General features: G+C 45.1%; 3 protein-coding genes, 1 non-coding gene and 1 pseudogene across 4 annotated transcripts; 2 read left to right on the top strand and 3 right to left on the bottom strand.

The window, feature by feature from the left end:
* Nucleotides 1-7,717: 7,717 nt before the first annotated feature.
* LOC127208414 (40S ribosomal protein S10-like) lies at nt 7,718-8,214 on the bottom strand (annotated as a pseudogene).
* A 7,461-nt stretch (nt 8,215-15,675) lies between these two features.
* Nucleotides 15,676-30,728, bottom strand: Hagh (hydroxyacylglutathione hydrolase). The gene is made up of 9 exons (XM_051167634.1): nt 30,562-30,728; nt 28,000-28,175; nt 27,062-27,126; nt 23,562-23,679; nt 22,706-22,814; nt 19,267-19,370; nt 18,872-18,973; nt 16,431-16,510; nt 15,676-15,994 (listed from the first exon to the last, which is right to left on the bottom strand). The coding sequence occupies exons 1-9, from the start codon at nt 30,635-30,637 to the stop codon at nt 15,895-15,897; spliced, it is 930 nt and encodes a 309-aa protein (XP_051023591.1). The 5' UTR covers nt 30,638-30,728; the 3' UTR covers nt 15,676-15,894.
* A 239-nt stretch (nt 30,729-30,967) lies between these two features.
* Fahd1 (fumarylacetoacetate hydrolase domain containing 1) lies at nt 30,968-31,870 on the top strand. The gene has a single exon (XM_051167775.1). It carries the CDS (start codon nt 31,146-31,148, stop codon nt 31,809-31,811), a length of 666 nt encoding a protein of 221 aa, XP_051023732.1. The 5' UTR covers nt 30,968-31,145; the 3' UTR covers nt 31,812-31,870.
* A 10,361-nt stretch (nt 31,871-42,231) lies between these two features.
* Nucleotides 42,232-76,295, bottom strand: Meiob (meiosis specific with OB-fold). Its single transcript, XM_051167745.1, has 14 exons — nt 76,161-76,295; nt 71,564-71,641; nt 67,260-67,317; nt 65,446-65,577; nt 62,998-63,070; nt 59,918-60,113; nt 57,300-57,400; nt 55,942-55,994; nt 55,754-55,849; nt 51,935-52,033; nt 50,259-50,412; nt 47,352-47,535; nt 45,662-45,748; nt 42,232-42,828 (listed from the first exon to the last, which is right to left on the bottom strand). Exons 2-14 carry the CDS (start codon nt 71,630-71,632, stop codon nt 42,718-42,720), a joined length of 1,413 nt encoding a protein of 470 aa, XP_051023702.1. The 5' UTR covers nt 71,633-71,641; nt 76,161-76,295; the 3' UTR covers nt 42,232-42,717.
* Nucleotides 76,296-82,372: 6,077 nt separating this feature from the next.
* Nucleotides 82,373-82,493, top strand: LOC127208876 (U6atac minor spliceosomal RNA). Its single transcript, XR_007833141.1, has one exon. It is a non-coding gene; the product is annotated as a U6atac minor spliceosomal RNA (small nuclear RNA).
* Nucleotides 82,494-105,854: the final 23,361 nt, after the last annotated feature.

Genomic DNA, 105,854 nt, shown 5'->3' with positions numbered 1-105,854 from the left:
TGATCTCCAGAGCATTTTCCAGGTTACTCCCTAGCCTCTTTTCTGAGAAATTATAGATCGCCAGGGAGGAAGTCTCCGCCCAGAGCCACAGAGCAGTTTACACAGCAAAAGTGCGGTCTCAGCAAGCCTGTGGGGCCAGTGGCCAGCCTCTGTTGGGGAACAGGGCCCAGGCAGCCATGCCCATGAGTCCCTGTGGGTCCTTGCTTGACTCTGAGCTGCGGTCCCTTCCTGGCCACTCAAACCCTGCTTTGTGTGGGGTGGGAAGCCTTAGTGGGCTTTGACAGTTCCGTTAGACCCTAGTCAGCCTTGAGTCCCGCAGCCACACAGCACAGGAACCACGCTTAGCCACTGAGGAGTTCCCGGCTGCCCAACAGCCCAGCTGTTCGGTCCAGTTTTGCCTTCTGGTGCCTTACCTGGGGCCTGTGTCTGGCCCAGAATATGCCAGCAGATGGCAGAGCACACTGGTTCTGTTTCTTCAGGTGTTGTCCAAGAGAGATGCATGGTACATCTGTCCTAGCTGAACAGTCAGCTCCTCCCTCCAGGACCACTTCACAGTGAAGCTGCGAGGCCTGAAGGGTGTTTCTGGGGGGCCAGGACTTGAGGGTCCACAGGGACATTTCTGTCTCTGTGTGTTGCCTACTGTAGATGCCTGGCCCATTGTTTTCTGGCCCTCTGGTGAGGCTGAGCACCTTGAAGCTTTCCAGCTGCCAGACAGAGATTTTGTGAGACAGGGTCTCTCTGTGTAGCCTTGGCTGTCCTGGCCTTGAACTCACAGCGATCTGCCTGCCTCTACCTCCTGAATGCTGGGTTTAAAAGGTGTGCGCCACCATGCCCGGCATCACTTGTATAATCTCTTATGTTGCTTGTGACAGCTCCCACTGAATTGTCTGCCCCAATATAAGAGCAGTAGTCTCTTGCTGTATGGGAAATGACTGCTTCAGCCCCAGAGGCAGATGCATGCTGGTCACTGCTCCTCCTACCTGAGTCCTGTGAGCCAGGCCTCTGTCTCCTGTGCAGCTGCCAGTTGCCAGACATTCTGACATCTGGCTGGTGGGGTAAAGATCCCAAGCGAGTAGCCAGTTTGGTGTCTCCATATTCGGAGTCCAGTGTGTGGAATCTTCAGCAATCTTACTGTCAAGGCCTGGATAGTAACCAAGAGTATTTGCAATAGTCTGGAATGCTTGGGTGTCTGTGGGGAGTGTTTCTCTCTCTCTCTCTCTCTCTCTCTCTCTCTCTCTCTCTCTCTCTCTCTCTCTCTCTCTCTCTCTCTCTCCCTCCTCTCTCTCCCTCCTCTCTCTTTCTCTTTTCCTCCCTCCCCCCACCCCACCCCCATTTTATTTTATTTTTCTGAGGCAGGGTTTCTCTGTGTAGCTCTGTCCTGGAATCATTCTGTAGACCAGGCTGGCCTCCATCTTACTGAGATCCGCCTGCTTCTGCCTCCCAAGTGCTGGTCCATGCGATCTTTTGGTCAACTACCCACAAGGAGGCGACCCATCCTTGGTTAAGTGGTGTCTAGTTGGAGTACTGTGCCTCTGTTATAGGACAGCTCCATTAAAACTAATGTTTTGTTTTGTTTTTTGGTTTTTCAAGACAGAGTTTCTCTGTGTAGCCTTGGCTGTCCTGGACTCACTTTGTAGTCCAGGCTGGCCTTGAACTCACAGCGATCTGCCTGCCTCTGTCTCCCAAGTGCTGGGATTAAAGGTGTGCGCCACCACGACCTGGCTTAAAACTAATGTTTTAAATTTATGTGTGAGTGTTTTGCCTGTATGTGTGTCTGTGCATCAGTGTGCATGCCTGGTGCCTTTGGAGGCTAGAAAATAGCAGCCGAGACAGTTGTGAGGTCTGTCATGTGGGTTCTGGGAATCAAACCTCTAGGGAGAAGCCAGTGCTCCAACTGCTAAGCCACCTGCCCCCAGCACTCTTTAGCCATGTAGTTTAGGAATCTTCTGTGGCAGTAGGTTTCCATATGGCTTTACTGTGTATGGTGTCCTGCCTGCATGTACACCTGCAGGCCAGAAGAGGGCACCTGATCTCATTACAGATGGTTGTGAGCCACCATGTGGTTGCTGGGAATCGAACCTTTGAAAGAGGAGTCAGTGCTCTTAACCTCTGAGCCATCTCTCTGGCCCTCCAGGGGGCTTTTTCAAGAGGCCTTTACTATTAGTTATCCTTTCTTGGTTTTGTTTGTTTGTTTTGGGATTTTGTTTTGTTTTGTTTTGTTTTGAGACAGGGTTTCTCTTGTCCTAGCTGTTCTGGATTCCCTTTATAGATCAGGCTGTCCTCAAACTCACAGGGGCTGCCTGCCTCTGCCTCCTGAGTGGCAGCACACCCAGCAAGTTATCGTCTCCTTTTTTTTTTGGTTTTCGAGACAAGGTTTCTCTGTGTAGCCTTAGTTGTCCTGGATTCGCTTCGTAGACTAGGCTGGCCTCAAACTCACAGTCATCCGCCTGCCTCTGCCTCCCGAGTGCTAAGGTTAAAGGCGTGAGCCACCACTCCTGGCTTTATATCCCTTCTTTTTATTTATTTATTTATTTATTTTTGGTTTTTCAAGACAGGGTTTCCCTGTGTAGCCTTGGTTGTCCTAGACTTGATTTGTAGACCAGGCTGGCTTTGAATTCACAGAAATCTGCCTGCCTCTGCCTCCAAAGTACTGGGATTAAAGGCGTGTGCCACCACACCCAGCAAGTTTTCTTTACCTTCCAGTCCCCACCTCAATTTACTCCTTCCTCTTTAACCTTGTGTACTATTTTGTCCCTCTAAGGCCCTTCAGTGGCACCCTGGTGTCTGTGGTACCCTAGTTGCAACACACAGCCCTGAAGATTTAAAGCTAACATCCACAAGTGAGAGAAAACAGGTGAAGTATGTCTTTCTGAATTGGGGTCACCTCACTCAGAATGGTTGTTTGTTTTGGTGATGCAGCCTGTAGCTAGCAGCTAAAAGTCAAAATGGTGATTCCACCCATTTGCCTGTGAATTTCATGATGTTATATTTTTTAAAGATTTATTTATTTATTACATATACAGTGCTCTGTCTGCATGCACACCTGCACACCAGAAGCGGGAACCAGATCTCATGATAGACGGTTGTGAGCCTCCATGTGGTTGCTAGGATTTGAACTCAGGACCCCTGGAAGAGCAGACGGTGCTCTTAACTGCTGAGCCACCTCTCCAGCCCCTCATGATGTCATATTTTAATATTTATTTATTTAATTGCATTGGTGTTGTATGTCTGTGTAAGGTTGTCAGAGCTTGAAGGTACAGACAGTTGTGAACTACAGTGAAGGTGCTGGGAATTGAACCCAGGGCACTGAAAGAGCAGTCAGTGCTCTTAACCACTGAGCCATCTCTCCAGCCCGATGTCAACTTTTTTTAAAAAAGAACTCTTAAAATTTATGTGTGCCAGCTGGGTATGGTGGCGCACACCTGTAATCCCAGCACTCGGGAGGCAGAGGCAGGAGGATCACTGTGAGTTTGAGGCCAGCCTGGTCTACAAAGTGACTCCAGGACAGTCAAGGCTAACACAGAGAGACCCTGTGTCAAAAAACCAAAAAAAAAATTATGTGTGCCAGTGTCCTCAGAGGCCAGATGGTGTCAGATCTTTTTGGAACTATAGTTGCAAGTGGTCATGCCCCACCCGATGTGGGTACCACACTTGCTCATCTGAAAGAGCAGCCAGCGCTGCTGATCTGTTGAGCCATCTCTCCAGCCCCAAGTTCGTTTTTCTTACAAGCTGAATGTGTGTAAACGGCCACGTCTGCATTATCCACCATTGGCTGCTGGCAGGCTGCTTCCGTTTCCCGACTCTTGTGAACAGGACAGCACTGACCATGGATGAGCAAGGCCTCTGCAGGAAGATATAGTATTCTCTGTGTATGTGTCCAAGCATGGTGTGGTGGATCACGGGCTAAAGCTGTTTCTAGCTTCTTGAGAAACCTCGACAGTGAATCCCATCCCTGGTCCTGGGGTTCTTAGCTTATTCCACTGTGGTGGGGTCAGTTTTGGCTCCCACCATTAGTGAGGAAATGCTTCACTTTCCCCGCAGTGATGCAACATCGGTTTGGGGTTGTTTGTTTGTTTGCTTTTAATCTTGGCCCTTTGATTGGGTTAAGATGAAATCTCAAAGTAGTTTTGATTTGCATTTTCTCAGTGTCCAGAGATGAACACCTTTTAACCTGTTTCTCAGCCATATGTATCCTGTTGTTTACGAACTGCTTAGTTCAAAAAAGGAAAAAAAAAAAAAAAAAAAAACCAGGCATGGTGGTGCACGCCTTTAATCCTAGCACTTGGGAGGCAGAGGCAGGAGGATCGCTGTGAGTTCGAGGCCAACCTGGTCTACAAAGTGAGCCCAGGACAGCCAGAGCTACACAGAGAAATCCTGTCTTGAAAAACCAAAAAGAGAAAAAGAAAACTGTCTAGTTCTATGCTCTAATTGGGTTGCTTATTTTCTTGATTTGTTTTGGTTGTTGTTGGTTGTTTTTTTTTTTTTTTTTAATATTTTTAGTTCTTTGTATATTTCAGATACCAACCCTGTCAGATGTATAGGTAAATATCTTTGCCTGTTCTGCAATGTGTCTCTTTACACAAATGATAGTCTTTTTCTGTGCATAAACCTTTTAGTTTTGTGTGGTCCCATTTGTTAGTTGTTGGTCTTAATGCCTGTGCTGCCAGGGCCTGTTCTGAAAATCCTTTGCTGTGCCTGGCAGTTGGAGCATATTCTGTGCTTTCTCCTGTGACTCAGGGAATCAGTTTCTTGCTGAGGTCTTCCATCTCTTTAGAGTTGAGTTTGTGCCGGGTAAGAGCTAAGAATCAAGTTTCATATAACTAGCCAGTTTGACCATCACCACTCACTGATGACGCAGTTTCAGCCTCTAAGAAAAAGAAACCAGGCGACTATAGATGTGTGCACTTAAGTCTGGGTTTTCATTTCTATTCCACTGATCCGTCTGTTTTTATGCCGGTGCCATGTGTTGTTGTTGTTGCTCTGTAATATAACTTAAAACTGGGAGGGTTAATTTTTTAAACTTTGTATGGTGCGTATGCATACGTGTGGCGGCCAGAAGACAGCACCAACTGTCTTCCTCAGTCACTTTCATGACGTTTTTTGATCTCTAACTGAACCTATAGCTCACTGAGTGGCTGGGCTGGCTAGGCCAGAAAGCCCGAGATCAGTCTGTCTCCACCACCATCACCCCAAGTGCTGCTGTTGCAGAAGTGCACCTCCACGCCCAGCTTTGATGTAAGAGGTCCACACTCAGCAAGCCCTGACTGTACCATTTCCCCAACCCATTCTCATGTGCTTTATTGGTCATTCCCTCTCTCTCTCTCTCTCTCTCTCTCTCTCTCTCTCTCTCTCTCTCTCTCTCTCTCTCCGGTTTTGTTTGTTTGTTTGTTTTGTTTTTGTTTTTGTTTTTTAAGACAAGGATTCTCTGTGTAATATCCCTGGCTGTCCTGGTCTCACTTTGTAGACCAGGCTGGCCTCGAACTCAGAAATCTGCCTGCCTCTCCCTCCTGAATGCTGGGATTAAAGGCGTGTGCCACCACCCCTTGGCTCTTTAATCTCTTATTTAAAACGTATAGTCTTTTTCCCTGTTCTTTGGTTGATTTGGGTTTTTTGCAACAGGGTTTCCCTGTGTAGCCCTGGCTGTCCTGGAACTTGCTTAGTAGACCAGGTTGGCTTCAAACTCACAGATACCCACTTGCCTCCATCTCCCAGGTGCTGGGATTAAAGGTCTGTGCCACCGCACCCAGCCTTAATTTGTTTTTTATTATGTATCCAGTGTTTTTGCCTATGAGTACTCCTGCATGCCAGAAGAGGGCACCAGATCTCATTACAGATGATTGTGAACCACCATGTGATTTCTGAGAATTGAACTCAGGACTTATGGAAGAGCAGGCAGTGCTCTTAGCCTCTGAGCCATTTCTCCAGCCCCTAATTTGTTTTGTTTTGTTTTTTGTTTGTTTTTCTTTTATTTATTTTTTATTTTTTAAATTTTTATTAATTTATCCATATTACATCTCAATGGTTATCCCCTCCCTTGTATCCTCCCATTCCTCCCTCCCTCCCATTTTCCCCTTACTCCCCTCCCCTATGACTGTGACTGAGGGGGACCTCCTCCCCCAGTATATGCTCATAGGGTATCAGGTCTCTTCTTGGTAACCTGCTGTCCTTCCCTAATTTGTTTTTTTAAACGATTTCTGTTTATGTGTGTATGAGTGTTTGTTTGCAGGTATTGTGTATGCACCACACACACACCAGGGGCCTGCTGAGAGCAGAAGAGGGCCTGGATCCCAGGGCCTGAGGCAGAGACAGTTGTGAGGCACCGTGTGGTACAGGGATGAACCAAGCTCCTCTGTAACAGCAGCAGTGGGCCTAACCCAGGGCCATCTCTCCAGCCTCTTATTTATGAGCTTTGTTTTTCAAGACTTCACTGTGGACTTGAGACTAGATACCACACATTACCAGATATGAGCTTTGTAAATTTTCAGTGACTGGTCTATTTTTGTTGTTGGGTTTTTTTTTTTTTTTTTTTTTTTTTTTTGAGACAGGGTTTCTCTGTGTAGCCTTAGCTGTTCTGGATTGTAGACCAGGCTGGCCTTGAACTCACAGAGATCCACCTGCCTCTACCTCCCTGAATGCTGGGAATATAGGCATGCGCCACCACACCCAGCAACTTGTCTATTCTTAATGTCTTTTTATTGCAAGTTTCTGATTTAAATGAAGAATATCGATTTGTTTCTCTTCTGGCTCAAGACTTGTGTGCCAAATCCAAGATCCCTGCCTAACCCATGATCCTATGTTTTCTTAAGTCTTTTTAAAATTTTTATTTATGATGTATACAGTGTTTTAATTGCATGTATGCCTGCAGGCCAGTAGAGGGCCAGATCTCATTCTAGATGGTTGTGAGCCACCATGTGGTTGCTGGGAATTGAACTCAGGACCTCTGGAAGAACAAACAATGCTCTTAACCTCTGAGCCATCTCTCCAGCCCAGTCCTATATTTCCTACTAGTCCTTCCTCTAAACTTTAGAGTCTAAAAGCCCTCTGGCTCTGAGTTAGTTTACACGTTATCTGAGTTCATTCATGTTTTCCCTGTGTAAGTCCAAGCCGCGCAGCCTATTTGCTGAGAAGACTGTCCTGGTTTTGTTTTTCTTTGAGACAGGGTTTCTCTGTGTAACAGCCCTAACTGTCCTGGACTTGCTTTGTAGGCCAGGCTGGCCTCAAACCCACAGAGATCTGCCTGCCTCTGCCTCCCGAGTGTTGGGATTAAAGGCGTGCGCCACCACCACCCGGCGAGAAGACTGTTCTTGGTGTCCAACTAAGGAAAATCAAGTGGCCACAAGCACAATGGTTCAGTCTCCACTGCGCCTCACAGCCTGGCGCCCAGCCTTGGCCTCACACCACTCGGAATGCCACGGTTGTGCCTTCCCAGCTTCAGGGGGCCAGAGGCCCTGGAGCCTTGCTCGTTTACAAATGTGTTTTGGCTCATCTATGTTCTTTATGTAAATTTGTGTAAAACCTGCTTATTACTTTCTCAGGCTTACACTGGGGTTTTGCTGGTTGTGCTTTGTCTGTAGACCTGTTTGTGGGGAGCTGGCATGTTGGCAACAGTTGTCTCGTCAGTGAGCACGGCCACCTGCCCATTAGTGTGGCTCATTCCTTTCTTTTTGTTTTGTTTTATCTTCTTTAAAGTTTATCCACCACAACACGTTCTCCAACCTCACTGTGCTACCTGACCACATCCACGACCGCAGCCGCCTCTAAACTGGAACTCCGTCGCTGAGCTGGCCCCAGCCTCGGCTTTCCTGTTGGCACCAGGAGGCACGGCACTCCTTCTGTAGTGTCTCTGTCCGCCTCCCCTCTTGTGAGTCTTGCAGGCTGCTCGCCCTCTGGACCTTTGGGCCGAGGCCTGCCAGTCTCGGGACGGCTGCGGCGCAGGGTGGTGGGCACGATCTCAGGAGGCAGGCGGAGGTAATCTCGGAGACACTGGATGCCCTCGTTGGTGAGGTACCAATAGACATGTCTCCAGGCAACATGCTCCTTCCCGTTGCCTCGAGACCTGAGAGACTGCATGGCCTTCATTACGTGAAGGTTAGGCACAGTCTTGTCTGCCAGCTCGGGGTGTTTGGGCATATGGACATCTTTCTTGGCAACCATAACTCCTTCCTGAAAAAGGAGTTCATAGATGGCAATCCGGTTCTTCTTGGGCATCAACATCGCGGCGGTTGCAGGGTCTGAGGCGGAGGCTGGAAAGGAAGGGGCATGAGCCACTTGCTCATTTCTTTTAGCCACATTTTGCCAGTTTCCCATGTGTAAACCTGACTCTTTGACACAGGGCTTCCTTGGCATTTTATTGGTTTTGATGCTACTGGATTCACTTTTGGATTACTAGTATGCAGAGATACAGTGAGTTTACTAGAACTGCTAATGCTTGTGAGAAATTATATTTTCAGAGCAAAAGAACCAGACACTGACGCTGGATCAGCCCCGACAGGATGCATCCTCCAGCATGCTGAGATGCTGACATCCTGCATCCCTCATGTTCCATCCACAAGTGCTTCAGTTGCTGTTCGTCATCAGAACAGAACAGCTCCCAGGACAGCTTTGGAGAAAGCTCCTGATTCCAGTTGGTCCAGCATTTCAGACCGTCCCACACAGGACTTTTATTAAGCCTGAATTTCTCAATATTTAGAGACTGGACCACAAATGCTATCTCTAGCTTGTTTAATCATTTTCCCATTTTTATTTGGGCCCCTACATAGGTATTATCCATCCCAAATCAGCTGGAAGAAGCATTAAAAAGAGAAAGACATCCTATTTCCCTTAGGGGTAAGGTTTGGGGCTATGGATGTTTCTTTTCTTTCTTTCTTTCTTTCTTTTTTTTAAATTTGTTTATTATGTATACAATGTTTTGCCTGCATATATGCCTGCAGGCCAGTAGAGGGCACCAGATCTCATTGCAGATGGTTGTGAGCAACCATGTGGTTGCTGGGAATTGAACTCAGGACCTTTGGAAGAGCAGTCAGTGCTCTTAACCTCTGGGAATTGGTTATGTTGTTATTGGTCTTATTCAGAGACAGAACAAGATTGGACTATGGGTTTTTCTCTGAGAATATAGAAATATATAGGGATAATAGGACAAAAGGTAGATTATTGAATCTACTCTTCAATTTAAGGCCTTAATTATTATTCACAGGGCTATTTTCAATTCATTGGTATAGAAATGTGTATACTGATGTAAAATAAGGTTATTTTTAGTTCATTATACTATTCAATTTTATCATAAGAATATACGCTGGGCGTGGTGTCGCACACCTTTAATCCCAGCTGTTGAGAGGCAGAGGCAGGCAGATCTCTGTGAGTTCAAGGCCAGCCTGGTCTACAAAGTGAGTCCAGGACAGCCAAGGCTACACAGAGAGACCCTGTCTAAAAAAAAAGAATATACATCCTAGGTTCAATAAATAGATAAGGTAAAATATTTAGATAGGTCATTAAAAACCTCAGAGACCTACAGAATATGGCATTTAAATATTCTTTTAATTTTGAGGATTGTTTGAAAATGAGACAGGATGACTCCTGGCAACACCCAGCCTGCCTCAAAGAAGGTAATGAGCATTGAGGAACCTCCTTATGGAAATAGCTTCAGATGTGCAAACCAGCCACTGGGCAAAAATGTCCTTGTTTTCTGCCACAGACAGAATTCTGCCTGAAATGGGCAAGCTTAGATGCAACTAGGGTTGACAGCCAAACTCTGCCAAGACAGGGTAGGCAAGTCCTCAATAGTCCCTGCTTCACAAATATGTCTGTCAGATATAGTGGACCAGAAGGCTGAAGATGATGTTCCAACATGTTAGAAAGTTTTGAGTGACTATTAAGCAAAGCGTCTCTGCCATTTTTTTTCATTTTGGAAGCTGTTAACCTGCACTTCTTATTTACTCAGGTAATTAATTTTATTCCTTCTCAAGTCTCTGATGGGGTTGAAGACAGCAAAACACTATAACATTAATATAATTTCTGGCTATTTTGGGGTTCTTGCTATAGTTTATTATATATATATATATTTTATATATGCATAATATAAATGTATAGGTAAAGGGGGCTTTTTATTAGACTAAAAGGGGGAATTGTAGAAGAATGCCTTGAGTAGATGTAGCAGTTGTCAATAAAGTGCTGTTTAGCCAATCAGCTGGGCAGAAGAACAGGAAGAGAAGGCGGGACATCCACAGGAGGTGGGAGGAGCCTGGAGGGGTTGATAGTTAAGAGTTGATAGTTGACAGTTGATGGAGAGAGTTGGGAGAGAGAAGCCGCCTGAGGAGGATCAGATTGGCAAATGCTTAGCATATATGTAGGTTATGAGGATTAGAGTAGTTTATTTTAGTTTATTGATAGATTAGTAGCAGTTTAGGTTCTGCCCAGGGTAGTGCTTGCAGCTTTGAATTACGTTTCAGTCTCCTTCTGTCAGTTATTGGCTTCCTAGGCCGAACAGATACAAATAATTAGAACACCCTTGCAGTCCAAGGACTCTGTTCATCTTGTGAATCCCAGTGTCAAACAATGTTTCTTGGGATTTGCTGTGCAGGGCTGTGTTGTTCATCTGCTTTCTCCTTGTTGTTTATAGAGCCATGGTGTGTTTATGATATATTGCACTGCCCTGTGAAATGGCAAGAACGGATGACTTTGCCTTTCATGTGCCATCAACTGTTGCCGGCTGTATGATCCTCACAAATTCTAAAAGGCAGCATGACGTTTGCCAGAGATGGCTGTCATGGTCCCTGCAATCTGTGACCATCATGTGGCAGAGGGAATTGGCCGTAGTGAGATTCCAGGTGAGACAAAGTAAACACAGGGCCCTAGGGAGGAAGGGTGATCGGGAAAGGTGACGTGGCAGGCAGAGTCAGGACGACTCAACCACTGTCTCCAGCTTGGCAGGCAGAGAAAAGGGCTGTGAGATGGAGAATGCCACAGCTTCTAAGAAGCCAGACAGGCCGAGGACATTCCTAGAGCCTTCGAGAACACAGCCCTGCTGACACCTGACAAGAGCCAAGCTACCTGCCAACCCCCAAACTGTAAGATGGCAGACCTGTGTGGTTTGATGGATCTCTCATAGCAAGAGGCAGAAGCACACATTCTTTCAGGCCAAGGAAGCTCCCGACGCTGTTTGTGGAGATATTTTGTGAATTAATCTGGACCTTGCCAAACATTCTTCCGAGATGTTCCCGTGGGCCTTGTTCTCAGTCACATGGCCTGCCACACTGGCTGATGTTTACCATTTATTCCTAAGGTAAGATCCCACATGCTCATGGCATATAACGCAGCATGCTGAACTCGAATCTGGGTTGGTGACATTAAGGATTTTTTCTTTTTCTGTGTATGATCTCTTCCTAGGGCTTTGGTGTCATAGAAACATTAGCTGGGTGACTGAGTTAGAAGCAACCCCTATGTGTGTGTTTGATGGTAGTGACAACACACCAGTGAAGCCATGTGGCCTCTGCTCTCTGTGGAAGACTTCAGCTGGGGTAGGTGACTTCACAGGCCACCTCCAAGATGCTCAGGTGGGTGCAAGAGGATCAACTTGCATCTTGTAGTCTCAGCTAGAGAAACCCAGTGTGAATCAGACACACACAGGCACGCACACGCGCGCGCACACACACACACACACACACACACACAGGTATGTTGCCCAAGATGGCCACAAGCACTGTGCAGCCTCCCAAGCAGCTGACAGGCACATACCAGCCCAGCTAATTATTTTCAGCAAGTTGATTTGTCTTTCTAGGGATCTGTCCATTTCGTTTCCATGTCACCCTCACACAGCCCGCTGACTTCCATACGAGCAAGATTGACTTCCTCCTTCATGACCTTTAGGTCTTTTAATTTTGATCCAGTGTGGTAGGAGTTTGGTTTTTTTTGTTTGTATCTCTTCAAAGAGCTTTTGATTTTCTCTTTTATTCATTTTCGTTCTTTTTTGAGGAGTAGGCTGTATTTTTGAGACAGGCCTTACTCCAGAGCTCAGTGTATCCTTGAATTCACTGTGTACCCCAGGCTGGCCCCAAACCTGAGCGGTGCTTCTGCCTCAGCCTTGTCAGTGCTATGATCATGGGCATGGGCTGCAGGGTGACTCTGACGTCTGATTCACTCTGGGGTCCACAGGGGCCTTGCACATGCTCAGTAAATGCTCTGCCCCAGCCTTTCCTTCTCATCATTTGGGCTTCATCTGTTTTCTTCTTTGGGGTAAAGCCTGCATTTCTGAGACCTTTTATTTTCTCAAATAGGTGTTTAAAGCTATAAACTTGTTAGGACTGAAGAAAAAGCTCAAGGATATAGAGTACTTGCCTGGTGTGTGTGTTCAATCCAGCACCACCCACACATATAGTGTTTATGTTAGTGTGTGTGTGTGTGTGTGTGTGTGTGTGTGTGTGTGTGTGTGTGTGTGTGTGCGCGCGCGCCTGCCCCCAGCACTGTATTTGTCACTTTAGTGTATTTTCCACATCCACCTCGGAGTCATTTAGTATTCAGAGTTGGTGTGCGGCCTGAGACATGACCTGTCCCAGAGAGTGCGCATGGACATCTAAACAAAGTGCTCAATCACATTCAAGTGAGTAACACTAACATCTCCAGTTACTTCGGGGTTAAAGTCTTTGAGCTCCGGGGACTGGGCCTCCTGTTCTACCCACTCACTGCAGTCCTCAGAGGCTGCAGGAAACCAGCGCCTGGTGGTAGCAACCGACAGGGCTGCAGGGCCCAGGCAGCCAGGTGTTTACTGACAGCAAACAGGCTCTGTGCAGTGGAGATGAGGTGAAGACAGCCAGTGCCAGTGGCTCTCGGGTAGCTGCTCACACAGAGGGCTGAGCCTCTAGGACAGACAGAGCTAGCCAGCGGAGCCCTAGGTCAGGTGCTAGTGCTGCCCCCACCCCTGCCCCATTTACTCTTGTCCTGGCTTTTGTTACCCCCGAGACACACATCCACAGTGGTGGGGAGGCCGGAAGCCTCTTGCAGCTGGACAGACAACAGTGATCTGAGGCATGGGAACACAGAACACTGCACACCACGTCCCTTCCAACTGTGGGGACAGAGCTAGGGTCCCAAGCTGCAATTTAAATGTCTACTTGTGTGATTTTTCACTTCAATTAAAAGCAATTTTGTTTTTGTTTTGAGATAGGATCTGTGTAGCCTTAGCTGACCTGGAATTTGCTTTGTAGACCAGGCTGGCTTCGAACTCACAGAGATGCTTCTGGCTTTGCCTCCCGAGTGCTGGGCTTAAAGGTGTGTGCCACCATACATGGACAGTTACAACTGCTAGGTCCTTTGTGGTCTCACAGCTATGGGAGGATTTGTACTGGGACTCACAGATCTCATCCACCTACTGGAATAATGACTTAGGACCAGAACATCTGTTTGTACAATTCACCAGGCACAAGAGGGTCTGGGCCAGGGAGAGGTGGGTTCTGAGAATCAGAACTGGGGCCACGGCAGCCTTCCACCACAGGGGCCGCACCTGCCCCATAGCCTCTTTTCTCCCTTCCTACTAGGCCCCTCCCTGTCACTCTCATTTCTGACTTCTGTGCATATACACACATACTTTTTTCTTTTTTTTGGTTTTCAAGACAGGGTTTCTCTGTGTAGCCCTGGCTGTCCAAGCTCACCTTGTAGATCAGGCTAGCCTCAAACCCAGAGATCCAGCCCGAGTGCTGGGATTAAAAGCATGTGCCATCACAGCCACGGTTATATTATGCATTCTTTTTTTTTTTTTTTTTTTTTTTTTTTTTTTGGTTTTTGGAGACGGGGTCTCTCTGTGTAACCTTGGCTGTCCTGGACTCACTTTGTAGACCAGGCTGACCTCGAACTCAGTGATCCGCCTGCCTCTGCCTCCCGAGTGCTGGAATATATGCATTCTCATTCCTCTCACTTCAACCTCTTTTACCTCCCGCCTACTTCTACAGCGCCCCTCCACCATTTACACAAACATTAGGCGAGGCCCCCTCTGTCAGCATGAGCATGTGCTGCACTTCTCCCTGTTTCTCTGAAGCACTGTCCCCACCGTCTGTTCTATCACACTCTTCCTTGTCCCCATACAGTAAGACTTGCATCCGCTACTAAGTAAGTTCCCCGAGATCTGTGTCAGTTACCCCGCAGGTCAGGTGCCTAGGTCCCCAGAATGACCGTGTGGCTGGGGTGGGCACAGACCTGCAGAGAGGGACAGGAGCTGGAGACTCTCCATTCCAATGGCTAGTGACTCTACCAGCCACCCCACTGCGTCACAATGTACAAACTGAGGCCGGAAAGCCTGGCAGTGGTACAAGGGGCAGCTCTACCCAACTCTGCAGGTGGCACAGCAGCTGAATGCTGGCTTCAGCGACCTCATCAGCCACTCCTCTCCTTCACTTTAGGTTTGGTTTTGAGACAGTGTCTCCCTATATAGCTTTAGCTGTGCTGGGGCTTAGACTAGTCTGGCCCTGAACTTGACTCCCTGCCTCTGCTTCCCAAATGCTGAGGTTAAAGTATGTGCCACCACACTAGCTTTCTGTCTCTTTTATACTAAAGCTCTCCTAAGCACTGCAGTGTGCTAGGACGTTAACAACGGGAAGAAAAACCCCGCGTCAGAAGTATAGGTGGCTTGAGTCCCACACGTGTGGCCAGGGGCCGAGGTGAGGGCACATTTGTGGGAATTGTGTCCTAAATGCTGGAATCTCACTGACCAGGCTGCAGAAGCAGGACTGCACTACAGCAATGCAACGAAACCATGGCTGGTTAACAGTGGGTGCCACACCGCAGTTCCTTCTCCCCGCCTGAGCAGCACCTCAAAATCCAATCCCAGAGCACCCCATTGAAGTTTTACACAAGAGTGAATGAATGCCCAGGACTCAGTTGGAAACGTATGTGCCAATGTCTCTCCCTGGCAGAGAATAAGGTAAATAAAGCTAAAGTAGCAGCATACGGGGCTGGCACAGGACAAGCAGGCTCGCTGTCAGAGCATGGCTACAAGATGGTCTGCTGGTGCAGGCCCCCAAACTCCGGGCATAAAAACACTTCCACAGGAATTACAGCCTTGGTGTGAAAAGGAAAACAAAAGCCTCGAGATTGAAGGCATGAGGGCAGCAGAAGAGGAAAGAATTGTAATGCAAGACAGAGGCAGAGCCATGTCTGCATTGTAGCTTCCCAGGAGAGCCAAGCTGGTTTAACTCAGTAAAGGCAGGGGTCCAGCCTCTCCCAGAAGGAGACAAGACTGGGTGGGAGCCGACAGGGTGCTCAGGGCGGGGGTGCCAGCAGAGCTCTTACTGAGAATTCAAGACATTGAGCTCAGCCCTAAGTCTCCATGGTGGCCAACCCAGAAACTGCCTGCCCTAAAGAAGCCTTGACAAGTGGCTATCATGCACATCAGAGGGCTGCCACACAGCACAGACTTCAGCCCCCACACGGGCCACCCTGAGACACAACCTGATCTCAAGGGCTTAAAGTCAGTTCACCTGACACAGAAGCACTCTTGTGAAAATGTCAACACAGAGACATGCAGGTCCTAATTCCTGGCAGGTGGTTGCTACCCATGAGGCTAGTAGAAAAGGGAGAAAAAGCCAAGAAAAGTGGCAGCCACTTCCTTTCTTCCCAAAGAGCCGGGAAGCCAAGAGTTTGCCCCTCCCAGAACCAGCCCCACTGAGAAACTGGGTGCAAACTCGACACCATGGGACCACAGGACCCTGAAACTATATACCTGTAAAGCCAGAGATAATGTGGAGTCCACAAATAGGGGTTATGGGAATAAATACTTTTAACCTTTCTCGCTTATAAATATGCATTAGAACATTTGATTACACAAGTTAAAGGCTTTGCATTAACTTAAAATTAGCCTAGATCCTGCATGAGCAGCAGGACAGTCACTTAGAAGTCCCTGTCCTGGGTGCCTCAGTCCCGTGGCACCTTGAATTGGTCCTTCTCCCTTCGGATGGCCCTCATGGTGGTCACGGGGTCCGTCTCACCCGCGTGCTGCTGCACAGTCTTCTCCCTACAGAGGCAACGGATGGGAACGGGCTTCAGGCACAGACACAGCCTGTCCCAAGAGCATGCGACATCCTCATGCAGCAAACTGCTAGGGCTAAGCTACACAGGTCCTTCCAGAAACGTGCAGGTGGGAGGCCACTGACTCCATGCTGCCTGCCCAGCCCAGACTCCCAGAGCTTCAAGAATCCTTAAAGATCTTCTTGAAAAGCGCCCCTCCCCACCCACATGGGTCCTGGGTCCCCCACATCCTTGCAAGATGCCAAGAAAAGCACATCATCACAGTGTACCCTCTCAGGTACACTTAATAAAGCTGGGGTGTGGGGGTCAGGCCCACTGACTTTAGGATGGGTTAGCCATGGCTTTGCTGGGGGTGAACTCAGACAAAACAGTAAAGCACGAGCTACCACAGGAAGGTAAGGCCAAAAAAGGGTGTGCCTTACTTCACTCTCATGAAGGGGTTGTAGGTGAACTCTTCAGCCAGGGTGGATGGCACCGTGGGCTCCCCGATGGCATACTTCTCCTGTAAAGGATTCCACAGTCACACAGGGACCAGGGGGCCCCACTTTTCAATTATCTTAGTAATCTAAACACTCAAGTCCATCCTAGAAGACAGAGCAAGAGCAGTCAGTACAGACAAGTAGATTTCTGGCTCCTCGACTGAGGCCAGGCTCATGGGAGGGACTAGCAGTGGTCTCTAACTATGTCCCCAACGGTAAACTGTGGCCCCTAGTATGTCACTCCTGTCTACACGCTGCCACTGAGGAGGGAGGGCAGGTGCTGACTTCATTACTGTGAGCTTTATGTTCCACACAACAAAAGCACAATGCAAAGATAGCAAGTCCCCTCCCCACAAGAAAGCCAGCATGGGGAGCGCTGGGTGAGGCGGCTCGCTCCCCCTGCCAGGAGCTCCCAGGGAGTGCTGGGGAATGGCCCAGAGGTGGAGTGCTGGAGGGCACTGGCTACCACCTCACATGGACACCGTGGCGGAGACAGTGCTAACACAGCTAAGCCAAAGCTGAGATTACAAGCTAAGGCATCTCCATGCAGCTCTTATCCAACTATGTCTGGCTAACACGGAGGCCTCAGGGACATAGTTGGGACGGCAGCTGCAGCCACCCACATGATCCTCCCTCACCACCAGCCAAAGGTTATAAAACAGACCAGCAGCAGTGAGGGTCAGTGAGCATGCAAAGCATCGGGAACTACAGGGGTTGAAAAGGAAGCAAAAAACAGCAGGGTTAAATGTTCAAATTTTGAAAATCAGTTTAGGAGTTAAATGTACATCAGTTCCACTTTTAAACATATTCCCAAGAGCAGGGACAGAAAAAAAAAAAGCATGGACAAAAAGATGTACGCAAGCATTGACACTACCTTTACACATGACTGCAAACAGGAGCGCACACAGGGCTCACCCACACCTATTGGATGAGTTGCTGTAGCGACACAGGATGTACTCAGAATCAAAACCAGCAGGGATGGGCCTCAAAGTGAAGCTGAGCAAGAGTGGGGGAGGACCACAGGAGACCATAGGAGTCTGCTATATAAGCCTTTAGATAAAGATAGCTGACAGCATCAGGAAACAGGACAACTGTCAACGCAAGGTGCTGAAAGGGTCAAGGGTGGGGGGATGAAAGTGCGGGGGTGGGTGGGGTGGGGGTAGGATGGGGGGACGAGGGTGGGGTGGGGGCAGGGGGCGTGTCAGCTGGAGAGATGGCTTGAATAGTGTGGGTGCTCAGTATCAAAAGTTCATCTAAGTACAGAGTTCATTCAGGACATCCTCATGCACTGAAGTTACCCTCAGCGCTGTCTGTCTGGCACTGTGAGGCTCTGGGTTTGACCCCCAGCACCAAGGGAAATAAGGAAACAAAGTGAGTTGCAGAGTGGCATTGCGGTATGGGCAGTGTGCGTACATACTTAAGAGTCAGGCATGGATACGATTAACTAAGGGGAGCTGAACATTTTTCTGAGATGATGGCTTTAATGCGCTGCCCAGGCAGGTCTTGAACTCACAGCATGCCTACCTTAGCCTCTTAAGTAGATTTACACCTCACTCAGCCTCTGAATTCTTTGTTGTTTTGAGATAGTCTCATGTAGCCCAGGCTAGCTAAGTACACACAATGTGGCTGAGCCTGGCCTTGAACTCCTGGCTCCCTTGGCACATGATTACTCAGCCAGCCAAGTACTAAGATACGCCACCATCCCAGGTTGAATGTTTTGGTTTTGTTTGCTTGTTTCTGAAACAAGGTCTTGCTACATAGTCCTGGCTGGCATGGTACTTAGAATGTAAACTTGCAGTTCTCCTGTCTCAGCCTCCCCAGTGCTGAGACTACAGGTGTGCTGAGTTTTCTGGTATTTGAAAACCCCTTCCTGATTTGGAAAAGCTGCTGCATGGAGTATTTACTTTAAACAGCACAGCAGACATACACAAGGAAACACTTCTTCAACTTGGCAGAAGGGAGCTGCCCCTGAACCTCCCAGGTACGCACAGCTCTGGGTCTAACGAAGCTCTCAGCCACTGCCCTGGGCTGTGCTGTGGTAGCTCACCGGTGCCATATGGAGATAAAACCCTTCAGAAGAGGACCCTCCACTGTCTGGATGACAGCAGAAGCAGGCTCCTCAAATAGGGTCCAGCTGGATCACTGCTTAGCATGTGGGGGACAAGGCTGCATCCTATAGAGCTGGAGTCTGATGCTAAGACGCGGCGTAGGGCTACACTGTGCCCTCTAGTCTCACGGATTTAACCGTGGGAGCCAGCACTGAGCTTGTGACACCTGGCTTTCACCTCTCTGAGGTAGTGCTCTGTGTCAGCCTCCAGGCCCTTGGGAAGTCACTGCACCATGACAGGCCCCTAGGACATGCTCCAGGATTGGGTCCCACTCACCTTGGCCCAGGCCAGTTTCTCCTGAATGGCAGCATTGTTGGGTTCCACATGGCGTGCAAACTTAAGGTTGTTTATGGTGTATTCATGGCCACAGTAGACTTTCTGAAGGAAGAGCCAACACAGGGCCAGGTCATGTCTCAGCCTGACTTGGCACCCTACACAGTGTGTGCAACTAGGATGCTATGGGGCCACACAGATTAAATACTAATAAAAACTGTTCAGTGGATGGCTCTGCCCACTTCTCCCCTCAGCTCAGAGGCCAGCAGGAGGATCCACCACACATAGACCAGCTGTGAGAGCAGAGACAGTTCTTGGGCCTGAAGGGTGGGTCCAGCATGCAACAGATCTGCTGCCTGGAGCTTGTGGGGCCTTTGGGAAAGGGAGGCACCACCTACTGTGTCTGGAGGAAGCCGGCCCAAGACTTCAAGCAGTGCCTTGTACATCTCATCTGCAGTTCCTTCATAGAACTTCCCACAGCCAGCAACAAACAATGTGTCACCTGAAAAACACAAGAGTGGTGCTCAGGGCCAGCGCCCCTGCACGTGGGCTAAGCCCCAAGCTTATGAAAAGGTACCCAACGCCACCCACCATCACACCCACCCATGCACCAAAGGCATCTTCACACAAAACAGCACAAGGCCGCCCATAGCTCTCCATCCTGCCAGCTTCAACCACAGCCATTAACTCACTGTTTGGGCCTGAAACCCATGGCACCCTGAGCCACTCTAGTGCCCCAGTCCCCCCATAGCCGAAATCATCACAAACCCAGCTCACGTGCCACCTCTCATCAGCCCTTACCAGGCCCCTCCTGGACCCTTGGGTGCCCCCTTACTCCTGGCACCCACATTTCTAACACTTTCCCTTTGTTGCTGAGAATACCTGAGGCATCCCCTCCCCTGATCCCCAGACTAGCATTGCTCCTGGCCTCACCTCAGCATCGGTAAGACAAGCTGGCTGCTTCTGTCCCGCACCCCCCCAGCCCTGGATTGTCCACCGTGGCCAGCCCAGTTCAGTGGACACTCATGGTGCCATTGCGGACCTTGATTGCTCCTCCCCAGGGAACCTGCACTGCCCCTGGCACGAGGAGGGATCCCAAGCCTGAAGTCCTAAACTCCCTCCTGAACACTTTCTGCCATCTGTCACCTGTTGCCTCTCAGTGTCCAGTCTGCCTATCTCAGCCTAGACAGGCCTTATCCCACACTACAGCTGCAGAAAACGTCTGGCCCTCCCACCACACCCTTCTCTCAGCTATACCCGCCTACAGCTCCCACTCCTGTCCCCCTCAGGTCAGCAATGAGTGGCAGCTGACTCAAATTTCCCAGGCTACCAGTACATTTTTCATCACTGGCCCTTGTTGCTGATGCCAGAGCTTGCCCCAGCATGCAGTTATAAAACGTCCTGATGCCAGGTGCTGCTCACTAACAGGCACAGAAAGTGCAGGACATCATGACGCCTACGTCGCGCAGCACCCTCCGTGACACCCAGTGCCTTCTAGGTGTCAGGAGAGTCATGAGAGACCCAGCCTCCGGCTCGGCTGGGGCCCGGTGATACCACACCTGCCTAACACGCGGGCCTGGGCTCCATCCACAGCTGCGCAGGATGGCACTGAGGAGTTGGGTAATGCTTGCCTTACAAGCCTCAGGATCTGAGCCTGATGCCCAGAACTCGTGTAAAAATCCAGGCATGCTGGCTGGTCCAGCCTACCTGGCAAAGTTCTAGGCGATAGGACCTCCCCACCCCCCAAGAAAGAGTAGACGGTGCTGTCCTGATTAGCCTTTCTGTTGCTGTAGAAACCAACTCAGAAATGGAAGGACTTACATTATCTTACAACTCCCATGAAGGGCAGTCGGGGTAGGAGCTGAAGCAGAGACCACATACGAGTGCTGCTTGCTGGCTTGCTCAGCCTGCCTTCTTACAGCACCCGGACACAACTGCCAAAGGGCAGCACTGCCCACAGAAGACTGGCCCCTCCCACAGTTGTTAATCAAGAAAATGCCCCACAGACTTGGCAATCTGATGGAGGCATTTTTCTCAATTGATGTTTTTTTCTTCCCATAAGACTCTTATTTGTGTCAAGTTGACAAAAAAAATTAACCAGCAGGAGTATATCTGGGGAATGACACCCAACACACGCACATGCACGTGTGCTTGCAGGTGCACACACACACGCGCGCGTGCGCGCGCGCACACACACACACACACACACGCACAGCACCCGTCCCCCCGACTTCTTTCCAAGATCAGCCCATGAGAACCTGAAAGGCAGGCACTGCTGTCTGCTCTTACGAACACTGCCATGGGCTTTCACAGGGCACACAGCCATGCCAACAGGGGTGGGCCAGCTGTGTCATAAGCTGAGGACCATACGATTATCAGCACTTTACCAGACTAGTACTGCAGTTCCGAAAAGCCCTACCAAAGCCACCAGCAGGGACAACAAAGGACACAGCAGGGCTGCCCTGCTCCATGCTACAGTCAGGGGGGTGGGGAGGGGGCCTCAGCTCTCAGCTTTCAGTTCTTAACCTGTGGGGTCAAGACCCCTTTGGGGAGTTGACCTGTCTTTTCACAGAGGTTGCACATCATATATCCTGCATATAGATATTTATGTTACAATTCATAACAGTAGCAAAATTACAGTTGTAGAAGCAATGAAAATAACTTTATGGTTGGGAGTCACCACAGCATGAAGAGCTGGATTAAAGGGCTGCAGCGTTAGGAAGGTTGAGATCCGCTCTATAAAGAACGGAGGTGAGCCGCAACACAAAAATGGGCCCAGGCCTGAGAGTCAACCGCACAATGCCGTGATGAAGACACGGAATTGAGGTCAGGTGCGCTGGCTCACACCTGTAACCCCACTCAGGAGGCAGAACGACTGCCACAAATTCCAGGCCAGCATGGCTACAGAGACTCTGGCAGAGAACCAAACAACCATTAAAAACGCTGGCATTCTGTAACATGTGAAAATAAGCTGGGGGTCCTGGGCAATTTCATGTTTACTGAACGGAAATCTAAGTCTCCACCCAGTTTCTCCCACCTGAAAGCCCTGCTTCAGCCTCCTTAGGACTGCTGGCATGTCCTCCAGCCAGGCTCTCAACCCCAGTGGCTGTCACAGGACGGCAGCACAGCATCATACACTACAGGACAACTCTAGGAGGCAGGACCCAGGCCCTCGGCAACACACTGGCCCTGTGCTCCCAGCCCCACCCCGGCTCACCCCATTTGCGCGCTGTTGTCATGAGCTTGTCCAGCTTCGCAGGCTCCCAAGCACTGTTCCCTTCTGCTCCTCAAAAGGGGGAAACTCTCTGATTTCTGGACAAACCCACCTGTACTGAGTGGGAGCCGCACACACTGCCCCAGGGCTGCCCAGGCCTCAACACGTGAACCACCCCCCCCCCCCCCCCACCACCACCCCCCCCCCCCCCCCGCCTGCAAAGACGGGCTTCTGGCTCCATGGGGTCACTGGGTGCAGGCTGCCTTGTGCCCGCCTGGTGGAGATCATAGGGCTCTCTCTGCAAAGATGCAAGAAGGATCCTTGCATGCCCTAGGGTCTTCCCCAGCCAGACCACCTTCAATCCATGCCCATTTGTTGGCTGCTAGAGATGGGAGTTGATGGTGAGCACTGCAAATAGAGGCTGGCCCCACTCACACACCTGGAGCAGCAGCCAGGTACACAATGGCAGCCCAGACTCAACTCATAGAGCGAGCACCCCTGCAAACCCAGGCTCCATCATGAGGGCTGTGGCTTCTTTAGGTGGGACGTGGCTGGCAGGTTTTCCTCACACAGCCAATGCCAAAGGCTTCCTTTACACAGACCTCCCAGCCTCCCCAACTCACCTGTGAACACAGCAGAGGGTTCTGAGCTACCAGGCTTGCTTACAAAGTAACAGATGTGTCCCGAAGTATGGCACGGTGTGGACAGACACTTGACACTGAGGGACCCCACCTGAAACAGAGGTGCTGGCTGAGCTCTGACCACCAGTGGCCTTTTTGGAATGTGACTAGTGGCAGCGCTGCTGGCTCCTAATGACCCTCCCCTTCCTGAGGCTGGGACGCTTAATCCAGGATCAGCCTGCATTTAGACAATCCAGACCCCATAGCAGAGCCACCCAGGCCCCCTGGCCCTAGATGCTTCAGGGGTGTTTGCTCAAGGGTAAAACCAAAAGAGGCTTTATTTTGTTTTTGCCTCCAGAACTGAGCCAAATCGAAACCAGGCATTTTTCCATAAAAGATACTTCTTCTCAAAAGGAAGCGCAGTAAAAAAGATACCTCTTTTCTGACCCACCTCCCCAGCTCTTCCAGTGTTGCAATCTAAAGCCAACCAAGCAATGCATACACCACAACACACAGAGACTGAGCAAGGCACACACTCTCCCCACTTGTGTGCAGCCTCTCTGCTGAAGCTGCTCACATCCTAACCTATGTTCCCAAATACTGCAGCTGGATGTCTTAAGACAGAACTCCACTACCACATTTAAGAGAGCAGAAGGATCCAGAGGCCCTACCTAAACTCTCTAGGCCACTCTGGGGCCTTCCCCTACATCCAGCTGCATTCTGCAGTTGATTTTCTCACCATGCTCGCAAACAGAGGACCGGCCAAGCAATGCTTGAGGCAGGCTCTTCCTGTCAGCTCCCTTCCTAAATGATGCCTGGGGCCCTTCCATCCCGGAGGACCCTCGTGTGCTCACGTTACCTGCAGTGTGGAAAGGTGTGTGACCTTGTGAGTCAGGGCCCCGATGCGGTCGTCACCTCCATACACCTTCAGCCCAGGCTCCAGCTTCAGCAGCTTCTCGTTCCCACCAGCATGGTCCCTACGAGCAAACAGGGGGCCTGGGGTGACCTGCTGAGGGGGGGGGGGCGACTTGGCCTATACATTTTCCAGTAGAAATGGGCAGCCAGGAGCCGGGCGTGGTGGCACACACCTTTTAATCCTAGCACTCGGGGGGCCAAAGGCAGGCGTATCACTGTGAGTTCGAGGCCAGCCTGGTCTACAAAGGGAAATCTAGGACAACCAGACTCTGCTACACAGAGAAACCCTGTCTTGAAAGGAAAAAAAGAAAAAAGAAATAGGCGGCCAGGAACCACTTTTCAACTTGCCATTTGGCAGCACTGAAACAACCTACTCCAGTGTCCAGCAAGCCCCTCAACAGAAGAAGTAAATCACATACACTTGGGGCGTCCCAGGCATGGTTTCACATGACGTGGGCACAGGAAATCACCTGGAGAGCTCCCAGTCACACAGAAGCCTCCCTCTCACCTTATCTCCTGAGGCTAGGTTTGGGCACCAGGATGGGCCATGGGTTGCAAAGTTCCCCCAGGGAATCCTAATGTGCATCTCAGTTTGGGCCAACAGTTGGCAAAAGCCACACTGAGAACTTCTAGAACTCCAACCCTGCCCACAAGAGGGAGAGCTGTATGGAGAGCACAGCTGTGACAGGCAGAGTGGTGGCACCTCCTGGACATACACCAGGGGTTCCCACGGTTTCCTCAGGAGCCCTTACACCTTTTAAAAAAGAGAGCAAGGGCTGTGGTCACAGGCACAGCTAGGATTATCTCCACACTGTAGGCCACCCTCAGCTCCAAAATGCATGACAGCATGGTCAAACAATCCATGAACCAGTAGGGCTCTAAGATAACAGGGAAGAACAAGTGGCCTGACCATTTGCTCCACTGCCTCCAGGGCAGCAGTTACATACAGCCAGAAAGGCACCATCTCCTCATCACCCACCTTTTTGTTGTTGTTGTTGTTTTGCTTTGTTTGTTTGTTTTTTGTTTTTTGAGATAGGGTTTCTCTGTGTAGCCTTGGCTGTCCTGGACTCGCTTTGTAGGCCAGGCTGGCCTCGAACTCGCAGTGATCTGCTTGCATCTGCCTCCTGAGTGCTGGGATTAAAGCCATGTGCCAACACGCCCGGGCATCACCCACCTTTTAAAGTGTCACTACCAATAAGCAATAATACAACTTGATGGTCCTGTGGGCCACTCATCCTTGGGTTTGATCACAGCATAAAGATGAAAAGGTGACAGAAAAAGCCAGAATCCTCCACATTATCAGGAAAGAGACATCTGAAGAAGTAGTTACTGAGGTGAAAGAGAAAACAAAGTGTGTGCAGCGTCTAATGGCTGCAAGGCAGCTCCCACCAGATCCCCAAAGATGGAGGTGTCAGCAACAGGGAGAGGGGCATGCGGGCTGGGAAGGGGAGAAATGGGGGGGGGGCTGGGAGAGCAGGGGGTACAGGGGTCTTAAAAACAGAGCAGCCACACTGTGTAGCACAGGCCAGGACTAAGGCTAAACTCTCTGTCACAAGTGCTGAGGGGCCTCAGACGTCACTGTGCCAGCCACAGTGACAGAGGTACAGCCCACGGGGTCTCAGACGTCACTGTGCCAGCCACAGTGACAGAGGTACAGCCCACGGGGTCTCAGACGTCACTGTGCCAGCCACAGTGACAGAGGTACAGCCCACGGGGTCTCAGACGTCACTGTGCCAGCCACAGTGACAGAGGTACAGCCCACGGGGCCTCAGACGTCACTGTGCCAGCCACAGTGACAGAGGTACAGCCCAAGGGGCCTCAGACGTCACTGTGCCAGCCACAGTGACAGAGGTACAGCCCACGGGGCCTCAGACGTCACTGTGCCAGCCACAGTGACAGAGGTACAGCCCAAGGGGCCTCAGACGTCACTGTGCCAGCCACAGTGACAGAGGTACAGCCCAAGGGGCCTCAGACGTCACTGTGCCAGCCACAGTGACAGAGGTACAGCCCACGGGGCCTCAGATGTCACTGTGCCAGCCACAGTGACAGAGGCACAGCCCAAGTTTCGCTTACATCATTGCAATCAGTGAGAGTTCCCAGGGCAGGCTCAAAGAAAAAGGCTCTGGTTTTCTTCATGGATCCATTCAGAAAAGGAAATTAAGAGCCAAGCAAATATTTTTTTTCCTTTACCTTTGAAGAGATACAAAATATGCAAAAAGCAAGTTCTAGGCTGGCCAGAGACCCTGGTTCAAAAACAAAAACACAAAAAGGGAAAGAAGAATAAAAGCCAGAATAAGGCTTTGGGCAACACTATTCCAAAGCCTCCAGTTTAAGGCCAGCCTGTGTCAGGGTGAAATCCCATCTCAAATCACCAAACCCAGCCAAACAACAAAAGCCACTCAAGGTGCCTCACAGCCCAGCACTCGGGAGGCAGAGGCAGGCAGATTGCTGTGAGTTCGAGGCCAGCCTGGTCTACAAAGTGAGTCCAGGATGGCCAAGGCTACACAGAGAAACCCTGTCTCGAAAAACCAAAAAAAAAAAAAAAAAAAATGACTGGGCTGGGCATGGTGGTGTATGCTTTTAATCCCAGCACTTGGGAGGCAGAGGCAGGTGGATCTCTGAGTTGGAGTCTAACCTGGTTTACAGAGTGAGTCCAGGGCAGCCAGGGCTACACAGAGAGACCCTGTCTCCAAAAACCAAGAGAACAAGTCGGGCACAGTGGCACACGCCTGTAATCCCAACACACAGGGAAGCAGAGGCAGGTGGATCTCTGCGAGTTTGAGGCCAGCCTGGTCTACAAAGTGAGTCCCAGACAAGCAAGGCTACACAGAGAAACCCTGTCCTGAAAAACAAAAACAAAAACACCCCAAACCACTCTCTGTTCTCTGACATGGATGGATGCCAACATCACTTTTTTTTCTTAAAGTAGATATTTATTTATTTATTTATTATTTATATAGTGTTCTTCCTGCATGTATGCTTGCAGGCCAGAAGAGGGCACCAGGTCTCATTACAGATGGTTGTGAGCCACCATGTGGTTGCTGGGAATTGAACTCAGGACCTTTGGAAGAGCAGGCAGTGCTCTTAACCTCTGAGCCACATCTCTCCAGCCCAACCAACATCACTTTTTATGAACCTAAGATATGTGACGACAGCCATTGGGGCCCTCCTGTGATCAGAGAGGCCTAGCTTTGAAGGGACAGCAGTGGACACTCAGCCTGAGGGTGCTGGCCATATCCTCTGTTCCCCTGCACAAGTCACAAACACCTTACCTGGAAGTTGCCCCATTACTGGAACCCAGAAGTCAGTGGCCAAGGGAAAGAAGGCAGGAGCCTTGGTGATTCTCAGAATCTGTCCTGCTCAAGGGTCTGCCCCTTCTATGTAGTGACTTCCCATGTGAAGGACAGGTCCCACCTGCAGGCACTTCACAGCCTGGGCACTTACCAGTGGTGGTGAGTGGTGAGCACTGTGGTCAGCTTCACACGGAGCTTCTTCGCTGTTTCTATGACCTACAGCCACAGAGAGGTAGAATAAAGGCCAGTCGCACTTCTGGTCCTGGCTCACCTGCCTGCAGAGTGGGCCACATTCCCTTTCCCACCTCTGCTGACTGACCACACTCCAGACGATAGGCAGAAGGTTCTTTTGTTTTTTTTAAGATTTATTTATTTATTATGTATACAGTGCTCTGACTGCATGTACACCTGCACACCTGAAGAGGGCCCCAAATCTCACTATAGATGGCTGTGAGCCACCATGTGGTTGCTGGGAAGTGAACTCAGGACCTTTGGAAGAGCATACAGTGCTCTTAACCTCTGAGCCATTTCTCCAGCCCCCCAGAACGTTCTTTTTTTTTTTCCTCTATCAACTTAACTGTTAGGTCCCACCTCTCCAAGCCCCAGCCAGATCTAAGGATTCACATATGCCCAGGCACAGAGGTTTAAAAGTATGTATTGGGCTCGCCAGAGTGGCCTGTGGTCTCCCAACTCTTCTCACTGCTCCGTTTACCACTGTCTAGATAACTTTGGTTTTTTGTTGTTTTTTTTTAGGGGGGCCCTGGTTTTCCTGGGTGTTTTGTTGTTGTTGTTGGTGGTGGTGGTGGTGGGGTTGGTGTTTGCTTGTTTTTTGAGACAAAGGTTTCTCTGTGTAGTCCTGGCTGTCCTGGAAGTAGCTCTGTAGACCAGGCTGGCCGGAACTCAGAGATCCATCTGACTCTCCCTCCGGAGTGCTGGGATCAAAGGCGTGCCTGCCACTACCTGACAGTCTATAACTTTGTTTTGAATGAACTAATTTCCACCTAGCTTCCACAAAGCCCTGAAGACCTTGTGGCTGTAACCCACGGGTGACAGAGGGTCCTGGAACAGGGCGCGGGGAGCCACACGCGCCTTCTGGGGTTGCACCGGGTCCACGATGGCAGCCTCCTGGGTGTCCTCATCAATGACCAGGTACATGTAGTTGTCAGTCAGGGCGGGCAGCAACTCAACCTTCATCATGTCTTGCTGCACAGTCAGACTCTTCCTGAAGTCTGTGTGACACAGAGAAACTCCCAGCAGGGCTTGACCTGAAGAAACAGACAAGAGGAAGCTCAGGACACCTCACCAAGACTTCAGAGCTGCCATACCGCTGGCACCCAAGGGCTTGGCAGCTGGCTTTCCCAAGCTCCTGTGAGGGAATACCCTCTTTCATTACATCCTTCAGCAAAGCGGAGGCCAAGTAAGTCAGCCTGTCTCAGGCACAGAACTGTTAGTTAGTTTTGTTTTGTTTTTTTTTTTCTTTTGGGAGGAAGGGAAGGTGCTTCTTAGGTTTTGGGGTTTTTTGTTTGCTTGTTTGATCTAAATTAAAAAAAAAAAAAAACCAAACCCAGGCATGGTGACGCACACCTTTAATTCCAGCACTTGGGAGGCAGAGGTGGGCGATTGCTGTGAGTTCAAGGCCAGCCTGGCTTACAAAGCGAGTCTAGGTCAGGCAAGGCTACACAGAGAAACCTTATCTGGAAAAATCAAATCAAATAAAATAAAATTAAAATTAAAATAGAGCTCCCTCTATACCCCTGTCTAGTCTGAAACTCACTATGTTGTGCAGACTGGACTTAAATTCAGCAATCCTTCGATCTCAGCCTCTTTCATTTTTGTTTTCTGTTTTTTGTTTTTGTAGCAGACAGAACAGAACACCAGGAGTTCATACATGCGAGGCAAGCGATCTACACCTCAGCCTAGATGTGGGATCTTGGTATTTCTTCTCAAGAGTTCTTACAGGCTGTCCTACCTGCCTGTGCTGTGACTCAGGCCTAAGTGCAGGCAGGACAAGCACCCGACCATGGCTGCTCACCCTCCAGCCATGGCCTCTGCACTGACAAGAGTTCAACCCCCTGAACTTACAGCCCTTCTCGGGCCTCCAGCCAGAAGAGAAAACAGTATTTTCTACTAGATGGCCAGCATAATGGAAAAATACACATAGTGCCAGCTCCTGAAAATAAGAAAGTGGCTATTTGAGACTCAAGTGTGAAGGACGCAGAATTCAAGTAAAGGCTGTGCTGGGGTGGGCCAAGGAGGTGGCAAGTGGCTGCGGGACAAAAGCATGCTCCACCCACTGGACAGATGCTGAAATAGTCTCAGCAATGAAAGTCTCGTTCAACCTGAAAATATGCGCAGCCTCCAAAAACAATTTGTCTTAGCTTTAAAGAGGGAGAAACCACACAACATGGTAGAAGACAATGACATTCTGATTTTCTCTCTCTAAGGGAATTCAGAAAACAACAGCTTTGACCCTGTGATACATAAAACTATCAACTCTAATAGCCATTACCAGCAAACTAACCAAAGTGTTTTACTGTTTGTTTTTGTGGCGCCCCAGGTGAAAACCAGGGCTTTAAACATTTGAGGGAAGTGCTCTGTCACTGAGTTACAGCCCCAGGTCCTTGGTTCTCCTTTTTGGCACAACAGCTGGGCATTTTCCAGACTCTTATGTTCAGCAAAAATGAGCGTTTCTGTAGTATTTGAATTTCCCTAGGCCCAGGCACTCACTATCCAACCCATGGACAGAGCAGAAGGGTTAAAACGGGTGAACATTAGCCCTTTTATGTGCTTCCTGGCAAAGCTCTGCGAACACTGCATGGATAAAGATCGGCCCACTCTAGGTGGGAAAAGAGCCTGATGGCAGCCTGGAGAAGATGCGGTCACTGCTAAGGGAGGAATTCACCCACTGCGGGCGCCTCCAGAAACCCTTTTCCTAACTACACTTAGCCTGGCCCTGCCCAGGAGATGCTCCCAGCTCTTTAGTTTGCTTGAGTAGAGGTAACAGCCCTGTAGCCTGTGTCCAAGGCCAAATCCACAGGCACATTTTATTTTCATCAAATGTCCTTAACAATCAAGATGTTCAGAGTTGCTTCTTCTCACCGAGTAGGCTTCTGCGGCACAAAAAGCTGAGCTTTGGACTCCCAATAGCGGCGCTGCCCAGTAGTAACTGTACCTTCGCCTAGCTCTTAAACAGCCTTCAGCAGGGTATCCCTAACTGGAGAGACCTGAACTTCTGGGGTTGTCAACGAGCGGGCTTCTTTCTTAGTAAAGATGGTCCACGCACTTTGAATCACGATTGCTTCCAAAGTCCCGGGCTAGTTGGCCTCAGGCCAGCCAGCTCCGGGGCGCCGGCAGCCACTGCCGCCACATCACCTGGACGCCCACAGGAAAAGCTGACTTAGAAGCTGGAGTTGCGACCCCAGAAGCGGAGTCCGACTCTGGCCGGGAAGGAGCGGGAGCCAGTTCTCTGGCCGATCCCAGGCCGGGTCCCCGCCAGCGCAGCTCGCCTGTGCCTGCCGCCCACTCCACGGCCCTCAACGCGCCCGGCCAGCGGAGCTCAGCACCTGCGTCTGGGGACAGCCAGGGCTCGCCCAACCGACGTCCGGCCTGCCAGCACCCGGCCGCGCCGCGTCAGCGCCTTGACACACTTACCCAGACCGCGGCGCGCGCAGGCGGCTCCCAGCGCTGACAGGCTTCGGAGGCACCGCGACCCACGACCCAGCACCATGACCCACCGGGTGCACAGCCGGGTCGCGGAGTCCGCAACACCAGCGTCGTGAGCATCAACACTGGCGTTGGCTACTGCAGCCAATCGGTGTCCTTCTCGTACTGCTCCCACCCAACCAGCTCCTGCTCTTTACCAAAACGGCGCGCCCTCAATCCATCAGTACCCGCCCATAGAGCTCACAACCAACCAGGGCCTGTCTCACACCGCCGCCTCGCCCGGGCCAATCAGCAGCTCCTGCCCTTAATCTTCCCTACCCTGCCCTGGCAGTCCCAGTCCGCAGACTCTGTCGGGAAGTAGGTGTAGGCGGTCGCGGGAGGCTGAGCGTTACGCCTTCTCGTCTCTCCGGGGCCGTCGCCACCGCGCAGAGACCTTTAGCTGACCTCTGCGTCCTGCTGCCACGCAAGGAAGGGCGGGGCCGCCCCGGCCGGGACAGTGTCCCAAGGCAGCGAGTCCTCTCGAGGCTACCGTAGTCCCCGGAGTCGGTGGTCACGTGACCCTAGGCTGCACCATGGCTTCCCACAAGCCGCTGTCTCGTTTCTGGGAATGGGGCAAGAATATCGTGTGCGTGGGCAGGAACTACGCCGACCACGTCAAGGAGATGCGCAGCGCCGTGCTAAGCGAGCCTGTGCTTTTCCTGAAGCCGTCTACCGCGTACGTTCCCGAGGGTTCGCCGGTGTTAATGCCCGCTTACTGCCGGAACCTGCACCACGAGGTGGAGTTGGGAGTACTGTTGGGCAGGCGTGGTCAAGCCGTCCCGGAGGCCACCGCCATGGACTATGTGGCCGGCTACGCCTTGTGTCTGGACATGACTGCCAGAGATGTGCAGGAAGAGTGCAAGAAGAAGGGGCTGCCCTGGACCCTGGCCAAGAGCTTCACGGCCTCCTGTCCGGTCAGCGCCTTCGTGCCCAAGGAGAAGATTCCTGACCCTCATGCCCTAAGACTGTGGCTCAAGGTCAACGGTGAGCTCAGGCAGGAAGGCAAAACATCGTCTATGATATTTTCCATTCCCTACATCATCAGCTACGTTTCCAAGATAATTACCTTAGAAGAAGGAGACCTTATTTTGACCGGGACTCCAAAGGGAGTTGGGCCAGTTAAAGAAAATGATGAGATCGAGGCTGGCATAGACGGGGTGGTTAATATGAGGTTCAAGGTGAAAAGGTCAGAATACTGAGTATTCTTAATGAGTGCCAAAAGAGAAGGGAGAAACAAGTGAAGATAACTAAATGACAATCATAATGAAAATCTGCTGTGAGGGGACATTATTAGATAGCTAGGCCGGTATCAAATAAGACAGATCCTAAAAAATAAGTAATGTGATCTAAAAGAGCTGGGACAGAAATGGAAACGGAGACAACTGAACTAAAGGATATGTAATGCTTTCTATCAAGAAGAGTGTGTTAAACTAAACTTGGAGAAGTTGTAGTTTTCCTCTCCTGAACTGAACTGAACTAAGACTTTTCAGTAAATCATTCTGAAGTCTATAGCTCAAGACTTAAAAACTGCAAAGCGAAGTAACTCATTTATGACATTAGCCTTTAGGAAAGCTGTTTATACAAACACTCCAATTGATTTTTATTAGGAAAAGCACTTCATCCCAAAATCAGATACATGTTGTTAAGTAATTGGTGAAATCCTGCCTTGTTTACTTTGGATATATATAAGTACTGGCTGTGGCTTCTGAGTTTGGGAGATAATTTTGAAATTGTTTTCCAAATAAAGACCATTTTTTGTGTGGCCTAAAAGTGTACTTTGTTTTTCTAGTAGGGAGGGGACCTTGACCTTTGACTTCCTGAGCACTGGGCTTTAACTTTTGTGAACCAGTACCTCCACTTCAAAGAAAGTGGCCCGAGGAAACTAACAGGCCTGGGAAGGCTGCATTTGTTCTTGCTTGCACCTTTCCCTGATAAAATGCCAGTCAGGATACACAGCACAGCTATCAGGGCCCAGTAGACAGGGGCTCCTGCTGTGAGGGGACATTGCAGTCTGCTGGCCCCTGTACGAAGACTTGTTACATCTCTTCAGTACTGTACTGTTTCTTCAAGGCATTATGCCAATCGTAGTACATTCCTGTGCATTCTGGGTGTTTTGGCAAAGCTGTGGGGTTGGCATTATTGTTATCCCTGACATCCTGGTGACAATATAGACTTAGAGGACAGAAACTATGGCAGAGCCATGCTGTAACAAAATTGTCACAAGCTCAAAACCTGGGTTTTAACTACAGTGTAGGTAGCGTCATATAAGTAGATATATAAGAAAATTTAAACATTAGCTATTCTGTGGGCCCCATGCTTAATTATGAATTGTTATGAGGTCCTATAATGATATTTGTTTAATAAATATGATTTTTTAAAAACAGAATCTCACTACTATAGTTCAGGATAACCTTGATCTCAAGATCCACCACAAGTTTTCCATTATTTTATCTTTTAGTAGTTTATTTAATTACTTAGCAATCAATGTTTATTGTAGATGAGTGAAGACGTTTAGATAAGAAAGGAACAAAGGTTTATCTACCCAGAGATAGCCAAAGTTAAACATTTGGTAATAATTTTTTCTTAAAGAGAGGGTCTTACTATGTAGCTCAGACTTGCCTGTAACTCATGATCCTGTTCCCTGAGTTGCCTGAGTGCTGTGGATAGAACAGGTGTGTGCCACCACCGCATACTTTTTCAACCTGATTTTTACCCAGGCTATGGAGACTTCCACATCAGTCAGCACCATTCTGCAATATGATTTTCAATGATTATAAAGGCCTCTAGGTCAGTCCTCTGGTTTTAGACATTAGGATTTGCTGGTGGAATTGGACACTGTTAATTCCTAATAACTGTGGCTGGGTTCCCAAAGTGAAAGGGTGTGCTCATATTGAAATGTACTGTTAGTCTAGCTTGCAAGTACAAGGTTCAGCCAAGATACATCCAACAAGTTGACAGACCAATTAAGCAAACCAAAGGCACAACAAGCTAGTGCCCAGAATGTGCAGCTCATGGGTCAATGTCCACTAAGCAACAGAATGAGCTTTGTCACAAACATCTGGCACCAGCATTACAAGTGTTGCACACAAAGTCCTTGAACAAAAGAATCAAAAATTGAAACCAGTTTCCACAATTCCTGAGCTGCTAAAATCACAGTAACTCCAATATCCAGGAGATACATATTCCTTCAAATTTTTTGTTTTGTTTTTCAAAAGGGTTTCTCTTTGTATCCCCGCCTGTCCTGGAACTCGCTGTATATAGACCAGGCTGGCCTTGAACTCACAGAGATCTGCTGGCCTCTAGCTCCCACACACTAGGATTAAAGGTTGTGTGCCACCACCTGGCTTCCTTCAATCTATTTTAAATATAATCTTTGAAAAAGCTGAAAGATTCATCCAGTGAGGTCAAATTACCCTTCAGTAGATACAACAACTGTAATTGTTAGATATGGACAGATGGCTTAGAGGTTAAGAACACTGTCTGCTCTTCCAGAAGATCCAAGTTTGACCCCCCAGAACCCACATGGCTGCTCACAACTGTTTGTAACTCCAATCCAAGGGAACTTGACACCCTGTGATCTCCTTGGGCACTGGATGTACACGGTACACAGACATATAGGCTGGCAAAACACCTATAAACATAAAGCAAAAAAGCAACACAAAAAATGGTTGCAGTCACAGTGGTACACACCTTTAAACCTAGCACTCAGCAGTATGGTGTAACATAGTGTGTTTCAGGATAGCGAAGAATACATAGAGAGATTGTCTCAAAAAAAATGTCATTTGCTAATCACATATGAAAACTATAATGTTAGTCTGTGCAGAGTATGTCTTGCCACCTGTTACAGTCTTATGTTTTTGTTTTAATTTATTGGAGTGCATGTCTTTAGTCCCAGCACTTAGAAGGCAGAGGCCGGTGAAGCTCTTGAATTTAAGGCCATTCTGATCTACATAGGAGTTCCAGGGCAGCCAGAGCTATATAGTGAGACCCTGTCTCTAAATAAATAAATAAAGGTTGCATTGGACATCTAGAAAAATTGAACATTAAGCCAGGCTTAGTTTCACAGAGCTGTTATTCCAGCTACTCCTGAGCCTAAGACAAGAGTCTTAGGCAAGACAAGGCAAGTTCAAGATCTGTCTGAACTACAGAGTGAGTATAAGGCTAGCCTGAAATTTAGTGAGACCCCGTCTCAAAACACAAAGTAAAATAAGTAAACAAACAAACTGGAAAATAGGGGAAGGGGTTGCTGAGAATTTATCAATAATAAGGTACTTGCCTAGTATTCATGAGGCCCTGGGTTTGATCCTAGCATCATAAAAACAGGATGCAGCTATGGCGCACACCTTTAATTCCAGCACTTAGGAGGCAGAGGCAGGCGGATCGCTGTGAGTTCGAGGCCAGCCTGGTCTACAAAGCGAGTCCAGGACAGCCAAGGCTACACAGAAACCCTGTCTCAAAAAAACAAAAGGAAAAAAAAAAAAAAACCCCAGAGCATGCTTGGCACTCTGGAGGTGGAGGCAGGAGGATCAGGAGTTCAAGCTCATACTTGGTTACATATTAAATTCAAGGCCAGACTAATTGAAATCCTGCATTATAAAAAAGAGGGCTAAGTACATAGGTCAGTGTTAAAGTACTTGCCTATCACCATCATGTATAAAATTCTAGAAGAAAGGTATTATGCATTCACTCAATGTATTATGAACATCTTCTGAGGTTAGTGGACACAAATGTGCATACTCATATGGTTATTTTTAATTGGTGTGTCTTCTTAGATCATACGCTCCAGAAGCAGGCATATGGGGACTGTTGTCCAGGTGTCGCTCTCAGGAGCAGAGTAAAGTCACTAGAAAGGGCAGAGAGCAACACCTGCGAAGCAATGGGAGACAGCACTGAAGCAGTCTGCAGTGTCATGGTGTACGCTGCTCCTCAGGGTCTTTTCAGGCATCACTGCTCCTCAGAGAAGCTAGGAAGTCCTTGCAAACTTGGACTTAATGGAGACTAGGTTGGGGACAATATTTTCTTTTTTTTAAATATTAATTTATGTGTGTTGGTGTGAGGGTGTCAGATCTTGGAGTTACAGACAGTTGTGAGCTGCCATGTGGGTGCTGGGAATTGAACCCAGGTCCTTTGGAAGAGCAGGCAGTGTTCTTAACCACTGAGCCATTTCTCCAGCCTAAGGGGGCAATATTTTCCACAGGTTTAGATTCTAATGCTTAAACTGCTAGAGACAACAAGGCAAGGACTAGCTTTCAAATACCACACTGAACACTCACTCATTTATTTAGGGAAAAACATGGCTACAAAGCTAAGTAGCTGGTTTACACTTAAAATTTTAGGTACATTTTATCAAATTGTGCAGGAAAAAGAATATACAGATTTGTACTTGACAAGTGTTATATAGCTTTTATATGTTTCCTCCAGAATAAATCATTCCATCTTTACCCAGCACTCAGGAGGCAGAGTCAGGCAGATCTCTGAGTTTGAGGCCAGCCTGTTCTATATAGTAAGTCCAAGGCCAGCCAGGGCTACACAGAGAAACCCTGTCTCAAAAAAAACAAAACGGGCTAGAGAGATGGCTCAGTGGTTGAGAGCACTGACTGCTCTTCCAAAGGACCTGGGTTCAATTCCCAGCACCCACATGGCAGCTCACAACTGTCTGTAACTCCAAGATCTGACACCCTCACACCAACACACATAAATTAAAATTAAATAAATAAAAAAAAATTAAAAAAAGAAAATATTGTCCCCAACCTAGTCTCCATTAAGTCCAAGTTTGCAAGGACTTCCTGGCCTCTCTGAGGAGCAGCGATGACTAAACTTATGACCAAGAGGAAATTAAAACATATGTCTGGAGGCAAAAATGATATGATCTATGTTTTGGGGCAATATACATCTATGTCTGTCTATTGAGTTCTGTACAAATAAAGCAGCACTCTGACTGCCAGTCAGTCAGGCTGCAAACTCCCCCATTCCTGTGCCTGACTCAGTCCTCCCTCTCCAGTCTTGCATCTACCCTGCTTCAGGCCTTGTCTTCACACAGGACTGGACAAAAGAGAAACCTAGAGCCACAGAAGGAGAAACTTAGAGCAGGAGGCCTGGGAACCGAACCACAGACGTAGCTTGAACCTGCAGCCACAGAGCCGGCCCTCGTTTCTACCTCTGTTTGAACCTTTATGTTCCATCTAGGAAGTGGATAAAATAATGCCCCTCATACATATCGGATGATACCAGTAAAATGTTATTTCTAAGTCATATAAGAAAGATTCAGTAGTGTTAGTTATTGATGTTATAGCAACTTATGGTGCTGGAGTGATGGCTCAGTGGTTTACAGCACTGGCTGCTTTTCCAAAGGACTGGGCCAGGTTCCCAGCACCCACAAGTCAGTCCACAACTGTCTGTAACTCCAGTTCCGGGCATTGTGATGCCCTCTTCTGGTCTCTGCAGGCACCAAACATATGATACACGGACACAGGAGGAGCAGATAAAACACCCATATACATAAAATAATAAATGTTCAAGTCAAAAATATATTATAGCAAGTTATGAACGGGCATGGTGGTGCAAGCTTTTAGTCCTAGTACATGGGAAGTGGAGGCAGGAGGATCAGGAGTTAAAAGCCAGCCTCAGGTGCATAGTGAATTTGAGGCCAGCTTGATCTACAGAACAACAACAAAATACATAAGTACACACAGACACAATAAAAAATTAATATCTAGAAATGTATCTTAAGGCAATGACTAAGAACATGTAAATGTTGTAAAACATAGAAAACAACTCCTTTGTTGTCGTAGTTTTGTTTTGTTTTGTTTTGAGACAAGGTCTTTCTATATAGCCTTGACTGTCCTGAAATTCATTATGAGACCAGGTTGGCCTCATACTCACAGAAATCCTCTGTCCTCTGCCTCCCAGTGCTGGGACTGAAGGCATGCGCCACCACACCTCACTAATAAGCACACAATCTACAAATAGGTCACACTATAATATGCTTCATACTTAATTTATTTAGAGGACAGTTAATTTACAGTAAACATTTTCTTAATCACTAAATGTTATAATGGCTATATCTCATTACAGGAGTATAGGACATACTCATGCAATCAATCTAATGCCATTGCACACTCAGCGTGATCTCTAGTATGGATGTGAGGGGCATGCCTTCAATCTCAGGAATGAGACAAAGATAAGCTGATGTGTGTGTGTGTATTCTTATAGTTATATTAAAGTTTATAAATGATATACTTTAACGTGGATATATAGATACAAGACAGATGTTCAGAAAAGACATACAAAAGTGTTATTTGTCTGCACAGGCATGTTCAGAGCAGCAAAGTTCCTAATAGCCCAAAGGTTAAAAAAAACCTCAAATGTCACCAGCAGATGAACAGATAAATAAAATATAATAAACCAGCTAAAGGAATATTTCTCAGCCACACAAAAGAATGACACATATTAATAACATGGGTGAACTTAAAAATCATTGTACTAAGTGAAGGCAGACAGTCACAAAAACAACTACTTGGGACCCACTCCTGTGAGGTGAACCTAATTCACAAGAAATGTAGATCAGAGGTTACCTGAGCTATGGGGAGAAGAGAATGGTGAATTGTCACATGGTTACAGCATGGGAGGAAGTAAATAATTCTGGAAAGGTAATATGCACACATAATAAATAAATGTACTAATGCCAATGAATAGTATATGTTAAAATGGTTAAGATTATGATTTTTCTTTTCCAAGACAGGATTCTCTGTGTAACATTGGCTGTTCTGGAACACATTCTATAGACCAGGCTGGCCTTCAACTCACAGAGATTGACTTGTCTCTGCCTACCAAGTGCTGGGATGTCTTTGCCTACCAAGGCTTGTGCCACAACCCCTCAGATGTTATTTATGTTTGATTAAAATATAAAACAAAAATACACTTAAAAACATGACCTATGAGCCAGGCACAGTGGCACATGCCTTTAATCCCAGCACTTGGGAGGCGCTGGCAGGCAGATCTCTGTGAGTTCAAGGCCAGCCTGGTCAACAAAGTGGATCCAGGACAGCCAAGGCTACACAGAGAAACCCTATCTTGAAAAACCAAAACTAAAAATAAGATATGAGAGATTATAGTTATCTTGTTCTGATGTCTATTATTTTCTATGAAAGATATAAAACTTGATAAAAAATAGTTGTGAATACTTGTGAAGACTCCTCTGGATAAAGAATGCATGCACATGTACATACATGGTGTCTCTGCTACTTGCTACATACTGTGTATGGAACAAATAAATGCACCAAAGCATAATCTACAAAGGAAAAGTCATCTGTCACCCAGCATGAACCCTATAGCTTGGCAGAAACCAGTTCCAGGAGCCTACAGGAAGACATGGGCTTTGGTGCTGACGTGGGATGTTTCTTCCTGTTTGCATACATGCATTTTGGCTAGTCTACACTGAAATTTCAGATATCAGTTGATCTCTCCCTTGATTTTAGTTAAAAAGCAAATTTTGACTGATTTTGTAACTTTATTCACATAAAAGTATAAGATAAGTTTTGAAAGGTGGCTTGTTGCTGGGCCTTGCAGATTCCTCTACCACTAGCAAGAGCTTGCACATAAGAGCAGGTGACAGTTTGAACCAAGACTAAGAGAGAAGGTAACCTTGGTTGTGAGCAGGTAATTTAAAGCCCTCTTCTGGCCACACTGGTACTCAGCTGTGCCAGGGAACAGCGTTGCCAGGGCACTCACCAGGAAAATGTCTCTATTAGGTGGTAGAAGCCAGGGTGAAACAGCCAGCATAGTGAAAGACCCTTGTCAGCGGAACCAGGCTGGGACTTACAGACCTGCCCTGGCCCAGCAGCCCCTTACATGGCAGAGTGGGATCCAGTGAGGGGACACCATTGTGGTTTGGGTCAAAATTGTTTGGTTGCCCCTTCTGGACTTCTGGAAAGTGACTGGATAAGAAAGCTCTGATATCATCAATGGATTAGTTCATTAATGGGCTGTTGGGAAGGTGTGAAATGAAGTCACAGCAAGCATGGTGATACACCTTTCTAATCCTAGCACCTGGGAGGTAGACACAGAGCATCAAGGAACCTTCAGTACACAGTTCAATACTATCCTGAAAAACCTCAGTACTTAGGAAGTTGAAGCAAAAAGGATTATAAAGTTCAAAGCCAGCCTGCCACATAGGAAGAAGACCTTGTTGAATACAGAGAAAGAGAGGAAGTGGGACCCAGCAGAAGGAAGGAGTCCTTCAGCATGTTGTTGGGAACATGTGGAGGAATGTCTTGAGTGGATATAACAACTGTCAATAAAGTGCTGTTTAGCCAATCAGCTGGGCAGAAGGATAGAAAGTGGAAGGTGGGACTTCCTGGAGAGGGGGAGGAGCCAAGGATTGACTGTTAACAGGGAGAGAGGACAGTGGACAGTTGACAGGGAAGGAGGAAGAAGCCTCTGAGGACCAGATTGGCAAGTGCTTGGGATATATGTATGTTATGAGGTTTAGAATAGTTTATGAGTAGATTAGAATCAGTTTAGATTCTGCCTAGTGTAGTGCTCGCAGCTTTAGTTTCAGATTCTGTGTCAGTCATTGGCTTCCTAGGCCAAACCAATACAATTTATTGTAACAAATTGGCGCCCAATTTTAATTCTTTGTACTACTCAATTTTATCACAAGAATATACATCCTAGGTTCAATAAATAGATAAGGTAAAATATTTAGATAAGGTATTCAAAAACCTCAGAGACCTACAGAATATGGCATTTAAAATTTTTTTTGTTGTTTGTTTTGAGGATTCTTTGAAAATGAGACAGGATGACTCCTGGCAACACCCAGCCTGCCTCAAAGAAGGTAATGAGCATTGAGGAACCTCCTTATGGAAATAGCTTCAGATGTGCAAACCAGCCACTGGGCAAAAATGTCTTTGTTTTCTGCCACAGACAGAATTCTGCCTGAAATGGGCAAGCTTGGATGCAGGTGGAGTTGATAGCCAAACTCTGCTAAGACAGGGTAGGCAAGTCCTCAATAGTCCCTGCTTCACAAATATGTCTGTCAGATAAACTGGACCACAAGGCTGGAGATGATGTTCCAGTGTGATAGTTTTGAGTGACTGTTCAGGCAGCAAAGTGTCCCTGTCATTTTATCATTTTGGAAGCTGTTAACCTGCACTTCCTGTTTACTCAGCTAATTAATTTTATTCCTTCTCAAGTCTCTGATGGGGTTGAAGGCAGCAAAACATGAGTATAACATAAATATGAGTTTTGTGGTTCTTGTGTGTGTATATTGTATATTGGTGTAATAATATAAATGTATAGGTAAGAGTTTTGTTTGTTGGAGACAAGGTTTCCCTGTGTAGCCCTGGCTCTCCTGGACTTGCTTTGTAGGCCAGGCTGGCTTTGAATTTACAGAGATCTGCCTGGCTCTGCCTCCCAAATGCTGGGATTAAAGGCATGCACCACCATGTCCAGCTAGGGTTTTTTTTTTTTTTTTTTAATTAGACTAAAAATGGGAATTGTGGCGGAATGTCTTGAGTAGATGTAACAACTGTCAATAAAGCGCTATTTAGCCAATCAGCTGGGCAGAAGGACAGGAAGTGGAAAGTGGGACTTCCTGGAGAGGGGAAGGAGCCAAGAATTGACAGTCTCCTAGGACAAGATTGGCAAGTGCTTGGGATATGTGCATGTTATGAGGTTTAGAGTAGTTTATTTTAGTTTACAAGTAGAGTAGAATCAGTTTATATTCTGCCTGGCATAGCACTTGCAGCTTTAAAGTAAATTTCAGACTCCCTGTCAGTTATTGGCTTCCTAGGCCAAATCGATACAATTTATTGTAACAAACACCTTATCCTCTCTCTGCTTCCAAGTCTCTATTAATGTGAACAGCTTTGCTCTGCCATGTGCAGCCTGTCATGGTATTCAGCCTCAGGGAAAATTAATGGGCAAAGGGACAATGTCTGGTATCATGAGCCAAACTAACCGCATCTTCCTTTAAGAGAATTTCTTCTGGATGTTACTACAGCAACAGAAAGCTGACTAACAAGCCCATGGCCACTCTCAGTAAACAGCAGACCTGAATCCTGCCCTAGCACCCTCACTTTTCTTCTCCCAGCCAGGCTACTCCAACTCATCTCTCCTTCCTTGTCACCCTGATGGCTCACGTTGTTTATATAATCCACATCTCCCTCCCAAGAAGAATGGAGGAAGCCTTTTACCAGTTCCATCTTGCTTTTCTAGATCAAGTCCTTCACTGTCTCATTCATCAGCTCAGCTTAGACATACGAGAATCACCAGGCAAAGCTCACTCATGTCTGCATATAGTAAAATCCATAGAAAACACTGAATAATGCACGTGCACCTTCCAATACCAGCTTCATAAGAGAGTTCAGTGTACTCACTTTTTGGTCTTGTGTCCAACCCTATGCAGGACAATGGATCAGATGTGAAGTTTGCAATCAGTGCTGAGCTAGGGTGGGTCTCACAGAGGGGCCGGTGCCTGAAACACATGTCTTAGATTCCTGTGGATCTGAGCACTGTGCCCTGAACTCCTACAAAGAAGAATGGATGAAAAGCAACTGCCACCCTAATGTCTTGAGAAAATTCCCTCTTCAAAGTTCCTGGGACTCATACATCACTCCTACAGCTCTTGAAGCTGCTCTCCTCCCTGCTGACTCAGAAGTGCCAAGCTCGCGTCTACAAGCCTTTGCTTGTACAGGTAGCTCCAGAGTGTCATCACCAAAGCCAGGCCAGCTCCTGCACGGGCTTGCCTTCTCTCCAACATAAAAATATTTCACTGTGTCCTGTCAAGTGATGTGTGCCACCACACTACAGCAAAGACATTCTGGGAAGTTTTAACCTTCTTCCAGAGACAAAGAAATGGCTCATATCTGTGAGGAAGATCAAGCATGTTTATTACTGTACATAAGCAAATATTTTCCAGTGTGAGAGAAGACAGGGTAAAGCTAGTAGGAATGGTCTTCCAGGAGCTAAAGGAGACAGTGACAATCTAAGAAATAGTTTTACTACTTTTAGCCAAAATGCAATTTTACACATAATTCTCAAACTAACATTCCATTTTAAGAGTTAAATATCTATATTTTCCATATTTTGGAACAAAGCCTGGTTTTAAGTGTGTCCTTGTCCAGCAAGTTTCCTGCTTGCCTCAGTAGGATCTGCAAGCTTACAGGAGAGTATGCTAACTTTCAGTCCACCCCTTGCTCTGTGTGATAAAATCAACTGAAGGAGAAAAAGAGACAGAAGGTTAGACTTTATATATACATATTGGTTTTTTGAGACAGGGATTCTTTGTGTAGCCCTGGCTGTCCTGGAACTCACTCTGTAGACCAGGCTGGCCTCAAACTCATGGAGATCCACCTGCCTCTGCCTCTGCCTCTCAAGTACCAGGATTAAAGGTGTGTGCCACCACTCTGTGACTGTGACAATCATTGTAATTGATATATGAGAATTATAGGAAATATTTCATCTTTATAGGCAGAGTTTTGTTTTGGGTTTCTTTAAGGCAGAGTCTCTTATAGCCCAGGATGCCATCAAACTCCCTGCACGGTTGAGAATGAAGAGGAACTTCTGGTATTTCTGCCTCTACTGTCCAGGTACTAAGATCAGTTAGCTGGCACACTTGACCAATTTTCTCAAATAATAAGAATTCTCACATTTATATTTTTGCTTGTTTGAGACAGGCTCTTGTGATTTGCTATTACACATGCTGGCGTCCAACTCCTGGCCTCAAGCAATTCTTCTGATTTCCCTTACCAAGTAGACACAGGCTTAAGCTACTGTACTTGGCTCATAGGCTCTGGTTTTTATTGTATATTTTGGGTACTATAGTCATGTTATATGTGTTCAAGATCTTTCATGAATACAATTTAGATATCTTTTATTTTCTAGGCCTATAGCTTACTGGTAGAGTCTTCACTATGGGATTCCATCATAGTCCACACACACACACACACACACACACACACACACACACACACACACACACAAATTCATGTTTGTAATCCCAGTAATTGGAAGACTGAGGCAGGAGGATAGACTTGAACTTAAAACCAGTCCATCGTGAGGTCAAGCCCAAAGGGAAACGCTATCTCAACAAAACAAAACAAAACAGCCGGGTGTGGTGGCGCAGGCCTTTAATCCCAGCACTCGGGGAGGCAGAGGCAGGCAGATCACTGTGAGTTCGAGGCCAGCCTGGTCTACAAAACGACTCCAGGACAGCCAAGGCTACACAGAGAAACCCTGTCTCAGAAAAAAAAAAAAACCAAAAAACCAAAAACACAAAACAAAACAACAAGAACAACAAAAACTCAAAAAATAAAAACATATGTTTTTTACATGTATCAGTGTTTTGCCTGCATGTCTGTACATCACTTGCATGTCTGGTGCCCTTGGAGGCCAGAAGAGGGTAGACTAGAGTGAAAGACTGTTGTAAGCCCTAACATGGGTCCTGAGAATGAACTCAGGGCCTTTGGAAGAGTAGCCAGTGCTCTTAACACCTTAGCCATATCTTCAGCACTAACCCACCCCAAATACAATCTTTTAAACATATGTTTTGGAAAGGTCCAATATCCTTTTACTTGAGGACAATTTGATGTACATGAGTCAAATCTGGAAAACTTTATAAATGTTTCAATAAATTTAAAGTGATCAAACAGGGCTAGAGAGATGGCTCAGTGATTAAAAACACTTGCTGTTCTTGAAGAGGACCCTGGTTCACTAGATGGCACACATGTAGGAGCTAACAACCATCTGTAAGTCCATGGGGTCAAATGCCCTCTTCTAGTCTCCACAAGCACTATACACACATACTTAAAGACATATGTGCAGGAAGAACACCCATACACGTAAAAAATATATAAATTGTTTAAAATTACCAAACTCATTAGTAAGGTCATGTGTGTTCTTATGATGATGGAATAGAACATTTTGTGGTCCCAGATAAATGTGGGGAGAAGCAGCATATGACTAACTTCTCTCTCGTAGGGCCTGGTACCCATGGTTACCCAAACCTCAAATGCAGGCTCTTGACCTGGTGAGAACATTACTGACCCTGAGTCTGCAATCTATTCAGATTAATCTTGAGAAAAAGACTATTTGGAAATATTATAGCCTCTATTAGGCTGCAGTGAAACTGAAACAGCATTCACACAGACCTCAGAAAGGGTCATCAGCTTTATATCAAAATGCTGACACTTCGACTCCCATTCTCTGCCATTTGCAGAGACCGAGAGGACACCTCTAATGGTATGTGTGGTCATGAACATGTTTGTAATTTCCTCAGTATTAAATTATAATTGAATAAATATCAGCAAATACAAACTAGAGCTCATTAACTCCTAAGATTACAAAAGAAAACACTAAAAAGCAAAGCAGGAAGGAGGTAACACTGGCTGTGGTCCTCTCACCAGTGACCTAGACAATGGGCCAAAGAGTTTGTCACACACTCCCCTGCCTTCCATAGCTTCAATACGGAGATGCTCCGATCCTCTAATACTAGAGAATGTCTCAGGAGTCAGTGCTGGCCCTTCACAGCTGTAGGACCAGTTAACTTACAGGAGCTGAGTGAAGTGAGCACATACATGGGGATTGCATGGGCTGAGGAAAGGTCAGACTGGAGTTCACAGCATCTCTCTGTCAGCCCAGACACAAGACACTGAGCTGCTACTTTATAACCGTCTCACTCATCAAAGAGCAGAGCCACAAGGCAGGCAAGACTGGGGACAGTCTAGTGGTTAGAGATGTCTGTTGCCTTGTCTTGAAGTCACCATTAAAGTGCATTTTCTTCACTGGCCTATTTACTGTCATTGATAACTGACTCCCTTTATTCTATGACTTTTCCATTGTTTCTTTGACAGACAAAAACCTTTTGTACATCTCGAATTAAGCACTGTTAATGACAACACATTCGGAAGCTGGGCACCGCTTGATGCTTGAGCACTTGCTTAGCATACGAAGCATATCCTCAGCTCTGAAAAAAAATTCTCCTATGAAGATTTTTTTTGTTGTTGCTTGAACTTACTTATAAAATAACACTACTCTAATATATACTCACTTTTAAATAAATTTTGCTTCTTTCCAAAAGAAACTGCCATTTCAGTTTTGTTTTCTGCTCACTTGTCATTACAAGAAACTCATTTGTCTGGTTAAAAAAAAACAAAATATCAAGTAAGTGTTTTAAAAGTAGACATAGATAACTCATTTGACAACACTGTGAAACACACTTGACCACTAGAAATGAAATTTTACTTACAGCATTACAGCTCAAGTCCTTTGACAGGGAGATAAAGAAAGAAAAACTATCACCAGAATCAGTATAGCTAGTCAAGGAAAAATTCCTCCCAATGAATTGGCTCAGAATTCTGAGCCAAAGTTTAATGGTGTCATGATCTGTCTTTTTTTTTTTTTTTAAGATGGGGTCTCGTATAGCTACAGACTCACTGTGTACCCAAGACTGGCTTTGAACTCATGATCCCCTTTCCCTACCTCACAAGTGCTGGGATTACAGACATGTACCACCATGCTCAACTGTGACCTGGCTTTAACAAACATGTTCCTGTCCCTACATATTTGCTGCTGTTCTGTAGGTGCAGGACAGAGGCACAATGTGAACCAGTGATAGAGTGGGCAGGGGAAATATGGCCAGTGCAGGCTCTAGCACAGCCTCTGCATGCCTGGTCAGTATCTCCACTATGCTTTGCCCATGCTTGACTATATAAAATGCAATATTTAAGCTGGCAGTGGTGGCACATACATTTAATCCCAGAACTCAGGAGGCAGAAGCAGACAGATCTCTGAGTTCAAGGCCAGCCCGGAGTGAGTTCCAAGGACAGCCAGGGTTACACAGAGAAAGCTTGGTTTGAAAAATAAAAACAAAAACAAAAAACGCAGCCAGGCAGTGGTGGTGCACACCTTTAATCCCAACACTTGGGAGGCAGAGGCAGGCAGATCTCTGTGAGTTTGAGGCCAGCCTGGTCTACAAAGAAAGTTCCAGGACAGCCAGAGCAGTTACACAGAGAAACTTGAAAAACAAACAAACAAACAAACAAAAAAAGCCCAGTCTAAGCTGCACAAAGGACACTGTCCTAAAATGTCATATTTAGTCTTCTGTTTTGCTGAAGGCCTGTCATTACTCATAATAGTAAAATTAGCTAAAAATGTAATAGATCATATGTTCACTAAAATTAAATTATGTTTAGGTCTGGAGAGATTGGTCAATGATTAAAAGCACTTGCTGTTCTTGCAGAGAACCTCAGGATCAGTTCCCCGAACCCACATGGCAGCTCACAACCATCTTTTTTTGTTTTGTTTTGAGACAGGGTTTCTCTGTGTAGCCTTGGCTGTCTTGGACTTACTTTGTAGACTAGGTTGGCCTCAAACTCACGGAGATCAGCCTGCCTCTGCCTCCCCCAATGCTAGGATTGCAGGCGTGTGCCAGCATACCCAACTGCTCACAGCCATCTTTAATTCCAATTCCAGAACATCAAATGCCTTCTTCTGGCCTCTATGGGCACCAAACAGGCATGTAATGTACAAGTATACATGCAGCAAAATCCACACACATAAACTACAACATTAAAAAATGTTTTAAATGTTTCAAATATATGTTTAAACCAATATGACTTTTCTCAAGCTCTCTTGATTAGTTTCTATCAAATGTTCAACAAAATAATTTGTAGTTTTAAGAAAGACTATTCAAGAATATCAGAAATATTTCTAGCTATTTCTTCCTTTCTGCTGTTTACCGTGCAGCCCAGCGTTTCTTCAGCAACACTTCCTGTGAGACTGCAGGAATGGAGTGTTCCAGTGTGGTCAGTAAGATCAACCAGCACATCAAAACTGAGAAAAAAAGATTTAAATCTGGAAGAATCTTTGTTGCAAATTGTACATGTGTTGGAGGCTTCATTTACAATATAACCACAGCTGGAACTGAAAAGAAACAAAAGTTATTCAAGAGATAATAATCCTCAGAGACAAATCTGATCTCTAGCAGAATTCTCTCTTCACATTCTAGTAACATTATAAGATATTCTAAAATCCCACAGGATTTCTCTTTACCATGAAACTAGATATGCAAACCCACTCTGTGACAACACATATACACAAATGACTCCTTGTAAAGCTGGGAACTTGGATGAGGTGATGAGATTGATGAATTAACTATCCTGACCTACTGTGACCTGAGACATAAGGCATACCTTGCAAAATTAAACCTTTAGGGTGCATTGGACAAAGGGTAAGGAAGATCTCTCTCTTGTTTGTACTGATTGAGAATTGTTTTGTGGGTTTTGTTTGTTTTTTATTTTATTTTTCTTTTTTTCAAAGATTTATTTATTTATTTATTTATTTATTTATTTATTTATTTATTATGTATGTATACAGTGCTCTGCTTGCATGTACACCTGCACACCAGAAGAGGGTATTAGATCACATTATTGATGGTTGTGAGCCACCATATGGTTGCTGGGAATTGAACTCAGGACCTCTGGAAGATCATTCAGTGTTCTTAACCTCTGAGCCATCTCTCCAGCCCTTGATTTTATTTTTCAAGACAGGGTTTCTCCATGTAGCTCTGGCTGGCCTGGAATTTGCTCTGCAGACCAGACTGGCCTGGAACTCAGAGATCCACCTGCTTCTGCCTCCCAAGGGCTGGGATTAGAAGCCAGTGCTAATACCACCTAGCAAAAACTGTTTTGTTGTTTTGTTTTGTTTTTAAAGTAGGGTCTCCTATAACACAAGCTGGCTTTGAACTCCTTATCTTCCTGCCTCCACTTCCTAGTGCTAGGATTACAGAAGGACACCAATACACCAGGCTCAGTTTCTACATTTTTAACTTTGTGTGGCTCTCAAGTTAATCTCAATTTAAAATTCAGTTATAGAGCTGGGTGGTAGTGGCTCACGCCTTTAATCCTAGCACTTGGGAGGCAGAGGCAGGCTAATTGATGTGAGTTTGAGGCCAGCCTGTTCTACAGAGTGAGTTCCAGGACAGCCAGAGTTATTACACAGAGAAACCCTGTCTCAAAAAACAAAACAAAACAAAACAAAACCAAAAAGAAAAGAAAAAAAGAAAGAAAAGAAAAAGAACCCCCCCAAAATTCAGTTATAAAAATTTGTAGAAGACTTTCATAATAAAAATTTGGATGTTTCTTTCCACACATTATTTGACTAAAATTAGTAAATGTCTTGAGCTTTACTTTCTAAGCAAGGTAATAACTAAGGATGGAAGTCAGATATGTTATACATTGAAAGAAATTTAAATACTGTTCCCATATTGCTGTAAGACATGACAAGCAAATCTGTTTTCTGCCTAATTATTAAACAAGTTTGTCATCCCAGTGAAAAGTTTCAAACAATATTATCATTTCTGATGCAGAAATATGATCTAACTTTAAAAACCAGGGTGTTTCTCTGTGCCTCTGTCTCTGTCTGTCTGTCTGTCTCTCTCTCTGTGTCTCTCTCTCTTTCTCTCTCTCTCTCTCTGTCTCTCTCTCTCTCTCATTGTGCTGAAATTGAACCCAGGGCCTTGCTTATACAAGGCAAACACTAACCCATATAGTTCTACCCCAGAACTGAAAGTCAGCTATCTTTGAATCTGTCTTAGAGTTTCTATCGCTGTGACAAAACACCATGAGCAAGCCAAGCTCACACTTTTAATCCCAGCACTTGGGAGGGAGAGGCAAGCAGATCTCTGTGAGTTCAAGGCCAACCTGGTCTATGAGGTAAGTTCCAGGACAGTCTGAGGTCATTACACAGAGAAAACTGTCTTAAAAAACAAACAAACAAACAAAATCCTCACCATGACCAAAGAGCAAGTTGGGGAGGAAAGGGTTTATTTGGTTTGAACTTCCACACTGTAGTCCCTCATTGAAGGAAACCAGAACAGAGCCAGTTGTGGTGGTGCATGCCTTTAATTCCAGCACTCAAGAAGGCAGAGGCAGGTGGAATGCTATGAGTTCAAGGCCAGCCTAGTCTACAAAGTGAGTCCAGGACAGCCAGGGCTATGCAGAGAAACCCTGTCTCAAAAAACCAAAAAAGAAAAAATGCCTAATTTTAGATAGGAATTTTCTCAATTGAGGCTCCTTCCTTTCAGATAACTCTACTTTGTGTCAAGCTGACATAATTCTTTTGTTTGTTTGTTTGTTTTAGTTTTTTTGTTTTTTTGGGGGGGGTTGTTTTGTTTTGTTTTGGTTTGGTTTTTCGAGACAGGGTTTCTCTGTATAAGAGCCCTGGCTGTCCTGGACAGTGCTGGGATTTTGGTATTTTGAGACAGGGTTTCTCTGTGTAACAGCCCGGCAAGTTGACATAATTCTATCCAGCATATAATTTGTCATGAAAACCTTTAATTATGGTTTATTTATATAAAAACTTCTTTCATATAACCACTGTTAAGGCAAAGAATAGCTTTAACTACTATAGTGTTTACTTTGTTAACAGTAATTTTTAAAATTTATTTATTTATTGTATATGAGTGCTTTATCTGCAGAAGAGGGCACCAGATCACATTATAGATGGTTTTGAGCCACCATGTGGTTGCTGGGAATTGAACTCAGAACCTCTGGAAGAACAGGCGGCTCTCTTAACCACTGAGCCATCTCTCCAGCCCAGTAATTATTTTTAGAAACATGAATTTGTTAAAAATAATGTCTACTTACCATCTATTTCTAACTACTTTGGTAGTGTCATCATCAATGTTCAGTGTAGAAATGTAAGCATAAAGGATGCCATAGAAAGGATCAGATTTTCCTTCATTTTTCATAGCTTTTACTTTTAACTGTTCCACTGTATAGACATCAACTATTGTGTTTACTAAAAATAAAAACAAGCATTACAATTCCATATATGTTCTAAGAACAAAGGATTACATCCCAATAGAAAAGCAGATGATGGGAGCAAACGTAGAGACCCTCACCCAACCAATAGGCAGAGCTCTCCTTCTGAAGAGGGAAGGATTGCAGGAGCCAAAGGGGTCGAGGATACCAGGAGAACAGGGCTCACAGAATCAGCTAAGCAGGGGGCTCACAGAGACTGAAGCACCAATCACGGAACATGTATGGGTGCATACTAAGTCCTCTGCATATATGTTGTGGGTTTTGTGGGACTCCTAACAGTAGGAATGGGGGTGTCTTTGAATCTTTGCCTGTTCTTGGGACCCCTTCCCTCTTGCTGGGTTGCCTCACTCAGCCTTGATAGGAGGGTTTGTGCCTAGTCTTACTGCTTCTTGTTATGCCATGTTCCATTGATATGCCTGACAGGCTGGCTCTTTTCTGAAGGGAAACAGAGGAGCAGTGGATGTGAGGGAGAGGGGAGGTGGGGGTGGCGGAACTTGGGAGGAGTGGAGGCAGGAGGTTGTGGTCAGGATGTATTGTATGAGAGAAAAAATAAATAAAAAGAAAGAATTTTTAAATTTTATTTATTTATTTATCATGGATACAGTGTTCTGCCTGTATTTTACACCTGCAGGTCAGAAGAGGGCATCAGATCATATTATAGATGGTTGTAAGTCACCATATGGTTGCTAGGAATTGAACTCAGGACCTCTGGAGGAGCAGTCAGTGTCCTTAACCTCTGAGCCATCTCTCCAGCCCAAAAAGTAAGAATTTTTAAAAATTTAAAAGTAGGAAGAGTAGGTCATGCAAAAGACTCATCCAGAACATCTGATATATATATTGAACTCAGGGTCTCATGAATACTATACTTTCTTGCCAAATTCTGTGAGCATTACACTTGCCTGAGAAAAGAGTTGTTAATGCTCTCAGATTGATTAATATTAATATAAGTGCCCCTATTAAAAAGATAGGGGCTGGAGCGATGGCTCAGTGGTTAAGAGCACTGGCTGCTCTAGCAGAAGACCTAGGTTCAGCTCTCAGTGCCCACATGGTGGCTCACAACCATCTGCAACTCCAGTTCTAGGGAATTCACCACCCTCTTCTGGCTTCCATGGGTACTCATGGCACAAAGACACACATGCAGACAAAACTTCCAAATATATATATGATAAAATTTACAACTTTTTAAAAGCCAAGTGTATTGGCTCACAGTTTTAATCCCAGCACTATGGAGACAGAGGCAGGCAGATATCTGTGAGTTTGAGACCAGCTTGGTCTATATAGTGAGTTACAGATCAACCAGAGCCACATAGTGAAACCCCGTCTCAAACCAAACAAGCAAAAAACAAAATAAATGATATCAAAAGAGGGGCTAAGAATGTAACTCAACGCAACAACATTTGCTTAGAATGTATGTTTGAGGGACCAGGTTTGACACCCCCGCCACCAATGAAAACTAATCTCTCTCCCAAACTCCCTCTCCCATCTAAAAGGTCACTTACAGTTTATGGATTCTTTCAAATAACTGTCAATTTCATCAGCCATATTTGTGTCTTTATTTTCTCTTATATAATTCAGGAGAATATTGGCTTCTGGTATATCTTAAATTGAAAACAATAAGGAAAAAGCCAAGTAATTATCTTTTAAATTACTACAAAACATCTAAAATGGTTTTGTTTGTTTGTTTGGTTGGTTGGTTGGTTTGGTTTTTTGAGACAGGGTTTTTCTTGTAGTCCTGTCTGTCCTGGACTCGCTTTGTAGATCAGGCTGGCCTCAAACTCACAGAAATTTGCCTGCCTCTGCCTCCCGAGTGCTGGGAATATGGGCATGCACCACCATGCCCGGTTTAAAGTGGTCTTAATTGTAAAGCATTGCACCACACAAGAAGGTAATCCAATAGAGTTATTATAAGCCATTAATACTGAGCAAAGTGAATCAACATGGAGAGATGTTGCCAGCTGTTGCTAGTGAAAAGGGCAGATGTATAAAACTATGTGGTATAAGACTCTTAAACTGTGATGGGCATTGTAGCACATACTTGTAATCCCAGCACTCGGGAGGCAGAGGCAAGAGGATCTCTGTGATTTGAGGGCAGCCTGGTCTACAGAACTAGTTCCAGGACAGTCAGGGCTACAAAGAGAAACCCTGTCTTGAAGAAATAAATAAATAAATAGTTTGTGTTGAAAAAATAAAAAGATATTGTTAGCTCAGAACCCTCCTGTGTCAGACTCCTCAAGTGTTCGGATTATAGACATGCATGACCATGGCTAACTTATTTTTGTTGGCAGTGGGGGTTTTGTTATGCCTGTTTTTTGTTGCTCTGTTTTTGTTTTTTGTTTTCCAAGACAGGGTCTCACTATATAGCTCTGGCTGCCCTGAAACTATGTAGACCAGGCCAGCATGGGACTCACAGAGTGCTCCCTGCCTTTGCCTCCCAAGTACTGGATTTGAAGGTGTGAACCACCAGGCCTGGATCCATGGCTAACATTTAAAACATTTAAGTTTGAGGTCATCCTGGTCTACAGAGCAAGTTCCAGGACAGCCAAAGCTACACAGAGAAACCCTGTCTCAAAAAACAAAAAGTAAAAAACAAAACAAAAAAAGCTCTGTTTCTCAAATTGGAATAGGAATTTTCTCAGGAGTAGTTAGGTGGCATGCTAAAAGGCAAGGGCGTCACTTTGAAAGAGTCTTCACTTCACTTCCAAGACCTCGCCTTCCAGCATAACTGTCTTTAGTAGCAAAATCCACTTGACCATTCCACTGCTTGTTGTGATAGTGCCTAGACTCCTCTACCTTCCTTAGGCACATGTAGGAGTTTCCCTCCTGTTCTCATTACATGTGTCCTATTACTATTCTCAAGTTGAGGGTGGACTCCTCATGAACAAGGGTTGTGCATTTTCATCTTATATTCCAATATCCAACATCATGACTGTCCTTACATTCATCTGACCTTACACTATCTCCTGCCTTGTTCTAGAAAAGACTGAAGTTATTTACATTGTTGGTACATAACAAGTATTCTATGAGTATTTGTAAATTAATGGGTAAATGAAGAAATGTTTTTGAAGTCCTAATAGAACTGCTGGTCACTGAAGTGGAGCAATAGCTAAGAGGGCTGCAGCAACCAAATCAATCAACACCTTAAAGATCATGGCACAGACTGTTGGTAGGGAAGACAGAATTCCCTTCCACTCTAATGAATACTCTCTCAAGGCAGAAAGAAGGCAACATGCTGTTGCAGGATATTTGATCCCAATGTGATCCCTGAGGTTGTGAACTGTAAAGACTTGTCGTTGATCCCACTGTAAACCCTGAGATTGTACTGTAAATCCCTGGTTCTTGTCTTGAGTCCAAACACGCCTTTAATGCAAGAACTTTCTATTTATTGTAAACAGGTGATTAAGTGTGTTTCAGCCAGCCTTACATACATCTTTAATCCAAGATCTATCTGTTCATGGGATTTAATAACATTAAAGCTAGGTCAAGAGGTGGAGCAAGGGAGTGTGGTGGTACATGCTTGTAATCCCAGTACTAGGGAGGCAGAGGCAAGAGGATCTCTGTGAGTTCGAGGCCAGGCTGGTCTACAAATCAAGTCCTGGACAGCCAGGACTACACAGAGAATCCCTATCTCGGGGGGGGGGGGGGGGGGGGGGGGCGGCATAGCAAGAAACTAACTGATGGGGTTAAAGAGTAGGAGGGACTTTTGAGTGAGGGGTATTTAAACAGTGTGTAGAAGTAGAAGGAGTCTTTAGTCTTTGGGATTTAGCACATTAGCTTGGGATTTAGCTTAGCTCTCTAGCTCTTGAGCTCCTCAGCTCTTTGGCCTTTGGCTTTTGGGGCTTTGAGCTAGCAAGCCTTTGGCCTTAGGTTTTTTGGCCTTTTCCTCCTGGACTGTTAGCTGAGCTAGTGAGCCTTTTGGGCTTCTCCTTTGGGACATGATGTGAATAGGAAGTTCATCTGGGTTCGTCTCTGCCTCTCTGAACTAGCAGGTTTTTCACCACAATATCTGGCTCCTAAGTCTTTATTGGTAAAATGGAACAATCTTGGGATTTTCAGTTAAAACAATATGTTATCAGGGATAAATATCTAAGCTATTTAGAAGTTCCTCATTCCCACAAAGTAGGTAGGTGTTTCCCAGGAAATTAAAGTATATCATATTTAAAACAAGCAGCCAAGTTTAAACACCTTTACAAATATCTTACTAAATGTATGTCCTTGACAAAATAAGTAAAGAACTCTGTTGTACAACATAGTGTCTATAGCTAATAATACCATATAATAGGATAGTATGCTACATTCAATTTTTTAAAAAAGATTTCTTTTTGTACACCTTTAATCCCAGCACTTGGGAGGCAGAGGCAAGTAGATCTTTGTTTCAGGCTAGTGAGTACTACACAGTAAGACCCTATCTCAAAAATAAATAAATAAATAAATAATAAGTAAATAAGGGGATGTGCCCAATATTTTTTTTTCTCCAAAGCTGAGGACCGAACCCAGGGCCTTGCGCTTGCTAGGCAAGCACTCTACCACTGAGCTAAATCCCCAACCCCAATGTGCCTAATCTTACTGCAACTTGATATACCATGTTTGGTTGATATCCATGGGAGGCCTGTCCTTTTCTGAGGAGAAATGGAAGAGGAATGGGCATAGGGATAGAGGGGAGGTTGGAGGGAGGGACTTGGAGGAGAGGAGGGAGGGGAAACTGCAGCTGAGCTATAATAGTAATAATAATAATATATTTAATTATATGCAGATATGTATGTCTGTGTGCAGGGGTATATGCATATGGGTGTAGGTGCCCACAGAGGTCAGAAGAGTCTGTCACACCCTCTGGGAGTTGCAGATGGTTGTGAGCTGCCTGATGTGGTATTGAGAACCAGAGTCAGCATCACACTCTCTTAGCTGCTGAGCCTCTGGGCTGCATTCCTAAAGAGTACTAAGAGTGTAGATTTTAAGTGTTTTCACCACAAAAGGGTAAATATTGTGTTGTGGTTTGGATATAACATAGTCCCAAAGCCTTATTTGTTGCAGGATTGGTCCCAGGCTGCTGACATTATTGAGAGGTGATAAGTACATAAGAATGCTGACCTCATCAACGTATTCATCTATTAATGAATTCATAGCTTAATGGGCTATTAGGTGGGGCCTGGTTAGAGGAAATCATCAGGGATGTGTCTTTCCACTTCTTGCTCTTCAGCCACCATTAAGTAAAGAGCTTTAAAAAATTTTTAACCTGCACTTTGATTGATAAATACATTGTACAAATATTGGCATATGTCCATGATCACCTCTAAATAAATGAAAAACAGAAAGTGCTTTACCTGGATTAGTTGTGATAATGGTTTTTGAGATTACTGTTGCTGCCATGCAGTTCTGAAATTTGTTAAAATTTATTCTTACATCTGAGGCAAATATTACTGTTTTGGGGAAAAGTCATTTTTAAAGTTAATATATGAGGATGAAAAGGACAAATATTTTAACACAATCATAAATCATAAAATTATAAGACCTGTTTCTTGTGGCATCCAGCTCTGTGCAAGTAGAATGGACTCATTATCCCAACTGCATTTGTTTTAGAAGAAGTGAACAAAGTGAATATGTTAGAAAAAGCTGGCAGTGACATATTTACATCTCCCCTCAAAAGAACCCCCAAAACAGAAAAAACAAAACCCACAATTTCCAGGTAAGCAAAGAGGTTAATAATTTATACTTTCTTTATGTATTATTACTCTGTGTGTATGTGTGCATGTGTGCACTCACGTTTGCAGTCAGGCCACAACATAAGGCATGGAGGTCAGAGGACAGCGTTGGGGAATCCGGTTTTGTTTTGTTTTTTTTCTTCTACCTTTTTATGGGTTCTGGGGATCAAATTTTGGTTGCCAGGTTTGCACGGAAAGTGTCTTTACTGGCCAAGCCATTCCCGAGGCACAAGACAATGTGAAAAGTTGTTTTTCAGCATGTACTAATCTCTAACATCTACTCTACCAGCTCTTTATTTGCCCAGCACTTGGATACTTAGAAATGAATGATTCAGCTGGGCGTTGTGGCACACACCTTTACGGAGGCAGAGGCAGGTGGATCGCTGTGAGTTCGAGGCCAGCCTGGTCTACAAAGTGAGTCCAGGACAGCCAAGGCTACACAGAGAGACCCTGTCTCAAAAAAAAAAAAGAAAAAGAAAAAGAAAAAAAATTGAATGATTCAAGGTCCAAAATCTTTCAAGTCAAACCTTCTAACTATTACATCTGAGTATCCCAAATGGATACACAGCACAGAACACTTGATTAGGAGATGGCACTTGCAGGCAAAGGCAGCAGGAGTCATAATCTTCAGAACTTTAGAGTATAGACTATTCTCCTGGATACCAGTGAGTCTTAAAAAGTTTGACTTGTCCCTCATCAGTAGACCCCTCCCAATAAAACTGTACTTGAGATGAAGCAGAAGGAAAGAACATGTCATAGTGAAGTACCTCTAAGGGATTCTATGCCATCTAAGGTTGCATACAGAAAAATCTAGGTCTTCGAGAGAGACGCTAATTTTTTTCTTTTTTTTTTTTTAAAGATGTATTTATTTATTAAGTACACAGTGTCTTGCCTGCATGTACACCTACACACCAGAAGAGGGCACCAGATCTCATTATAGATGGTTGTGAGCCACCATGTGGTTGCTGGGAATTGAACTCAGGACCTTTGGAAGAGCAGCCAGTGCTCTTAACCTCTGAGCCATCTCTCTAGCCCAGAAGCTAATTTTTTCAAGTGTCATTTATCTCTTATTATTGTACCTCTTGATATGATTTTTGATAAAACAAAGGTTTTCTGTCTCAGTAATAAAAGCAGGACGTCACAGTTAGTGACAGACGTTGGAGAGTACCATGTCATTGTGAAAGAAGGCTCTGTCTCATCGAAGAGTTTAACTTCACACCTCTGGCCTTTTCTTCGGTCTGAAGTTGTAAAGTATTTTGTCTCTCCAACCTTAAAAATTGAAGAAAGTTATTACTCCTCTTCTACATATGTGAAGGTACTTAAATATAATGAAATCATTTCTTTTTGTCCATGAAATTCCAAATATTAACAAGGAAAGAATGACTAGTAAATGTCTGATTCTCTGGATGTACTCTCTGCCTAAATCAGGGACACTTAGCTGAACTTGTAAATTATGGACCTTGTGAAAAGAGAACACAAACATACGGACTCAGAGGAAACAAAAATCTCAAGGTACCAGGACAGCCAGGTGTGATAGCTGACAACCATCATTCCAGCACTTGGAAGGCTGCGGCAGGATTGCTGTTGAGTTCAAGGCCAGCCTGAGCTACAGAGCAAGAAGAGCCTGTCTCTAAAACACCAAGCTGGATGTGATGATGCAAACTTTTAGTCACAGCACTTGAGAGGAAAAAGCAAGTGGAAATCTTAGAGTTTGAGCCCAGCCTGGCCTATTTAGTGAGTTCCAGGACAGCCAAAGCTACAGAGAAAACCTGTCTCAAAAATACAAGTGCTCCAGGACAAACCTCTTTATGACATAAATGTGAAAGATGTGTCTTCCCATGGTTTACCACAGAGCCTGGCATGGAGTTGCTGTGAAGAAATGCACTCCAACTTCTAAGGCCTCAGCCTCTTGAATATTGATGCTTCCTTTGTCTTCTTCATGGGGTTAAGGTAGTTAGGACCATATGAAGGAAGACACAGGAAAAGGTCTATGACTTGATGTCCAATTCTGCCCACATGCAGGGAAAGTATCAAAGAAGTAAAGGTGGACTCAGAGGGCCTTGTCTCTAACCAGCAGGTTTTTTCACAAGAACACCACAATCAGCTGGGTGTAATAGCACACACCTTTAATCCCAGCACACAAGAGGCAGCAGCAGGTGAACCTCTGTGACTTCAAGGCTAGCCTAGTCTACATAAGTTTTAGGACAGCCAGAGCTACATAGTGAGACCCTGCTCAATGCCCTCCCTGTGAGAGAGAGAGAGAGAGACAGACAGACAGACACAGAGACAGAGACACAGAGACACAGAAAGACAGGCAGAGAAGCACAGTGAGCATCTGTGGTGACCTCAAGGAAAGTCCTCAAGCATAGTTATTCTAAGCTACTGTTGCTGCTGCACTTATAGCCTAGACTGAGGAAAGTTCTGAGGAAAACCGCAAAGGCTCCATGAAAAATGATCTATAAAAGAAGGCCAGAGGATAAGAGAGCCCAGCCATAACGAGGGGAGTAGGTAAAATACTGTCTTTGGGGTTGAGAAGTCAAAAAGGAAGATAAAAGACATGAAAAGGAGTGATATGACATACAAAAGAGGTTATGGGGATGAGGGGAGATATTGTAAGGTTTAATGTGCAAATGACAGCATTAATGGAGGACTTTAAGGAAACAACTAAGGGTTGGCTGAGATGGCCTACGTAGTGATTTTGCCTATATTTCAATATTGTTATATAGGGCATCAAATCCTCTATCCTAAACTGCAATTTTCTGCATGTGCTGTATTTTGTGAAGTTTTATTTTTGAAGGGTGGGGAATGGAGATGCAAGAAGCCACACTCCCACCTTTCAAAGTATACTTTTGAGGTCCATCTTTTTTTTTCTTTTTGCACTGCCTTTGTCTGCTAAACTTCTAAACTCAGAGCTTGTCACAGTTACTGAGACAGATGCTGATGTAACAGAAGCTGTAATTTACTTATGAATTCTATGGACAATGTCCTTCTCTGCCTCTCACCAGCATCTTGCCACAGCAACTCCCACTGCAGCCCAGTAGGTTTTCTCCACCCTCTTCCATCTCTCAGTCCCTTTGAGAACATGTATACACAAGTTATTCCAACTTGTTTAAAGAACATTATGGCAGCTGGGCTCAGTGGTGCACACCTTTAGTCCCAACACTCGGGGACGCAGAGGCAGGAGAATCTCTGAGTTCAAGCTAGCCTGGTCTACAAAGGGAGTCCAAGACAGACAAGGCTACACAGAGAAACCCTGTCTCAAAAAGCAAAACAAACAAACAAACAAAACAAACAAAACAAACAAAAAACCCATTATGGTTGTTCATGCCAATAATTTTTCTTTTCTTTTTGAGACAGGGTTTCTCTGTGCAGCCTTGGCTGTCCTGGACTCATTCTATAGAGCACCAGGTTAAGAACTTACAGAGATCTGCCTGTCTCTGCCTCCACAGATGCTAGGATTACAGGTGTGTACCACTGAGTCCATGTCTGGCTACTTATCCTTTCTTTTTATGTCTTTGTTTAACCCTGTATACAAAGCTTTCACACAGCTAATGGATCATTTATAAGTACAATAGTGCATGCCACAATTAGCAATCAAGTATGACTTTATTTTGCTAGTCATCCAAAGATAAAATGCTAATTTCCTAATTTAACTTACTACCAAAGAGGAAAAATTGCCCCAGCTGGTGTTTACTGAATTCTAAATACAAATCAGGTGACAGAGAATGCCCTGCCAAATTGCAGGGAGCTTTGCTAAGGTTTATATTTCCTGATTTCCTGACTTACCGATCTCACAGCTGCAAGCACATTAATAATCCTCCCATCAAGACTGTGTCCATTTGCAACAATGTCAGCCAATGAGTAATAATCTTGAGATTCTTTAACAGGCAAGTGTATCAAAGAAAGTAACTTGGCATCCACTTCATAAGGGGAACAAACTTTTACCACTGAGTGATTCTCACTGAGCAAAAGTTTATAGCTGCTAAATGAGGAAAACACAAAAAGTCAGCACATTACTGTTAATAACAAAAATGCTTTTATTCACATTCAATGACGCAGCCAGGTGTGGTGGCCCATGCTTGTCATCCCAGCATTTGGGAAGCATATGCAGAAGGACTGACACAGGGTCAAGGCCACTAAGGCATAGGTAGGGCATTTCAGGCCGCTTGAGTTATAACATCAGACCCTGTTGTAAAAAACCAAAAATCATATTCAATTACTTTTTGTTGGAATTTAGACTGTATTAAGAAAGTTATATATACGTATATGACCCCAATTTGGGTTCTGGGAACTGAAAACAAGTCTTCTGAAAGAGCAGCCAATGCCCTTAACCACTGAGCCATCTCTCTAGCCACATATGGAGACCTCGATCTTGCATCATTAACACCACGCTCTAACCACGGTTATTTCTTTTGACGCTGATTGCTTTACCTAAGTGCCCGAGGCCAAGAATTTTGCTTTGCTTGCTTCTGTATTGCTAATATGTGAAGTAGATTCAGAATTCTCAGAGTGTACTGGCCCCGAGGTTCCCCTTTCCCTGCACCCAATCCTCTCACAAGTCTTTGATAAAGCCTCCTTCACAGAGCTCTAGGCCAGTGCCTCCTTCCTGCTTTGACTGAGTTATTCACTGTCTCCTCTGGGACTCATCCTCCACATTACAGTCAAGCTGGTCTTCCTAAGCTGTGGAATAGGATAGTACTTCCAGCTGAAAGACTCTGTGTTCCTACTCATCCTTGAGAAGTGAGTATCAGCTGAGAAGTGCCTCTGTTCCTCCCTCTCCTCGCTGCACTGCATTCCAGCTATGCCAGATTGCTTGGCTATGAAACTGCTATTTTAGGTGAAAAATTGTTGAATGTCAGCAGTTTCCTATTGCTCAACCTAAAAGTTAATTATTCTGAATATTCTGGAAAATGCCAGGAGGTTTCACATTTGTTGAGCCTGCCAAACATGCCCCTCCTACCTCCCATAGATATTTACTAAGAATTATGTGCTTGTCTCTAATCTAAACGTAGGGGGTAAAATACAATACATATATTTAATCTCATGAAGCTCATATACGTGAGAAGGAATTATAAAAACAATCAAATCATCTCAGAATGTGATCTGGATTACAATGCTAAGAGTGGGGAGAAAAGTCCTGGTGAGTGATTGAAAGGGCTTCTATGAATGAGAGGATCAAATAAATTAACATTCAAGATAAGAGACTGATAACCCGAAGAATCAAATATTCAAGTAAGTAGAAGAATGTTCTATGCAGAGGGATTAGCAAACAAAATGGTTCTCAGTGCAGAGTGAGTCCAGGTGTTCATGAAAAGGAAAATTTTCAGTGGCTGCAGAGAGAAAAGTATGAGTAGGGGTCAGAAGAACAAGTGGCTGTCCATGCCACAGCCTGCCATACCTAGCTAGAGCCATTTACAGACCAGCATGGAGGTAGCTGGCACAGAACTGCCTTAGAAGTGACACTTTACCCCAGCTTTACTTGGGAGCATTAATGAGGATAGACTATATGCAATGGATAATTTAGGGTATAAAAGCTCTGGCCCGCTCTGGTATACTCCAGAGCTTTCTCCTGAGTCCCAGCTGCAGCTTATCCCCAACCCCATCTTTGCAGGATTCTCCTAAGAGCCCTCCCTCAATAGGCCACTTGTAAAGAATCACTGCCTCAAGTTCTCCCTCCCAGGAACCTGGCCCTGGCTGTCCCAGAACTCACTTTGTAGACCAGGCTGGCCTCAAATTAGAGATCTGCCTGCCTCTGCCTCCTAGTGCTGGGATTAAAGGCATGAGCCACCATGCCTGGCTTTTTATCATCTCTTGTTTAGAGATTTTAAAAAAATATTTACTTATTATGTATACAGTATGATCAGATCACATTACAGATGGTTGTGACCCACCATGTGGTTTCTGGGAATTGAACTCAGGACCTCTGGAAGAGCAGTCAGTGCTCTTAACCACTGAGCCATCTCTCCAGCCCCAGAGATTTTTAAAAAGATTTATTTTTACTTGTGTGTACGTGTTTTTGTCCACTTTCTGTGGAAGTATATGCCATGCGTGTTTGTGGTGTTCACCAAGGCATCAGCTTCCCTGGAGCTAGAAGGGCAGGCTATTGTGAGGTGCCTACAGTGAATGCTAGAACTGGATGTAGGTCTTCAGCAAGGGCAGCAAGGGCTCTTAATTGCTGAGCGACCTCTCTAGCCCTGCTAATTGTTTGGTTTTATTGTAACTAGAGTCTTTTCTTTTTTTCTTTTTGAGACAGGGTTTCTCTCTGTAGCCTTACCTATCCTGGACTCAATTTGTAGACCAGGCTGGCCTCGAACTCACAGTGATCCACCTGCCTCTGCCTCCCAAGTGCGGGGATTAAAGGCGTGCGCCACCACGCCCAGCCCACTAGAGTCTTTTTTTAAAAAACAAATGTAAGCATTCAGACTCCATATCTGAAGATTCTGCATCCACAAACCCAAATAATCATATATCAAATATTTCAGAAAAACTACATTATAATTAATACAATTAAAAATACAACTACTCACATAGCACCTATACATTAGGTGTTATAGGTAAAGATGATTTCAGATATAGAGGCAGTTGTGTTTATACTGTGTGTAAGGGATTTGGGCACCCATGGATTTTGGTAGCCTAAGGAGACTTTTTTATTTGCTCTTCCACAGATACCAAGAGAAAAGTCACTTTTTGTGATTATAAAAATTATAAATTATGTCATTTATCTTAAAGATAAGTATTCTAAGAGAGAATTCAACTCATCTTTCAAATTGAAATAGAGAAACTTCTAGAAGTTTTCTGATACAAAATTATTAGTATTATCATTCTAGCACAAAGATTGTTGTTTTCTTGGCTGGACAGATATTTACCCAGGAGTTGCGGGGCTGAATTTTTCTTCTCTTTCTGTCTCCTTTCTTTGGATCAGGGGATTTTCAATTATCACTAAACAGAAGATAACATGAACATCACAAAGTCATTGAATATTAATCAGAGCTATGTGTGCACAACAATGACCCTCACATTGCCAGGTTCTATCCTCCATGGGCATCTTTTCATGTCACTGTGAGAAAACAGGTCCTGGAATGCAGTCATCAATTGGTCCCACATAACATTTTCAGGGCTTTGTGTTTAAGTCCCAACAGATGACCTATACTATTATTACTTTATTGATCTTCTTTCATCTAACATTTGATTTGGTTACAACATGACCTTCAATAAAACAAATGTTTACTTGACCTTTACTCCACATCTGATTTCACAAACAATCCTTTATTTATCCTCATAGCCAACAACCTATTTTAATACTAAAATTTCTCTCTACACAGTGGGAGTTCTGGCACTCAGTCAAGGATTATTTATAACTGTACTAGGCCAATGAAGTTTCAAGGTCTTTTGTCTTCATAGGTCACATGTTTGACATTCAATTTAGGAGAGACTCCATCCAGTGGTTAAGTACATAGAGTCGAGCACTGCTTATCTGACATATGTGATGTGCTTGGTACTGCAGCACTGGAGAAGAATGGTTTGACTACCAGTGTCCCGTCTCTCCTCTTTTTCTATCATAAGGGAGAAACGGAACACATGCTCTCTTATTTCTTATCTAAGCTGGAGTTGCCATCTATCAAGTCGTGAAATGTTTTACTTTACACTAGTACTCTTTCCTTAACAGTCACAAAAACAAATGGATGTTATTTCATGAGTGAGACCCAACAAGATCTTACGGGGTTTTGTTTGTTTTCTTGGTTTGGTTTGGTTTTCTTTGTTTGTTGTTGTTGTTTTAAGGAAGCACTTAATTTGGGGCATTTAAAAAAAAAAAAAAGATTTATTTATTTATTTACAGTGCTCTGCCTGCATGTACACCTGCAGGCCAGAAGAGGGCATCAGATCACATTATAGATGGTTGTGAGCCACCATGTGGTTGCTGGGAATTGAACTCAGGACCTCTGGAAGAGCAGGTGGCGCTCTTAACCACTGAGCCATCTCTCCAGCCCTGGTTTGGCTTTTTGGAACAAGGTTTCTCTGTGTAGCCTTGGCTGTCCTAGACTCACTCTACAGACCAGGCTGGCCTTGAACTCACAGAGATCCGCCTGCCTCTGCCTCCCGAGTGCTGGGATTACCAGTGTGTGCCATTATACCCAGCTCAAGATCTTGTCTTAAAGCCACAGTGTAATTAACTATTAGCCCAAATATGTATCTATAGAAAGATATGTGACTATAATAATAACAACGGGGCTGAGGCAAGTTGGAACATGAAATAAACAAAAGATGATAAAATATCTAGTAAGACTATCACTCATGTATTAGGAAACATATGGAAAGTGTGTCTTGCATTATGCTTTCAGCACTGGCTTTTTATGAGAAGAATCAGAATAACTGTATTTTAGTCTGCTATGACTCCACTCAGCCACAAACTTACCACAAGAATAATACTGTAACAGGAATTTTTTTGTTTTGTTTTGTTTTTTGTTGTTGTTTTTCAAGACAGGGTTTCTCTGTGCAGCCTTGGCTGCCCTCCAACTCACAGTGATTTGCCTGCTTTTGCCTCCTGAGTACTGGGATTAAAGGCGTAAGCCACCATGCCCGGCAAACATTTTTTTTAAAAGATTTATTTATTATATATTTAATACTTTGCCCGCATGTGCACCTGCCCACCACAAGAAGGCACCACAACTCATTACAGATGGTTGTGAGCCACCATGTGTTTGCTTGGAACTGAACTCGGGACCTTTGGAAGAGCAGACGGTACTCTTAACCTCTGAGCAATCTCTCCAGCCCAACAGGAACATTTTTTAAGTGCTGCTGGCCTACCATGCCCAGGCCTATGATCTTAGCACGTTGTAGGCTGAGGCAAGAGAACTACCACTAGTTCAAAGTAAGTTACTTACAGTGAGTCTCATGCTGTGTCTGGGTCTGTCTCCCCCATCCCCTCACTGATTTTTTTGAGACATAGTCTCACTAACAGTTGCTGGGTTGAAACTCGATATGTAGACTAGGCTGACATCAAACTAATAGAGAGCCACCTGCCTCTGTCTCCCAAGTGCTGGGATTTAAGATGTTCACCACCATACCCTGAAAACCTTTCTCTTAAAAAACAAACAAGTAGCCGGGTGGTGGCAGTGCACATCTTTAATCCCAGCACTTGGGAGGCAGAGGCAGGTGGATCTCCATGAGTTTGAGACCAGCCTGGACTACAGAGCAAGTTCCAGGACAGCCAGAGCTGTTACACAGAGAAACCCTGTCAAGGAAAACAAAGCAAACAAACAAACAAACAAAAAACCCAAACCAAACAAACAAGCAAAGCAATGATGCCTACTTACCACACTCACCAACCTTAAAGTTCTCAGACAGTGACCGGATGTAATCTTCACTTCCCCAGGAGGACACATTTATAAAATAACTTGGTGAATCACGAATGGTGAAACTGAAAGTGTATCTTTCTGATCCAATATCTGAGGAAAAACCAATGCTTTTATTGCAGATGGATATGACTTTGAACAAGTGATTACTTAAAAAAATAATTATTATCATTAATATGGTAAAATACTTAAACACATGGCAGAAAATGTTATTTCCTATATATACTCCCTGTTTTTCTTAGTTTTGGATTGCGTTTTGTTTGGTTTGGTTTGGTTTGGTTTGGTTTTCCTTTTGTTTTTGCAACAGGGAAGAGCAGGCTGGTCTAGAACTTTTGGTGATCCTCTTGATTACTAGCAACTACATCATTCGCTAATGTACATCCTATACTGTACTATTCTACACTATACCAGTGCAGTGTAGAACACAGCCATGGTAGCTCAGTCTCACTATGGCCCTTTTTTCCTCATAGCTGTGTATTCAAAACAAAGTGACATTCAAACATAACAGTCCAAATACTAGCTAAGATTTCTGTTTTTCAATTATTATATTCACAAAAAAATCTAATTGGGTATCACAGATGAGGTACAACAAGATGAGGACATGCTTTAATCAAAGTCATAACTCACACCTAAGTAATTGTTTCAAAACAATCTGTGTGCAACCAAAGCACCACTAGAGGTCAGCAAGTACACTTTTTCCAGAATGGGATTTTTCTCTGTTGCTTTTGGTAATTTAAAAAGTAATACAAGATGGACTGTAGAGGTGGCTCAGCAGCTAAAAGTTTCTTTTTTGTTGTTTGTTTGTTTGTTTATTTGTTCTTGGTTTTTCAAGACAGGGTTTCTCTGTGCAGCCTTGGCTGTCCTTGACTCGTTTTGTAGACCAGGCTGGCCTCAAACTCACAAAGATCCGTCTGCCTCTGCCTCCTGAGTGCTGGGATTAAAGGCGTGCACCACCACACATGGCACAGGAGCTCAATTCTTAACATCCACATTATGCAGCTCACAATGACCTATAATTCAATCTCCAGGGACTCTGACACCCTAGGTTCAATTCCCAGCACTCACAGGGTGACACAACATCTGTAACTATAACTCCAGCCCCAATGCATACAATGCCATATTCTGGCCTCTGTAGGCACCAAGCAAAAGAAGAAGAGGAGGAGGAGGAAGATAAAGAAGAAGAGGAGGAAGAAGAGGAAGAAAGAAGAAGAGGAGGAGGAGAAAGAAATAGTTTTAGATCACTTAGTGACTAAGGCCAGTAAATCTAGTTCCAAGTTCATACTCTTAGACATTATTGTATGATGGGGATGATATGAAACTACAAATGAATGAATTAGCAAATGTAGTTATTTTGCTAAAGCCTTTAAAATACAGTTGGATGCTGGTCGGTGGTGGCACACACCTTTAATCCTAGCACTCGGGAGGCAGAGGCAGGTGGATCCCTGTGTAGTTTGAGGCCAGCCTGGTCTACAAAGTGAGTCTAGGACAGCCAAGGCCACACAGAGAAACCCTGTCTCAAAAAACCAAAAAATAAAAAATAAAAAAATAAAATACAGTTGGAGAATATTACATTAGATCATTGAGACTATATATATTCTCAAATATATTCTCTGCCTTCATATATACAGTGTTGAATTGAGTATGACCATACATGTAGAAGGCCTGGCCATTGCTCTTAAAATGTTAAACACACTAGAAATCTTAGTTAAATGTATTTTGTGCAGTCATAAGCCACATTTAATGAAAAATTAAGAAAGAGTTAAATAGAACTCAGCTTTTCCTGTCTGGAAAGCCTTTGACATCTGTTTTCCCAATAACTATTCCGATTATTTTCTGAAAAACAAAAAAGTAATAGAAGACCAATATTAAACACAGATGTAAATGGTAAATCTAATTTCATGGACTTGTTATATTTTACTAGCTTTAACAAACATTTTTGACTAGGAAATATTTAAATGCATTTATTCCAGACAACCATCTAACAATCTTCATAAATATTCAGTTCTCCAAGGAATAGTACAAAGTGATGAGACAGTTAACTGCTATAACAAATATAATCATTTACTTAGTATGTTTTCACTTTATTTTCAATCACTAGAGGGAGCTATCAAGCCTTACTGCATTCATCTAAAACACATGTATAATGAAATTTAATTTGTCATAGTCTTCAAAGCTTTTCTTTACACAGGGCTTTCTAACATGAAACTGCTTAGCTTCTTAGTCCAAATAGGTTGGGCAATAATATAGACTGTTAACAAACTTAGATCTCAAAGGTCTAGACCTTAAATCTTAGAGATACTAAAATCTCCTCAAAAGTTATAATGTTCTCTTTGGTGAATGACAAAGAAAAATTAAATATTAAAAATATGCTTTAAGAACTAAAAGTATCAATAAATAAAAAAATAAAGAAATAAAAGTATCCTAGAAAAAGAAACAAATGGACAAATACATTCAACCATCTTTCTGAAAGGAAAAAAAATTAAACTTTAATAAAGAATCCTAGCAACCTTGCAATAATTTGTGACTTTTGTTTGTTTGTTTTCCGAGACAGGGTTTCTCTGTATAGCCTTGGCTGTCCTGGACTCACTTTGTAGACCAGTCTGGCCTCCAACTCACATCAATACGCCTGCCTCTGCCTCCCAAGTGTGTGTGCCTCCTAAAGGCATGTGCCACCACACCCAGCTCTAATTTGTAACTTTTAAAATATAGTCATGAGACTGGAGAGATGCTCATCCATGAAAAGCATGTGCTGCAAGTCTTATAGAAGATATGAGTTCGTTCCCAGCATCCACATGCAGCTGACAGCTGTCGGTAACTCTAGTTCCAGAGGATCTGACCTCCCTCTTCTGGCCTTCCTAGGCACAGTATGAATGTGATGCACAGACATAAAATAAATATAAGTCAAATATACTCAAACTTTAAGATTATCACATTCCAGCTGAACTGTTGGTCATCTTATCACATGTACACACATTGTTATTATTTCTTAAATTCCATATGCACGCACATCTTACTGAATTTTATTAGAGAAATGGAAAACTTAAATAAAACTTTCAATTGGGGCTAGAGAGTTGGCTGAATGGGTAAGAGCACTGGCTATATTTCCAGAGGACCTGGGTTCAAGCCCCATCACCCATACGGAGTCTTACAACCATCTGTTGGCATAATGTTATTGTGCACTGTGTAAAGATTTTCCTTGTATTATCCAAAAGCTGGTTTCTCTGCCCTCAAACCTGGTTGCAATCCAGACATGGAACCATAATGCTTATTCAAAGAATCTCCTGTTTCAAGTTTGTGTAAACATTTATCCCATGATTTGTTAATAAAACTAATCAGCCAATAACTGAGCAGTAGAGAGATAGGGATGTACTTCCATTTCCAGCTAGGGGAAGCATTAAGGGACTCAGCCATGAGGAGCGCTCCAGGAGAGAAGATGAGAAAACAACTGGAGCAGAGAAAGCCATAACATGGAAGTATCTCAGGGATTTTGGGTGGGAGGCAGCTAGATAGCTTAGAGGATAATTTTAGACTGGTATTGCTCAGTTACTATGCATAGAAAAATGTTGAATAAAACTAAAGTCTCTGTCTCCATTATTTGGGGCTAGCTGGCTTAGATAAAAGCTGCCAACTTTAAATTTCATGCTTTAACAATCTGTAACTCCAGTTCCAGAATATCCAATGTCCTCTTTGGCCACTGCAGGCACCAGGCACTCTTGTGTTACACAGACATACATGCAGGCAAGACATTTATACACATAAAAATAAAATTAAAATTTTAATACTTTGTAATTGAAAAGGCAATTACCAAGTAAATTATTTCTAGGAAAACTATAACAATAAGGTTTTTTTACATCATAAATGTTGCATTGCAAAGTATTCATGTTATATTTAAGTTTATTAATTTAAGAAATCTGATTTGAGGGCTGGAGAAATGGCTCAGTAGTTAAGAGCACTGGATGCTCTTCCAGAGGTCCCGAGTTCAATTCCCAGCAACCACATGGTGGCTCACAACCATCTATAATATGATCTGATGCTTTCTTCAGGTGTACATGCAGATAGAGCACTCATACACAAAATAAATAAATAATATTTTAAAAAAGAAATCTGATTTGATTTATTCTGGGTGGTAGTGGTGCAGGCCTTTAAACCCAGCACTTAGGAGGCAAAGGCAGGCTGATCTCTGTGAGTTTGAGGCCATCATGGTCTACAGAGTGAATTATAGAACAGCCAGGGCTACACACACACAAAAAAAAAATCCTGTCTTAAGAAAAAAAAAATCTAGCTGGGTGTGGTAGCACATGCCTTTAAACACAGCACTCAGGTGGCAGAGGCAGGTGGATCACTGTGAGTTCGAGGCCAGCCTGGTCTCCAAAGAGAGTCTAGGACAACCAAGGCTCCAGAGAAACGCTGTCTCAAAAAACAAAAACAAAAACAAAAAAAAATCTGATTTATAAATGCCAGATAAACAGCAGCCTGTTTGGAAGTCAGCTCAAGGCCAGCCTGGTCTACAAAGTGAGTTCAGGATAACCAAGGCTACACAGAGAAACCTTGTGTCAACCCCCCCCCCAAAAAAAGGCTTTTTAGGGCCAGTTTGGTGGTCTACACATAAACAGCTGCTCGGGGATAAAAAAAGGTAAGAGAATATGGTAAATGTTTTACATTAAGTAGTTCATCTCATCAACCCAGATTTTATTTAAATAAGCCTTAGTAGGCTGGGACTCATTACTCCAAAATTTCGAATCAAGTCATGAAACAGCTGGGTGTGGTGGTGTACACCTTTGGTTCCAATACTCTGGAAGCAGAAGCAGGTAGATATCTATGAAGCAGTAAGGTGCACATAGTAAATCCCATGCTGACTAGGAATGCCTGGTGAGATCCTGTCTCCAAAAAAAAAAGTTCAAATAGCATGTTTGCAAGTATTTAAGATACAAATTTTAGCTGGGCACAGCTACACATGCCTGTAATCCCAGCACTCAGGGAGGAAGAGATGGAGCTCTGTGAATTCAAGGCCAGCCTGGTCTACAAAGTGAGTCCAGGATAGCCAAGCATACACAGAGAAACTTGCTCAGAAAAAAAATTGATAATTTTCTTAGAGAATTGCTACTGTTAAGTGAAAATAGTTTAATTTTATAATGGTAAATTTAAGCATTTATTAATTTTCTATTTAATTATTAAAATAATACAAAAGGCATTATTATATTTATTTGCATAGTGTGTATGTATGTGAATAAGTGCCCACATGTATGCCATGGTGCACATGTGTAAGTCAGAGGACAACCTGTGAGGAGTCAGTTATCTCTCTTCACCTTGTGTGTCCTAGGGATCTAACTCAAGTACTCAGGCTTGACATAAGCACATTTGCCCACTGAGCCATCATTTTGAACAATTTCTTGTCATAGCTATAATCTTATATCTGCTACTCTATAAATAAAAAGAAATTTTAATTTGCATTTAGCTGACAAAGACAAAGATTAGTAGTATTTAATTTCTAACAATTATATTAACCCAATGAGTATGTATGTTCTTGTCAATTATACAAGCATGTGTGTCAGTGTCAGTTCTTCATGCCAACTTCTGTGGTGGGAACTCCCACTGTAAGCCCTGTTCCTGAGAGCCTTTCCTAGTAACAGAGAGGCTGGCCTCACCCCCGCAAAGCAGGAGAGTGGCCAGGCCCCACCATACAGAAAAAAAAAATCCCACCAATACTTGAGTTTGGCCCAAGATCAGGCCACATAATCCTTCCAATCCCAAGCCATCCCAGAAGCGCTGACTCCCCTCTCCACAAGAAACCTATATAAACTCTGTCTTCCATTCACTTTCTTGCTGCTTCCTTCTCTCCCCAGCAGATCCCATCATCCTTCTGGGTTTTTCCCTCCCAATGAATCTCTTGTCAGACTTGTTATGAGGTGTGACTTTGTCATATTCCTTGGCTCCTGGCTGCCAGGATATCTTTCCATCTGAGTTGTAATACTTACAAAACGTGTCCAGTCAATCAGTAGTGGTGATATAATGTAATGTCACCACATAAAGTCTCATGAGCAAATACTTGAATATTAGTATAATAGTTACGGAAACCTACCAGATTAGCCATATTTGGATGCAGATCTGAAAGTGCTGTGAAGTTCTTCAATGCAAAAAAGTTTGCCATGCTTTAAATCTGTATTTTAGAAAATATAATTAAATAAAGAGGCACTAGATATTATCTCCTGGAAATTTTCTATAATGGTGAAATGTAACTAATTCAGATTTAACCTGTAGAAAACAGATCCAAGGGCTCATTAGATAACGCACCACACAAGCCTGACAACCTGAGTTAGATTTCTGGGACCATGTAAAAGAAGCCACGTGGTGGTTTACATCTGCAATCTCAACAGTCCTGTGGCAAGATGGGAGCCTGAGACAGGAAACCCCCTAGAAACTTCCAGACTGCTCTGGAGTACTTAGGCAGAAACAAGAGAAATCCTACCTCAACAAGGTGGAAGGAGAACTGATTTTCAAAAATTGTCCTCTGACCTTCATATATAAACCCCACTCCCACGCCGGGCATAGTGGCGCACGCCTTTAATCCCAGCACTAGGGAGGCAGAGGCAGGAGGATCACTGTGAGTTGAGGCCAGCCTGGTCTACAAAGTGAGTCTAGGACAGCCAAGACTACATGGAGAAATCCTGTCTTGAAAAATCAAAAAAGAAAGAACCCAAAGGAGTTCAAGAACAGCCTGACAGCCATAACAAAGACCTGGTCCAAGGTTCCCTGATCTTAAGGCAGCCTTCTGCCTCTGACCCCAAAGCAGCTGGATGGCAGTTAAGAGCGCTTGTTGCTCTTCTAGAGCAGCATGATAAACCCGCTGGGAACTTACAGCCATCTAGAACTCCAGTTGCAGGGGATCCAGCGCCCTCTTTTAGCTTTCACAGGCACCAGACACACAACTGACTCACAGACATATAAGCAGGCAAAACACCCATATTCATAAAGTATTTTTCAAAGTGACTATTTTAATGTAGTGGTGTGAATGGCTCCGATAGGTTCATATATTTGATTGGTTTCCAGTTGTCAAACTGTTTAGGGAGAATAAGGAGGTGTGGTCTTCTTGGAGGAGGTGTGTCTTTAAGGTTTCAAAAGCTCATACTAGGCCTAGTCTCAGTCTCAGTCTGTATCTCTCTCTCTCTCTCTCTCTCTGCCTCCAATTTATGGATCATATGTAAGCTCTCAGATACTGCACTAGCCTCATGCCTGCCTGCTGGGGGTAAAGGTATGCACCATTTAGCTGGGCATGGTGGTGCACACTTGTAATCCCAGTACTTGGGGAGTCAGAGGCAGGTAGACTACTGTGAGTTCAAGGCCAGCCTGTTCTACAAAGGAAGTCCAAAACAGTCAAAGCTATGCAGAGAAACACTGTCTCAAAAAAGAAAGAGCCAGGTGGTGGTGGCATACACCTTAAATCCCAGCACTTGGGAGGTAGAGGCAGGTGGATCTCTGAGTTTGAGGCCAGCCTGGTCTACAAAGCAAGTCCAGGGCAGTCAGTCAGGGCTGTTACACAAAGAAACCCTGTATCAAAAACAATCAGAAAAGAAAGGAAGGAAGGAAGGAAGAAGGAAACCAAAATTCCAGAATTCTCACTATAATCTACATTGCAGGAAGAATAAGAAATTGTGCACAGGGCTGGAGAGATGGCTCAGAGGTTAAGAGCACTGTCTGCTCTTCCAGAGGTCCTGAGTTCAATTCCCAGAAACCACATGGCGGCTCACAGCCATCTATATCCTCTAATGCCCTCTTCTGGCCTGCAGGTGTGCATGTAGATAGAGCATTCATATACATAAAATAAATAAATTAAATTAAAATTTAAAAGAATCCATGAAAGGATGGTGGCACATATGTAATTCCAGCACTCAGGCTCAAGCAGGAACATCAAGAGTTGGAGACTAAGCCCAGCAGTGGTGGTGCAACGCCTTTAACCCCAGCACTTGAGGCAGAGGCAGACAGATCTCTGTGGGTTCAAGGCCAGCATGGTCTACAAAGCAAGTCCAGGACAGTCAGGGCTGTTACACAGAGGAAATCTGCCCAAAAAAAAAAAAAAAAAAAAAGAGTAGGAGACTAAACTGGGAACTGTGGAGCCACCTGTAATCCCAGCACTCAGGGAGGCAGAGGCAGGTGGATCTCTATGAGTTCCAGGCCAGCCTGGTCTACAAAGCCAGTCCCAGACATCCAGGGCTACACAGAGAAGCCTTGTCTTGAAAAACAAACACAAGCTGGGTGGTAGTGATGCACGCCTTTAATATCAGCACTCAGGAAGCAGAGGCAGGTGGATTGCTGTGAGTTCGAGGCCACCCTGGTCTAGAAAGTGAGTCCAGGACAGCCAAGGCTACACAGAGAAACCCTGTCTCGAAAAACCAAAAAGAAGAAGAAGAAGAAGGAGGAGGAGGAAGAGGAGGAGGAGGAGGAGGAGGAGGAGGAGGAGGAGGAAAAGGAGAAGGAGAAGGAGAAGGAGAAAGAGAAGAGCGCAAATGCGTGCACTTGTATGTGCACACACAAAAGGATGTCTAGGGCTGAAGAAATGGCTCAGTGGTCAGGAACACTTGTGCTCTTGCAGATGACATGAGTTCAGTTCCCAACAAGTACAATGCAGTTCATAGCCATCTATAACTCAGGCACCTCAGGGAGGAGCAAGAAAATATAGAGCCAGAAGTGACATCTTAGAAGCACAGCCTCAGGACCCCTGAGCTAAGTCCTTATTGAGGATGGAAGGAAAGAAGGTATGGTGGTGGGCCTCTGCTGGCTTAGGGTAACAGTGAGGGTAATGCCACTGGTGACTCTTATGAGGCTATGCCTCCACAAGAGATCACCTCACTCCCCCGTCTACCCAACGCCAACAGCCACCTTCCAATCTTCCCAGGACTGGCTCCTCTACATTAGTCTTCATTAGGAGCTTTCCTACTACATCCTCTGCGTCTGTCTCCTCATTAGAAGGCTGACTCGTAAGATCAGAGCTGTGCCTTGTCTCTTCCTCTACTGTAACCACAAGGGACTAGGTACTTCAGGGTCTCACACATAGTTGCTACTAAGTATTTATAGACCAAATTAAATCAAGTCCTAAGTAAATCAGTTTGTAATTTGAGGATAATATTATTATAGCTAACTTTTTGATGATTAAGAATTCTAGTTGAATTTATAGCATTTTATAGAAACAAGTGTGGTTTAAAGCTTGCTATTGTAGCTGGGCGGTGGTGGCGCACACCTTTAATCCCAGCACTCAGGAGGCAGAGGCAGGCAGATCACTGTGGGTTCAAGGCCAGCCTGGTCTGCAAAGTGAGTCCAGGACAGCCAAGGCTACACAGAAAAACCCTGTCTTGGGAAAAAAAAGATAAAGAAAAAGCTTGCTATTCTAAGCAAAGGAAGCTTACAGAGAACTTGGAAATTACTTTCCTATGGTTACTGTTTTAGTCTAAAGATTGATGGTATAGTGGCACACGCTATATTTTATATAGGATAATTTCATGGAGAAAACTTCCCTAGCAATCTTTTTATGTATTTATTTATTTATTTAATTTATTTGGAGACAGGATTTCTCTGTGTAGCTTTGGCTGTCCTGGACTCCCTTTGTAGACTAGGCTGGCCTTGAACTCCAATATTCATTTGCCTCCGCCTCCCAAGCGCTGGGATTAAGTGTGTGCCACTATACCATCAATCTTTAGACTAAAACAGTAACCATAGGAAAGTAATTTCCAAGAGTCTGTAAGCTTCCTCTGCTTAGAATAGCAAGCTTTTTCTTTATTTTTTTTTTTCCCAATACAAAGTTTCTCTGTGCAACCACCCTGGTTGTCCTAGACTCGCTTTGTAGACCAGGCTGGCCTCGAACTCACAGAGATCCGCCTGCCTCTGCCTCCCCTAGTGCTGGGATTATAGGTGTGCGCCACCACGCCCAGCGTATCTTTGCAACTTCTTACCACAAATCACAAATCTTATAACAATGTTTTATAAAACTAAGATTTGTTTCTCTTAGTGCAAGAAAATAGCTTCCAAACACCCTTCTAGCCAACACACTGGAAAAAACCTAGTGTGGAGACAGAAGAAAGGGTGAGTAACCTTCTAAGGTAGTTTCATTTTTCTAGCACTGCTTTTTGTTTGTTTGTTTGTTTGTTTGTTTTTTGAGACAGGGTTTCTCTGTGTAGCCTTGGCTGTCCTGGACCCACTCTGTAGACCAAGCTGGCCTTGAACTCACAGAGATCCGCCTGCCTCTGCCTCCTGGGATTAAAGGCCTGTGCCACCACTGCCTGGCTAGTCGTTTTTTTTTTTTAAGTTTTCCAAGACAGGGTTTCCCTGTGTGGCCTTGGCTCTCTTGGACTGGCTTTGTAGACCAGGCTGGCCTCGAACGCACTGCCTCCCAAGTCCTGTCAAGGTGAAGACCGATGGAACCTGACAGTATGGACCGGACCTCGAGGGACATTGGTGGCTTGGGTTACTGACATCCTGGGACCCTGAAAGAAAGAGACCTGACAGGAAGTGTACTGGCTGGGGGGGCCCTGAGTGGAGGGAACAGGAAGGGAAGAACTTAACTAGGGGAGAACTGGCACGGAGCAACCCGGCGGGAGTGGGGGTGGGGCCGACATGAACCAATGAGTTCTGACTAGAAGGGGCCTGACAGGCCAAGACCTGCGCGCTCCGCTGTGAGCCTTCCGAACCTAGGCGCGCGCGCCCTGGCGCGGGTTTCCTCTCAGCTCACGCCGCCGTCCCGCGCCGCCGGACGAATGCCACAGCCCTCCCGAGCTGGCTAGCTGCTCCACGGGCTCCAGCCGGCACCCGCCACACTCGAAGACTTCCCCAAAGCCGGCTGCGCGAATCACGTGCAATCAGCGACCGTTAGCACGAGGCCCCGCCCCGCCGGTTGCTGACCCCGCCTCCGCCTCTCACGGACTCCGCCCCTGCCGCTCGCTGACCCCCGCCCCCGCTTCGCACTGACCCCGCCCCATCCGCTCACTGACTGACCCTCGCCCCTGCCGCTTGCTAACTCCGCCTCCGCCGCGCGCTGACCCCGCCCCGCCGCATGCTAACTCCGCCCCCCGCCCCCCGCCCCCGCCGCTTGCTGACTCCACCCCAGCCGCTCACTGACTGACTCCGCCTCCGCCGCTCGCTGACTCCACCCTCGCTGCTTGCTTACCCCGCCCCCACCGCTTGCTGACTCCGCCCCTGCCTCACTGACTCGGATGACCTTTCCTGGGACTGGAAAACTTCGTTCGTTCGGACTTAGTGCAGGGCAAGCAGGCTTTAGGCACTGAGCGAGAAAAGCCAGTTTCGCTGTCACTCGAAGACAGGAGCGGCGCCCACACACACACAAGTGAAAAGGGAAGTCGCTAAGAAAGCGAGCGAGTAGTTTGCCTCAGTTGTCTGGTTGGGATCTCAGGCTGTCCCAACTGAGCAAACTTCCTAAATGTCTTATAATTGCAAACGTCTCCCTGCAGGCACTAACTTACCTTAAGTGAAATGCTCTCAATTTAAAGCAGAAAGCCAAGCGAAGGAACACGCGGATGTAAAAACCGATAGGGTTGTAGAAGAGGAGATGGCTAAATGCTGGTGTTAAGGAAGTTTCCCTGATGGTACCACGTACTACGTACATCAGGAAATGCACATATAATATTACATAAAAGACTAGTATTTGAAAATACCACAGTATTATACAAAATAGGTTAGGGGGGAGGGGTACATCGAGACAGATTCTCTGGCTGTCCTGGAACTCACTATGTAGACCAGAATGACCTGCCTGCCTTGCTTCCCAAATTGCTGGGATTAAAAGATAAAACAGATAAGACTCCTTATGTTCATCTCACAAACAGTGTATCATTTCACCCCAGTAGCCTATATATGTATATGTACATACGTGTGAAATGTATATAAAAGCTGTTGTGCTTGAAAGTGAGCTTAAGAGAAACTAACCAAAGATTTGTTACATTTTTGTGATTTTTAAGATTATTCGTTCATTTGTTTGTTTGTTTGTTTTGGTTTTTCGAGACAGGGTTTCTCTGTGTAACAACTGCCCTGGTTATCCTGGAACTCATTTGTAGACCAGGCTGGCCTTGAACTCACAGAGCTCCACCTGCATTTGCCTCCTGAGTGCTGGGATTAAAGGCATGAGCCACCAACACCAGGCTTAATTAATTTATTTTTATTTTATGTGCATTGGTGTTTTGTCTGGCAGTATGTCTGTGCAAAGGTGTCAGGTCTCTTGGAACTGGAACTATAGACAATTGTGAGCTGCCATGTGGGTGCTGAGACTTGAACACGGGTCCTAGGGAAGAGTCAGTGCTCTTAACTACTCGCTAGCCCCCCACCTCTTTGAGTTTTAAATGAATATAATATCAAGCATTACAATCCTAGCATTTCAGAGGTAGGAGGATCATGTGCTTCAGGCCAGCCTGGGGTACACAAACAAACAAAAAAATTGGACTACATAGATCCTGTCTCAAACAAACAAAATTACCACCATATAAATCATCTGTCTGGGCAGTGGTGGCACATGCCTTTAATCCCAGCACTCAGGAAGCAGAGGCAGGTGGATTGCTATGAGTTCAAGGCCAGCCTGGTCTACAAAGCGAGTTCAAGACAGTCAAGGCTACACAGAGAAACCCTGTCTTGAAAAACCAAAAAAAAAAAAATTAAGTAGCCATGTGTTACATATATTACAAAAGAAAAAAATACATTTAAATCCAGACATGGTGGCAAGTGCCTTCAATTCCAGGTCTAGGGAGGCAGAGGCAAGCAGATCTCTGAGTTCAAGGCCAATCTGGTCTATATAGCAAGTTCCAGGCCAGCTGGTCTATACAGTGAGACCAGTACAGTGTCTAAGGAAAATAAAATCCAAATTTAAAGCCACCATTAGGGCCGGGCGGTGGTGGCGCACGCCTTTAATCCCAGCACTTGGGAGGTAGAGGCAGGCGGATCGCTGTGAGTTCGAGGCCAGCCTGGTCTACAAAGTGAGTCTAGGACAGCCAAGGCTACACAGAGAGACCCTGTCTCGAAAAACCAAAAAAAAAGAAAGAAAGAAAGAAAAAAAAAAAAAAGGAAAACCACCATTAGGAGCTGGAGAGACGGCTCAGCAGTTGAGAGCACTTGTTGCCCTTGCAGAAGAGGCGGGTTCCATTCCAAGCACACATAAGGTGACTCCCAGTTATCCACATCTCTAGTTCCAGAGAATCCAAAGCCCTCTTCTGACTTCTGTAGACACCAGGCATGCATGTGGTGCACAAAGCACTTATACACATAAAAATTAATAATATAAAAAACACCATTTAAATAAATAAATAAATTTTTAAAAAAATATTTATTTATTTATTATGTATACAGTGCTTTTGTCTACATGTACACCTGCAGGCCACAAGAGGGCATCAGATCATATTATAGATGGCTGTGAGCAACCATGTGGTTTCTGGGAATCGAACTCAGGACCTTTGGAAGAACAGCCAGTGCTCTTAACCTCTGAGCCATCTCTCCAGCCCCAATAAATAAATTTTAAAAAAATAAAAAAGCACCATTAGAGGCAGGCTTCCCATCATCACCAAAATCTAATTTCTATTTTTCATTAAAAAAAAAATTCCAAGCCAGGCGTGGTAGCGCTTGCCTGTAAGTCCAGCACTCAGGAGGCAGAGGCAGGCAGATCACTGTGAGTTTGAGACCAGCCTGGTCTACAAAGCAAGACCAGGACAGCCAAGGCTACACAGAGAAACTCTGTCTTAACAAACAAACAAACAATCCCAAATGAGATTGGAAAGCAGAATGAAGCACTTCTCACCACCTCAAATTTAATAGAAAAAAGAACTTTAGGAAATGTTAGTCTCCTGGGCCAGTGCAATGGCTCAGTGGGTAAAGGTGTTTGCAAGCTCGTCAGCCTGACTTCAGCTCTGGGAGCCCACATGATGGAAGGCAAGCCCTGAATCTCACAAGTTGTTCTCTGACTGCACACGTGCTCTGTGTGTGTATGTGTGTGTTGCCCTGATACGTGTGTGCATATACACAAAATAAATTAAATATGTAAACGTTTCTTTCTGTATCACTTTCTAGTCTCTCTGTCTTTTATTATTCTTTTGTTTTGACTTTGAGACAGGATCTCATGTAGACCAGGCTGGCCTCAAATTCACCAGGTAACCTAGAATGACTCTGAACTTCTTATCCGCCTTCTTCTGCCTACTAAGTGCTGGGATGGTCTGCATGTGTCAACTTCAACAATTTCTTTTCTTTCTTTAATTCTTTTCTTTTCTTTTTGTTTTGTTTTCTTTTTGTTTTTTGGGTTTGTTGTTGTTATTGTTGTTGTTTTTTATTTTTTGAGACAGAGTTTCTCTGTGTAGCCTTGGCTGTCCAGGACTCGCTTTGTGGATCAGGCTGGCCTTGAACTCGCAGCAATCCACCTGCCTCTGCCTCCTCAGTGCTGGGATTACAAGCATGGGCCACCACGCCCAGCCCAAGTCTTTGTTTTTAAAAGGACAAAAAGTTTTGATTTTTCCCACAAAATAAACTGTCATTTTAAGACAATTTTAAAGAAAAAGATTTTTAAAATGTAAAGAAATCTTTATACATTTTAAGGAGTCTCTATGAGGAAATAATACTTCAAATTCTTGCTTGTATTTTGTAGTGTTTTAGAATATTAACTTTTGCTGAAAGCTATAGGAAATTAAGCCAGAGGAATCAGTTTCATCCAGATACAACAGGCTTTTCTTAAGATATGATGTTTCAAAATAAACCGAGAATCCTGACATTGTTTATATTATAAATAAAATTAAGAATATTTTTTTTTCACAAAGAATTGATTTCCTCTATTTGGTTCAGAAATTCTGTGTAATTGTATTGTTCTTAAGAATTGACCTGTCAATATATTTTGGACATACATGAGCAAAAATAGGAACAAGTAAAGCCTAGACCCTGCCACTTACTGTAGAAGTCAAGGGTGAGTGAGCAAAGGTCAGCGCTGAAATAGCTTGTATGTCTGGCTAAAGAAATGGTAGGTGGCTCTGTCATCACCTCCCGAGGGCACAAAAGCTGTCAAACTATCAAGGAGCTTAGCACAGAAGGGAGACAGAATGTGTGTGTGTGTGTGTGTGTGTGTGTGTGTGTGTGTGAGTATATACATGTTCAATAAACTTTATACATACTAATCAGTAGGAAAAGGTGTACAGTTATTTAATGAGTTACAGGACAACCTTATAGTTACAAAATTTTTCTGTTGATCCCATATCTACAATATTCCTCCCAAGGGCTGCAATTATAGTAGCTTTTACTGGCATGACTAGTCTCACTCACCAATCCTCACTCCTTCTAGGGACTAGTCATCTTTAATTTGATTGTAGGTGTGTTGCCACAGATTATATACAAATATTTGTCTGAGAAAGGAAACAATGTAAGCTGTCAGGGAGCTTGCAAGAACTGGATATGGAGATCAAGTTTAGGGGGCAAACTGAAGCAATTTAAGAGCTAAGGAGGAGTGAGCAAAAGGGGAATCTTTTGGGACAGGTTTTTTTTGTTTTTGTTTTTGTTTTTGTTTTTGTTTTTTGTTTTTTGTTTTTGGTTTTTCGAGACAGGGTTTCTCTATGTAGCCTTGGCTGGCCTGGACTCGCTTTGTAGACCAGGCTGGCCTTGAACTCACAGCGATCCGCCTGCCTCTGCTTCTCAAGTGCTGGGATTAAAGGCGTGCCTGGCTCCTGTGCTCTTGAGCCTCTCACAAGATGAGGGCCTCTGTGGTCCCTAGCAGGAGTGGGGGAGAGTCATGGGACCCCCCACCCTACCCCTAAAGCTCAGTCTCTACTTCTGTGCCTCCTCCCAGCTGCCTGCAATTCTGCCACAGCTGCACGTGAGCTTGGGAATGCTGGAGTGAATACAGAATGGAAGATAAAAAGAAGTCGAGACTCCATCTCTGCAGCTTTCAGGAGGTTATTACCCATGCCTGGGTGGGACTTTTCCAGGACACAGCTGTTCTGAAGGTAACCCCTCAGCCACGCTCCTAGAAGCAACCCCGCACCCACACTCCTGTAAGCGACCCCTCACCCACTCTCCTGTAAGCGACCCCTCACCCAATCTCCTGTAAGCAGCCCAACAAACTCTGGCTCACAAAGATGGAATCCTTACTTAGTCTGTTGCTGCTGCCCTATCTCGAGTGAGCATATGCTCATGTCTCTCTAGGAAACATTAACACAACAAATTGCAAATAATTTTGGACCACACAGCACATGACCAAGCTGTGCAAAGACGGCAAGGACACTCACCGTGGGAGTGTGTATGGGAAACCGTGAGCTGGGCAGAATTGCTTTCTACAGCTTGCCGCCTGCCTTGCTAGCCTATGATTTGTTGGATGATCCTAGGAGATCCACTTAGCTTTTCTGGAGCCTTAGAGTGACATGCAAAATGTAGATAAGCAGGGTCATGTGTGTTCTGGAAAAATAAGAAAGCCACATCCTGGTGACAAGAGTACCTAAGTGTCACATGATCCCATACCTGATGACATCTTCCCTAAATTTAGTAGCGATTCTATTACACAAAAGAAGCAGAGAACTGTCACTGAGGACAGACAAGTGTCCCCTGGGAAGAGAGTATCAATCTGTGCTTTTCCATGGCCCGAGTGACATTCTGTGAGAAGTACCCCTAACTCCTGCTCAGGAGACAGTAAAATAAATCTTTGTTTGTTTGTTTGTTTGTTGCATTGATTTTATGACCCTTTTTTTGGAGGTTGGGGAGTCTTGCTGTGTAACACAAGCTGGCCTTGACTTTATGCTTCTCCTCCTTCAGTCTCCTAAGCTCTGAGATGTCAGGTATATGCCAGCATGCCCAGCCCTTTTCTGACACCTTAAATGTCATATGTTTCTCTTTACCTTCCTCTGTTATTGTTTTCTTAGTTGTCTATTAAAACCCAGAAATTGTGGTGTATGAAAGAAAGTTAGCGTTCCCCTTGAAAAGGATGGAAGAGGCCCTTGGGCCTAAAAACACAAATATGGTTAAGGCATTGCCACCTACTTTGTGGCATCTAACCACTGATTTTTAAAATGGATAGAACTAGAAAAAACCATCCTGAGTGAAGTAACCCAAACCCAAAAGACATGTGTGGTATATACTCACGAATAAGTGGATTTTAGCTATAAAGTACAGGATAACCATGCTACAATCCACAGACCCAAAGAAGCTAAGTTACAAGGAGGGCCGAAGGGGGTGCTTGAATCTCACTCAGAAAGGGGAATAAAATAGTCATTGGGGGTGGAGGGATGGAGGGAACAGAGTAGGAGAAGGGGTGGGGAGGGGAATGGGGGGATTAGGAGTAGAGAGGGGGGGTGACAGAGGGCTGGGGGTGAAAAATGGAAATCAGAGGTGGGGAGGCACCTCTGGGATTTGCCAGAGATCTGGGATAGGGGAGGCCCCAGGAAGTCTATGGGGATCACCCTAGCTGATACTCCTCACAGCGGGGGATATGGAGCCTGTAGTGGCCACCTCCTGTACTCCTGTAGCCAGGCAGGACTCCCAGTGGAGGAATAAGGACACCAGCCCCTCCCCCCCCACACACACACAAAACCTTCGACACAAATTGTGTCCTGCCTACAAGATGTGCAGGGACAAAGATGAAGCCAAGAGTGAGGGAATGGCCAAGCAAAGACTGGCCCTGCTTGACACCCATCCCATGGGAGAGAACCAACCCCTGACACTATGTTACTGTGCTGTGCTTTCAGACAGGAGCCTAGCAAATTCTTCTGAAAGTCTTCACTCAGAAGCAGAGATCCACAATCAAACATTAGACAGAGCTCAAGGAATCCCATCGAAGACTTGGGGAAATGACTGAGGGAGCCAAAGGGGTCAAGGTCTCCACAAGAAGACCTACAGAGTCAACTAAAGAAACGGAACCACCAACCAAGGAGCATGCATGGACTGGTCCTAGGCGCCCTGTACATACGTAGCAGATGGCCAGCTTGGTCTTCTTGTGAATCCCCCAACAACTGGAGCCAGGGCCCTCTCTGGTTCTGTTGCCTCCCTTTGGATCTTGTTCCCCTAACCAGGTTGCCTTGTTTGGCATCAGTGGGAGAGGATGCACCTAGCTTTGCAGTGACTTACTGCGCCAGGCTGGGTGGGTACCAGGGAGGACCTCCCTCTTGCCTGAATGGTCAATAGGCCATTAACTGACAGCTTGATAGACATTCCCTTAGGATCACACTCCCATACTCACGGCAGTTTAGCATTTGCCTTCACCTACCTCCAACATGACATGGTACACATGATAAGCAGAATAATTTTTAAACACATTTTACCAAGGACTATTAAGCCTCTCCAGACCCGTGCCAGGCCTCATCATTATAAAACCATAAATCTAAGATGGGTACAGTGGTACACATGTTTGCAATCCCAGCCCTTGGGAGAAGGTGGCAGAAAGATCGGAAGTTCAAGGTCACCATTTGTTACTTTATCCAGCATGAGGCCAGCCAGTGTGGCCTACCTGAGACCCCATGTCAAAAGGAAAAGAAAAAGAGACAAATTCCGCTAGTGAGGCATCTTACAAACCTCCTAGGCAGCATTCCCCAAAACTGTTCAGGCCACCAAAAACAAAGAAAATCTGACTTGGTCACAGACAAGAGAAGCAAGATGACTTATGAAAACTAGAGCCGTGGTGGGGTCCTCGCACAGGGACAGGGCACTAAGGAGGCCTACCTTCGCTATGGACTTCCTTTTGTGACAATCAATATGAAGTTCTTGGGGTTGTTTTTTTTTTTTTTTTAAGATTGTATTTATTTATTGTATATGAGTGCTCTATCTGCATGTACACCTGCAGGCCAGAAGAGGGCACCAGATCTCCTTATAGAAGGTTGTGAGCCACCATGTGGTTACCGGGAATTGAACTCAGGACCTCTGGAAGAGCAGACAGTGCTCTTAACCGCTGAGCCATCTCTCTAGCCCCTGAAGTTCTTGTTTTTTAAAGATTTGTTTCTATTTATGTGAGAAAAAGAGAAAGAAAGAGTGTGTGTGTGTGTGTGTGTGTTGCCAGGCGGTAGTGGCGCACGCCTTTAATCCCAGCATTCGGGAGGCAGAGGCAGGTGGATCCCTGTGAGTTCGAGGTCAGCCTGGTCTACAAACTGAGTCCAGGACAGCCAAGGCTACACAGAGAAACCCTGTCTTAAAAAACAAAACAAAGCCGGGCGTGGTGGCGCACGCCTTTAATCCCAGCACTCGGGAGGCAGAGGCAGGCGGATCGCTGTGAGTTCGAGGCCAGACTGGTCTACAAAGTGAGTCCAGGATGGCCAAGGCTACACAGAGGAAACCCTGTCTCGAAAAACCCAAAACAAAAAAAAACAAAACAAAACAAAAAAAAATGTGTGTGTGCGTGCATGTGTGTGTGTGTGTGTGTGTGTGTGTGTGTGTGTGTGTGTGTACAGATGCCACTTGTGTGAGGTGCCTGCTGAAGCCAGAAGAAGGAACTGGGTGCCCTGGAGCAGGAGTTACAGTGAGCTGCCTGATTTGGGTTCTGGGAACAGAACTTGGGTCCTTTGTTATTAATTACAACACATGCCATAGTACTAACGTAAGACATCAATAGCTGGGGGCAGGGAGTGGGTGTATGGAGACTCCGAGTTAGTGTCTCAATTTTTCTGTGACTTTAAAATAGCTTCTAAGGCTGGAGAGATGGCTCAGAGGTTAAGAGCACTGGCTACTCTTCCAAAGGTCCTGAGTTCAATTCCCAGAACCACATGGTGGCTCACAACCATCTATAATGAGATCTGGTGCCCTCTTCTGGTGTGCAGGTGAACATGCAGGCAGAACACTGTATTCATAATGAATAAACCTTTTTTTTTTTTTTTTTTTTTTTTTTTTTTTTGGTTTTTCGAGACAGGGTTTCTCTGTGTAGCCTTGGCCATCCTGGACTCACTTTGTAGACCAGGCTGGCCTCAAACTCACAGCGATCTGCCTGCCTCTGCCTCCCGAGTGCTGGGATTAAAAATAAACCTTTTTAAAAAATAAAATAAAATAGCTTCTAGTTTTAAATTTTCTATTAGGTAATTCTCATATAAACTGTATGTATAAAGCTAGTAAAAGTCTTGTACCTACATGTTACATAAAATATATTTAAATACAATATATTAGTTAGAGGTGGCTCATGACTGTAATTCCAACACATTGAAGACTGAGGTAGGAGGATTGCTGCAAAAATAACATATAGCACAGTGAATTTGCCCAAAGAGGAACATTTTCCATCACTAGGCAAGGAGCAGTTACCAGCACCCCAGAATATTTTTTGTGTCTCTTCCTCACCCCTTTCCCCCAGCAGGCTTAACCACGATCCCGGTTTATGCCAGGTCATCATTTCCCCTGCTCTTGAACTTCATATACGTGAGTCATATGACATTTTAGTAGACGCTGCTCTTCTCATCGCTAAGGGTTTTCAACACTTTCCAAGAGCTTGCAGGTGTGAGAAAATGTCATTTTTATACTCCACTGTGTCAGACATCCTCAGCGGAGTTTCCAAACTGTTGAGAGCCAGGAATGGTCTACAGTTTGCTATAAACCGATGGGCAGGCATAAAGTTGGCCATGTCTGTTTAGTCTAAAGAGAACTAAGAAGACAGGTGAGCCCGTGAGATGTGCCAGCGGGTGAAGGTATGTGTCCTGCAAGCAAGTCAGGCTGCCCTCAGCAATCCCCAAAACACACGGTGGAAAGACAGAAAAGACTCCCTGTAGCATGTGCACCCACACACTCTCATACACGATGATGATATAAGAAAATAAAATGTGTTGTCCCCAGGCTTCTTGAAAATATTATAAAATGGCAGAAAATATTCAGCTCATTCCATGTGATGTTTTGAAATTCATTCCCAGCTGTGGGTCTGAGTGATGTGCACGTTGGGAGAGCACTAAAGCCCAGAAGCTTCAAGCGTTTCCTATTTTTGCGATCTATCTCAGTGCTCATCCAGTCTACAGCTGAGACCCCAGGAACATCTTTATCTCTCCTCCTGCAACTTGATGAAAACACCTGTGTGGATCCACTCTGTCAGATGTGGGACACAGTCTGCCATCTTTCTTTTTTCTTTCTTTCTTTCTTTCTTTCTTTCTTTCTTTCTTTCTTTCTTTCTTTCTTTCTTTCTTTCCAGAGATGAGGTTTCTCTGTGTAGCCCTGGCTGTCCTGGACTCACTTTGTAAACCAGGCTGGCCTCAAACTCACAGCAATCCACCTGCCTCTGTCTCCTGAGTGCTGGGATTAAAAGCGTGCACCACCACACCACCTGGGTAATATATTCGTTTTTATAGAAATAAAATTCACAGCTGAGCATGGTGGCGCGCACCTTTAATCCCAGCACTCGGGAGGCAGAGGCAGCCAGATTGCTGTGAGTTCGAGGCCAGCCTGGTCTACAAAGTGAGTCCAGAACAGCCAAGGCTACACAGAGAGACCTTGTCTTGGGGGTGGGGGTGGGGCAAAAGAAATAAAATATACTATGAAAATTACCTCACCAGTATCCCAAGTTTTGGGATACTGCTTCTCAGCTCATGCTTAAAAGTTGAGAGTGAGGGAGCTGACGAGATGACTTGATGCACTTATAGACCCAAGTTCAGTTACTAGGACCCTTGGAGGTGCTGTGTAAAACTGACTAACTCCAGACCCAGGGGACCTGACACCCTCTTCTAGATTTGACAGGTACTCATATACATGTGTGGCACACACACACCCACACTCACACACAGAGGCACGCACACAAGCATGTGCACACATACACACATAATTTTTTTTTAAATAAATGGATTTTGTTTTGATACATGAATCTTGAGTCATAAGGATAGAAAATGGTCTGCACCAGAACTTCATTTACAGTTTTATAGAAAATCTCTGGTTTTTTATTTTTATTTTTATTTATTATTTTTATTATTTATTTATTTTTGGTTTTTTTGGTTGTTTGAGACAGGGTTTCTCTGTGTTAGCCTTGGCTGTCCTGGACTCGCTTTGTAGATCAGGCTGGCCTCGAACTCACAGCGATCCGCCTGCCTCTGCCTCCCGAGTGCTGGGATTAAAGGCTTGTGCCACCACGCCCGGCTCAAATCTCTGATTTTTTTAAAAACATGTGTTTACATATGTTGACTCCAACTTCAAAAGGTCGTTGCAGGGCGGTGGTGGCGCACACCGTTAGACCCAGCACTCCGGAGGCCAAGGCAGGCAGATCACTGAGTTCGAGGCCAGCCTGGTCTACAGAGTGACTTCAGGAAAGCTGAGGCTAAAACAGAGAAACCCTGTCTCAAAAACAAACTGCTGGGGGCGCTGGAGAGATGGTTTGGAGGTTAAGAGCATGGTCTGCTCTTCCAGAGGTCCTGAGCTCACTTCCCAGCAACCACATGGTGGGCTCACAACCATCTATAATGTGATCTGATGCCCTCTTCTGGTGTGCAGGTGTGCATGCATACAGAGCACTGTATACATAATAATAAATAAATAAATCTTTAAAGGAAAAAAAAATAAAAACCAAACAAACAGCCGGGCAGTGGTGGCACACTTCTGTAATCCCAGCACTCGGGAGGCAGAGGCTGGAGGATCTCTGTGAGTTCGAGGCCAGCCTGGTCTACAAAAGGGAATCCACGACAGGTAAGGCTACACAGAGAAACCCTGCCTCAAAAAAACCAAAAGAGAAAAGAAAAGAAACGAACAAACAAAATGCTGTAGAGTATAATTTCATGACTCCCTGCTTCTTCTTCTTCTTTTTTTAAATTTAATTGTATTTCAGTGTGAGAGTGTCAGAGCCATTGGAACTGAAATTACAGACAGTTGTGAGCTGCCATGTGGTGGCTGGGAATTGAACCCAGGTCCTTTGGAAGAGCAGACAGTTCTCTTAACCATGGAGCCATCTCTCCAGCCCCGACTCTTTGCTTCTTTCAGTACCTCGCTTATGATTTTAGACAGCGCTCCAATTGATTTACTCACAGTCACCCAGCTTTAGAGTAGGGAGTGCTGAAGAAATAATAATAAAGTGGTCCACTCTCTCTGTCGGCATTAGAGCTAAGACTGAAATAAGTCAGTTGAGTCACTCACATCATAAAATTCTGTTCCTCTTCAATGGTCACCTTAGGAGCCAAGGTCGCAGCTATGACCAAATTTTATTGTTGCTTGACAGATGGCTGAGTTCACTCCACATTACAAGATCTTTCGTTTCTTCAATTAGACAAGTGGAAATGGACACCACCTGGCATCCCATTTTTATGATGTCAATAAAGCTCATTATAATTACACCATGCTGTTGACAAATGGCCTGTTGGGGAGCTGACGGATATTTTTAGGTCACCCGCTCGCAGAATGCCAATGACAGATGAAATGGTTTCAAAGACTTTCGGCCACTGGCTAATAAAGACCTCGAATGTCACATAGTTTCATTCATGTTTTGCCAGCTCTCAAGTAAGTAAGTGAGATATATTTAGTGCCTCACTCTCCTTGCATCTGTAAGGCAGTGGAGAAACTTGAAAATTAAAAACAAAACAATGCTCTAGAGGGAAAAGTTGTGAGTACAGTAAAGCATTTACTCACCAATCCACTCTCTTCTTTCTTTCTTTCTTTTGGGGCAAGGGGGCAAGTTCTCACAGAACTAGTCAAACTCCCTATGTACCCAGGATGACGTGAATGCCTGACCCTCCTACCTCCACTTGGGGAGTGCTGAGATTACAGATGCGGACCCCTGAAACTAACTTATTCATCACTGGGGAATGAGCTGGCACCGCACACAGGAGGATGACACTGACTTCTGATCACCTTTGGAGGACTGAGATTACAGACATGGACAGCATAGGCGATGCTGGGAGTCAAACCCATGGCCTTGTGTGTGCCACGTAGACATGCTACCAAGCTAACTACATCACCAGCCTAATTTAGCCCAGTTTTTGAAGTAGCCATGCTCTGAAGTGTTTGATTCAAACCCATGCTTGCCCACCAATTCATGTAACTAAGAAAATCCCCAGCAGGAAAAAGAAAGAACAGATAAAAATTACATAAAGAGGGCTGGAGCGATGGCTCAGTGGTTAAGAACTGGCCCCTTTTCCAGAGGAGCCGGTTCAATTCCCAGCACCCACATGGCAGCTCACACCTGTCTGTAACTCAGCTCTGGGAGATTCAACACCTTCGCACAGATGTACATGCGGAAAAACACAAAGTCATATAAAAGAAGAATAAATTTTTTTTTTAATTACATAAAGGAGCCGGGTGTGGTGGTACACACCTTTAATCCCAGCACTTGGGAGGCAGAGGCAGGTGGATCGCTGTGAGTTCAAGGCCAGCCTGGTCTACAAAGTGAGTCTACGACAGCCAAGGCTACAGAGAGAAACCTTGTCTCAAAAAACAAAACAAAACCAAAAATTACATAAAGGAACTGGCAAAGAGTATCATTTCCAGGGCAGGCAGTAGTGCCACACACCTTTAATCGCAGCACTTGGGAGGCAGAGGCAGGTGGATTGCTGTGAGTTCGAGGCCAGCCTGGTACACAGAGTGAGTTCCAGAATGACCAGGGCTACACAGAGAAACTTGTCTTGAAAAACAAAACAAGCAAGAAAAAATTTTAAAAAGATTGCATTAAGTGAAACGAGAGGGTCTATCATTTAATATTGGGTGGCACCATAAAAGCAAGAAATTGTCATTGTAGAGTGTGAATTCCAAAAACAAAAGCAGAGGCTATAGAGATGGCTCAGTAGTTAAGGACACAAGCTGCCCTTCCAGAGGACTTGGGTTCAAGTCCCAGCAATGGCATGGTCTCTGAAAATTGTCTGTATCCCCAGTTCAGGACATCTGACACTCTCTTTTTGCCTCCTCTGGCACTGCACACATGAAGTTCACAAACATGCATGCAGGCAATATACACCTCATAAATAAATAAGTAATTTGGGGATATGCATGGTGGTGCATGCCTTTAATCTCAGCATTTGGGAGGCAGAGGCAAGTGGATCTCTCTGAATTCCAGGCCAGCTTGGTCTACCTGGTGAATTCCAGGACAGCCAAGGCTATGCAGAGAGGCCCTGGGGGAAGGGGGTGAACAGGGAGTTATGGCTAAAGCTTCAGCAAGTAAATTCTCAAAAATTAATAAAAGAACAACCGAACATTCTTATTTAAAAAACAAAAAGTAGAACCGGGTGTGGTGGTGCATGCCTTTAATCCCAGCCCTCGGGAGTTAGAGGCAGGTGGATCTCAATGAGTTTGAGGCCAGCCTGGTCTACAAATCAAGTCCAGGACAGCCAGGGCTACAGAGAAACCTTGTCTTGAAAAACCAAAAACAGAAAGAGAAAGAGAGAAAGGAAGGGGGGAAGAAGAAGGAGAAAGAAAAGAAAACAGAAGAAAGAAAGAAGGAAAGCAAGCTAGCAAAGGTGGCCGGGTGTGATGGTGCACGCCTTTATTCCCAGCACTCGGGAGGCAGAGGCAGGCGGATCGCTGTGGGTTTGAGGCCAGCCTGGTCTACAAAGCGAGTCTAGGACAGCCGAGGCTACACAGAGAAACCCTGTCTCAAACCTCCCCCCCGCCCGAAAAAGCTAGCAAAGGTGTGTGCTACCATGCCTGGCAAGAATGGCTTCAAAGGCTGGTGCATAGAATCATGACAGCTATGCTCACCCATGTTTAATTTTCACTCTGAGACTTCACAGTTACTATTGGCTTCTTCACTGACTCTCTAGTTTGGAGTTCATAGGTCTTGTGAGACATTGAAGACTTTGCAGGGGATCCAGGTTCACCATATGGAGGTGTAGAACTACTTGTGACTCCAGTTCTTGAGTGTCTGGTGCCCTCTTCTGGCCTCTGGGGGCATCGCATGCATGTATGTACCTATACACAGCAAGTAGCACATACACATAAATAAAAAACAATTTAAAAGAATATTGCCAGGCTTGGGCGTGGTGGTACACGCCTTTAATCCCAGCACTCGGGAGGCAGAGGCAGGTGGATCACTGTGAGTCTGAGGAGTCCTGTAAGTCCAGGACATCCAAGGCTATACAGAGAAACCCTGTCTCAAAAAAAAAAAAAAAAGAAAGAAAGAAAAGAAAAGAAAAAGAGGAAGAAGAAAGAAGAGGAGGAGGAGGAAGAGGAGGAAGAAGAGGAAGAGGAAGAAGAAGAAGGAAGAAGAAGGAAGAAGAAGAAGAAGAAGAAGAAGAAGAAGAAGAAGAAGAAGAAGAGTGCCTAAAAGCACATGGCCTAATATCTAAGAGTCGTTAGCTTTGATTTGGCTATTCATTAAAACTTTAAACATTAAAAAGATGGAATCAAAGTGAAGACCAGCCAAAGGAAAGGAGTGAGACAATGTGATAGAGGAGGGCAGGCAGACACCTAGTGGCCAGTGGGTCTGGGAAGTGGAGCTAATCCTGTTGGCAGTGCTGACATTCTAAGGCACTGTCTAGCTGGGTTTAGTGTCTTTGTGGGTGCTTCTCTTCCCAACCCTTTATCTGCCCCGCCTTCCCCCGCCCCCGTTTCACTCTCAATCACTAGACCCTGAATAACCAACAACTCCCCCTCTCAGGGCTCTAGCATTTATATACCCTCTGAAAAGTCCCCAGAATTCCAAACATCATCACATAATCACAGAAACTTTCTGCAGCTGGCAAAATCACTCTTCTGCACGAGGCAAATCATAGTCAGCTGCTGCGGACAATCTGAAGCAGCCCCCTGTCCCCACAGCTGGGAGTAAAATGAAAACATAGTCTTATAATATTTCTGTGTTAGGCTGGAGAGATGGCTCAGTGGTTAAGAGCTCCACCTGCTCTTCCAGAGGTCCTGAGTTCAAATCCCAGCAACCTCATGGTGGCTCACAACCATCTACAATGTGATCTGATGCCCTCTTCTGCAGATAAAGCACTCATATACAATAAATAAATCTTTTAATATTATTATTATTTTATTATTTCTGTGTTTTAAAAAACCCAAAATTTGGGCTGGAGAGATGGCTCAGAGGTTAAGAGCACCGCCTGCTCTTCCAAAGGTCCTGAGTTCAATTCCCAGCAACCACATGGTGGCTCCCAACCATCTATAATGAGATCTGATGCCCTCTTCTGGCCTGCAGGTGTACATGCAGACAGAACACTGTATACATAATAATAAATAAATCTTAAAAAAAAAAAAAAACCAAAAATTCACAAATTCTCACTACAGCACTGTTCACATTTAAATGGTTAATATTTGATATTATGTGGTAGAAATTTCACCTCAATTTTATTTTATTTTTTGAGACAGGATCTCTCTACATAGTCCTGACTGTTCTGGAATTCACTACGTAGATCAGGCTGGCCTTGAATTCACAGTGATCCACCTGCCTCTGTTTCTTAAGTGCTGGGATTAAAAACATGGGCCACCATGCCCAGTTCAACTTTATTTTTTAAACGGGCAGCAAGATGTTTCAGAAGGTAAAGGCACTTGCCCCCAAGCCTAACCCTGATTCAATCCCCAGGACCACACAGTGGAAGGAGAAATCAGCTCTTGCAAGTTGCCCTCTGACCTCTACTACTTTGGCATATTCACGAACAAACCTGAGAGCACACACAATAGACAGACAGACAGACAGACGTTTTTACATTGCTTCAAAATAGAGGCTGGGAGCTGGGCATGGTGGCGCATGCCTTTAATCCCAGCACTTGGGAGGCAGAGGCAGAGGGATCACTGAGTTCAAGGCCAGCCTGGTCTACAAAGCAAATCCAGGACAGCCAAGGCTACACAGAGAGATCCTGTCTCGAAAAACCAAAACCAAAACAAAACTTGGGTTATTGATTATTGAATTCATATATTTATTTATCTACTACACTGTTTGAATAGCAACTATGACTATTTATTTTGCTTTCCATACTCAATTTCCCCCAAAAAAACAAACAGAGTCTTAGTCTCATGCAGCACAGATTGGGCTTGAATTTACTATAGCCTAGGATGACCTTGAACTTATTTTTTAAGATTTATTTTGTTCATTATTTTACATGCATGAGTGTGTGCACGTGCATGCCTGTGGCCTACAAGCATCCTGGAAAAGAATATCAGATTCCCCGGGACCCGAGTTTTGGATGGTTGTGAGACATCATCTGGGTACTATAAACTGAACTTGGGTCCTCTGCTAGAGCAACAAGTGTTCTTTTTTGTTTTGTTTTGGGTTTGGTTTTGGTTTTCGAGACAGGGTTTCTCTGTGTAGCCTTGGCTGTCCTAGACTCACTATGTAGACCAGGCTGGCCTTGAACTCACAGTGATCCGCCTGTCTCTGCCTCCCAAGTGCTGGGATTAAAGGCGTGCGCCACCACCGCCCGGCTGCAACAAGTATTCTCAACTGTTGACCCGTCTCTCCAATCTTTCACTAATTAAAAAAAAAAAAAAAACAGGCAAGTCAAGTTCAGTGGTGGGGGCACATTCCTGTGATACCAGCACTCAAGAGGGCGAAGTTAGTGTCATTCTTTTTTTTTTTTTTTTTGGTTTTTCGAGACAGGGTTTCTCTGTGTAGCCTTGGCTGTCCTGGACTCGCTTTGTAGACCAGGCTGGCCTTGAACTCACAGCGATCCGCCTGCCTCTGCCTCCCGAGTGCTGGGATTAAAGGCGTGAGCCACCACGCCCGGCTTGTGTCATTCATTATTTAATGTCACAATTTTGCTGCATTATTATGACCCTGTCAAAGATGCCACTGAGGACCAAGGTCACAGCCTCCTCCAGGGACCTCTGACTTCTGGAACCTGCTCACTCATTTTCTGTCCTCAGTAGGGGAAGCCAAGCTTTGCTCACAGGATCCTGGACTATGCTAGACATGTCTGAGGTTTACTTAGTTCTATGTGTGGTGTTTAAAATTAAACCATGTACTCTTGTTATGGCCCTCCTATGTGACATGTTGGAGGTGTAATTAAACAACATGATGAATTCCTAAAAAGAAAATTAAATCGTGTTCTAATTATATTTTCCTGGGCGTCCAGAACCTTCTACAGTGGACTCATGGTAAGGGAAACACCTCAGTATCTTTTCTGGCAATCTACTTCATTGTAAAGGTGGCACTGCCGATCACACTGCTAGCTAAAAATACACAAACCTCTCCTGGAAGTTCTCTACAGAGACTCAGTGAGAGGCTTTGCAGGGAACCAGCTTCTCTTCCTTACATAAAAATCAGGGCACTGTGCACACTAGAAAAGAGGAGCAGAGGGGTTATCTGGTGAAATCAGAGATGCCATTTGGGATCTGAAATTCCTGTGGTCTCTCTGCGGGGGGATAAAGCTGGAGACACTCATGTGCAGTGTGGTCCTGCACGGCTTGTCTATGGCTTGCATGAGATGTATAGAGTTCCATTTGTTTGGGGCTTTTAGAAATATTTATTGCCAGGCATGATGGCCCATGCCTTTATTCCCACAGAGGAGATGGGTGGCAAAGGCAGGCAGATCTCTATGAGTTTGAGGCCAGCCTGATCTACAAAATGAGTTCCAGGACAGCCAGGGCTACACAGAGAAACCCTGTCTCAAAACAGGTTTAAGAAAGTATTTATTGTCCTTTTAAAAGCTCAATCTTTGCCAGGCATGGTGACACAGGCCTTTAATCCCAGGCCTGAGGACACAGAGGCAGGTGGATTTCTGTGAGTTCAAGGCAAGCCTGATCTACAGAGCCAGTTCCAGGCTATCCCATGCTACATAGTGAGATCCTATCTCAAATAAATAAATAACTTAGCAGGTTGGTGGTGATGCATGTCGTTAATCCCAGCACTCAGGAGGCAGAGAAGGCAGATCTCTGAGTTTGAGGCCAGCCTGGTATACAGAGTGAGTTCCAGGGCAGCCAGGGCTACACAGAGAAATCTTGTCTCAGAAAACAAATTAATTAATATTAATTTAATAGCTTCATCTTGGGGCTGAAGATACAGCTCAGTGACGAGTGCTTGGCTGGCATGTGCAAAGCCTTGAGTTCAATCTCTAGCATGGCAAAAGCAAAACAAGGCAGAATACACAGCACAGGGCTTGAGGTTTTGTTTTGGTTGGTTTTTTGGTTTCTTTCTTTTTTTTTTTTTTTTTTTAAATCATATTTCCCAGCCGGGTGTGGTGGCACACGCCTTTAATCCCAGCACTCGGGAGGCAGAGGCAGGCGGATCGCTGTGAGTTCGAGGCCAGCCTGGTCTACAAAGTGAGTCCAGGATGGCCAAGGCTACACAGAGAAAGAAACCCTGTCTCGAAAAACACACACACACAAAAAAAAAAATCATATTTCCCCTTTTCTGGTCCCAGCACTTCCTTCTTCTCAGAGATTGTAGAGGTCTGGCAAGAGGCCCTAGTTAGAGGAAGAGAGGGCGGCTGGGCGTACACTCAGGGTTCCACAGGCTCACCCCAAATGCTTTGACCTCCTAGGCAATGCTCAGGCACCACAGAATGTCTGCACTCTGTCTTTAAAAGTTATATTTCCCCTCATGATTCAGAGTCTGGGGTACTGTTTGATTTTGTCACAGGTCATTTTTTGTTTGTTTTCTTTTTTTTTTAAAGACTTATTTATTTATTTGCATGTACACCTGCACGCCAGAAGAGGGCACCAGATCTCATTATAGATGGCTGTGAGCCACCATGTGGTTGCTGGGAATTGAACTTGGGACCTTTGGAAGCGCGAGCAGTGCTCTTAACCTCTGAGCCATCTCTCCAGGCCCCATAGGTTACTTTTTCAAAGACCACTTTAAGTGTGTGAGAGTTGTGCCCTAATGTATTGTGTGTGTGCACCACATGCATGCCTGGTGGGCATGACGTCAGAGGGAAGACATCAGATCCCCTACAACTGGGGTTGGAAATGCTTGTGAGCCACCATGTGGGTGGGTGCTGGGAATTGAACCCAGGTCCTCTGCAAGAGCAACAGATACTCTCACCTGCTGAGCTATCTCTCCAGTTGCTTTGTCATGAGCCTTAATGATATCTTCCACAGATATTTTCTCCCTACCCCCACCCCCCACCTTGAAACAGGGTCTCATGTAGCCCAGGATGGTACATATGTACCTGAGGATAACCTAGAATTCCCGATCCTCCTGCCTCAACCTACGGGGTCCTGAAGTTACAGCATGCACCATCACGTGTACCCAAGACTTCCTGTATGCCAAGCAAGTTCTCAAACCCCTGAGCTGTTTCTCCAGCGCTCAGCAGATACTTTCTTATGAAGTCTTTATAGAAAATATTCTGCTGTCTTCCTGAACTCAGTTTGGGCCACAGGTAGATGGGGCTGAACTGAAGAAATCCCAGGCCCTGAACTGTTAAATCTTGTTCCTCCTGCACTGAGACCCCTTAGGCAGAAAGCACTACTTCCTCTTTTGGTCCAGCCTCAGTGACAGAGGAGGAAGGAGATGGGTGGTGTCCTAACTGGGTTACTATTGCTGTGAAATACCACGGCTAAAACAATGTGGGTTTATTTCAGCTTACATTTGCATCACTGAGGAAAGTCAGGGCAGGAGCCTGGAGGCAGGAGCAGATGTAGAGGCCATTGCGGAGAGGAGGGCTGTTTACTAGCTTGCTCAGCCTGCTTTCTGATAGAACCTAAGAACCACCGGCCCAGGATTGGCACCTCCCACAATGGGCTGGTCCCTCCCCCATCAATCACTATTTTTAAAAATGTCCTATAGCCAATGCGAGTCCAGGACAGCCAGGGCTACACAGGGAAACCCTGTCTTGAAAACAAAAACAAACAAAAAAAACTAGCTAGCACTAAACACACCGATCTTTGACTACAGCAGAATATCATTAGAAATCATTTCATTGCCTTTTTTTTTCTTTTTGGTTTGTTTTTTAATAATATAGGGTTTTCTGTGTAGCCCTGGTTACCCTGGAACTTCCTCTGTAGACCAGGCTGGCATTGAACTGAGAGGTCAGCCTGCCTCTGCCTCCCAAGTGCTGGGATTAAAGACATGTGCCGCCATCGCCTGGCCCTGGTGTCTAGTCTTATTGCATCTCGTTGTGCCGTGATCCGCTGGTATCCCTGGGAGGCCTGCTCTCTTCTGAAGGGAAATGGAAGAGCAGTGGATTTGGGAAAGAGGAGCAGTGAAGAGGGCAGAGAGGAGTGGTGGGAGGGGAGGCTGTGGTCAGGATACATTGTATAAGAGAATATGTTTTTAAAAAGAGAAAGAAAGGGCGGGGGGGGGGGGGGTCGGCGCGGGGAGCTTCCAGATGTGCAATACTGATGAGGCATGTATATTTATTGAGGGTCCTGATGTTGATGCCTTAAAGGTAAGGGAAGCTGGGCAATGTAGATGAATTAGTACAGTGTTTGCCTGTCATACATAAGGCCCTCAGTTCAATACTCAGCACTGTATGAATGACTGAGAGTAGAAGAAATAGTTATAAATATTCGAGCCAGGTGGTGGCGCACGCCTTTAATCCCAGCACTCTCGGGAGGCAGAGACAGGTAGATCTCTGTGAAGCCAGCCTGGTCTACAGAGCAAGCAAGCTCCAGAACAGCCAACAAAGCTAGTCTAGGACAGCCAAGGCTACACAGAGAAACCCTGCCTCAAAAAAAAAAAAAAAAAAAAAAAAGAACCTAAAAGAATGAAGTTACTCCAGCATATCTTTTTTGTTTCTTTCTTTTTATTTTATTTTATTTTTATTTTTTTATCTTTTGGGTTTTCGAGACAAGGTTTCTCTGTGTAGCATTGACTGTCCTGGAATTCTCTTTGCAGACCATGCTGGCCTCGAACTCACAGAGATCCACCTACCTCTGCCTCCCGAGTGCTGGGAATAACTTTTTTTTTGGGGGGGGGGGGTTTCGAGACAAGGTTTCTCTGTGTAGCCTTGGCTGTCCTAGACTAGCTTTGTAGACCAGGCTGGCCTTGAACTCACCTGCCTCTGCCTCCCGGGTGCTGGGATTAAAAGTGTGCGCCACCACGCCTGGCTCTATTCCAGCATATTTTAAGAGCATCTGGATTGTGTTTTTCTTTGAGGATATACACATGTTGCAGGATGACTGACCCTCCACTCCTTTGACAACTTTGAGTTTCAGAGAAGGGCCTCTCAGATCTTAACACACTCCGTTCTGTGCTGGAGAGAGTCAACAGCACAAGTGACCTCCGCAAGGTTCTGCTTCTAGTCCTTTAAAAGAAATGTTTTGTTAAGAGTTTTCCCCATGCTTAGAAAATGACTCTACAGACAGGTGTTCCTCCCTCGTTCGGAAGCTCACTTGCATGTTACTGCTCCTGGGAGCCTGTGCCTGCCGCCCTTAAGGAACCTCCCACCACTGGAGGCCCCGTGGCTCCAGGTGGTGGCTCCAGGTGGTGGCTCCAGGTGTTTTTCTGTTCCTGGTTAGGCTGTGTCAACAGTGCTAAAGCTAAACCAAGTCTTGGCCTAGCACCAATTCTAGCCTGCTTTATCCATCACAGAAAACAGTCCTATTACAGCAAGTGAAATAAGCCAGGTACAGGCCTGAAGAAAAGAGCAGAGTAACAAATAATGGTTCCTACAGGCTGGAGGAGGGAGACAGACTTTTTTTTTTTTTTTTTTTTTTTTTTTTTTTTTTTTTGGTTTTTGGAGACAGGGTTTCTCTGTGTAGCCTTGGCTGTGCTGGACTCACTTTGTAGACCAGGTTGGCCTTGAACTCACAGCGATCCCACTGCCTCTGCCTCCCGAGTGCTGGGATTAAAAGCGTGAGCCACCATCGCCCAGCTCAGACTAAGTTATAATAAGACCAAAACTCTGTTAAATAGGAAATGTAGATTTTAGCATTCTATGGTGCAGTAAAAGTGACTGTAGCTTCTATTTATTGTATATTTCAAAATACCTGGAGAAGCTTGGTATCGTGGTAAATGTCTCTAATTCCAGCACTGCGGAGGCAGTGGCTGAAATGTTAGGAATTCACAGTCATCTTTGGCTACATAGTGTGATCAGTTCTGAGCCAGCCTGGGCTACATAAGAGCCTGACTCAAAAATTTACAATAATAAGCTGGGCGTGGTGGCACATGCCTTTAATCCCAGCACTCTGGAGGCAGAGGCAGGAGGATTGCTGTGAGTTCAAGGCCAGCCTGGTCTACAAAGTAAGTCTAGGACAGCCAAGGCTATACAGAGAAACCCTGTCTCAGAAAATAAATAAATAAATACAAAATAGGAGCTGGAGAGCTCAGAGGTTAAGAGCACTGTCTGCTCTTCCAGAGGTCCTGAGTTCAATTCCCAACAACCACATGGTGGCTCACAGCCATCTATATTGGGATCTAATGCCCTCTTCTGGCCTGCAGGTGTACATGCAGTCAGAGCACTGTATACATAATAAATAAATAAATAAATCTTTTTTTAAAAAGATAAACAAAATAGTACAGAAGTGTTGCATGGTGTTCCTAATAGGAGAAAGGCATGGCTTAAGCACAAAATTTTTGGGTGGCAGTGGTGGCGGTGGTGGTGGCGGTGGTGGCGGTGGTGGTGGTGGCGACGGTGGTGGTGGTGGTGGTGATATACAGAGGTGAAAAAGTTCCATCCAAGCATGAGATATAGTTCTGCTGCCTTTACCATCAATACAAATAAATCTATAAGACAGGACTAGAAGTTGTTTTTAGGGGCTGGGGACATGGCTAGGTCTGTAGAGAACTTTTCTAGCAAGCAGGAAGTCACAGGTTGACCCCAACACCACGTAAGCTGAGCGCTATGGGGCACACCTGTGATTCTAGCACTTGACAGAGAGAGGCAAGATGCTTGGAAGTTCACAGACATCCTTGTCTACACAGCAAGGTGAGGCCAGCTGCACTGAGGTCCTTTCTAGAATAAAATAAGCTTGTTTTTTAAAGTCTGGAGTAGTAAATCGTATCTATAATCCCAGCTTTCTGGAGGCTAAGGTAGCAGGATTGCTGTGAGTTCAAAGCTAGCCTGGGATACATAATTAGACCTTGTCTCAAATACATACATACATACATACATACATACATACATACATACATACAAACAAAAATTTAAAGTAAAAGTTGTCATCAGGTGGTGCACACCTTTAATTCCAGTACTTGGAAGGCAGAAGCAGATCTCTGAGTTAGAGGCCAGACTGGTCTACATAGTGAGTTTCAGGACAGCTAGAGCTACATAGAGAAACCTTATCTTTTGTTTTGTTTTTCGAGACAAGGTTTCTCTGTGTAGTTTTGGCTCTCCTAGACTTGCTTTGTACACCAGGCTGGCCTTGAACTCACAGTGATCCACCTGCCTCTGCCTCCTGAGTGCTGTGATCAAAGGCGTGCGCCACCATGCCTGGCTGAGAAGCCCTATCTTTTAAAAAAAAAAAAAGATTTATTTATTTATTATTAGGCATATAGTGCTCTGACTGCATGTACACCTGCAGGCCAGAAGAGGGCATCAGATCCCAGTATAGATGGTTGTGAGCCACCATGTGGTTGTTGGGAGTTGAACTCAGGACCTCTGGAAGAGCAGTCAGTGCTCTCAATGTCTAAGCCATCTCTCCAGCCCCCAAGAAACCCTATCTTGAAGAGACAGAGAGAAACAGAAAGAGACAGAGAGAGAGGAGGAAGAGAGAGAGGGGGAGGGAGAGAGAGAGAGAAATTTTTTTTTTAAGTAAATGTTATCTTTAAATTCTTTTATGGGCTGGGGAAATGGCTCAGAGGTTAAGAGCACTGTCTGTTCTTCCAGAGGTCCTGAGTTCAATTCCCAGCAACTACATGGGAGCTCACAACCATCTATAGTGTGATCTGATGATTACACACCTTTAATCCCAGCAGGGAGGCAGAGGCAGAGTTTGAGTCCAGCCTGGTCCACCGAGAGAATTCCAGGTCAGCTAGAGCTACATAGCGATGCCTGATCTGGTGGGTAGAAACCACCAAAAACAAACGAAACAAACTCTCTTACAAAAGAGATCAGTTGATGAAAGTGTTACAATGAGATGCTCCAAACCTGAAAGTGGCCTAAAAATGGCCTCGAATCCCTGGTCCTCTTGACTCTACCCCAAAGGGCTGGGATCGCAGGTGTGCAGCCCAGTGTTCAGCTTGTGCCGTGTGTCTTCCAAATGTGTCGAGAAGTCCCCGGAGAGCCTCGTTATGATGCTGACTCTGATTCTGCAACCTAGGAGGAGAAGCCGGAAGGCCGAGTCTAACAAATTCCAGGCAGGGGAGATGCCGGCAGCAGCAGAAAACCCTCCTTGCCCGTAAGCCTCCCTGGGCCGTTTCTCAAAGTGTCACCTAAAAGATTCCAGCTATGATGCTATGACGTGCAAAAACGCGGAACTTGTCCCTCCCTGCTGCTCAGCATCCTCTCCCTCCTCCTCCAGTGTGCCCTCTTTGACCCCTGTTTTCTGCCCTCCCAGGACTCTCAGGAGAAGGCTTGAAGAACAGGCCCTCCGCCAGGGCTGCAACGCAATGGGAATCACCTGAACTTGAGAGAGCCAGGCCCACACCCTAGACCAATCAAACCAGAATTTCTGGGGTGGGATCCAGTATAGGCTGCTCAAAAAGTAGGTCACAGGTGCGTATTATGCAAAATATCTATACAGTTTTGCCAGCCTCAGACGGCCCTCCAAACCTGTTGGTAAGGTCCAGGATAACAGTACACCATGCTGAATGCTACCTGGTATTACACAGAAAGCACCAGCCAAGCGTAGTGGCTCACTCCTGTAATCCAGCACTCAGGGGGTTAAGGCAGGATGGAAAGGTCAAGGACAGCCTGGCCTATATATTATAATCCTATCTTAACCTTTCCCCTTAAAAAAGAGCAAAGTTAAGCTGTCATAGTGGCTCACTCCTGCAATGGAGACCAAGGCAAGAAAATTGTCATGATTTGAGGCCAGCCTGAGCTACACAGCAAGACTTTGCCTTAAAAAAAATCATTTTTCTTTTCTTTCTTTTTTTTTTTTTTTTTTTGGTTTTTGTTGTTGTTGTTATCTTGAGACAGGGTTCCTCTGTGTAGTCCTGGCTGTCCTGGACTCGCTTTGTAGACTAGGCTGGCCTCAAATTCTGGGATTAAAAGTGTGCATCACCACCACCTGGCCTAAAAAACATGTTTTTTAATGTATTCTGTATGAGCGTGTGTGTGTGTGTGTGTGTGTGTGTGTGTGTGTGTGTGTGTGCATGTGTGGGGTGGGGTGTGTATGGGTGTGTGTACATGCGTGTGTGCATATGTGTGTGAGATGTGTGGTGTATGTGTGTGATGGGTGTGTGTGTGTATGTGTGTGTGAGATGTGTAGTATATGTGTGTGATGGCGTGTGTATGGGTTTGTGTGCACGTATGTGTGCATGGGTGTGTGTATGAGATGTGTGGTGTATGTGTGTGGTAGGGTGTGTATGGGTGTGTATGCGTGTGTGTGTGAGAGATGTGTGGTGTATGTGTGCAGTGGAGTGTTTATGGGTGTAGAGGTCGGAGCACTACTTGTGGGAGTTGGTTCTCTTCTTCACCACATAGGTCCTGGCAATCAAAATCAGGCCACGCTTAGCAGCAAGTGCCCTTGACTTCAAAATATTTATTAAACAAGACGTCAGAAGCTGGGCGTGGTGGCACATGCCTTTTATCCCAGAACTCAGGAGGCAGAGACAGGAAGATTTTGGTGACTTTGAGGCCAGCCTGGTCTACAAAGCAAGTCCAGAACAACCAAGGCTGCACAGAATAACCCGGTCTTGAAAAAACATTTCTTTAAGGGGGAAAAGGAAAAATAGAAGGGGTTCTGTTAACCAAGTGGTACCTCCAAGAGTTCATTTGGCTACACTGCCTTAGATAAATAGGGCTGGGGTAGAACTTGTGTTTATATTTAATTTCTTACCCTATCTATTTGCTGGTTCTTCTTAGTTACAAATAAATAAATAAATAAATATGCTGGGAGCAGTGGTGCATGCCTTTAATCCCAGGACTAACACTCAAGGAGGCAGGCAGGTGTGGTGGCGCATGCCTTTAATCTCAGCGCTGTGAGTTCGAGGTCAGACTGGTCTACAAAGCGAGTCTAGTACAGCTAGGGCTACACAGAGAAACCCTGTATCAAAAAAACAAAAACAAAAAAAATAATAATAATAACGATAATGATGATAATGATAATAATAACAACAAATGTTTCACGTTTGTTTTCTTTAAAATAAAAAAGGGGGGGAATGAAAAAGTAGGGCCTGATAAGATGGCTCAACAGGTAAAAGTGTCTGAGGCTAAGGCCAACTAGACCTGAGTTCAGTGTGCTCACAAGATGGAGGAAACAACCAACTCCTATAAGCTCTCTATCCTGTCTTCCACAAACTGAGGCACACTCGCAGCCCCTTCCCTTGCCCAGTGGATACACATGAACACAGGCACAAATACACACACACACACTACACATAAACATGCACACGCACACACATACACACGTACACAAACAATTCAGTTCTGGGCCGGGTCCCGCCATTGTCTCTGCAGAGGGATGACAGAGACTCATCACCTCCGCCCCACTGCCTCCCCTTGCTGCCCTCAGACACCGGGCAGGAGAGCAAACTTTACCCTATAAGATCGGTCAGCACCCAAACCTGACTGTTAGACACAATTCAGGAACTGGGCTCAGTCATCCACCTAGTCACGGACTGAGACGGAGGACCCCTGTGCTGCTATGAGTGAGCGAGAACAAGCCTCTTAGCCGCAGATCTTGCCTCCCGGTACACACACACAGCCCAGCCCCGAGAGAACAGCATTGCTTAATCTCTGGGTGCTGCCTCTGGGATTGTTTGTACGGTTTTCTTAGGACATCTTATGTACCAGGGGAGAAGCGGAACAAAGCAAATATCAGCAGCAAAAGATACGCCCTGGGTTCTCTTTGCACAGGACCCAGGTGTGTGTGGCAGAGCCGAGACTACAGGGACCGAGCTCTGCAAAGGCCCAAAAGATTGACATTTCACAAAGGTCCCCAAAGGTGTAGAAAACAGGACCTGAGGGGGCACAGACACCAGAAGTGATTGTCACCAATCAATGGAATGTATGTTTCTGCTCTGGGGCAGATATCTGAAATGTTTGTTATAATTGGTTCTCGGCCAGTCCTGCCTCCTCTATTAATTGCGTACATTGCTCTTGACAAAAGTGACACGCTGGTGGCAACAATGTGGGCTTCAAGACCAGGGTGCTTTTCCATCCAAAAATCACATTTATGACCAGGCCCCAGATAGGGAGCAGAGCCCAAAGGTCACTTCTCTCTCTGCCAGGAATATCTGGGTGGGGGAAGGGCTCGTTGGAACCACACATACCATTGTGTCCCCTTGACGTGGGCATTCAGATTTCTTGGGTCTCCTACATCAGTCTCTGTAGAAAGACTTGGGCCGCAGCAGTCCCGGTGATATAGGCCTGTAATCCCAGCACAGAGGACTCTGAAGGAAGAATACAAATTCAAGGGCAACCTGGGCTGCAGAGGAACTTCAAGATGGCCCGGGGCAGCTAAACAAGAGCAGGTCTCCAAGTACAAAGTAACTGGATGACTGTGGAATGCCTCTGTTAAGTCTCTGGCAGCGCAAAGTAAAGGGGGTATGGAAGGAGGAATAAAGGAAGGAGAGAGGGGACGATCCTCTGTGGTGCCTGTGTGGTCACGCGTTTGAGGCCACTCCAAGAGCTTACAAAATTCAAGACTAAACCTCAACCCACTGGTGAACGCTAAGTCCATGAATGAACGTTTAAAAAGAAACAGAGGGAGGCAGAGGCAGGTGGGTCGCTGTGAGTTCGAGGTCAGCCTGCTCTACAAAGCAAGTCCAGGACAGCCAAGACTACACAGAGAAACCCTGTCTCGGGGAAAAAAAAGAAAGAAAGAAAGAAAAGAAAAGAAAAAGAAAAAAGGAAGAAAAATTTGTGTAGCCCCAGTGCTCAGGAGGCAGAGGCAGACAGATCTCTGTGAGTTCCAGGACAGCCTAGTCTACACAGAGAACGCCTGTTGAGAGAGAGAGAGAGAGAGAGAGAGAGAGAGAGAGAGAGAGAGAGAGAGAGAGAGAGAGAGGGAAAGTTGTGTTATGTTTTGTTTTTGAGAGACTCTCACCATGTAATCCTGGATGGCCTAGAACGGCCTATGAAGACCAGACTGGCCACATTCACAGAGATCCTGCATGCCTCTGCCTCTGTTGTGAAATTAAAGGCATGATGTATACCACAATTGGCCTAAAATAAAAAATAAAAATAAATTTTAAAATATATATATACATACATACATACACACACACACACACACACACACACACACACACACACACACACACATATAGTGGAGAGCTGGAGAGATGGCTCTGCAGTTAAGGGTACATAGTGCTTTTGTACAGAGCCCAACAGGTCCCAGTGTCCATACTTGGCGGTTCACAGATGCCTGTGACTCAAGCTCCATGATCCAATGCCCTCTTCTGGTCTCTATAGGTACCTGCATGCATGAGGCATATACCACACAGACCTATACTTATAAATGATACAATGTTTTAAATGGTAAATGTAACAAAAAGCTCAGTCAGGCAGTGGTGTTGCACACCTTAATCCCAACCCTTGGGAGGCAGAAGCAGGTGGATCTATACGAATTCAAGGCCAGCC

The sequence above is a fragment of the Acomys russatus genome, chromosome 25 (assembly GCF_903995435.1).
Source record: "Acomys russatus chromosome 25, mAcoRus1.1, whole genome shotgun sequence".
NCBI lineage: Eukaryota > Metazoa > Chordata > Mammalia > Rodentia > Muridae > Acomys > Acomys russatus.
The sequence above is the reverse complement of the archived record's forward strand: the minus strand, read 5'-3'. Positions and strand labels throughout refer to the sequence as shown.

Coding starts and splice junctions, on each gene's coding strand:
- Hagh (XM_051167634.1), bottom strand. CDS start 30,637: ATGGTGCTGGGTCGTGGGTCGCGGTGCCTCCGAAGCCTGTCAGCGCTG. Junction 23,680..27,061: donor CTCACCACTCACCACCACTG/GTAAGTGCCCAG, acceptor GTTTGCTCGTAG/GGACCATGCTGGTGGGAACG. Junction 22,815..23,561: donor CACACCTTTCCACACTGCAG/GTAACGTGAGCA, acceptor CCTCTGTTTCAG/GTGGGGTCCCTCAGTGTCAA.
- Fahd1 (XM_051167775.1), top strand. CDS start 31,146: ATGGCTTCCCACAAGCCGCTGTCTCGTTTCTGGGAATGGGGCAAGAAT.
- Meiob (XM_051167745.1), bottom strand. CDS start 71,632: ATGGCAAACTTTTTTGCATTGAAGAACTTCACAGCACTTTCAGATCTG. Junction 60,114..62,997: donor TTCAGCCCCGCAACTCCTGG/GTAAATATCTGT, acceptor TTCCTCATTTAG/CAGCTATAAACTTTTGCTCA. Junction 57,401..59,917: donor TGCTTGCAGCTGTGAGATCG/GTAAGTCAGGAA, acceptor TCAATTTTTAAG/GTTGGAGAGACAAAATACTT.